Below are 125,085 nucleotides of genomic sequence, written 5' to 3'. Positions count from 1 at the left end.
TTCGCCGAATGATTTACTACGAACCGCGAAACACCCACGCGCAGCAGAATAAGGGGTGTCATGGTTTGGTTAGAAATTTACCTTTAGAATCGGCTAAGATAACTCTGAGAATCCAATAGCTATGAAATCAGTAATCACCTCTTGATCTTCTGTTGTATTCCTTTCAATAGATTGGAATTTGTGTGGGCAACGATCTACCAACCCCCTTCTTTCTCACAAAGCTAGAACCGATTTTGGATTTTTTTTTTCCTTGCCTCTCTTTTCAATCCAGATGAATAGTGAATTTCAGCCAGGAGAGAAGGGTTTCTATTTATAGGCTACAACAGGGACCATGAGAAGAAATTAGGGTTGGGCTTCCTAACGGGCTTGGGCTTCCCATGTTCGCCCAGAACACACGGTCCAAGTCCGTCAACAAATGGCTTATTCCACTGAAGGCCATTGTTGCACTACCGCCCTAATCCCAAATTACGTGTTACGTTTATGGGCTCCATATTATATGCTCGTTAATCTCCCCGTGTTTAAGATATCGAATGTCCGTTGATTAAGTCAAGTTACTGACAACTATGTTAATCAACTTCTTATGTCCTTGAGTAGTACCACTCAATCTCATTGTCATGTCGGAATAAATCCACCTACAAGGTTTACATGACAATCTTTTTGAGCTCCTCAAGGGGACATCATCAACCCGACTTCCTGCGGGTCACGAATTTCCTTCTATAATCAACAGCACACTTTACATATAATGTCATTACCCAATCCATCGAGTTTGTTGATTCACAAATGAATCTCACCCATTGATGATTTAAAGCAATGTACAATGCACATAAGTGCTCGTTATTATATCCAAATTAAGCGGACAAGCATCCATAATAACAGAGGTGTTTGTTCTCTTATATAGTCAGTATAAAGAGAAACAACCTCACTTGGTCATGTTCAATACACACAAAGTGTACTAGTGTAATCTTATAGTCAAGATAGACTAATACCAGATTATACTACAACCATACCAATGGTTTGTCCAAATCCATTTAGGTTGTGAACGTTTACTTATACTTTATAAGGTACTGATGATATGATCTTCTGTGTGTCTACACCATATCATCTACAACATAAAGTATTAGACACATGTATATAACTAATAACATATATAATATGCATAACATTTGTCCATATGATTCTCATTCAAAATATAAAGAATTAGAGTTAATACAAAAGTAATGTTTTAAGTATATAACCCTATCAGGAAAGGCGCCTAGCCTAGGTATGGGTGATGGTTACGCCATGGTGTGATCCCACTTCACTTAAGCAGTTGTCCAAAGATCCTGGCTATGAGTAATTGATCCACCAAATCCTAACATCGAGGCCTTTTCCGGATCGTTTGGCTGTGGGGTTGGTGAGAACTCCACAGTTAAGCGTGCTCAGGCAGGAGTAGTTTTCAGGATGGGTGACCTCCTGGGAAGACATGACATGAAAAAGAGTAACTTAAAAGCAATACATGTCTAACCATTTATATCAGATGTCAATCAATTTAAATCTGAACCCTCATCCAAACAGTTATATCTAAGCAATGCAGTAGATATCATATAGTTCAAATTATAATGGAAGTGTGAGGTCTAAATGGTCAAGATAACAGTAATACACTAACCATTCAAATTCATCTTCAATCTATCCTATAATAGATTGTAGGACTCGAACCCAATAATCCCCAAATTTTGAAGTGATTACAACATTTTCAATCCTAGAACTATCTACAAAATGTCAAAAACCTACAACAAATAAAAAAGGAACAAAACTGAGGCAAAAATACAAAGACAAAAGTAATATCAAGCTCCTCGATATAAAGTTTGTGAACAATTTTGTTAAAACAACATAACAATTTCTAATAGAAAACAACCACTGAATGTACGTAGAGCAACAAAAAAGAAATCTTCGAGCTAACATTTGTCCTTCCATTCATTGTTATCTAAACACCTAAAAATCAACTGATTTTGAGATGTCGGTTGGATTGTTTCTAAGAAACCAGGAGAACGTGTTATATTAGATTGGGATAAGACTAACCACGAATGAATATAATTCTGATCAAACTAAGAAGCAATATTTGTGGGCCGGGCTCAAGAAAAATAGGTGACAACAATGAAAAGTTTATGGGGTTCTCAAGTTAAAAATGTATGGTGTAGTAACCTGGTTAGCTAAAACGAACATTTGGCATGCAGTATATATTTAAACTATCAGCATAAATATTTACATGTATAAGGACCACGGATTAAAAAAGCATAGACTTATGATGCCACACAAAGGTTCCTTTAGATTAATCATCATGAAGCTTTTTTCTGCAATTGCACATGAGGCTACGGGAGGCTATTAACCTCACAGACTTCTACTTTTGTGACATCTGAATGCAGGTGACATGAGTAGATAGTGGTGTTGGGTTTTGTTGTTGTCCTTAGGTTGGAGGAATGGTTTGATTGTTGGAAAAATCTCTCTCTACTATTTTCTAGTCTCTCTTACTCTTGTTCTTAAGTTTTAATGGTGAAAACACTAGTTCTTTATCTAGAATAGTTTGGAATCTTAACACACTTATGGATTTAATAGATAAACATGTATGAAAATGGGTTGGATGAATATCTTGCTCACAAAGTTATACTCATTTGAACCTGTCAAATGAGTATGACTTGTGTTTGTGGGATTGAATCAAAGATGAGATAAGTAATGAAAACTTGTATTGAAGAGAAGAATGAAAACTTGTATTAAGGATAATATTGAAAACTTGTATTAAATCACTTAAAGCTTGAAGAACATAAAAATAGAAAACAAGTAAATAACAAATTACACTATTAATTTAAGACATATTATCTACTCCTAATGACCAAAGATTAGTTGTAGGGTTACTTTACTCCTAACAAACCAAAATGGTTTGGGCCCTACAACATTGGATAACTAATTCTCTACATCTCTTTGGTTTATATAGGACACCAATTACATATTTGCCCTTTCTTCTATAAACAACATTTAAGCTTTGTGGGCTTTTGACCTAAGCCCATACAATTGAATTCTTGATTTTGGCTTTAAGTTCATGAGTCCATAGCTTTTAGTCATGAGTCCTTGAGAGTTGACTTTGACTTTCTAGCACTTTTGCTCCTAAGCTAGAATCTTCCCAAGTAGCGTCAATAGTAATCATTTTTGCGCTAAAATGCACGTATTAGGAATATACGTCCTAAATGGCATGAATCCTGCAAACGGTAGCAAAAGCTATAAGTTGTTTGTTCATTAAGCATAAGAAGGGCATATTTGAAGCATTGTAAAGGTAATAAAACACACATTTGGGGATTGATCAGCAGGTAAGAGCAACATTACAATAACAATAAGAGCTTAAAAAGATTTTAAGGAAAATTTGAGTTCTGACTTTAATTTTCGCACTTATTTCTTTCGCCTTGTATTATTAGGGAGGAAATGCCATTCTACGAGTAAGTATGGCTTCCGCTAGATGCTCCTCTTTCATGGATGTCTTCTATGCATGTGGTAACGTTCGTTGCCACTTTTAAATTGTATGAAGGTCTTGAAACCTCAGTGTGGCTTTCAAAAGTTGACTGCTTTGTATTTTTCTGAACTAGAAGTATAGAAAGAGAGGGAGAGTTTATTCCCTTAAGATTTGATCCAATACCAACTCTTTTACATATTTTTCTAAATGACGGCATCTCCCACAAATTGTTTCCTGCTCCACTCAGAGTATGTGAAATTTCCATATCACCGCTAAAAGTGAAGTTTCTTGTAATAGAAGGGGATTAGAAACTTTGTCCATTTTGTGTGGAGACTGTCATTTCCTAAAGCAAATATCCATGATATATTTTTTTATTAAAAAAAAACACCTAGAGTAGAAGAGGAAGAATACCAATATCAAGAACAATAATTGCATTATATATAAAATAGTTGAAAAAGATAAATGCCATTAATGAAGCATTCTCAATACGCATTTTCTCTGTTAATTGGTTTCCGTTAGATGTAAGGGCCAGATTATCAGCACTTAAAGAGTCAAGGTTCACTGCAAGTTCTTCGGCCTCAGCTTGGAAGAAGAGAATAACATTTAAAAAAGACTAAGGTTGTGTTTGGTTCAAGGAAAGTGAAGGAAAAGAAAGATTTTCTTGGAAAGTAGAATCTCTTGGCTGTTTGGTTCACTTGAGAAAACTGAAAAATGGAAAACACATTCTTCATCTTGGTCAAAATGAGTGAATTTAGCTTCCTTTTTAAATAAAAGGAAGTTGCTTTCCTTATTGACAGCAGAGAGAGAGAGAGAGAGAGAGAGAGAGAGAGAGAGAGAGAGTCCATGAAAAGAGAAGAAGACATGTCTATGAGAGATTATGGTTTCGATGGGTATTCTCAGGGCAGCTTATCGAGACTTGATCCTGTGCTCTGGGTGTATTGGCTATGGGCTTGATTTAGTCTAGAATTACTTTTCCACAAATGAACCAAACACCAAAAAAAAACATTCTTGACAAATGAATTTTGGCATTTCATTTTCAATGAATTTTATTTCTTGATGAAACCATATTCAGTGAACCAAACATAGCCTAATGTCTGCCAAGGGCAAGTAAAGCATATGAACAATGATATGCTAGAAAAGAATCAAAATTGTCCATAGGCTTCTATCCTACCTGGCTTCCCCTCCCGTGATAAGGTAATACCCTCGCATGAAGATCAACATTTTTTAAAACTCAAAATTTTGGAATATGCTAACACAACAAAGTTGTAGTGTAAAAATTTGGTGCGACTCCCCTCCATGCTAGACTAACTGTAGCCAACGCAATGTGAGACACACTAGAGAAAGGAGTATGTGTGCCAAGTGGAATTACATAAAACATGGAATACAGATTGTTTTAAAAGGAAGTAGCAAATAACTGAGACAATTTTTTAAAAGTGAAGTGAGCTGAGTAATGTGCACTCCCTCCCATTCTCTAAATAGGCCATGGTTTTAAAGTACTTGTCAAACAAATACGCAAAGTCAATAGGAGAACCTTAAATTTTACAGATCAACATTGGTTACCCTGATAGTGTCAAAGGCATGTCATGCATTATCATTCTGATCATTTAGCTTGTGAGCTTGTTTTACTTGTACTAAGAAATGCTTCTTGGAGCCAAATAAGGGCATAAACGACTATAAAGAGTCTTGAGTGCCTTCCCTCTGGAAACAAGCTAAGGCAACTCCGATTGAATGTGGAATCCCGCTAGCCATTATTCGTAAGTCTTACTCCTAGATCCATGAAGGAAATGGGCATCTGTAAGCTGGTGTAGCTAAGCGAAGAGTGGAAAGAAGGAATCACAAACTAAATTCATTCCTCCTTAATTTGATTGAACTTACCGGTATAATGATCTTAATCCAAGTAAAGAAGATTGCATAAGAAAATCAAATCCTGAGCACACTTCACAACTTATCAATTCTTCCTTATTCCACACTAGTAAAAATGATAGAAATTTATGTGTTCTCTCTTGGAGCTGAAACGAAGCCGACAGGTGGCAAATAATAAATATCTAAATCTTTAGTTTTTCGTGTTTCATTAACTATTTGCTTATATTGCCATCTTCTGAATTTAGACATTTTATTCTACCATATGTGATTCATATTGAATACACATTTCAAAGGTGCCATATCTAAAGTTCGAAATACAACACGTTAGAAAACAGACAAAATTATGAACAAACTAATTATGTCTTAAAAGAAAAAGGGGAAATACTTACCTTTCGCGGGCTCTTTGTTCCTAAAAATGTTCCTACGTCAGCCAATGAAGAGAGGCATTCACAAATGGAGAAGTCCTAATTTGATAGTATTCCTACAAATGGGAATCTTGGTTTATGCTTTCCACAGGGATCCATACACCTAAACCTTCCAAATATGAAGAAACTATGAGGTGAATATAAGAGGTATAATCATCACTTGGTATAAAAGCAATGCTCAAATTTTGCTTAAAAGTCTAAACACATGATCTCAAATTTCTAATGTGTTAAAACCCACATTCAAATTCCCATATTCGCAAAATGAACATGAAAATATTACTTACAAAAAGCATTCCTTTGACTTGTGAAGGAGTAAAATTGGGCTAAACTTCCATCTTGCATAATAATTCAAATCCTTATCGCAATTCAAACTTGCATCAAACCCAGTGCAAAATTAAAATTCAAGTTGAAAATTATGTCAACAGTTCAATCACAAATAATAATTCAAAAACTAATGAAAATGCAAATTCAGTAGCATAAATCACCTTCCTCACGACAAAACATAATTCAAATAGGAAATATAAACTCACCTTAGAAAACAATGATTCCATCAGCACCCAATACCAATATCATGCAAATATTTACCTTCTCAAAACTGAAAATGAATAAAAAAATCTTAGGAGGAAAATACTTTACCTTCTGAAAACCCTTCTTTAAGACCGCAAGATCACGCATCAACAGCTGAATAAAAATCAAAATTGCTAACAGAGTAATGTCCGCACAATGGATTAATCTAGCATAGTATAACCAAAAAGAAATAATTTAGCCGTGCCTGAGAGAACTAATCTAAAACCTATGCGAAGAACAAATAGAGAGATTTTTTTTTATTGGCCAATGGAGAGATTAGGGAGTCGGGAGAGCGGGAAAATTTTGGGTTTACATAAAGCCATGCATGAAGAAAAGAACAGTTGGGTTTACTTCCTTTCGTACTCTCTCTCTAGTCTTTTCATTTTTTAAACGGTCTAATTAAATTACTTATTAAATACATGTATGGTGGGCATACCATTCAAATGATGCTCAAATGACCGATTACTCTCATTCAAAGGTGTTAAGCAACGCTTCAATGCAAGGACAAAATGGGTACCACAAATTTACAAATGGCGAAAAATACCAAATAGTATTTGGGCATTTTAATATAATTATTCACTTAGGGGTATTATGCATAAGAAAAATACTTGAATGAATTTAAGAGACCAGGTTAATTATAGGAGAATAGACCAATTATATACCTCTTTACTGTCACCTTATCTTATCGACTCCCCAACCCTCCATCATGTTACCTCTGTCATTCTCTTTTACTTATTTTTTTTCTATTTATCTAATCTTACTGGAGTTGGAGTAGCAAGCAACCGTCCGCTTCACCTCCCACTCACACTAGCTATATCTTAAATATTCCATTTCACCTTATGAGTAAACCTAAATGAAATGTATGCCAATTTTTGTTAATCAAACCATTAGCCCAATTATATACCTTTTATATTCTACATTTTATCATGCATTGCTTAAAATCAGAAACTCAACAAACAAAACATAACGTAGTTCTGCATTAGTCTTTAGCAAAGCTAGCACAACTCTTAGATTTTAGGCACTTCTTAATAATGTGATGCACGCAGAGACACATCAATTATGTTAGATTTATTAAAGCACCTTCATAGATGAGCTACTGGGATGTGGGGAACTCTATTGGGACCAAGAACTAACTCTCACCTACTTTCCTTACAGACTCATACCATCTCTTCTTGGAGAGACTTAAGCCAAGACTTTTAGTTTGGTATGGTGCTAAAAGAGCTTTCCAAAGGGCCTATATAATGACAACTAATAATTAAATATTCTTCAAGTTCATGATACAATCTAAAAGTGGGTAACACACACACACACACATACACAAACAAACTTAAAAAATAGTAGATATCCCAATAAGCAACTTTTCTAACATGACCAAAAAAACAATTGTATTAGTATCTCATAGACAATCCAACTTTTATCAAATCCCTAAAAAGACCACCGAATCATATGCAAAACTGAGTTTCCTACCTCCAGCAAGACCTTCCTTTATTCTTTATGCAGGGCAACAATAACATATAACAATTTTAAACCCAATATTTTGAGATAGCAAAACGCTGCTGATTATATAAAAATAAAAAATCATATGCCTCTTTCTAAACTCTGTTTCTCCAATCATGTCTGGTAGGACTGTTCTTTGTTGCACTATTTGGTGTAAAGAAGAGGATGCAAACACGTTTAATTGATAACTTATAAAGGAAAGAGAGAGAAAAAAAGATTGGTATAACACCCACCTAAATAAAAACGACACATGAAATGCATAAAAGCTCTGAGAGCTCACGTCAGAGTTACGTACCTCTATTTGAGTCCATCATGCAATAGCATGTCTTTGAAATATAACACCTTGGTCTCTAGACAATCAAGGCAACCAATATATTATCAGGTAAAAGAACTGTAATGGAAATTTTATATAATACCTCTACTTCAAAGACATAAAACTGTTGGAAATCATAAGACTTTGAAATGGAATCAATATATCTAGATCTAGAAAATTCAAAAATTCCTTTCAAATATATTTCCAACGTTCGTTAGAAGCATATCCTTTCTATGTTTTAGTAGATTTCCAAATAATCAGAACACGCAATGCTTTAGTATGGTGTAGTAACCCAGTTAGTTAATGGAAAAGCTTACGGGGATATCAAGTTAAAAGTGTATGCTGTAGTAACCTAGTTAGCTAAAACAAACCTTGCATTTTATGAGGATAGCCTTGAGGTGCCTAGACTTGTAGTAAGGTAATTCCAATTCATATACATGTTCCCATGCCTTAGTCCAACTCATGCTCCTAATTAAACACATTATAATAACAAATGATTTTGAAGGAGAAGGTTTCTAAAATATAAGGTACTCATTTTTCTCAAACAATCGCTATCATAAGTTAAACACCAAGTATGAATGTATGACAAACAAACACACATGCAAGGGGAGAAACAAAATATGGGTTCTACAATAACCTAAAAATGATGGATACAAACTTACAAAGTGAGGCATTATTATCAGACAAAGTGAGTATCGAAGAATATAACATGTGAATGTAACCTTTAGGCTTAAGACACCAATAGAATTTTAGAAGCATCAATGCTTTTATAAGGCCAGCAAGAACTAAACCATGAACAAAACAAAACAACAACTCAAGCCAGTTTAAAGAAGAGCTTACTAAAACAATATAAGATCAAAGGTGGGTTCTGTCTAGAAAACCAAATCTAAATTTTTGAAAACAAAAATATAATGGACACGCAGTCCATTAGATCACGGCTCAAACAATGTCATGAGTGTTTGAAAGATAAAAGACAAATTTCTACAAACTAATGAGAATAGTATTTATATACTTTTTTTTTTCCTGATAATTATATAAAAGTGAGACAATTAAATCGAGTATTTGGTATATGATGTCATCTAGCTTCAAAACCTGAGTTATTTGGATGTTGATCGGAGTACACACTACACATTTCTACTTTATGTTGAGAGCCTCGTCCCTCACCTAAATTCATGAGGTCTTTACTATCTATATTCTACTCATGTTGTAGACTTGTAGTGTTAGAAATGCTTCAATAAGAGAACTGATCAACCCAGCACCACATATGCATTCACTAGGTAAGGATGTCCCAACAAACTCCTTGCGTATAAATGACAACTAAGTAATCTGGTATAAAAAGATATTGCCTACTCTTAGATTGATCAATAAGTTCGACAATGCAAGATAATAAATATTGAGTCGCTAAAACCAAAACTTCACTAAAATTTTGTTCAACGCCATGAGAGCTTAAGCAAGTAACAAACTTTTTATTTATTTATTGGTAAGTCTATTTTAAATGAGATCAGTAACTCTTTGATGCTAGTGGGGTTAGAGCCCTAGACCTCTGGTATCATCACCCAAAAGTTTTACTAATTTTGCTAGTTGGCACCTGCTATGACAGACTTTTTCTAATCAATTAGTCTCAAAAAATCGCGCCAAATCATATAAAACCAATGGTTTAAATTTCATGGTATATAAAAGGAAAAATGATGAAACAATGAGCAAAATCTTCCATAACAGAACACATTGAGAAATTAGAGTTTATAATCACAAAACTTAAAATTAATACTTTTGTCAAACCAATGAACTTAGAAAGATCAAAAGCATAATCAAAACGAAATAATTAAATAACACTTCACTTAGAATAGCCAAAAACTCACCTTAGATTGTTGAATACACCATACGACTTCCTCTTCACAAAAAAAATTATTCCGAAACCTGAAGATGGAAAACAATATATCGAGTTTGTTGCTGGTAATTGACATGGTAGTAGACGTTAACATTATCATTTTTCAAAAGGTTTATTATAAAAAGAACTTGATTTGATTTGGAAGGAGATAGAGGGAATGAAAAAAATAGGGAATTGGTAGTAGAGAGAATATTAGGGCTCATTTTTTGGGGGGCTGTTAGCTTTTAGGAGAGAGCAAATGAGGGGAGATTTGAGAGAGAGAAAGCGCCATAATAAGAAGAGAAGAGAAGGCGAGGACGTCTGGTTTCCTGTCCACTAAAGTTAGTATTAATTAATTGTAATAAAATCGACATTAATGGCAAGTGTACATTGCGAACAATTGAATAGTGGCGTGTAGTTGATTTAAGACTTTAATTTACACAAAAGTCCTTCATGTTATTCTATCAAGTCAAGGGTATAAACGGTAGTAAAAATTAAAATGACAAAGTAGTTCTTCTTAAAGGCATTGAATAATTTGTTTGAATATTTTATCAAGGGCATTTAGTGGTAGAAAAAAGGCTGATCCAATTTAAATGTCCATGTTATAATTATGGTGTACTCTACTAATTGAGATAACCATAATGATAGTATTTAGATTTCAACGTGTTTTCTCCTTGCCACCAAGTACTTCTTTAATCTCTAATGATATTTCTCTAACTAAATTATGCTTTAAATGATATTCAATATACAATTCTAGGTGCTATGGAAAATTCACATGTGACATTAACCATACAACTAATTGAGGTGCTATAAGAAATTCAGTCATCACACTATAACACTAAAAACTAGAAGAAAAGAATATCAATGAATTACACTAAAAACTAATCGTGATATTTGACTCTACACAATTATGAATTACCCTAAGACCTCTTAACCTTCGCTAGGAGCGTTAAATCAATAAATAAATAAGAAAAAAACTCAATGAGGGATTTAAACTAAAACATAATAGAAGAAAAACTAAACTAAAGCATAAAAAAAAAAATCATCTCCCCTCCCAAGAGAAAGGTGATTAGCTTCTCATACTATATATGTTATGAATACAATATGAAAATGAATAATCTTTATTAATAGTAATGGTAAAAAATGTCTAAATTTTCTTCTCTCTTAATTCTAGATCTAAGATGCAAAAACTAAATTTCTTAAATCAGACAAAACTAAAGTTTTTGTGCCTTATATATTGGTTTACACGGTCGTTTGGATAAAGATGCGAATCATACGTTTATTCTATGTCAAACTCTGGAATCTTTCTATAAGCAATCCTGGAGAAGTTGGATTTGGTTGCACAAAAGTCAGACGTGCCCTGTAGGCTATTTTCCACAACCCACGTTGCAGCTTTTGGCAGCTTTCAGTTTTCTAATTCGTGTGAAACTTTGAATTTTTTTCCATATTGATCTCATTTTCTCATGAATTCAGAATTAAGACTATGAGATTAGTTCAGAATTAACTTCTTTTAGAGTCCAATAAGGATTGACACTTTAGACAAATATGACACTTTTGTACTAGACGTTTAGCAGTAATTCTCAAGAACTCCTATGCACCACACATAAAACCAGGTTGGTGATACTTAGAGCATCTTTAGCAGAGCAACCAAAAAAACACCAAAATTTTGAACAAAAAAAACACCAAACCAAAAAAACACTAAACGACTTTATGAGCAACATCAAAAAAACACCAAGCAACTACGCGATTTCGCCAAAAAAAACCGCGCCATATAGCCCAAGCGGTTTTGCCAAAACCGCTCCATAGAAGCCCATCTTACAGGTCCAAGCCCACACGGTTTTGCCAAAACCGCGCGGTTTTCTAGAAACCGCGTGCTATAACCATTTAACTCTCTTGGTTTTGCGATGTTCTCTTCATTTTTCATGTTCCCTCTCATCTAAACTCATCTCCTTGAGCCAAAAAAAAAAAAAACACTACCAAAACTCTTGAAGATTTTTTCAATTGATCATTCATCTTCTTCTGATTCTTCATCGAGCTCGAGCTCTTCAAATGATAACACTGCAGTTAAAACTCGTAAATTAGTGGCTATTGCTCTACCTTTGGTTCGACATCATCTGAGTTTATTGCGTCAGCAAGAAGCGGAGTCTTCTTATAGACCACATGGTGGTTCGAAGAAAGGAAGAAAATATAAGCCTCGTCAGTACGAGGCAACACTGGCTCGTGTAAATGCTAACTACTTCGGCGCAAATCCTATATTTCGTGACCATGACTTTCGACGCCGATTTCGTTTGGGTCAGTCATTATTTACTCGTATTTTCAATCATCTTAATTATAATGTACCATATTTTCAACAAAAAATTAATTGTGCGGGTAAGTTTAGGATTAACCCAAAAATAAAAGTAATTGCTGCTATACGAATGCTTGCTTATGGGACTGCCGTTGATCTAGTAGATGATATGTTACATGTTGCTGAGCCAACTGTTCATGAATGCATGCGCTATTTATGTGATGGAATTATTAGAATTTTTGGAGGTGAATACTTGCGCAAACCAAATGCTGCAGATATTCAACGTTTGCTTAAAGAGTCTGAGGAACGCGGATGGCCTGGAATGCTAGGAAGCATTGATTGCATGCACTGGCAATGGAAAAATTGCCCATCCGCGTGGCAAAGGGTCTCTGGCCGCCATAAGCATAAACCAACGGTGATTTTGGAGGCAGTTGCCCGATCGTGGACTTATGGATTTGGCATGCTTTTTTTTGGAATGGCGGGTTCTCACTATGATCTTAATGTGCTTGACCGCTCACCAATATTTGATGATATAGTCAATGATGAAGCTATTCCTTGTAACTACACTATGAATGACCATCATTATAATATGGGCTATTACTTGGCTGACAGTATTTATCATAATTATGCCACCTTGATTCAAACGATTGCTAAACCAACTATTGCACAAGACAAACATTTTGCAAAGAAGCAAGAAGCTGCTAGAAAAGACATAGGGCGAGCGTTTGGTATATTACAGTCGCGTTGGGCTATTTTAGCGAATCCGTGCAGGTTATGGTATTTGGAGAACATGGCTACTGTTATGAGGGCTTGCATTATTTTACACAATATGATTGTGGAAGATGAACGCGAAACGGATATCCCGCAGTATATTTCTGATTTGGAAATACCAAGTAGAGAAGGTGCTCCTGAAGATGAACGTCACTTTGTTCTATCTCGTTGGGCATCTGGCGTCGAGAGGGTTCGTTCAAAAGTTGTTCATGATAGATTGAAGAATGACTTGGTCGAGCATTTGTGGAGTAGGCGTGGGCGGACTTGATTTCTATTTTTATTTGCACTTCATTTAGACTTTGTGTTTATTTATCGTTTCAATTTCTATGTATTTGTGTTCCAAGTTTATTTCTATGTATTTGTGGTTTTATGAAAGGATTTCTGTATATGAGAATTTTGAAAATACAAATTTTTTTAGAATGATAAAAAGTATCAACTTTAAATTAAAAGAAAATATTCAATTAAAGTACATTCTAATTAAAATTAAAATACAAACTTAAATTAAAGTACGTCATTAATTAAAAGACATAAATTAAAAGACAAATTAAAATACCCAAATTAAAAAAAAAAAAAAAAAAAGCATACAAACTCAAATTAAAAGACATATAAACTCAAATTTAGACTATGCACTACTTTGACTACTACCAGTGATATTGCCAAGTCGATTATTCATTTTTTGTAAAATTTCTGCCATTTTGAGTTGCCAAATTTCGCGCTCGTCTTCGGGTAATCCTTCTAATTTTATTCCTAATATTTTCGCATCATTTTCATCTTCTCGAACTCGGAGCGCATCTTTCTTCAATTGAAGTTTTTCTTTTTGGATTTGAAGCTTCCAATCCATCAAACTTTTCTTCAATTGAAGTTTTTCGAATTCCATCTCATCTTTCTTCAACTGTCTTTGAGCTTCCAATTCATAGCTTTCTTTGGTGGTTTTAAAAAGTTCCATCAGAAAAGCATCAAGTTTCTTAGCGGATTCCTCCACTTTAGAATCACCTTCTTCTTTCTCTTTTTGCCTTCTTTTTTTGTCTTCTTTCTTTCCAAGAGGTCTATCCTCAAGCCCATGAACTTGGTGTGGATCATAATCCATTGATTGAGTTGTCGCAGTTGATATTGGAATTAATGAACCTCCTTCCCCACTGTTTGACTTTGACTTTTTGGTGGGATGCAAATCATTTCTCAACTGTAGCCTCTTCCATTTGGGTGAGTCTTTCACCATATTATAGCATTGCATCCACTTCCAAACCCCATTTTGCATCGCATATGCACTTATTGCTTCCTCAACCTACCAATTAAGCAAAAACTAAATTAGAATTGAAAAATGTATTTGTTAATCAAAATAACAAATAAAAAGTAAATACTTACCATCATATTGTCATTATAGCCACTTGGAGGAGATGCTTGAATTTTAGAAAGAATAGCATGAAACTTGTTGATATTAGCTTGAATAATAGACCAACGGTGTTTCATACCCGTCAAGTTGCATTCGGTCATTTTTCCTAAATTTGCATGAAATGCATTTAGAATTCTAGCCCAAAAATCGTTCGACTTTTGCTCATTTCCTACTACACCATCTTGACTAACTTGTAGCCAACTATTGGTGAGAGCAATATCTTCTTCTTGTATCCATGAAGCCCCTCTTGATTTTGATTTTGGTTCTTTACTCATTGTTGTTTTAAGAATAGAGAGTAAAAAGTAGAGAATAAAGAGTAGAGAGTAGAGAAAAGAAGTGAGTGTAAAAATATGGGGTGAGTGTTTCAATTTATAAGGTTAGAAAGATATAGCCGTTTTTTTGCCGTTTTTTGCCCGTTGTTGTAATTAAGAGCGCGCGGTTTTGACAAAACCGCGTCATAAAAGCCCATTTAGCAGCCCAAGCCCACGCGGTTTTGCCAAAACCGCACGGTGTTCCTACAACCGCGTAAGTGATTTAATACAGCATATTGGTCGATTTGGTGTTTGGTTTGGTTTTTTTTAGTGTTTTCATCAACATGTACCTCTCCTGAAATTGAAAAAACACCAAATTCTTTGATGCTAAGTTGATATCACTACTAAAGATGCTCTTAGTTGTTCATCAACCTAATATCACAAGATAAACATGCTGTTCACTTTGGCACTATCACGAAAATGTTTCCTATTTGCCTCTTGTGCAGTTGTGGCAGTTATGCCCACCCAATTGTCCAATACACATAATAACGCACGGGACCCACATTCCATCACCATTATTTGTCCACCTATCAGATTTATTTCCCTTCGAAATGTACGTCCTCAACAACAAGTCAATCCAAACTTCATCCTCTCTAGCAGTTTATTATCAAAAAAAAAAACCCCATAGATCCTTCAATCTCCTCCTCCTTGTTTAGAAAACAATGGTGCACCCAGTAGCAGAAGCAAATGAGAAGAGTCCATTCGGCTCACTCTCACCCTCCGAATTCTACGCTCATCACTCCGTCTCTCATTCCTCCAACTACATCACCAATTCAAGAGGCCTCAAACTTTTCACTCAATCATGGACTCCACTCCCACCCACCAAAATCATTGGCATAGTCGCCGTGGTCCATGGCTTCACCGGCGAAAGTAGCTGGTTCCTCCAACTCACAGCCGTCCTCTTCGCCAAATCTGGTTTCGCGACATGCGCTATCGACCACCAAGGCCACGGATTCTCGGACGGCCTTGATGGCCTAATTGTCCACATTCCCGACATCAATCCTGTTGTTGATGATTGCATTGCGTACTTCGACTCGTTCCGGTCCAACTATGCTCCTACTCTTCCTTCATTTCTCTATGCCGAGTCACTTGGCGGAGCGATCGCGCTTTTAATCCACCTGCGCCGTGCGCCCAACAGCAGACCATGGGATGGACTAGTTCTTAATGGTGCCATGTGTGGGATTAGCCCAAAATTCAAGCCACCATGGCCGTTGGAGCATTTGTTGTTTCTCGTAGCATGGGTGGCACCAACATGGCAAGTGGTTCCAACTCGTGGTTCCATTCCAGATGTGTCATTCAAGGAAGAATGGAAAAGAAAATTAGCTATAGCCTCCCCAAGGCGCAGTGTAGCGAAACCACGCACAGCTACTGCGTTAGAGCTGATGAGAGTTTGTAGAGAAGTGCAAAGCAGATTTGAAGAGGTGGATGTGCCAATGTTGATAGTTCATGGTAAGGATGATGTGGTTTGTGACCCGGCTTTGGTTGAGGAGCTGCATAAGCGAGCTGGTAGTAAGGACAAGACGATAAGGCTGTATCCTGGTCTGTGGCATCAAATGGTTGGTGAATCTGATGCTGATGTTGAGATGGTGTTTGGAGGAATTCTTGAGTGGCTTAGAGAACGAGCTGCAGATGTGTGATGAAATTATGTAATTGAAGAGGTTTATTGTTATGTAAGACTCATTAAGTTCATAAGATGATGGTGCTTAGAAATGGGATTAATGTATGAGTTTAATGAATATCTACTTTTCTAATTTGTTGGTTCATCAACGCAGTGTGAGATAACTAGATAAGTGCTCCTATTTGTCGTCATTTGCAGTTACAAACTTACAACCTAGTTCTGTTGAGTAAACTGGAAACTGTTCTTTCAGTATATATGGTAACTCTACTCCACATCTTTCCCTTTGTCGTACACTTCCAATTTCACTCGTCGTCCAAATATCAGAAAGCATTGATCACAGATATATATTAACATCTGATCAGAAGCAGTTTTACCACATTGCTCACCTGTATTTGTTGAATATTACACATTCTCTCTTAGGGAAAATACAGTCACACTAAAACTCTAATATGATGATATCTGATTTCTGTGGACGATCAGGTGTATAGATCACTCGCAAAATGGCTTTAACAATCATTATTTGCTCAGGGTAGATACCATTAGACTGTTAGGTGGTGAGGAGTGAACTACCACATCTTGCTGCTCAAGTGGGACCACAGAAATATTTTGCCATGCGTCTGACAAAATAACCATGTCACAAAATAGACAAAACGCCAAGTGCATATTAGGAACAAGTATTTGTTGTAGACTGTAATCTCATATTAATTATAACAAAGAAATTTAAAATTTCTTGACCAATTGGGGCATCTCATTGCCTGTTGCCTGTTGAGCGGAAAGCCAATAGAAAGAAACAGAGGACAGCAGTGGATATCAAAAACTCGAAAAGTTATCTACCATCCTCGGGAGCTAAGGGCTTCAATCACAGGGCCCAGCGTTTGGTCCACCGTCTTGTTCCAAATGTGTGAGAACTCCAACTGTGACTTCTTCCCGAAATTTGGCTCAAACCTCTACACGATTTAGAGCAAAGTTACCAATTATGAAACTAAAAGAATAAAAAAAAAAATAATAAAAGTGAAGGAAAAAATATAAACAAACAAAAGAAGCTAAATCAAAGTCATTCCACCCAGGAAAAAATTAATGATCTTGGAGTAGATCCTTTACAAATGATGAATATCAGTCCCTGCTTCTAAGAACCACTTGCTACCAAACATGATAAGAATGAAAACTCTGGTAACAGCCACTCTAACCACATTCCACTCTCGAGTGTATTCAAATAAATTTCAGAACTTGATCCTAATGCAACTGTATGGTTAAAGGTACGGTTGAAACGAAACAACAGACAAAAAAACAAGAAACAGATAAGAGCACCAAAAAATCATGGGTTAACGAATATTACCCCCCACTAGATGAGCCAATTAGGATTTCCCTCCACTAGATGGGAAATTAGGGTCTCCCCTCCCCCCGCCAAATACACACAAAAAAAAACACAGACAACCCAAATTGACTTTTTTTTTTTTTTTGTGTACTTTGGGAGGAGACCCTAATTTCCCCATCTAGTATGGGGGAAATCCTAAATTGGCTCATCTAGTTTGGGGGAAATCCTGGGTGTAATACTAGTTAACCCTTTGTTAAATCATTGAAGGAAAGGATGATAAAAATAATTGAAGGAAAGGGAGTTAAAATTTAAATTCATTATATAAACATCACCATAAAAGCATCAAAATCAGAAAAGAAAATATGATCTAACACCCCCTCATTTTTTTTATTATTTTTTCTCTTCTCATGAGTAAAGCATAACCTCATTAATAACCACCGGGGAAGAGAGAGCAAGAGAGGATGGACCGATATAATTTAACAATAGTAAAATACTAAAAATCGAGAGAGAAAGAGAAGGGGAGGGGGATCAGAGACGAAAAAGGAAAAGTTAACGCTTCCTAAAAACAAAATAGATTCCTAATCTGAATACTGAACTGTTCTAAGAGAACCATCTCAACAATGACTTTTTTTCTTCGATAACTATCATACTATTTCAAGAATGACTTGTCTGTTAAGAAAATCCTGCCTACAGCACCTAGACACCTGGTAAAAGTGTATAACATGCGTCCATTAAGTGATTGTCCACTCATCAAGAGAACCTAATATTAAAGGCAGTGTTGTTCTCCCATTAAGAGTAGACCCTTTTTCTGGTAGAATAGAGAAGCTGAAATACAGGTTTTATTCAAATAAGAAGTTCGCAACAGTTCATTGGGAGTCGCTATTTGTCCAGTCATCAATTAATGCACGTACAAGATAAAGTTCTTATCTCCCACAAACACAACTTTATTAATTAACCAACCAATTTAGGACAAAGGCCTACAACTCAATATATCAATTTAACCATGATTAACAAACAAAATTTAATTCAAATAGGAAACTAAAACTACCTATGTTCCAGAGTAAGTAATAACCCCCCTCTAGACTACATAACCTCAAAATGACACTAAAACCTAATTATGAAAATGCTAAAAACATAGAAACATTTGGTGCCAAATTACGCCTTTCCAACTCTAGAGCGCATCACAATATTCGAAAAACCTCGAGAAGAGGATAGGAGGACATCCAAGTAAGGAGGGAAAAGCAAAATGCAGGATATACTTGACCAAATAAAAGATCCACAAATCCACTGTGAACACTCACATTGAAGCTGAAGATAAAGAAACAAATCGGCCATCCACAGACCATGCGGACCAAAGAAATTCAATAAAAAAAAAATTAGTGTTTCTGTCTCATAATATCATGGGAGAACAGAGATCAATTTGCATACTGAAAAAAGCAAAGATGAACTTTTAGACCCCCCCTTACTGAACCAGCTGGAAAACTACGATGACGATTCAAAGGGTTCTAAAGGAAGATATCTAGGCTATTGAAAAACAGCAAAGACAAACATACCATGTCCAGAATCTGGCAATGATATCTAGTTTACAGACATTCACCATCTATATTTAGCACATGTTTGGTGGATTCGTGGTTAGTAGGGGAATCCTTTTCTCGCGGATATGTCTATTACTGTCACTTTCATGTTTGGTCTGTGTTTACTGTGAATACCACGACAACAATCGGCTTAGATAGGAAAGTCTGCAAAAATGTATATAAGCATATCACACAAAAGAAAAGATTTGGAAACTCACGTAACGGGTAGAAAGACCTGGGTCAACTCATTTCTTACATGTTTTTAAAGAGGAAAAGTCTTGATGAGAGGTTGTTATGTAGCACCTATGTTGCATGGGTAAGGGTACGAGTGTCGGGTTTGGACACGGGTATGGCAATTTGGACACAGCGAGGTCTGCAAATCAAGACACGGGGACAGGCTAATATTATAATTTTTCTAAAAAGAAATTATTTTAATTCTAAAATATTGAATCTTGAAAAGCACATTGTTAAGGGCTTAAGGTAGTTGGATTCTATAATGATGATGTTTGAAATTGTAGCTAGAAATTTAGCTATATCCACATGATAAGGCCCATTGGGCTTTGAAAGTTTAAAACAATTAGCAGTTATTACTAGTTAGAGGATTAAATACGTATTCCAAAAAAGCCCAGCCCGCATTTTTTGTTTCAAGACTGGCCCATTTGTTATTTCCACCCATTTTAAGTTGTCTGGCACATTTCTTCCTTCTATTTTCCAAAACCCTAGATCTGGTTGTACAGCCGCCATGACCAAACAAGATAGAGAAATAGAAGAATGAAGACCAAAGAAAAAGAATAAAATTTGCGCAAGAGAGACTGACCAGTCAATATTCCTACGTCTCCTCTCTATTTCTTCGAATAAGTTTTTTTTTTTCCCCTCTGACTTCGACTATCGTGTCAGTGTCGCCACGACAGGATACGCAGGGAATTTCGGCGTACCTATGTAACACAGTGTAGCACAAACACAACCTTAGGCCTTATTTGGTGTAGCAGCATATAGGATGTGACATCATATGCCGTGGATATTGGTAATTAGGAGATCAACTTTTTCCATAAATCCCTAATAAAAAACCTTGTATAGTTCTAACACAAAAGAGCTCAAACACATCTCTAGTGAAATCCTTGATCCCCTATAACACCAAAATCCAAGGAGCGAATAGCCTACACCAAACGAGTATTAAAATGATAATTTAACATAACTTTTTCAGGCGCTCTAAATGACTATGTCCTATCAAACTGGATAGTACAACCTAAATGTGTCAGCAAACCGACCTGAATTTTCTGTAAAACCAATCCAAGATTCCAACATCACTCAGATGACTGTTAAAAACTGAATTAGGCATGTCATGACTAACACATTAAATTAATTTAAGTGCCTAAATAGTGATAACCACAAATATGTGCCACATGGTAAGTATTGAAGAGTAGCCTAGCCAAGAAAAAAACTCCAACCAAATTGATAATGCATAATCTCAAAACTTAACAACCAATTTGTTCTTGACTACAAACCCTCATGTACGATCACAAAAATTATAGAGTTTTCTTGGTAATAAATGACCTTGCTAGAAAACAGATCTGATCTTCACCAGATTGATTTTCAAGCCTGAGACAGCCTCAAAACAAAGAAGACCCACTTTGAGGGTCAAGACCTGCGCCACCAACGCATCCAGGGATAGGACCATATTAATCAGGCCATTAATGTGCATTCAGTCGCTTCATGTCTGGAAAGGGGGTTAGCTTGAGATACTACGGCTTATAGAACTCGTCAGTGTCCATTGGTTCAGGTACACAACCCTTTCCAAGTCTTACTCATCAAACAAATACAGCTAACATTTCCTACTTCTTCCTCTACACATCCAATATCATATGCCAACCAAAAATGAAGCACATATCCGAAGTAATCTTATACATACACACTTCCAATTAAGCTAATAGGATGAAAATACTAAGTACTGTAAACAAAGATTACATCCATAGTGTTCTGTACAGGCCCATTATCTATATGTAATCCAAACTTGAAATGGAATTAAAAGAAATTCTCAAATGACTAAATATAATAATGAGAAATATGGGAAGTGAATTATAATTACCTGGAATTGAGTTTGATGGTGAGGCTGGTTTTGTGAAATGGTCCTATAAAGGCTCTTCCGTTCCATACAAATAAGCCCACTCGTTAAAACGCTTCCCAATGCGAACCCAAGAAGTCGTTCCTGCATATATATATATATAATTGGAGTTACAAAGGATTAAATAGAGGGACCCACAGTACGAGATGGAGATTGTTTATTTTTCCTCACCTGAGCAAGAACGCTGATCATGGTTTTTTTTATTTCTTTCCTGTTCTGAAAATGCCCCTCCAAAGACGTCGATCAAATTATTATTCAAGACCTGCATTGCACCTGATCAGACAGACTATTGGAAGCAGGGATTACGGCCCAAAGACAAAGCCCAACAATAGTTTCGCAATAAGTCCATGACCGAACTGGATTTCGGCTCAAAAACAAAACCGGCTAATTACCTCAAGTGGCGGAACAACGTTTTACTAAGGGATGGAGTATGTGGTCCAAAATGTAATTTAATAGGTTTTTGTCTAGTCTGTCATCAATATCTCATTTTCTCCCTCTCTCTCTCTCTCCCTCTCTCCTTCACTCATATATTTTAGAGCCTGAGAAAAGTGTCATCAATATCTCACTCTCTCCCTCTCTCCTTCACTCATATATTTTAGAGCCTGAGAAAAGAAATGACGTGTCCCAAGCGAAAAAGCCCAAAGAAAAGACATAATGCGATTGAAAAGGCCCATAAATCCAAGGTGGCGCTCGATCCATAATTCATAATTTATTATGACGTTGCAAAACGCCAAAACTTGCAACTACATTCTAATTGTTTTTCTCACTTCTCTTAAATGAGCATCCTTCTTAAATGAGCTGGTTCATTTTTTTGGATCTGGAAGGGGTCATTTCCATGGTAAGTCTCCGGAACTACTGTCATGTTGACAAAGGTCCAATCTTCAGTTCTCACATGACCTTTTCCACCGGAGCATGATGATGTGAACCTGAAATGACGAATGTAAACAAAAAGAGAAGACTGTAGATTTGTTAGAGAGTAAGTGTGTTATTGTGCTTAATTATTTACTATTATATTTTACCTTTTTCGGGTGAATTTTGATGAGTTTAAGTGTCTGGGCTTTACATGCAGGCAAACAAGGGAATGTGTATCAGAATATTTAGAAAAAAATTGAAAAGTGCGACTTGTCTTGCTAGTGATGATGATTCTGACGTTGCTTAATGTGAGTTTTTATTTGTCTTCATAATGATCTGCTTCTATTTGTTTATCTAACAATTCTGGATCATGGAAAATATGATGTGTTGATCCATTATATATTTAATTGTTTATTGAAGCTTCATATATGTTTATTTCCACGGAAAAAAAAATATATAAGCTTGCTTATCTTGGTGTTTTTTTTTTCTCACATTTAAACTAGGATAAATATTGTAGATAGAGTAGTATTAAAACCTTGGGATTCTATTGATTATGTGGACGAGAGATTTCCTTCTCCTTGGCCTTGTGTATTTCTTATTCAGTCAGGGAGTTTTGATGTTAGTGGTATTTTAGAAGTCAAGTTGGGAGAAACTGAGTGATAGGAGTGTTCTATATACCTAACTGTAAGGGAGTGATATCCCCCTTTAGGAATATCAGGCGCGTACTCAGTACGGTGGAAATATCACACCAACCTGGGGAACCAGATTGCACCTGTAAGCTAAGAGAACGTTCCAGCACAATTCGCCTCAGTACGCGAACCAGGCTATAACGTGACTCAGCTTGCCTTCTAGAAGTAATCATGAACAAAGAGGCACATGCATGGATCACTGCCACCAACTACTGACCATTGCCGCAAGCTACTTGCCCAGACTACTAATTTCCATCATTGCAGCAGACCTATAAAGACAGGTCACACACGCCTCCTTGATCTAGACCCCACGTTGGTGATGCACTTTACACGTGGTGAGCGAGGATTCATTCTGAACATCTATAAATACCCCTCCCATGAACTACGCCCGGACGATTCTTCTCTCCTCACTTAATCGAGAGCAAGATACGTAGGCAGTTCGCTCCTAAGCCGAACTCGGTCCCCATAATAACCTTTTTCAGTTCCCTTCCAACTTTATTTGTAAAGGAAAGCCGAATCACGCTTTTACATTGGCGCCGTCTGTGGTCTCGATTACTTGAGACATCATCTTCACATAAACCAAAAGAACCAAACACCAAACACCAAATATCTCAAGCCCACGAAGTATGGCAAGCCTCGGCTCAAGTTCAAGGCCCGCGCAAACCCGGTTAGGCTTAACCAACGAGAGCATTTCCTTGCTCGAGGCAAAGAAAAATGCGCTCTTCGATGCACAAGTTGATGCTCAACAACGACCCGGGTAACGTCGTCCGAAGCGGCATCAACAAAGTTAATCAACAGATTAACGAGTTGTCGCGAACGGATCGACTAGAGCGCAAGACGCGAAAGACGATCGATCGTCGTAAAACGCCAAGGCGTCTGCGCTTTCCGTTCACCACGAGGTACTTTCGGTAAACCCCTCCTCAAGATTTTGTCCATCCACGTTTCCCGATATGCGATGGCAAAGACATGCCCCAAACCAACATGTTTGCGCTACATTCAAAGCTGGCCCTTTTACTCTCCGGAGCTTGACCATCTTCATTTGTCGGCTCTTTCCCCGCCAAATTTCAAAGATGGATGGCCCACTCAATTGGTTCTTTTCACTCGAAGTCGGATTCAATCAAAACTTTCGAAAGCGACTCATTGATCGTTTGTCGGTCCAAGATGCGCAACAAGGACGTAAAAGCAGATCTGGATTCACTCTTCCAGCTATCATTTGGAGAGAATGAAACCATTCGCCAGTTCCTAGGTCGGTTCAAAGTCGAACTGTTATGTATGGAAAGTGGCCTCAAAGAGTCTTTTGCCACATTGGCATTCTCCAACGCCTGTTGGGTGCGTAACACAGACCTCTCCAGGTTGCTGATGAGGTCACGCCCAGAAACCCTATCAGAGCTGTATGCTCGGGTCGACAAGTATATTAAGCAGCAAGAAGGTTTGCGACATCACGGTCTATCAGACGACCAAGAAGTTGCGGCAATCTCTGATGACACTCCACCTGCCAAAAAACGGCCCAGGTCGCAAGCACCCAAATCAGGCAACCGCTTGGATAACAACAGAGAGTTATTTGTCGACACGCCTCCCCCTATATCTTGGAAAAAATCAAGCGAGCCTCATACTTTCAGCCTAGCGTACGACAACCTGCAGACCGACCTGACATGCCATACTGCGCATTCCACAAAGCAAAATGTCACGAGACCGACGCTTGTTGGGGGCTCAAACATTATCTCCAAGATCTCATTGAGGCCGGACGGATAAAGCAAGACACCAACATTTCGCGGCGGTGACTTGCGCCACAAGCTTATGGCCCGACGAGTGCGTAGTAGATCTCCACCCCGCAGGGAACGACAAAACGTCCAAGCTTGCTCCCGCAGCAGAGGGCGCTCCGTCGACCGTTCCCAGCATGATCGTCGCCCACACTCGTCAGATCGTACCAACGGCAGAACCATCCATCTGATCACTTTCCCAGATGACTCTGTTACTTCTTTCAGAGAGAAACGAAGGTGTGTTGGTGCTCTTCAAGAAGTCTACCATTTTTCTTCACAAGCAGCACACGCCCTGCGACATTCGGGTCGCCACTCAGGGGATATCACCTTCACAGTGGCAGATATCACCGAGGTCTGCCTCCCACACAATGATGCGTTTGTCGTCCACGATCGATCGGCCGACCGATTAAGCGGCCCCGATAGACCTCGGCGGCTCATGCGACATTTTGTTCTACCACGCGATCAAAGATGAACCCGCCAAGTCGGTGTTCATAGATCCTATCGCTCCTCTTTATGGGTTCAGCGGCTCCAGAGCCAACCCAATCGGTGACATTATACTCCCGGTTTGGTGGGATCAAGAGAGGATAAAGTCGGCTTCAACACGCGATTCGGCGTCTTGGACATTGTCGCCCTACAACGCCATCCTAGGGGCGTTGGATTCATCAAATGCAGCCGTCATCGCCTCTTAATCGCATAAACTACTCCATTTTCCAGGCCCCAGGGGCACGATGGAGCTTCGTAGCAACCAGCTGGAAGCCTATCACTGTAATCAAATCCACTCAACAAACAAGACCGCTGAGGCCCCAATCAGCATAAGAGACGAGTTCACCAGCTACACTATGGCCAAAGACCTGGTCGCCGAAGTCAGAGGCAACGCACTAACTCAGAGCGTTGGAGGCTCTAACAAAGAAGGCCTATCCATCCGAAACGGACTCGAAAATTGCCAAAGGCAGACCACTCACTCGCTCGTCGAGACACTAGAGATCGCCTCCAGTAACGGTGTTCCACAATGCGGACCACGTAGAGGTCGCCCACCAAATCCACCATCAGAAGCAACATGCGGTAAAGATAATCTTACGTTGTCATAACCACGAAAACGCTCCAACTCCTGCGAAGCAATTCCAATCACTCATCGGACCAACAACGATCCACGAGCTCAACCCCCGGAGGGCGGCTCTCCCAACACGTTTACGATGGCACCGGTGAAGAGAGGCAACGAGTGAATTTAGGAATAGAAGGCGACCCTAAGTTCGTCTATATAGAAAGCTAATCGACCCACACTCAAAACCAACTTGTAAACTTTTTGTCTACATGAATAAAGATGTTTTCGCTTGGTCGTATATTGGCGTGCGGGAATAGATCCTAACGTTGCCTGCCATAGGTTGAACGTCAACTCTAGTGCCAAACCAGTTCGACAGCGACCTAGGAGACTATCACTACGGTTCCAAAAAGCAATCAACGATGAGGTCGATAAACTCAAGCAAGTCGGGTTCATCCGGAAGGTCGACTACCCAGATTGGATCGCTAACATAGTGGCGGTTCCAAAAAAAAATGGCACGGTCCGCCTCTGCGTCGACTTCACCAATGTCAACCAAGAAACACCCAAAGACAGCTTCCCGTTACCAAGGATTGACCGACTTGTGGACCAGACCTGCGGTCACGAGCTCCTCTCCTTTATGGATGCTTACAGTGGGTATAACCAAATACCACTTGCCGAGGAAGATCAAGAGAAAACATCCTTCATTACCGAACAGGGGGTTTATTGCTACAACGTTCTCCCATTCGGCCTTAAGAACGCTGCAGCGACGTATCAACGAATGGTAACTGACATGTTCCAAGACATGCTAGGAGACACCATGGAAGTATATATTGATGACATGGTCGTCAAGAGCAAAAAAGCAGGTGACCACCTCACTCACCTCGAGCAAGGCGTTCTCCAGATTCGCCCGAACTCGCGATAAAGTCGAACCCGAGGAAAATGCCTTTTCGGGCGTCCTCCGGCAAAACGGGCTATTAGGTCTCCGGCAGTGGGATTGAAGCTAACCCAGATCAAATTCGCGCGTTCTTGGATATGCCCGACCCGCGGACAAAAAGCGGATCTGAAGTTATCGAGGCATGGTTGTCGCGACTCAACCAATTCATATCTAGGGCATCGGACAAGTGCCGAGCCGTTTTCGCGAACTCCTCAAAAGGCGGCGGTTCTCATGGAACGATCGGTGTCACCGAGCTTTTTCCACTCTCAAAGAGTATCTCACAACACCTCCCGTCTTAGCCAAACCAACAGACGGCGAAACGCTGGGGGCTGTATCTAGCAATATCAGACTTCGCTATTAGTTCGGTTCTGTTCAAGGAAGACAACAACTCAAAAAAACCAATCTACTTTACGAGTAAAGACACTAACTCCGGTAAAAGAACTACTCTTTACATCGAAAAGAGCGTTTTAGCATTTATATACTCTGCAAGGAAATTCAGCCGTGATTTCGTGCACACCCAATCAAAGTACTCACCGACCTCCCGTTGAAGAAGATACTTCACAAGGAAAATAAGACAACTCGCATGGCGGTTTGGGCCGAAGAGCTCGGTAAATATCACATCGAGTTTGTCCCACGCACCTCGCAAAAAGGACAAGTCGTGGCTGACTTCCTTGCCGACTTCCCGGTGGACGATCTACATTGGGAGCCAGAGGCAGACATCCTACCCCCCAAGCACAGCGACAAGACTGTTTGGTCCCTCTTTGTAGATGGTTCCAATAACCCTGGCGGAAGTGGCATTGGCATCGTATTAGTATCACCCGTCGGAGAAGTAATGGAGAAATCAGTTCGCATCGATTTTGCGACCTCCAATAATGAAGCGGAGTACGAGGCAGTAATTATGGGGCTTAGAATGGCGCTATAGCTGGGTGTACAAGAACTTCAAGTCTTTAGTGACTCGTAACTGGTCGTTCGCCAGATTGCTAAAGAGTACACTACCCACGAATGTAACCTTTATAAATACCTTAAAGTTGTTAATCAGTTACTTCTATCTTTCAAAAGGGCCACCATGCACTACTTTTTGCGCGACGAGAACCGCCATGCAACGATATGCCTAGCCTACTTGGCTACTCAAACACTAAGCAATACCGAGACAACTCCTCATTGAAGTAGTTGACCGACACGCCTACCAAGTAGAGAGCACGTCTTAGAAATCGGCGACCTCGCCCGCTCTTTTGAAGATCGGATGAGCCAAACATGGATGCAGACCCATCATAGAGTACATTCGAAAGGCACACTTACGCGTAAGCGAGCAAAGCCATACAGATGTCATATCAAGCACGTCGCTATTGTGTTCTGAATAACAAGTTGTTTCGAAAATCTGCTGGAGGACCTCACTTGAGATGTTTAAGTCCAACTCGTGGTCAATTAATTTTTCTTTGAGATTCATGAAGGAGAATCGCGCAATCATCTTTGGAGGTCGTTCTTTGGCCCACAAAGCGATCTCTCAAGGATACTTTTGGCCTCGCATGCAGATTGACGCCAAAGTATATGTGCTCAAATGTCTCAAATGCCAAACCTTTCGCCCAACATCATCCAACCCGCCTCAGAACCGATCAACATTGCAAGTCCCCTCGCCATTCCATGTGGGCATGGACATCATGGGACCATTCATCCCACGTAAGAGCACCGGTTTCGCCGTTTTTAGCTGCAACCGACATTTCACCAAGTAGATCGGGCGGTTCCTTTGGCACATGTCAAGGAGTCACACGTCGAAATTTTATTTGGACTCATATTGTCACAGATTTGGTCCGCCACACACTTTGGTGATGGACAATGGTTCGGTTCAAAGGAAAACGGTCAAAGAATTTTTGGCCAAGTGGAAGATAGTTCACGATTCTCCACTCCACGATGCGCTTCAAAGCAATAGTCAAGCAGAGGCCCGAATAAAGCCATTTTAGAAAACTTAATGAAAAGATTGAAAAGAACAAGAGCTAATGGCCAAACCGGCTAGAGAACATTTACGTGGGCTCATCGCGACTACATTTCGCTCCAAAGACGGGTGAGTCACCATTCTCCTTGTGTTATGGCACCAATTTGTTATTCCAACCGAATCGACAATCACAACAACTTCGATCCGAGCTTGTCGAGTCAGAACATAATGACTCGGTCCTAGCCCGAGAGGTTGATTTGTTAGAGGAGCGCCGCGATCTGGCAGCTATCAAAGTGGCATCATATCAACAGATTCTAAATAGGTCCTACAACAAACGAGTACATCCTAGATCCTTCCAGCCTGGTGATCTAGTTCTGAAAAAGACGCAGGATGACTCCAAACTAGCCGCAACATGGGAAGGACCGTACGTAGTAGACCGAGTTGTTAGCAATGGGGCCTACTGGATCAAGACACAAGAAAGGAAAGCACTTCCACGACCTTGGAACACTTATTTGTTAAAGAGATTTTATCAATAAAAATTCAGTCTCGTACACAGCCATGTTCTTAATCTTCGATAATTCAGATAGTTTAGTTACATTCGTATTGTCAACCACTCCATTCAAATACTTCTAGGATAAACTCCGACAAAACGCCTCGATTGAAGCGTAGCATACCGGGGCTACAAACGCCTTCGCCGAGCCATACACCCCGCCGCTAAAAACGCTCTTAGTAAAGACGCCTCAAGAGCTTATACGGTGCTCATAGCCTCTCCAAATCTCGCCAAGTTGAGGACCCATACTCACGGGATCAACTTCGTGAGAACGCCTCAAGAAGCAATCATACCTCGGGTCGCTGCACGCCTCAACGAGCCATACGCCCCAGGCGCTTAAAAGCTTTTAAAACGCGGCAAAGACGCTCTCGGGAGCTTTATGTGCTCATAGCCTCTCCAAATCTCGCCAAGTTGAGGACCCATACTCACGGGATCAACTTCGTGAGAACGCCTCGATAAGCAATACGCCTCGGGGTTACTGCGCTCTCGATGAGCCATCGCCCCGATGGCTTAAAACGCTTCAGCAAAGAAAGACTCTCCCGGGAGCTTACAGGCTCATAGCCTCTCCAAATCTCGCCAAGTTGAGGACCCATACTCACGGGATCAACCGTGAGAACGCCTTCACCGATGATGATGCATACCGGGGCTACACACGCTTCTCGATGAGCCATCGCCCCCCCGGCTTAAAAACGCTTCTTCGCGAAGCAAAGACTCTCAGGAGCTTACAGGCTCATAGCCTCTCCAAAATCTCGCCAAGTTAAGGACCCATACTCCTGGGATCAACTTCGTGAGAACGCTTTCAGTGAGCAATACGCCAACTTCTTCAGCGTCTCATGATGCTTGTTCCTTAGGGACGCCAACTTCTTCTTATCGGCCTCCAAGCAGAACGCATCATAGCCAGCTCGGCCACGCCACCATCACCATTACCGTGGTTTGAACAAAGACGTTTCAATCTATCATACCCTGCCAAGAACTGCACAAAGGACGTTAATGTTCAATCGTCCTCATTGAAGTCACAATAAAATGTATAAATAGAAAGCTTACCAAACAACAAGCCGCGTCGGTGGTCTTCAGGGTCGTCTCCAAGCTTTCACTCTCCAGCTCGGCTTTGTCACCATCGAGCACTATCTTTTCCAGGAGGCAGCTCGCTATGGAGGCCGAGTGGAAGCTACAATCAGAACGCTTCACCATGCGCTTCTTCCCAGTACGACCAACGTAGTAGAAGTCACTCCCCACATCATCACGACGCAGGGACGAGCTGCCAGACGCAGCATGGTGATCTTGCTCCCGATCGTCACCCCCACCGCGACTCAGAGACCTAAAGACGACCCCCCCAGGTCGCCCACCTCCCCTTACTTTCGCACGCTTGCCTTTCCTAGCGCTAGAATCATCAGCTTTACGCTTACCATGGTTCCCCAGCGGGTGAGGTCGGAATGCCATCTCCATCACGAGGGGTGAAGTTTCCCTAGCCCCCTCACTACCACCAGCACTCTGGGCATTACGTCTAGCCATTTTCAGACCTACAGAGCACATTCAAGCATCAGCGAGCTACCACACAAACAAATTTTCCTAAGATAAACCACGAATCAAGCAAAGCACGAGGGCGCACGAGATGATCGGAGAAAAGCGGAACCTCGCACCGTCTAAGAAAACAGAGCAAACTCGAAGAAAAAGAAAGGCAAATACTCTTCAGTTTCTCGAAGAGGTTCTATTTATGCCTACAAAACGTCTCTTCCCAAGACAAGTCATAATGGCATTGAGGCGTAAACGACGAAGCCACCGGCACCCATCATTTCATATCTCCGGCCGCCCGTATTCTTACCGTGCCCGCGCCAGCTTCTAGCTTCCAAAGAAAAGAACGCCCCTTGCGTCCTTAAAGACATGTGCGACCTGCACCATTTAAATCGGATAGCAAGCACGACAGACCAGCAAAGTCACAGATCATCGACATCGTATACCCTCCGTGACGACAAAGTCGCAACAAAGATATCCATACTTACAAAGTGCAAACATTCATATCATACACAATACTACGTATAGAAAGCAAAGCAACATGTTTCATATTCACAAAAAGGAGCGAACTGACGACATCAGGGAAGCCCCAGTTCGCAGACTAACCGAGCTGCTAAGATTACTCAGGAAATCCAGCACAGTTAGCTACTAGTTATCATTATCACTGGCAAAGAAGAAAAACGAGCTGCCCAAGTCAACCTAGGAAACCAGCTCTATTGTTTACGGTCAAAGGCCGATTACAACCACAAACACTAACAACTTTTTTACACAACATCATCAAAGTTTTCTGCAAGAACAACATTCAACACTGGGGAAGAGCTCGGATCACCAATAGACACCACAACTGCCTCGGTAGCGACCACATTTAGCTCGCCAGAACCCTGAAGCTAATCACTCACCACACCAGTAAGGGGGGAAGGCACGACTGCAGGAACAGTGCTAGCATCTTCGAGTGGTCCACCCCCGCATTCTCCCGAAGTTCTGCGCTCCCGCTCCTCCTGCAGGTCATCCAATTTCTTCTCCAGTTCCTCCGTCTCAGCACGGATGGTGAGATAGGCCTCTTTTGCTTGCAGTGTGGAAGTCTTACATCGTTCAAAGATAGGTGTTATTTGCGACTAGTCGGGCCCCTCAACGCCTCCACCTCATGCGCCCGGCCGATCGACTCATTCGCTGTAGATGTCTTCTCCGGCGTCAAAGGCGGTGGTGGGGCTTCAAAGCGCCCAGTTCTTTCTTCTCGGGCTCACAGATACATTTCAGATTCGAAGCTTCGTCCCTCGGCGACTTGACCTCCGTCTTTCTCCGGTTCATTGATCCAGGCGGCCGTCTTCAAACTTCGGTACCCAATGATGCGCGATAACTCGCCGACAACATATCACGTTAGTATCAAACAACAACGATATAACGACGATAACGCCCAAGCAGGGCGAAAAAGGTACTTACTAGGCACATCGCCTTTATCCATCCCCCCGATTCGACTCGGCTCCATCATATCCGTGTCTTTCCTATCACCGTCCGGTAATATACTCTCCTCCAAAAAAGCGACTATGGGGCGGACTTGTAGCCGCAATCGGACCTCCTCACATAAGCTTCTTTCCCGATTATTTCATCTATATACATCGTCGTCGGGCTCCAATTTCGTCTTTTCCTAGCACCGAGTGCCCCTTTATCGATCTCTCTCATACCAACCTTCCCTTCATCTTGCGGAAGCATCTCCAACAACCACGGTCTGGGCGACCTCCGGGCGCCCTCACCCAGACGCCCGAAGTCGGGCATCGGTCGGCTCGCCTCGAAGCGCGCGAGCCTCTTTCCCCGTTTCGCTACCCAGACCTTGGAAGGTCGAGACTTTGGGTCGTTCCCTTCCTCGTTGGCAAGCGAGACTTAGGGACTTCGAAGAGAACGTCCTCCAAATCGAACGGAGCGTCCTCTTGACCCTTCCCCACACCGGACCGGGACGCATTCAAAGACCTCCATCGGTCGCTTCACCCCCAAGACGCCCTCGGTTCCTATCTTCCCTAGTCACCAGATCACTCCTACGCTTTTCCATTACAGGCTTCCTCGACGTCCTCCCGCTCACCTTATCCCGCGCCCTGGTCTTTTGCACTTTCCTCCACTCCCTAATTGCGGGTCCTCCCCATTCTTCAAAGAAATGAGTAACTTCGGTAGCTTTGCTTTCGTTTTCACCATTTCAGCGTCAATCTAGCGAACTTCTCAATCACCTGTCGGCTCGACTCCTTTTCTAGGTGGATATCTGCACAGACAGCGAAACAATAATTTCAGTACAAAATCAACCAACGCAAGATCAATATTATCAGACAACGTACTGGTACCCACCAGTAAAGTCACATATTTTATTTTCCATTAATGAACCCGCTTCGCCAATAGCTTCCAACAAGCGGCGTCGTTTATCCCGCGACTTCGTTATTTTACCATCCGAACACTTTCGGCATTTGTAGCTCGAGTTTGGTAAAGTTCAGCGACCGAGATCGCTTTAATGAGTAATGCTCAATAATATCGGCCGACCTCTATCCGGTACTCACCGTGGCGTTCAACAGTCAAAACCTTGAACAACCGCCACGTGTTACCCTAAACCGAGCAGCGCTTTTGCCACGGCGGTTCAAACGGCGCCCCTCATGATTATCACCCCATAATTGATGGGGTGTACCTATCACTATAGACCGGGCGTTGCGGTCGGGGCTCATGGATCTCCGGATCGCATACGGTTATCCCATATTTCTCCCTTAAATATGGGAACGCCTCAAAGCATGTCCCCGGCCCAGGCGACCGCTAGAAGACGACCTCTCACAAAGACGAAGTGCTAGCTTCAAAGCAGCCTTCAGACGCAGATCGAGCCACATTTTCTTCACTTCCAGCCTCCTTAACCGCCTCATCTTCATCATCACCCTCACCCACCCCATAATACGGACTCATCTTTCTCTTCCTCTTCGTCATCCCAACCAAGAGAAACTTCGCGAACCTCATGAGATCGCGTGTCATCTGAGTCAGACATCTTTCCTCTAACCCTAACAATTCTAGCCACTAGTAACTAACCGATTGTCCTAACATCTCTAGAACAGAGACTAAGCACGAAGCAAGAAGTAGGAGTTCAACAATGGCAGAAAACTAACCTGAAGGATGTTGCGGTAGTGAAGTGGGTTTCTACTAGACGAAGCAGCCAAATGACGTTTCAAGAGAACCAACAAAATTTTTGAACAACCGCCCGTCCAGTTTCCAAGGCATCATGATTACACTCCAACCCTAGCCGCACACGACTTCCAACTAACTGTCCTTTCTTTTCACATCCGAAAAACGGGCGACGCGTTTTTTCTGCGAATCGCTTTCAGATTCTCCCCGTCTTTGGTCGCGTGTGTCAAACATCTATGCCCACCATTTCGTGGTACGACGGTCGTTCTCCCATTTCGTTGGATATCTCCACCTCTAGCATGACCCACACGCGCTACTGTTTTCTCTCAGCAGATCGCTCCCATGACCAACGCGCCCTACTGAGAGGGGGCTGTGTAAGGGAGTGATATCCCCCTTTAGGAATATCAGGCGCGTACTCAGCACGGTGGAAATATCACACCAACCTGGGGAACCAGATCGCACCTGTAAGCTAAGAGAACATTCCAAAGACAGTTAAGCAAGACGCAGCGAACCGGCTATAACGTGACTCAGCTTGCCTTCTAGAAGCAATCATGAACAAAGAGGCACATGCATGGATCATTGCCACCAGCTACTGACCACTGCCGCAAGCTACTTGCCCAGACTACTAATTTCCATCATCGCAGCAGACCTATAAAGACAGGTCACGCACGCCTTCTTGATCTAGACCCCACGTTGGTGATGCACTTTACACGTGGTGAGCGAGGATTCATTCTGAACATCTATAAATACCCCTCCCATGAACTACGCCAGACCTGATTCTTCTCTCCCTCACGAATCGAGAGCAAGATACGTAAGCAGTTCGCTCCTAAGCTGAACTCGGTCCCCATAATAACCTTTTTCAGTTCCCCTCCAACTGTATTTGTAAAGGAAAGCTGAATCACGCCTTTACACTAACAATGCATATATTTTTATTTTTGCTTAGAAGTGTTGTGTTAATTTAAACAAGTTACAAGTTACTTGATCAATTTCTCTAGTAATTTGATTCTATTTGTTTACCTAATAGGATCAACACATTTGCCTGAAGCTGGTGGAACACGTTGGGCCTGCGGTCTCATGACCTTTACCATGTCAGCTGAACTCGCATCAACACGCCTGTGGTCCCATGGTTGATTCTCCGTATCGTGACCTTTGCCATGTTGGGTGAGCTCGCATGGCAGGTTAACACGTCTCGTGATCGAATCTCCATGTCTGTGATCTTTGCCATGTTGGGTGCGCACACATGGCTTGTCAACCCATCTCGTGTTTGAATCTCTGTATCCTGATCTTTGTCGTGTTGGGTGCGCTCGCATGGCAGGTCAATCCCTCTCGTGTTTGAATCTCCATTTCGTGACCTTTGCCATTTTAGGTGAGCTCGCATGGCAGGTTAACACGTCTCATGATCGAATCTCCATGTCGTGATCTTTGCCATCTTGGGTGCGCGCGCATGGCCTGTCAACCCGTCTCGTGTTCGAATCTATGTATCCTGATCTTTGCCATGTTGGGTGCACTCGCATGGCAGGTCAATCCCTCTTGTGTTTGAATCTCTATTTCGTGACCTTTGCCATGTCAGGTGCGCTTGCATGGCAGGTCAGTCCGTCTTTCGATTTTTTTCTTGTGGTTTTGCAGATCTTGATTCAGAGTTAAGATTTTTCATCATGGGCATCATTGATGATGGAAAGTTGGGACTGTTTCCTTGAGTGCGGAGGCATGGCTGGTTGTACTTTCATAATGTAAAGCAAAATCAAAGTATGTAGATCTTTGCTATATATGGGATGTGTTTGTTAAAGAGTAAGTTTGTTTTTGTGATTAATATTTTTGGTTTTCGGTATTTGGAATCATGATAAATTTTGATGATTTTAAGTGTTTTGGGTTTGTGTTATACATGCTAACAAGGCTAACAGGGAATGCGAATAACAATGCTAAGAAAAATATTGAATGTCCGACTTGCATTTCATTAAATAAAATGTGAGCTTTTAGTTGTCTACCTAGTGGTTTGCCTTTGTTCACTATTAGAGGTTGATATCATATTCATGATATATTCATATTGTTCACTATTATAGGTTGATATCATATTCATGATATATTCATATTCACTATTATTTTTTCAGGTGTTTGGGATATTATTAAATTATGAGGAGTTAAAGTGTTTGGGGTTTGGGTTTTACAGGCAAACAGGGACTGTGTATAAGAATATTTGGAAAATATCAAAATGTGTGACTTGCATTTCGGTTTATAACAGGATTTGTCATTTTTCGCTGCTTGCTGGTGACGAATCTTTATTGGAAAGAGACTTTGTGAGTTTTTATTTGTCTTCATAATGATTTTTTTCTAGGTTACATTGACATGGGTAGGTGTGTTCGTATCGGACACGGATATGAATTGTCGGACATAGCAAAATATCAAAATTCGAGGTAAATTAGACAATATGTGTGTCTGACACAGACACGTGGATACGTATCTAACACGGATTTTTTTCAAAATATGGTGTGTCCATATAACCTAGATTTTCTTCTATCTGTTTACCTAAAACTTTTCGATCTTAGGAAATATGAGTACTTAATTCGTTATAAGTCTAAAATAGTGTGTATATATACATTTAATATTATTATTATTTTGTTTATGCTTTATGTTTACTTCCCAGGCAGAAAATATACTTAAGCTTCAATTCGTGTCTTTTCTCACATATAAACTAGGGTAATATTGTAACCTTCGGATTCTCCTTGGTGTTTGTCTATTTTAAGGCACGTAGTAGACTCTGTTATTACGTCGAAAAGGTTGTGAAATGGTAAGTTTTGTATCTCTCGGGACCTTCTGTCATGTTGACAAAGGTCCAATCCCTAGTTCTCCTGTGACCTTTATTGGCTGTGCATAAACTTTTCCACTGGAACATGATGAAGAGGAAGAGGGATGGTTTGAACCTGATATAGGGAAGGTAACCCAATAATGAATGGGCTGAGAGGTGGGATGGATTAGATCTGTGTTGCTGTTCTAAGGGCAGGTAATATATAACATCAACATCTTATTTTTGTTATGTGTTTAATTTGCAATCGACGTACGAGTAGTATTACTACAATTTGACTGTGGTTCACTGGTTCATGATAACATTGCCTAATCTTTTTGCTTCTTTTAGGTAGTATTTCTATGTATAAATAATGTATCCGTTTCTATTTTTGCTTAGAAGTATTGTGTCAATCTAAACAAGTTACAAGGTACTTGTTCCCTTCATCTAGTAATTTGATTCTATTTGTTCACCTAATAGGATCAACATGTTTGCTTGAAGCTGGTGGAAGACATTGTGCCTGTGGTCTGGTGGTCAAATCTCTATCTCGTGACCTTTGCCATGTCAGTTGAGCTCCCATCAACACGCCTGTGGTCTGGTGGTCAAATCTCTATCTCGTGACCTTTGCCATGTCAGTTGAGCTTGTATCAACACGCCTGTGGTCCCGTGGTTGATTCTCCATATCGTGACCTTTGTAATATTGGGTGCACTCGCATGGCAGGTTAAGACGTCTCGTGATCAAATCTCCATGTCGTGATCTTTACCATGATGGGTGCGTGCACATGGCAGGTCACCCCATCTCATGTTCGAATCTCTGTATCGTGATATTTGCCATGTTGGGTGCTCTCGCATGGCAAGTCAATCCGACTCGTGTTTGAATCTCCATTTCGTGACCTTTGCCATGTCGGGTGCGCTTGCATGGCAGGTCAATCCATCTTTCGATTTTTTTCTTGTGGTTTTGCAGATCTTGATTCAGAGTTAGCTTATCCGATGCTGTATTTCTTTGTTGATAAACTTCATAAGAGTTATTCTGGTCATAAAGCCAAGTAAGTACCCTTAATCTTATTTTGGGTGCATTTTGGTCCATATTTTATTTCGGTTTGAATATGTATCTTGTCAAGTGGTATAATGCATAATTTGGAGTTGAAGCTCATGTCTTTTTTATTGACAACTTTGTGCAGAGATGCAATAGTATCTTCAGTGAAGAAGATAACAGGACCTGGAGCTTTCAATATAGCCACTTTACAGGATGCAGAGCTTATATTTAATTCTGAGAATAAGCTTGTTTATGCCTTCCTCGACTCTTTGGTGGTAATCCCTATCTTGTTTCCTTTATAATTCATCTTGAATACTTCCTTAGGATTCTTTAAGTGGAATTTCGATCCTAGCTTTTATCTTTGGCTCTATTTTGTTTTTCTTAAAACTTTGAGGGGCTACGCAAATTCAAACCTGTCTATATATAAATCTAGCATACACTTGTCCTATAGTATATTCCTCCACTATTCCATTTAGCTTTAACTCCGCTGCGCTGTTCACTGGTGTGGCATTACCACACACTATCCTCTCATCATGTGTTACATGATTTAGCTATAAGTTTGCTGCTCTATTCCCTTCTCTGTAGATTTGACTAACCTCAAAGGTCTAAAACCTTGCCTGTGATCTCTAATGGCCATAAGTAAATTGTAACAGAACCAAGGGTATTGTACTATCAGAATTTTGTTAATTGCAGGTTTTATTCAAGATTCTATTCATGCAACGATTGGATCTTTTCGCCTTTAAATATATGGTCATTGAACCACCAGAAGAATTACTCCTCTTTGGCAATATGATTAAAGTTGTCTTTGTTTTTTTGGGCAAGCCTGTTTTAAATGGACACTGTTTCCACATGTCTCACGTGTTTTACCGACTTTGGTTTGAACTAAACTAAGTTTCATTAACGTAAATGTGAAAACCATGAATTCATATTTGTTGGTTAGGTATTTTTCTCCATCATCATCTAAACTGGTGTATGGTCCTTCCTCTTCCATTATTTTTGGTCTCCACAACTAAGTTTCATCCAAACACTTACAGGGTCCTGACAGTAACCAGCTTTGTGCTGCCTCAAGACGTGAAGATGATATCAACGTTTACCAAACTGACAGTCCTGATGTGGCAAAGTTCTTCCATATCGATCCCAATGCTAAACATCCTGCTTTGGACCTTGTGAAGAAAGAAGATGAGGAATTTCTTCACTTCGGTTAGTTATCTTGTTTTTTTCTCTTGACAAACCTAGTACTTTAAAATTATATAAGCAAACTAAAAATTGTTGGCATTCGTTCTTTCCATTCTACAGATGGTAAGTTCACCTAGTCCGCAATAGCTAAGTTTGCTAAGGAAAACAAAATTCCTTTGCTGATCTCTTTGAACAAGGAAAACGCTGCATCCGTACTTGAGAAGAACAAAATTAAGAAACTGGTAAAGCCAAGTAGCATAATTTATTTAGGTTGGATACATTTACAACTTACAAGTAATTCTCATATTGGTATGTCTATGTTCTCAGATAATCCTCTGTGGAACTTCAAAAAGTTCAAACAAGGTTATACCAACACTACAAGAGGCAGCAAAGTTTTTCAAGGGAAAGGTAATAATACATATAGAATTTTTCGCTCAAATTTTTTTATGCTGCTTTTCAATGCTGTGAACTTCTCATAGTATCAAGTTGTTTCTATAATTTATTAGTGGATATTTCTTATCAGAATCTTGTTTGGTTTAGTTGTCATTTTCTAGCGCCAATAGCACTTATATATTAGCCGAGTAGTTCACTAAGTATGTGAATTGCATAATACAAGCTGGGCTTTCAGACAGCTTTCTTGAGGGGCAGAAAATGTCTATGCATGCATGTGTTACAATATTTGAAAAAAGGAAGATCGCTCTACATGAAAGCTCCCATACCAAATGCTAGAATATAGTATATACAGACAATGGAGATTTGGTATTCCAGTTTTTCTCTCTACACTTGTTTCAATTCAAACAATAGTTTAATAAAATGGTACCGCAGTGCTTCTGGAAGAAGATGTTCTGTTATAATCATACATAGCATACATTAACTCTGAGTTCATGATTAATGTTGCAGCTTATATTTGTCTATCTGGATCTGGAAAACAAAGAATTTGGGAAAGAAGCTTCACAATTTTTTGGTATTAGCGGAGATGGTCCCCAAGTAATTCTCTTCTCTTGTTCTCTCTGGTTTGTTCTTACATATAGTTTATATGTTCGTTTTGAACAAATAACTTGATATGTTGAAGATGCAAAACACTTTAATGGTTCTGTTTATGCTTTGAGGTTCTGGCATTCACAATGTAAAGTGATGACGCAAAGAAGTACAGATTCAATGATGAAATTACCTTACATAGTATTAAGGTATGGACGCCTTGTCCTCATCCTCTCCGAAATTCTCATTAGCCCAAAAGAAAATCCCCTTGAAAGTTTCATAAAGCAATCTTTAGGTTTGAGTTATCATGATATATATATACTATCCTGGCAGGCGTTTGGAGAGGATTTTCTAGGAGACAAGCCTAAGCCTTTCTATAAATCGGAGCCTATTCCAAATTCTGTAAGTAAAAGAACTCAAGTGCATTTTTTTTAATTGTGTTTTTCATCTTAGAACCTGATTTAACTATTTCTTTAATTCTATTATAAACACAGAACGACAAGGATGTAAAGATAGTGGTAGGGACTAACTTTGATACGATCGTATATGATGATTCGAAGGTTGTTCTTCTTTTTTTTTTTTTCGCTAATACCATATATATTACTTATCCATCAAACCAGAACAGGGGTTAAGCTGTCTTTCAAAATACACAGAGGGAGTTGGTCCATTTGCTGCTTATGGATAGCCCATTGTGCAAGCAAATGTGCCTCTCCATTAGATCTCCTAGAGATCCACTGAAATTTGCAGAAAACAAAGTTTGAGGTTAACTGAACTACAAAATCTCTCAAGCTCTCAAACTTCCAAGAACAAGACTGGCTATTAAGAGCCTTAGTGACTTCTAAACAGTCCCCTTCTATGTACACAGCAGTCCACCCATGAAGCTTTGCCAGTCCTAGTGCCACTTCAGCAGCCACCATCTCAGCTTCCTCTGCAGACTGTGCTCGAAATCTCCTAATGCCTGCCCCTACTACCTTGCCTTCTGCATCCCAAGCTATAGTTCCAAAAGAATTTTGCTTCATTGCCAAACCCCTCGAAAAGCAGCATCATACCTTATATTAATGCACTCATTAGGTATAATAGGGAACAAAGACTCGAACTCAGAAAAATTATGGTTTAAGTAGTTTTCAGAAGGGAAAGAGGTCTCATTCTGCATTCTGGTAGGAGTAAAGCCCTTGTAGCAGTTGCATGCCTCCACCTCACTCCTTCTGAGAAGTCTTTCTCTATTAGGGAGCCTTTGTTCGAACTTGGCTTCATTCCTAGCTCTCCAGATGTTGTATAAGATGTAACAAGCTTGGATTCCTGCCTGAGCTATGTGTTGGTTCTTATTGTTGCGCCAACTTATAAACTTGGAGATCCAATCTTTAGTATTGTTCCTGCCCTGAATCTCCATTCTTAAGCCCAAGCTTGAAGTGAACCACAGATTTCTAGTCCAATCACATTCAAAAAACAGATGATTATCTGCCTCCAAACTGGTATTACAAAGGGGGCAAGAGAAATCCCCCTCCATCTTCCAAGAAGCCAACCTATCTCCCATAGGTAAAGCATTCATATAGGCTTTCCATAAAAACATCTGGATGTTGGCTGGTAGTTTGGTTTTCCAAAGGAGCTTAACAGTTTTAGTATTAAGACTAGAGCTCTGTCCTTCACCACTATCTTTGGCTAGGTACTTGTATACAGACTTCACAGTCAGTCTCCCAGCTTTTTCTCCACTCCATTTCAACCTATCCTTTCCCAGACCCTGAGGTCTAATTGGAATGTCTTTTATTCTTGCCACAAGGAAAGGCTGAAAAAAGCTATGAAGTTTGGCCTCATCCCATCCAGTTCTATCTTCCAGAAAGAGGTCAGCCACATGAAGGCCTTCTAGTCTGGGGTCCTCCACTCCTAACTCTCTCAGAGTCTGGGGTTTTCCATTGCAGATCACCCAAGGGTCATCTAAAAGAGAGATAGTGTTGCCACTGTGAATACCCCAGACTAGCCCTCCACTTATGAGATTGAAAGTATTATGGATTCCTTTCCAAAAGTAAGAAGCAGTCCCAGGAGGCTTCCAAACATCCCCTATCCAGTTTTTACTATAGATACTAGCAAGAGTTTTTGTCCAAACTGACTCAGTATCTGTAGCAGCTTTCCAAGGGAGCTTGGCTAGCATTGCTACATTTATATCCCTCATCTTTCTAAACCCCAATCCTCCTTCAGGCTTGGGTTTGCATAACTTGTCCCACCCAATGGTGTGAACACTGTTTGAATTTTCAGCACCATGCCAGAAAAACTCTCTGCATGCTTTATCTATCTTGTTACAAGTAGACATAGGAAGCATATAGGTAGCCATAGCATAGAGAGGCGTGGCTTGTACCACTGATTGGATCAGGGTAGCCCTGCCAGCCTGTGAAAGGACTTTAGCCTTCCAACCTTTTATTTTCTTATGGATCTTATCTACTAAAAAATCAAAATCCTCAGCCTTTTTTTTTGAGAGCATGAAGGTTGTTCTTCTTGAGGTAACTATCCAACATTTTTTAAAGGTCCAGTACTTGTTCTGCTTAAGTTTTTATTTCGTATGATTCTAATCCTCCCCAAATTTGAATCAGATCTATGCACCATGGTTAATTCTAATCGTATGATTTCGTATGACTAGTGTTATAGTACTACAGTAGATGAAGTACCTATTTTCTTTATTGCTCCATTTCTGAATGGTAAATTGTATCTTTGTAGCGCGCAGTTTATGAATGAAAGTTTAGTTCTGCCTCACCCACAAGTCTACAACTAACAAAATGCAAATACTGCATTCCATCCAGGCATCAAAATGAACCATTTTTTTTTTTTTTTTTTTTTTTTTTTGCATTTTACTATCTTAGGGGTTGTCTGCTTTTCTGAGCCTCTGAATGTTGAATGCTGGATGCTAAATGGCCCATATGCTAAAATGCTGATTGCTGAATTCTAAAAAATTTGTTTGTTTTATGTTAGAATAACCTGGCTCTGAAGGCTGAATATAAATCATTCGGACAATTTTTCTCATGCTATCTATTTTAAACACTAACTTGATTTCTTGTAAAACAAAATATACATTATATTTGAGGAGGGGAGATGGTTTATCGAAGAAAAGAAATGATAAATAAATTTATTTAAAATATGTTTTAACAAATATATTTTAATGGTTTATTTTCATATTTTGTTTACTTTCAGAAAATATATATGTAATTCTATTTTTAACAAAGTAGATATCATTCACTCAAAAAAATGAAAAAACATGTGACACCAACATCAAGCCATAAAGGTCAAGGTAAGAAAGTAGATGGGTTCTTGAGATTGGGTTCTTAGGAAAGAGCAAGAAAGGACTTCCTCGTTTCAAGTATTAGAATTCAGCATTGAGGAGAAACTTTGGTGCTGAATGTCGAATGCTGAAAGTACCACTGAATGCTTAAACTACTTAAAAAAAAACAAATAAGTTTTGAGCCTATAAATGCTTAAGACTTAAGTTTAAGAGGCTCTGAATGCTAAATCTTAAAAAAAAAAAAAAGACAACTCCCTTAGTGTATCATTTGAAACCACTGGCGGGCACGCTCGCCCATTAATTCTTAAATCGGTAATATGGAAGCTAATTATTTTACGAGCATGTCTTCAGTGCGCAGGTCGTATGGTGCGCAGGTAATTATGGGCCTTTGGATCAATACTTTTGCCATTAAATACACATGCACCCTTGGTATGAGTGGCCGAGATGTAATGGCGCAACATACATCTCGCGCACCATAGATTTAGCCTTATTTTACACCTGCAAATCACACACACAAAACAAACTTCTAAGCTATGGTCTTGAGTGAGGCAGCTTGATTCACGACCACTTGAGTTTTACACTAAAAAGCTAGTGACTTGAAAATTGAAGTAATCATATTAGTAGACTTGGACATATGTACGATTTACGTTGTCAATGCTCAAAGCCTTAATCTCATCGTAATTATCTTGCACCAATTGTAGGGATGAATTGCCTACATTGCAGTTAACCAAATGTGGACTTTCTAAATTCTTAGTCTAAAGCTTTTCATTGGTCTTAGGAATGACCAACTTTCATGCGTACCCGGCCTATTAAACCAGAAGCAAAATGGCGTTGAACCTGAAACTTAAATAAATTAATGAAATACAACATTTTGTTTTGGTTCATGAACATCCTGCTATAGTATAAGTGATAGTTTATCAGATGGACTTTTGGCTTAAATTCCATTTAAAATTCGGGAACGATGTTTAAGGAAAATCACATGCGTAGTGATGTCCAGCGATTTTCTTTATGTAATGTAAATGAAGAAGGCAGCAAGAAGCAAGGGGGTAGTGTGATACAACTTTTAGCTAACTTGATTGTTAAACCTTTGACTTTCCAAGCTTAAAGCCCAAGCAAACAACGGCAACGTACTCATGAGCCATCGCTCATTGGCTCAACCGTTGTGCACCCCCCTAACCCGAGCTTGCCACTTTGTTGACCCTTACGGTGGGCTTGGTTTCTAACTTTCTATATAGCGCCGCTTAATTACAGCAGGTTCAACCCAATAAACGTTGACATGGTTGCTTACTTGCGTATAAATGTACAATAGTGGTATTCCCGTTCCCCGAGGGCATAGTTCCGGATTTTGGAATTGCCGGAATTCCAACCGTTTCCAAAAATCAGAATTCCATACGGAACTTTGAAATATTCCGAGCAAAATTTGAAATTTGTGAATTTTTCGAGCCTTACATGAATATTTTGATTTCTTCAAAAACCAAAATATTTAACCTTTAAAAACCAAAATATTCGACCAAATTCTGATATTCTTAGAGCATCTTTAGGAGTGATACCAACCTAGCATTAAACACAAATTTCCAACAATTTAGTGTTTTTTCAACTTCAAGAGAGTCACATGTTGTTGAAAACACCAAACCAAATACCAAATCGGCCAATATTTGGTTCTAGTTTTGGTGCTGTATCAGATCACTCACGCGGTTTTAGAAAAACCGCGCGGGCTTGGACTAGATGTTGTACCCGAATAAAGAAAACAATAAGAGACAAGGACAGAAGTAACAGGTAATAACCAAGGCACGGATAGGCTGTCCTTAATGAAAGATTTCGCCCCTTCCAATAGTGCAGAAAAGCAGCAGTGGCGTCTTCCTCACAGGATTCAATGATTAACAGTAGTTTGACTTTGCACTATAATAAACTATCCTCTAGAACAGCAGTATAACTCTCTCTGGCGGCTGACAGTAAGAAGAGAATAAGAATAGGATGGGGTCGAGTTTTGTTTCTCTAAAGGTGTGAGTTGCTGTTTTCTGGGGATACTCTCTATATGGACGCAAGGTCCTGTATTTATAAAGGTAAGGTGGTCGGTTCCAGATAGGATAAGGACTCACACTTCCACTCTAAATCGGTTTCAAACTCTAAGAGATAAAGACTCATCCTCAAACTCTAAAGAGATAAAGACTCATCCTCATCCTCAAACTCTAAAGAGATAAAGACTCACACTTCCACTCTAAGTCGGTTTCAAACTCTAAAAGATAAAGACTCATCATCAAACTCTAAAGAGATAAAGGCTCATCCTCATCCTCAAACTCTAAAGAGATGAAGACTCATCCTCATCCTCAAACTCTAAATCGGTTTCACCAACAGATAAGAAGAAACCAACTAGACACCGAAACTAGTATTTAGAAATACTCCTAGAGATTCCAACAATCCCCCACTATTTCAAAATACTAATAGTCCCCCACTATTTTGGAATAAGATATTATAAAAGAAATGGGTTAACAAAACGCCAGAGAGAATCGAAAAAACAATGCATAAGAGACTGGTGTTTTACGGGCTTGAACCAGTCATAGGGTAACATATCTTATAATACGTGAAAGTGGTGGATTAAAAAATCTTTGAACCAACATTCCCTTATAGTAAAATAGATCACATGCACCCACATTGCTCTTTCATTATATGCTTGTTCTGCGGTGTTGCACTTTTTGGCCCCTGCGCTGCCTGTGTTCCATGAATGCTCTAGAGTACTTGCTTGAATACTCATAAGAACCGACCCAGTTCTACATTCATGTAGGTGGATATCCATCAAGTGTACATTGCAGTTAAAATACACTATCTCATAAACAAATGGACTACGGATTCCAATAAAAGTAAAATAACTCATCCTTTTCTCATTGCAATTCAAGTTATACAAAGTATACAAAAAATGCTATCTAGTCATAGGGTGGGGCGTCTCAAAGAAAGACAATAGCATACCAGAGCGACGAGGTGACTTGTTTTTCCCTTTGAACCTACTTCATGGGATCTCCAATCACATAGGTGGGGTTACCGTCAGTGTCGCCCTCTATCTAAGGCAAAAGTCCCATCCCCCTCGACGTTTCAACCACTTTTCTCCTGTTAAGCGGTTTTGTCAGAGGATCGGCCAAATTTAACTCGACTTCACATAATCTAGAGCCACAACTCAGATTCCAAAGAGCCTACTTTATAGATCGTAGTCTCGGACGGATATGCACCTTTTCCCATTATACAATTTGCTCTTTTTTGCTTTTTGCTATGCGGCTGGCCCGATCCACAATGCAGGTATACGAGTTAGAGGTGGTTTTGTACCAATAGGAAGATCTGCCAAGAGGTTTCTAAGCCATTTAGCCTCAGCACTTGCTTTATCTAAAGCAATAAGCTCGGACTCCATGGTTGAACGAGCTATCAAGGTCTGCTTAGAAGATTTCCAAGTGATTGCACCTCCACCAAGGGTGAAAATATAACCACTAGTGGAATTGATATCATGAGAATCAGATATCCAATTTGCATCACAATAACCCTCTATCACAGGTGGAGTTTGTCTAAAACGTATGCCGTAATTCATTGTTCCTCTCAAGTACTTGGCTAGTCTTTCTAACACACTCCAATGTTCCTGGCTAGGACAATGAGTGTATCCGCTTAACTCCGCTTAACTGCGCATAAGCAATGTCAGGTCTAGTGCAATTCATCAAGTACATGAGACTACCAATAATTTGGGCATATCTAGACTGAAGGACACTATGTTGATCATTTTTCTGAAGTTCACTAGTTGCCTCATAAGGTGTCGACACAGGCTTACTATCATAAAAGTTAAACTTCTTCAAAAACTTCTCAACATAATGCTCTTGTGAAAGCGTATAGCCATCACTATTTATGATAATTTTGATTCCAAGAATCACATCATATTCTCCCAAATCCTTCATTTCAAATTGGGAGGATAAGAACATCTTGGTGTTTCTCACAACATCAAGGCTAGGACTCATGATTAACATGTCATCTACATATAGACAGATAATCACATATTTATTTACATCAAAAGATTTAAAGTAAATACATTTATCAGCATCATTTATGTGATATCCATTAGACATCATGACACTGTCAAACTTTTCATGCCATTGTTTTGGCACTTGTTTCAACCCATATAAAGACTTAACCAATTTGCATATTTTTTGCTCATTCCCTGGTACTATAGTACCCTCAGGCTGCATCATATATATTTCTTCATCAAGATCACCATTCAAAAATGCAGTTTTTACATCCATTTGATGAATAAATAAATTATGAATAGCAGCGAGAGCCATTAGAACTCTTATAGAAGAAATCCTAGATTCACGGAGCATAAGTATCAAAATAGTCAATGCCTTTTTTTCGGGAGAATCCCTTGACTACTAGTCTAGCCTTGTATTTCTCAATAGAACCATCTAGCTTTCGGTTTCTTTTTGAAGATCCACTTGTAACGTATAGGTTTTTAGCCCGGAGGTAGATCAACTATCTCCCATGTGTGATTAGCTATAATCGAATCTAGTTCGAAGTTTATAGCATCCTTCCAAAAGGTGCATCTCGAGAACTGATTGCCTCATTATACGTCACAGGATCATCATCAAGAAAAACATGTAAAAGTCATTACTAAAATTGGTGGATTTTCTGTCTCTTTTACTCTTCCGAATTTCTTGTTCAAAAATTTCAGGATCTGTTAATTGTTGTTCACTAGGAGCAACCAACCTCTCAATGCCAATTTTCAAAAGAAACAAATTCTCAAAGAAATCAGCATTTTTACTCTCTATAATAGTGTTAGCATCGACAAGGTTATTATCAGATTTTACTACTAAAAATATATATGTGGCACTATTATGAGCATAACCAATGAACATACAATCAACAGTTCTAGGTCCCAATTTTCTCTTTTTAGGTTCGTTCACTAGAACCTTTGCAAGACACCCCCACATTTTGAAGTATTTCATGTTAGGTACATGACCTTTCCATAATTCATATGGTCTTATTCCCTGTTTTCTTGTTGGGTATCCTATTATGTATATGGCAAGCAGATAGGATTGCTTCCCCCCACAAGTTCAGGGAAGCTCCAGAACTTACAAGCATAGCATTCATCATCTCTTTTAGTGTTCTATTTTTCCGTTCGGCTACTCCATTTGACTCAGGAGAGTATGGTGGAGTAGTCTCATGAATAATGTCATTCTTGTCACAAAAGTCCTGGAAGGGGTTAGACTCATATTCTCCACCCCTATCAGACCGAAGTCTTTTAATCTTATAGTTAAGCTAGTTTTCAACTTCAACTTTGTACTTGAGAAACATCTCACATGCCTCATGCTTGTTTCTAAGTAAATATATCATGGTGTACCTAGAGAAGTCATCTATGAATGTAATATAATAAAATTTCCCCCCTCTAGACATGGTACTTATGAATTCACCCAAATCCATATGAATAAGAGTTAGCAATCCAGTTTTATCTCTAGAAACAATTCTGCAAGGTTTCTTTGTGGCTTTAGTCTCAGCACATATCTCACATTTATCATTAGAAAAATCAGAAATATCAGACAATAAACCACATGCTTTCATTCTTTTCATATATTGAACATTCACATGTCCTAGTCTATCATGTCATATATTAAAAAAAGTCAAGCAAGTAAGCAGAAGCAGATTCATCTTTATTAATAATAATGTTGTAGAAGCAGATTCATCTTTATTAATAATAATGTTGTCAAGTACATTCAACATGAAAAGACCACTGTTATTACAATAACTTTTCCCAACAAAACCCTCATTCTTCATCAGAACGAATTTGTCACTCTCAAAAGTCACCTTGACCCTGACTTTTCCCGATGGGACCACGAGAAATCAGATTTCGACGAATCTCGGGAACATGCAAGATACATTACTAAGTGAAAGGGTTTTCCCGGTTAACTTCAAAAGAATCTTGCATGTTCTCTCAACAGAACGGACCTTGAGTCACCCATATAGACCTTTTCATCTTTCAACAAGTATGTAGTCCGAGAAGGCTTTCAACATCACCACGAGGCGTGGTGGAGTGCGCGGCACCGAATCTAGTACCCGTTCTTCTTCCCGGTGGCCATGAACACTTGTGACACCACATTAGCAATAATATCATCTCCCCAACCATATTAGCATTGGGAGGATCATCGATTGTCTTTCTTGTATGCAGACCGAAAAGCCCCTATGTCGGGTTTACCCAAACATAACAATTTCCATTGCCGATTACCACTCCTTTTAAAAGAAGTGTCTTTGACCTTGAAATTCTTATTTTTTTTGTCTTACACTTTTAGAGGTTTTGTTAGATTTCTTTGGGATTACCTTCAATGATGTTGGCTTTAGAATGAAATTCCTTAGACAACACATCATCCCAAGTCTTGTTCTTTTCCTCTATGTGAATGTGTATGATCACATCCTCAAGAGTCATCTGCTGCTTTATGCTTCATACTATTTTTATAGTGTTTCCAAGACTTCGGGGGAGTTTCTCAATCAAACATCCAAAGAACAAAGGTTTCGGATAAATCAATACCTTCGGTTTTCAAATCATTAATCAAAGACATGAAAATCATGGATTTGAGGCGTGACATCTCTATCCTCTCTCATCGGAACTTTAGAAAAGTCCCAATAGCATATTTCGAAAGTACCAACATCCTCTATTATGTATTTTTGTTCAAACTCTCCCATATATCATGTGCATTCTTATTTGAACAATAAATATCAAAAATTTCATTAGACAAGGTACTTTCAAAATAGCATGACGACATACCTTATTCCCATTGAGCCAAAGCGGCTTGATTTCTTTCGAAATCATTAGAACCTCCACGGGTCTTTGTATCAATGAGATACTTTGCATAGTTGAGTACATCTAGGGCTGTGAATACCCTTTATCTCCATCGCTTGAAGTGTGAATCGTTGAAGGATTCAATCTTTGACACATTGGGTAAGTTGCGAGCATTTAATAGAGGTGCAACATCTCTCATAGTCGAAGTAACTTCCATGACTCCAAAATTGGTTTCTTTGATCGGCGTGGTGTCAATAGGTGTAGACATCTAAATCTTTCCTTAAGATTGTTGTACCCGAATAAAGAAAACAATAAGAGATAAGGATAGAAGTAACAGGTAATAACCAAGGCGCGGATTAGGCTATCCTTAAGGAAAGATTTCGCCCCTTCCAATGGTGCGAGTAAAAGGCGCAAGATGGCGTCTTCCTCACGGGATTCAATGGTTAATGCTAGGTTTGACTTTCAAGACTAGAACAAACTACCTCTAGAAGCGGCAAGATATAACTCTCTACGGCGGCCGGAAGAAGAAGAGAAGAAGAATAGGATGGGGTCGAGTTCTGTTTCTCTAAAGGTGTGAGTTGCTATTTTCTGGGGATACTCTATATGGACGTAAGGTCCTGTATTTATAGAGGTAAGGTGGTCGGTTCCAGATAGGATAAGGACTCACACTTCTACTCTAAGTCGGTTTCAAACTCTAAGAGATAAAGACTCATCCTCAAACTCTAAAGAGATAAAAACTCATCCTCAAACTCTAAAGAGATAAAGACTCATCCTCATCCTCAAACTCTAAATCGGTTTCACCAACAGATAAGAAGAAACCAACTAGGCACTGAAACTAGTATTTAGAAATACTCCTAGCCTAGAGATTCCAACACTAGATTATGGCCTTCAATCACGCGGTTTTGCCAAAACCGCGCGAGAGATTGGAAAAGAAAAAAAATAAAAAAGTTGATTGCGCGGTTTTTGAAAAACCGCGTGGGCTTGGGCTTCACTGGCGCGGTGTTGGGAAGACCGCGTGGGCTATATGGCGAGGTTTATTCAAAATTGCGTCATTTGATGTCGAAAATTTGATGTTGCTCCTAAAGATGGTTGGTGTTTTTGTTTGGTGTTTGGTTTGGTTCAAATTTTTGGTGTTTTTTTTGTTGCTCTCCTAAAGATGCTCTTAGATATATATTATAGTTATACTCTCTAAGCTCTATTTTTTAGAGCCTTCATAGAGACTCCAATATTTTCACAACACTTAAACTAATTACAAAAATTTAGGAAAAATCTTACACTGCCTCAAACTAGAAAGGAAAGATTCTCCCTATTACCAAGTTCTTTTAAACCTCACCAAGAGAAGTCAATATACTTCCATCATTATTCACCCTATTACCAAGTTCTCTTAAACCTCATTAAGAAGAGTCAATATACTTCCATCATTATTCAATACCGAAAAAGTAAAATAAATTAAATTAAATAAACAAAATTTAGCAAGTTTGGTTAAGATATCAGATCAAATCGTATACAACCAAAGCTTCTTCATGTGGTTGTGTCTTCGAAGAATATATGGACCCAAAATCTCTCTCTTACACAATCTCCTCTTTTTCTCTTTCTCTCTCTCTCTCACTGTTCTTTCTCTTTCTTTACCCTAGTGGACTCCCTCTCTTTCTCCTTTTTATATCCTCCCCCTCATCTAGACCGCCCATCTGTCTTGTTATCCTACGACCCTTCTGTCGACCGTACGCCTGCCACATCCGTGGATTAGGGTTCCGCGGCCTTGATTCGCTGCTCCTCCGTGTCTTTACTTATGTTGCCTCATATCCCCTGTAACGCAGACTTAGTCCACTCTTCCTACATTGTGCCACTACAAATGCCGCTTCTCAACTCCGCGGTCTCGTTAAGGGATCCGGGGTCGAGAACCCTCATCATTATTCTCTTTCCACCGCCATACTCTTTTTTCTTGGTTTGTGTGCGAACTAGACTGCAATCATCACGCGCATTTTCAGTCGTCCCTCATTCCTTGCGCTTCCACGTGTCTCGTGCTGGCTGGGCTATCCAACTGACTCCTCGAGCTCCACAAACCCCTAGTAGTTACACTTTTACCCCTTCCTTATTTATCCCTCTCTCTTCTCCTCATTTCGTTTCCCTTTCCCTCTTGCTTTCCACTGCTCTCCTCTTCACTCTCTTCCGATTAACCTCTGGTTTGCACGCACTCTATTGGCTTCCTGGCAGTTCTTTCCTCCTTTCAGACCTCTACTCAGGCATAATCACTCTCCTTGCTTCCTTCGATACGTTTTCTAAGCTTGCTTTATTTTTGTTCACACTAAATAGTAGGTTCTTTCCATATTCTGCGTTTGTCTCTCTGTTTTTCCGATGTCGGGCTCTAACTCCAGCGATTCTTCCACTTCCCATTCACCCCAAGTAGCGTCTCCGCCTCCTATTGCCCCTACAACGGCCCCCTCCACCTCCGGGCGCCCAGTTTCTTTGCTACATCCACCCTCACGATGTCGCCGCCCTAATTTGGACGCAATTAGGGCAGCTTATGGCATCCCAGCCAACATAACTTTAGAACACGTGTCATCCATCACACACTACCCTCACCTGGTTCCCCGTCGTCCCGGGCACCTTGTGATCATGGTGGGTCAAATTGTTGCTGCTCTACGGCTGCCCCTCACTCTCCTGGATGTCGAAGTGTGCAATCACTTCAACATCCCCCCTGCCAAGGTATAGGAAACTTTTGGAGGACTATGTATGCTGCGAATATATATAATAGAACCGACGAACCCAAAATCACCAGCCGCGACATCTTTTCCCACTACTTCATCAAGAAAAGTACCAAAGACGTCGATTGTGGGATACCCGATCTTTTTTTATGCATACCGAAGCTACCCTCTTGCTCTGTATTACATCCTCAGACAAAGTGTGGCACCATTACCCTTTATATGTATCAGGACAATTTCTGTCCGCGGACCTTCCTTCATATTTAAATCTTAACCATCTCGCCTTCATCACCCGTGGTGAGTATCCTTGTCCTCCCCTTCTTTTTTATTGCATTGTTACCGTTATGCTCTAACTCGCTGTTCTTCTCTGTTCTGTAAGTTGGCAGCCAGACTCCAAATCCCAACTCTACACCGGCGTATCTTGTCCCATTTTCCAAAGACTCCACGATCTCGGACCCGCTCAAGCCAGTCACTTAGGCATCCACCCTACCACCACCACCCCACTGCTGCAAATTTCCAGTTTACAAACTTTCCGTGGCTTCTCAGCTCCCTTTTACCGCCCTCCCCCTCCCAAAGAGCGGAAACCCAGAGCCTCTCCGCCTACCAAAAAAAGATCCCACGTACATTTCGTCCTCCCACCACCTTCATCCTCGCACCTCCTCTCAATCCCTTGGATCCCGTGACTCCCCAACACCCTCCGCGCCCGAAGACATCCCCTCCTATCACTCCATTTCCAATTGGGACGACCAGTATACCTCTCCCAACTCCCCCACCAACGACATGGACGTTCGCAAACATAAGCTTTTTGACAGCGACTCTGAGGATGATGATGTGACAGAAGTTTCCCCAACCGAGGTGAGGGCTCCTGCCGAAATGCCCTTGTCCAAGAGGCAGCGGACATCAGCCTCCGAAAGGTCAGTCCCTATAGTTCCACGAACCTCGCGGTGCGAAGCACTCGCCCCATCACCTCGTCACTTCAACCTACGCCTTTTCCCCATGCGCCCGCCCGGCAAAGAATCGATTCCACCGGCGACTCCGGTTTTCGGACCGCCCCGCGAAGACTTACGCCCCATTTTCAACGTCTTGCAACCGCCCGAGTATCCATCGTGACTCATACTAGACAATGCGGCGGTAGCCTCTTCCCTATTCTACAACGCCCATCTGCCTAGGGACATTGCATATGCCGATGGGGGTTCGTTTGATCATCACCGCACCTCTTTGTATACTAACTGGGAATGGGTATATTCCTCGCTCTCTCTCTTCTTCTTTTTTTTTTTTTTTTTTTTTTTTTTTAGGTAAGCCTGGACATTTCTTTCATGATCCGCAGTCTTCTCAGCGCCAAGAACAAGTTGACTGCCTTGGAGAAAGAAGTCAATGGCCCTTCTGGTCTAAAGGCTGCCTACGCAAGGCTTCAATCCAATCTAGCCGCTGCTAACTTGGTTAAACTCAAGGCCCAGGACGAACTGCGGTCCGCAGAATCATCTCATCAGAGCTACATGGATACAGTCAACGACCGCCTGAGTAGTCAGTGGGAAATGCTCCTTGAACAACATCAACTCAACCTATCTGCTTTAGTTCAACAACACCAGGCTGCCATCGGCACCCTCAATCAAAAGCAGAAAGATGCTACCGCCGCCCTATTTCAGCCATGAACCAAAATATCGCCGATATATCCGATATATATTGGTATTTTGGTACGCCAACATCGATATTTCCAATATATATCCACCGAATATAGAACCCTTTTTTTCCCGATATATATCAGAATTTTCGATATAAAACTTTATATCGCCAATATAATCGATATAATCGATATATCCGATATTTACGATATATATTGGTTGACTTTTTGACCATTTTTTAATATAAATCCGATATTTCCAATATTATATTTCTGATATATCCGATATTTTAAATAATTTGGACTGGTCACCAAAAAAATGGATATATCCGATATATATCGGTTTTTGGGTACACCAATATATTCATCGATATCGATATTTTGGGCATTGACTTCAGCAACATCAAGATGATATGGCTGCCCTTCGCGAACGCTTCAAGCTTCTCGCTGAAAAAAGGGTATCCAAGAAGATACAGGAGGAGCTCGCCCGACTCTCACAGGAAGGACGGCTTCTACCTGACATGCCTACCATCCCCGTGGTCACCTCCAGAGAAGATGCCAGGGAAGAGACGGCGGCCGCCGAGACCCTTCCCCACTCACCGGTGTGTGAAGAAATCCCCAACCCTGCCGCAACTACGGAAGAGACCCCTGCCGCAACCTTGGAGAGCGCTACTGCCGCGATCACCACTGTACCCTCCGAAGAGGTTCCTGATGCACTAGTTGCTACCAACACTCTTTCTGAGATGCCCTAGACCTACTCTTTTTAGACTTCTTTGTAATAAGTCACTTTTACCCCATCTTGGCCGCTGATTGCAGTACACTTGTTTTGTTTATATGTTTATATATGGATATTACTCCCTTGCATGTGATGTTTGCTTTTGTCTGGAATGTTAGTTATTCCCTTGTCTCTTGACTTTGCTGCTTGTTTAAGAATAATTTAATATAACAGCACCCGTTCGTAGGACGGATGTAAGACCCCTATTTTATATTTACATTATCTGCGTAACAATATTTAATATTTTCTGTATTTGACTGTATTTTTCTGGTCAACGTGCTAGCATGTGGAATACCAAATAGTAATTTCGAAAAAATGTTAATATAGGAAACTAATATTTGAATTTTGAATGTGGGTAGATTATCTTTAATTTTTGGAAAGCTTTAAATAAAAAGGAAACAAGATATTAACCTAAGTAACATAATATATAATACTTTTAATAGAAATAATATTTCCATACTTAGGATATAAGAATATTTAGTAATTTGGAAGTTAAGGAGAATATAGGGTGTCTCCGGAGAAACTAGTTTTTCTGAAAAACCACAAACAACACACACAAGCCGAAAACGGAGAAGAACGCGGATTTCGCGAGCTAGGTGGGATTGGTTCTATCATTTTTTTCTTCGATATTTTTCTGTTGCCGATAACACAGGAGGTGAGTAGTTTATTTTTTTGTACTTTTCCCATATATAGACACAGTGAACTGTACGTCCAAAACTGTTATGTTCATCTTTCGTTTTCTGCCATTTTTTTTCTCTTCAAAGAGTAATCTTATGGTGTATGTTTAAAACTCAGTAGATTGTTAGTACTGTTAACACCTTTAGGTGGTGGTAAAGGGAGGCGCGAGCCCCTAACCTCCTCCTCTGTAAAAACGCCATTACTGCCATTACTGTGATACTGAGGAATTTGATTTTTGTGTATTTATTTTCGTGTTTGAACTGTTTTGTTGTAGTGTGGGTTGGTGGTTTGATGTATGGTGGTAGTGGGGAGTTTGTGGGGGTTTGAAAGCTTCAAAAATATTAATGGCGGTCGGATCTGGGATTTGAGGGGGATAGAGAAAACTGGAAATCGGGGGTTGCTTGCTGAAGTAAAGTGGTGGGGTTTTTCACCCACATAATTTTCGCTGGGTTATTAGTGGGTGGTGTGTGAAGGATTTTTGGGGGTGGCTGGAAGCTAGCGGCTGTTGCTGCGAAGGGGATGACCGTGAGAGCGATCGGGTGCTCCAGGTCGCGATTTACTTTTTTTGACTTAGGACTAATTAGTTGGGCCGGACCCTATCAGATTCTAGTTTGGGTCGGTTTACAAGGTTTATGTGGGCTGGTCCTAAAATTTGAATTGGGTCGCATGGGATCCAGTTAGTTTTGAGATTTCCAGTTGGGCCAGATCAGTTTATGGGCCGGGTTAAACCGGGTCAATTTAGCTAGTCGCTTAGGACCAGGGTTTGAACTCTTTTTAAATATGGGTTTGGGTGAGGACCGGGAGGAATGACCACCGGTTAGGACCGTCGACTATTGGGTTGACTGTTGACCCGTTGATTGTTGACTTTTTCCAAAAATGTTATAGATTGATTTTATGGACCAATCCGATGATAGGATGTGGGTGACACTTGTATAAACTTGTTTGTCAGTATCTAATATAGATTTGACGTCGATCTTGTGTAAATTTTGACACGTGAAGATAGAGAAATTTTAAGATGCATAGATATATACATTTGAATAAATTACGTAACAAAAATCCTAGAACCTAGCTACCACAACTCATGTGATTTGCCCTGTGTGGGCGTATGTGATATGATTGGCCCCTGTATAGGGTGTATATATATGAGATGTTGATTGACCCATGTGTTGGGCAATCGTAGCCGAATAGTGGCTTGATTATCTCGTTCGCAAAACTTTCGAACGAGACGCGTGATATTTTATGCCGAATAGTGGCATTACTTACATAATGACTTTCGTGTGAGGGTTTACGGTGTCGCGGCATCATTTCAGAGTGGTAGTTACGCACTGAGTGGTACATTATATAAGGGGAGGCATGTGGATGTACATGTTCGGGTTGGGTAGCGATTGTGGTAGCCGGAAAACTAGGTAAAACATAGAGACGACGGGTTACTAGGGACACTTGATAAATGTTTCTTTGCCATGATATTTTCCTCGAGGTGGTTATTGATTTAAGACTTTCGGGTTAAGTTTCATTTTGTTATGATTATTATAAATTGTTTGCGGAGAGTGGGTTAAACTAATTGTTCTTGCAGAGAGGACCCACTCTGCGATAGAGCATGCATAAAGGTAAGTACTAGGTCGCCATAAGTTATTTACTCTTAGTTAGAAGCTAAGGTGTCTTTATGAAGGAACTAACTACCTTAAGCTAAAGTTTCGGTGGAGGGAACTACCGCCATGTAAAGAATGAAATATTATGTATATCTAAATGGTTTTACTAAGGCTACTCATACCAAAGATTATTCATAATAATCCGATTTGCATGTTTGCTAATCGGGTGTATTCTTATATGAACATAGTCGATCAGCCTGGACAGGGTTAGCTGATGTTCGAGAAGGTGGCGTGCTGCTCGTGATCGATGTTAGCTTTTATTTTTAATAAGATGTCGTTTCATTTTTCCTCAGAGATGTAGTGGAATTTGTTGGGGACATATGTTTAATTTATTTTTCCGAATTCTTAAGTGAAGAAGTTTGTAACTTAATTTTTGATCACAAGTTTTCTTAATGATGAGTGGATTGTTTTGAGTATTTTTATTGTTTAGTTTTTTTCCGCATGGGTTATTATTCATTAGGGTTATGATATAAATTGGGTTGTGAGGTTGTCATCACATCTCGGATATCGAGGAGTCATATATCATTATTATTATCTGATTTATCGAAATTCGGAGTGTGACAACGGATCCGAAATCTAGTTCCATTTAAAATCACAAATTATGTCATAGTTCTAGGTAGGTGGCAACCACGTGTTATGTTGAGACCACTCTTTAACACTTAGTCGTCTGAGTTTTATATACTTCTACTTGCAGATAAATGAAACTTTTATATCAAAAACGAAGATTATAGGTCACAAATTCACAATATAATTTTGGGGTGATGACAATGGTCTTATTTATGGTCTGGATTTCTTGCACTTCATCGTACAAAAAATCAGTAATTTCAAAATTTTAGCCTCGGCATTTCGAATTGCCAGATTTTGGCATTTTGCAAGTGTAGAATTGCTTAGAAGTTGGCATTTCGCAAGGTTCCGAAACTTGAAAAAAAACAAAAAGTTGTATTTTTTGGTAAAGGCAAGGTAAGAATTTCCAAAATTAGCTGATTTTTTTCATTGCGGCCGTCTGTCGGTGCTGATTTTAAAACCTCAACGTGCGTGCAACGAATTTCCAATCCGCACACAACTCTTCCATCAAACGGCCTACAATCAATACAGTTATAAAGTTTCTTTTAACTAGGGATTCGTTTCAACGCCTTCTTTCGCTCACACCTCCCACCACCCATCATAATTTTTTTTTTTTAAGTTTACTCTCAACTTAAGAAAAAAAAAAAATTGACTTTACTAATCAAGCAGTCCCTTTCATTAGTTTTTTTAAACACCAGATCTCAAATTCCATTCTTCCAAAAAGTTCCAGACAATGGCAAAACTATACTTGTCATTACTTGTGCTACTCCTACTCACAGATCTTACTTTCTCATCAGATCCACCAGTACCTCCACCCGAAAATGGAGATGGCTCAATTACCCATCCACCCTCTCATTCCCCATCTCCTGCTTTTTCACCACATACAGCTTCACCACCGGCCCCTCCTTTATCACATGATTCTGCCCCTGGGTCTACTCCTGGGTCCACTCCTGCACCGGCGCCGGATGATGTGAGTGATAAGATGCATGACATTACTCAGGATGGTGAGAATGACAAGTCTTCGGGTGGGGGAATGAGTGCAGGGAAAAAGGCTGGGATTGTTGTTGGTGTAATGGTGGGTGCTGGGCTAGTTGGGTTAGGTGGATTTGTTTATAAGAAACGTCAGGATAATATTAGGCGTACTCAGTATCGATTAGATATGGGGAGAGAATTTCTTTGATTGAATGAGTTAGTGGGTTGTTATTTTGGTTGATGAAAAAGATTATAGATTTGTTATTTGTTTTAGGAGATATTATTGTTGGGTGGATTATGTTACATTTTCGATTTCTTAGTTTAAATATTACGGTTTTGATTTTAGTTCTTGTTATCTTGTGTTCTTCATGAATTATAGAATTTTTAGTGATTTTAGATTGGCAAATTGTTTTTTTTTTATTGTCATGTAGTGTAGTATGGTTACATCACTGATCCACTGTACAGCTGTACTTTAGTTTGAGCAAGTAAATAAGTCAATAAATACAAATTAATAAGACATGAATTTCTTTAACTATTGCAGTAAATGCTCACTTCTTGAATTGCAAAGTTGTTGGACACATTCGAACATAAATGCATTTCGTATGCATTGAATTTGGTTCTTTATTTGGATGCTGTCACAAGTGCATACCAAAATATAACTTCTGTTTTTATTTTCCAACCTTGCCAAGAAAAACGTTTGAAGATTCTATACCTGAGTTCTTTTTAACAGTTTATGAAATTTGCAGGGTAAATTTTTTGAATGAGATGATATTTGCAATTGACCATAGAGATCATCATACTTGTCACCGACTTAACCCCATGTGGTATGTCCAAAGTCCAAACAAGTTTCTGCTTTGAAGCTAAATTGACTTGAATGCTTTAGAATTGTGCAAACCAGTTTTTTGGACTTTTACTTTGAGTGGGTTAGGCGTTGAAAAAATAAGGAAGGAAAGTATGGTTTTGTTTTGGTCAATTCAATCGAAATTCGTATGGTGTTGAGCTTTTTCATATGGGCGCTGCACATTGTGTGGAATTGTGGCCCATAAATTTGAAGACGTGATTTTGAATTTGATTGGGGTGAGTCTACTATTGTATCCAGTGAAGGATATTTTGGTTGCTGATTTCCAAACTTTTTGCGCCTAGGGACATTGCTAATAAAAGTAAGTGAATATTTTTGAGTTGTATCACAAGGCGTCAAAATAAAACTGAAGAACCGAAATGCAGTCATCAGAAAGAGAAAAAAGTAAAAGTAATACAAAAATCAGATGTTGACGTCTTTATTATACAGTTTGTAAAGGGTGTATAGTGTATAGTTCAGAAAATACATCATTTGAGGTTTTGAACGTTGGAAAAACCAGTACCTCAAATTAACTTGAACTGTTTCTGTGTTTTCGTTAACGGTGACTTTAATTTCGCACTCGGATTTACTTGCTTTCTGCGGAAAATGGTGACCGGTCTTTTAACTTACCACAATTACTCTGTTTCGATCAGCTCGTCGGCTGGTCTTGGATAATTCAGTTGTTCAGTGAAAGAATTCACTGCTCCATTAGTTTCGAGTCTTGAGGAGCAGGTGTGACTTGTTGGCCTTGACAAAACACCATAACAATTTAATTCGTGGCGGAGCTTAACATTTGGGGAAGAAGGGGGTTATCTTGGACAAAACCAACTTGGTTGGTTTCTGTCTGTCTGTCCTCATCTTTTCCCTTATGTTTTTTCTCTTCGTCTCTCTCACTCTCCCTTTTCTTCTCCCTCTCCATACACTCTAAATCTCCACTCCTCCTTCTCCATCTCCACTCCTCCATCTTTCTCTCCCACTCCGCTCACCCCCACTGGTTAGTGGTTAGCAGTATACTAGTTTAATTGGGAGACAAGCTTCAGGGGGTGGGTACTTAGCACTTGCACTGTTTTTGGATACCCAGATTCTCAATGATTCCCTATAAAGTCAAGAAAAAGAAAATGACTGCTGCCTTTTAAAACGATGTGGCCTCTATTTTAAGATATTTTATACACATGGTTTAGAGCCTTGGGAATTTGGTCAGTCAGATACCCCTTTCTCTTTCCCCCTCCCACCTCTCCTCATTTCTCTCTCTGTCTCATCCAACCACCAGGACATGGAGATGCAGCTATTATCATCATCATGTGCCAGAAGCTGCTGGAGAGGGAAGACGGCATCCTTGCGGAAGTCGTGGAATCATCCAGACGGTTCAACTGGTATCTGTTTCAGGCCCAACATGTAATAATTGACTTGAAGAAAATACTTTAGCTCTTTAGTCTTCTACACTCTTCTTCATGCTGAACTCTCTTTAACAGCAACTTCTGTGTCTGCAACTCTCATGGGTCACAGCAAAAGACATTATCAGTCAGGTCAAATAAGAATTCATTAAACACAAACAATACCAAGGAACCAACAATAGCTTCTGTTGACGACTCAGTGACCAAGAAGAAGGGCACTGTAGTTGGCGCTATTGCTTTGATCATCGGAACCAGCATTGGCTCAGGGATACTAGAAATTCCGCAGAAAACCTCCCCTGCAGTACTCTCTTCGTCTTCTCACTTATTACATGAATACTGGAGCAAAACTTTACGGGTGATATTTTATTCTTTACAATGCAGGGGTTTTTCCCAAGTGCCATAACCATCATAATCTGTTGGGGTTTTTTATTATTTGAGGCTCTCTTACTTGCTGAAATAAATGTGGATATGTTGATGAAGAAGGAAAAGAATAAGACACAGAAGGAAGAATTGGAGAGTATATCCATTAGAACCATGGCTCAAGAAACACTTGGAGAATGGGGTGGAACTTTAGCAACTGTAAACTATGTTTTCTTAGGATATACCACCATGGTGGCTTACACATCTAAATCAGGTCAGATTATCAGTCATCTGAGCAATATCCCCTCGAGCATCTCAGGCTTCGCATTTGCTATGCTCTTCTCTATTCTCATCTTAATTGGAGGTACTCGCATCACTGATCAAGTCAATCAATGTCTAACCACTACCATGATAGGTTTGTGTAATTGTGTAGGCATGTTTTGGTAGGCAATGTTCCTTATCCTGTTGGATTTATCTCCTTTTTCTACAACTATTTATCACAACTGGGCATGATTAATCTCACTGATGGATTTACAGTTCTACTAGTTGCCATTGAGGTGTTCGGAGTTTCATCTGGAGAGTGGTTAGGCTTTGAGGCATCAGCTAACTGGGGAAAAGTTCCTGCAACAATTCCTGTGATCATATTTACTTTGGTTTATCACGACCTAGCACCTGGTAAAATTGGAATCATTTCATATTCTTTGGCTATCTATGCTATGGAATTGATGCAACAAGATTGAAAATGGTATGATTGAGCTCCTTTGCTGCAGTTATTTCTAGGTGGGGATCTCGCACGTATAAGGTTGTCATTCACACTTGGTAGCCTTGTACCACTATTGGTTCTTCTTGTTTGGGATGCACTCGCATTGGGCCTCTCTGTTCATTCTGATCAAAATGTTGATCCTATAGAACTGCTAATGAGGTAATTAGGCACCTTTATCTGTTAATGTCTGTTTGGAGTACATCTGCTTAAAGTTCCTGTTAAAAAAAAATCATATTGAATTTCAAATGGCCTCTGTATTGTAAGTGGAGTCGCTGCGGCTGGTCTGTTTCGGATAATTGGTCTATTTCGGATAGTGACAAAGTTATAAGTGGACTTCGTAATTCAGGGGTAGGTGGGGCGGACTGTCGACTATGGTTGAAGCTTTTTCACTTTTGGCAGTTGGAACATCTCTGATAGGGATTCTGTTGGGATTCTCTCAGTTCTTCCTAGAGCAACTCAATGGCATGAGGCTTTCTGATTCTGCTCATATACAAGTAGCTTTTTCCACCATCTCTTTTATGTCCATCTCTAAATGTATCAAGTTGATATATGTACTTTTCTTTTCTTGCTGCAAAGTAATGCAAGTTTCTCTTTTATATATGAGCAGATGTCTGAGGGAAGAAATGAGCCGAGTGCTTTGAAAGATAAGAATTGGTTTTACATCCTGAGAAAATGGTGGGGAAAGAACAAATTTACTGTCACAGCAACAGCAATGACTGTTGCTCCACCTCTGTTTGTGTCAACCAATGTTCCAGATGTATTCTCTGCTGCTACTGACGTTGCGGTGAGCTTACGTACATTATAGAGGTTCCTTTTCAAATAGAAAATCATGGTTTAAGAGTTTCATATGATAAATACAAGAAACAGAGACAAATAAATGGAAGGGAGAACATGGTTTACACTAACCATAGAGACATGGAAAGGAAGCCTCCATTACAGTGTTACAAGAAAATTTGATCTTTTGATCTTACATCGGAAAAATAAAAAATGTTAATAAGATCTAAATCAATGTATTGCACGTTAATAAAATTCAGTTTTTTTTTTATGTATAATTTTTCTTTTTGATAATGATATTTACAACCGTCTATAGTATGTTGAAAGTATAGATGGTGCCTTTTCGTGTAATGCATGATTTCTCAATATCAAACAATCTGGAGTCTAAGGATTTTGGTGAAGGAATTACGTTAACGTTTTTGCTCTCTAGTGCTAACTTCTTTAGTGAGTGAGAAAACTAGAAAAGTGTGTTTATGCGGTTCAGATTATGTGTTAAAAGCGCCCCTAGGCATGATCATTCCGCCCCTCTGCACGGTGAGGATAAAGCTGAGGGTATGATCTAGGCGCGCTTTTAGCACATACAGAAACATAAGGAAAACTTGTTTTGTGCCTGGGATTCTAGTATTCACTTTTCTGCTAAGTGAGCAGTGATATATATACAGTTATATGTATGAGTATAGGGAAAGAGGTACATACAGTCATACAGAGGGTATACAACTCAAGGAGGATGCATGGTCATGGAAGTGCCTGGGATGTTAGATTCGGCTACTTAGTTTGTCTTACAAGTAGCTAGAATTCTGTGAACCGATGATGTCTGCTTTAATGCTTAGCCATTTGTTACTTTGATGTGGATCAGGGGGGTTACTGTATGACAATGTTGTATGGAGTTCTCCCACCGGCAATGGCATGGGCAATGCTCACAAGATCATCTGATAATGTCGGTGACGAAGTCGAAAAAATCAAAGATGGTACAAGATTCACATTGTCGACTCTGAAACCTGCATTGATTGGGTTAGGGTTATTTGCTTATGCATTTGTAGTTGAGCAAATCTTACAGGATTTGTCAGCGCTGTATCTATAAGAATGCTGCATTGCCGTATCTATAACAATGCTGCAATGCTAACAAGATCATCTGATTATGTTGGTAAGCGCATCAGTGATGACGAAGTCGAATAAAGCAGAGATGGTACAAGATTCACTCTGCCAACTCTGAAACCTGCATTGATTGGGTTATGGTTATTTGTTTGTGCAATAGTAGTTGAGCAAATCCTACAGGATTTGTTGGCGCTGTATATACAACTCTCTGTGTACTTTCTTAAGAAGATAAATCTCTCTCAATGTATACAAGTCCTGGATGTTGGCATTAAAATGAGCTGTAACTATTATTTTTTCTGGTTTATTGATCAGTAACTTAATATTGAAAGATTCAAGGATTTCTTTTTGTACTTTTCTTTACAAACAAGCATTGTAATGAAGATCAAATGCTCAAAATCGCTGGGCCCTGAGAAGGGTAATATGTACAGGTAGAAAATGGAAAATTAATTTGAATGCTAAAAGAATTGAAATTGAAGGAGAAATTATTATTTCATGGAATAACTAATCAAAGTGGTTGTTTTGTTTAGAAGATCAAAATGGCTCGACTCTTATGACTGCATTACCATATTATAGTATTGTTTTTTGTTTTTTTCGAGGCATATAAAGAATGTTACAGTAATATCCTTTGCTCTCAGACAAGCCAAATAATGAGATCCCCCAAATAATTGCTTGACATAGATTATGCAGAACATTGGGGAGTTAATCGTAGTTGTTATTTATGCTAGGAGATACATATGGTGATTAGCTTGTTAGGGTAAAGAGATTGAGTATGTAGAAGAAGAAGAAGAAAAGATGGAGGCACAAGAAGAAGGTAGGGTTTAGAGTATATTTACCTTAACCTACAATACATATATTTATACTAGAGATGGAATAACCTAAATAGCAACAAGCTAAATAAAAATGCGGTCTCACACTTATAGAATGTGTGAGACCGACACTACATACTTCAACACCCCCTTCAAATTTGGAGCATAGATATCGCTTCATGCCATACAAAGCTCTTTTGTTACCAATATAACTTCAACTGGGCCGAATCATCTGGTTTGGTGAAGATATCGACTAAGCGATCTTGAGAAGCCACATAAGGAGTACTTATTTCCTTTGTTTCAACCTTATGTCCGACATAATGACAATCTACCTCTATGTGCTTAGTTCTCTCATGAAATCTTTGGATTAGAAGCAATATGAATGGTCACCGATTGTCACAATGAAGAGGGATCGGTAGTTTCGTACCTCAAAACCTAACTCATGTAGTAGATTACTTAATCCACATTAACTCACGACATCCGCGAGCCATAGCTCTATACTCAGCCCACGACTAGACTTTGACACTGTTGTTTGCTTTTTACTCTTCCATGTCACCAAATTTCCACAAAGGAAAGTACAATACCCAGTGGTGGAAGCGTCTATCTAAAACCGATCTGCATAATCGATCCGAATATCCAACAACATCAAAATTTCCATTAGAAGCGATAGACCAATCCACGACCGGAAAACCTTTCAAATACCTCGAATCGAATAAGCGCACCGGTAGTGAAGAATGCGTGGTGCATGCATATATCTTGAGATACTACACTCGACCGCAAAGGAGATATCGGGCGAGTAATAGTAGCATAGATCAGCTTTCCCACCAATCTACGGTATCCCTCAATATCGGCATACATCTCTCCAACATCCGATTAGAGTTTGTCGTTCGAATCCATAGGAGTCTAAATGTGTTACCTTTTGGGCGAGCTCTAAATTATTGGCCTGGTCTCACCGGAAAGGGTCTAATACATACTTTCTCGTGAGAGATGAATTTCACCGGGAACCCTTTGGTAACTTCAATGCCTAAGAAATGCCGGTTCTCCTAGATCTTTTAGTGGAACTGTCTTGAGAGATTGACTTTTTAAGTCGATCAATACCCTGTTTGTCACTCGCTTTTTATTCTTCTTCGTTTCAAATCGACTCGCGGTGACAATGATATCATCAACATACACAACTAAGACAATAATCCCTTGCTGGGTCTTTCGGTAAAACACGGAATGATCATATTCACACCTAGTCATTCCATTAGCCATCAAAACCTGACTAAACTTCGCAAACCAAGCTCTAGAAGACTGCTTGAGCCCATAAAGAGACTTCTTTAATCGACAGACTTTCCCCCATTGAGCAACAAAACCAGGAGGTTGAACCATATAGATTTCCTCCAAAAGATCGCCATGTAAAAAGGCATTCTTAACATCCAACTGAAATAGAGGCCAGTGATGATGAACGACAAGAGAAATTACAATACGCACAGAGGCGAGCTTTGCAACCGGAGAAAACGTCTCGGAGTAATCAATACCATATGTCTGGGTGAAGCCTTTTGCAACCAGACGAGCCTTTAAACGAGAAATAGTACCATCCGGATTATGCTTAATAGTGAAAACCCACTTACAAGCAACTGCTTTCTTCCCAGAAGGAAGATCTATAAGAACAAAGTGGTTGTTTTGTTTAACGATCCAAATGTCATTAGAATACAAGGCACTCAACTCCTCGTCCATTGCTTGCTTCCGGCTGGATGAGATAGAGCATCCCCAGAAGTTAGGCGGGACGAGGGAGACAACAAGGGCGTAGCAAAAGACTTGACGGATAGTGGTAAATGATCGGTGGAAACATACTTAGAAATAGAATATCGAGCATACTTACTAGGAAGACGATCTTGGCGGTGGGCGTTCAAGTTTTCGAGTGCAATCGAACATCAAGGTCGGATGGAATGGCAATAGGATCCACGAACCAAAGTGGGAAGAGGTGAGGAGCGCCGGCGGAGCGATTGAACTTTCGGCCTCAAACTCTGGAATGGCAAGCTGAAGCTACTCACCTAGAGTAATGGCGCATTGCGGGTGAAGCCTTTTCACCTCGAAGGCTATCGGTGAAGCAGTGAAAACCTACTCTAAAAGTCGCTTTCTTCAATCGCTTGGAACTCGACCATCAAGGAGCGCAGTCATTTCTACGGAAGGCTATCGATAGGCGCGGTAGCGCTTCTTCACTAAGGCTCCCTCATTTTCACCAAGATCATATCCGGCACCACCGGATGGCATAACATGATAATATTATGATCCTCAAATGGTTGGGAGGACATCTTCCCTTTTGAAGAGTAAAACGGGACATCTTCAAAAAAGGTAATATCAGCACAGACAAATGATTTACGCAGATGAGGACTATAACACTTGTACCCTTTCTGTGTACGTGAATACCCAAGGAAAACACACTTAATAGCACGAGAATCTAACTTATCATGACCTGGCTTAAGATTATGAACAAAACAGACACAACCAAAAATCCGAGAGGGAAGATGGAAAGAAGATTGACCAGGAAAAAGAACAGAGTGTGGTGTTTTGCCTCCTAATACTGAAGAGGGCATACGGTTAATCAAGTATGTGGCAGTAAGGACTGCCTCTGCCCAATAAAACTTTGGGAGATTTGTTTGAAACATTAAGCATCGGGCGACTTCAAGAATGGGTCTGTTCTTTTCTCGGCAAAGAACCCCATTTTGTTGAGGTGTATCCACACAGGAGGTTTGATGTGTAATGCCATGGTCATCTAAAAAACTCTGGAATATTGTAGAGGTATGGTCTTTGGCATTATCAGTTCGAACAACATGCATGTGTGCAGAATACCGATGAGTAATCTCAGCATAGAATTTTTGAAAAACAGAGAATACTTGAGAACGATTTTCCATAATATAGACTCAACAAACACGAGAAAAATCATCTATAAATGTAATAAAATACTTGGCTCCAAAAAGGTCAGTGGTTCTACAAGGACCCCAGACATCTGAATGGACTAACTGAAAAGGAGCACTAGAACACTTATTTAACCTATTTTTGTAAGTAACACGACGATGTTTAGCTAACTCACAAACCTTACAACCTAAAGACTAAATACTAGAAGAAATACTGGGAACTAAATTTCGCAAACTAGCCAGAGGAAGATGACCAAGACGTCTATGCCACTGAACAGGAGAGACTGAGACTGTAAGAGCCTATTTATGGAGAGAGTGCCCATAATCATCTTGAAAGTAATATATGCCCCCGTGCTCATACCCCCCACCAACTAGTGTCTTTGTCTGTAGATCCTGAAACACAACATGAGTGGAAGAAAACATGATATTATAGTGAAGAGATTGGGTGAGGCGATGAGCGGACAATAGATTAAAGGGAAATTCGAATAAGCAAGACCGAGACAAGTGATATATTACGAAGTTAAGCTGAATAGTACCCGACCAAGAATATTAGCCTTAGCCCCATTTGCTAATGTGATATATGATGGTGTGTGAGTATCACGCAAAGACTAGAAAACAAATGGGGATTACTGTCATATGATCAGAAGCTCCTGAGTCAATAACCCAAGAGTTGTTACCACTTGTATGAAGACATGTTTTACCTGAATCGGCTAGGGTCGCAGTGGGGTAGTCGACAAACTCGATGAACTGGGAATAGCTTGTATCCACTTCATCAGGGCTGCAAAGTCTTCTTGAACTCGTTGAAAATCAGTCACTTTCTGATCAACTACTGTGGCATTGTTGGTTTTGTGCAAAGGTGGGCGTCCTGTTACATCCCAACAAAAATCAGCACTATGATTTGTGCGCCCACAATGCTCACAAGGCTCAAAACTGCCAATACCATAACCACGGTCACTCCCTTGGGTACGACCACCCCCACGGCCATGACCCCCTCTACCTCCTCTACGGCCATTACCACGACCAGAAGAGTGGTTATTATTACTGCTTGGAGGGATCAATAAAGCCCGATTTGTCATTGTGCCTTGGAGAGGTGCGAATATCTGAGACAAAGCGAGTAAGCCTTAGACAGAGTAGGGAGCTTAGATTCAGCTTGAACTTGGGCTTTCACATTAGCAAACTCGGGAAGTAGCGCAGATAGGAATTTGGAGACTCGAAATTCCTCTCTTTGTTTCTTCAACTGATTTATGTCTGTAGTAAGTGGGTGATATATATTCAATTCTTCCCACTTGCTACGAAGAGAATTGTAATATTCAGAGATAGACATATCTCCTTGAGTGAGATCAAAGATGTTCTCATACAACTGAAAGATACGATAAGTATTCTGAGATTGAGAGTATGATTCTTGTAGATACTCCCAAATCTCCTTCGAGGTTTTAAAAAACCGCACAGTATTACAAACATCTTTCTCCATAGTATTCCACAGAAAATTCTTAACCAAGGCGTCATCTTTTGTCCAGGTTGTCTTTCCTTTATCATTTGGGGGATCTGTTAGATGATTTTTCTTACCTTTTTCAGTAAGATAAACAGTAACTGCCTCTGCCCATTGAAGGTAATTGGCAACACTCTCCAATTTGACAGAGGTCATACCAACAAAGAAAACAGACGTATTACCGAATTCATCGGATTTTGGAACAACATCAGTCATTGTAAAGAGAATAAAAACTCACTTGATGAAAAAGAATACTTAAAGCGCAAAAGCTGCGAGAGGCGTCTCCTCTTTATCAATACCGAGAGATTGCGGAAGCGAAACAATACTAAGACACCAACTAATACTAAAACTAGAACCTTGAAACTGAGGATCTCTCTCCTAGCATTCTCTAAACATAGTCAGCTCCGATACCATGTTAATTATACTAGGAGATACATATGGTGGTTAGCTTGTTAGGTTAAAGGGATTGAGTGTGTAGAAGAAGAAGAAGAAAGGATGGAGGCACAAGAAGAAGATAGGGTTTAGAGTATATTTACCCTAACCTACAATACATATATTTATACTAGAGATGGAATAACCTAAATAGCAACAAGCTAAATAAGGTACGGTCTCACACTTATAGAATGTGTGAGACCGACACTACATACTTCAACAGTAGTGTAAGAACTTTGGTGAAGATCATCGGTTAGATGGATATAGCAAGAAAAGGGCATTTCTATCGGGACATCATCACATCGACCTCCAGAGAGGAAGCTTGATTACTTGATTGGAACTTGACATGCACAGGTAAAGTTGTAGGTGGCTTGGGGATCAAGAATTTGCATCTACAAAACTATGTGTTGTTGGGGAAAAATAGGCCTCTTGTAATATGTCACATCCCTTTTTCTTTACGAAATGATCGGTTCTCAGATGAAGAACACGCATTTTCCAAATATATACTTTCTTCTTACAAGCAGGACCGAGATGGAAAACAACTCTGGTCTATGGACTATGATACATAAATACATAATAAAGAGTGGTTCGAGATTAGAAAGCAATAATGCTTGGAGTTGAAGATGGATGATCAAAAGTGGAAATAAGCTATTATTGCAGCACCACGATTACTTGAAGTAACAGTAGTGCAAAAAATTCTGGGCATTGTTGAGGGGTTTGAATGTTGTAAAATATTTAGAAACAAATTCTCGTATGTTCTGTTAGTCTATGGATCGAACGAACTGGTGAGAATATTAAGAATAATAATTTTTTGGGTGGAGGACAGATATTTTCAGTCATTTTTTTTTCCCTCAGTTTGGTGAGAGATCGATCATTTCAATTTGGTGATAAATCGGGTTATTCAGAAAAACTAATAATCGTTATAAACTAATACTTAACAAGTGATACGCGATTAATCACCGATTTATCTTAAAAACGGAAAACATAAAAAATAGTGTTTTTTACTATTTTTTTTTTTTTAAATAGAAACCAAACACATTTATTTTTTTTCAAAAAAAAGATTCATGTGTTTGGGTGTCATGAGAAAAATGTTCAAGACTCTGCATGATTCATGGATTTGCATGTCATCAGAGAAATGTGGTAGAAAAATTTCATATGAAAAACATGGTTCCTTCTCATATAATTTTCAGATATACGTTTCTCTCAGATTGCTCCTGTAGTCAGGAGGCTTCATCAAATTATGGTGGAGAAAACTAGAAAGAAATAATAGTTAAAGGGTTAAGAATAGGTGAAGGGTTAATCAAATATGGCTTTGTATGATTTACCTGATTCTTGATTAAGGGAGTTGGGAATTTATACATAAAAAAGCAAGACATACCAGATTTGCCTAACCCAAAATTTATTAAAAAAAACTATTGAAAAGATAATTTTAAAATTTATTAAAAAAAACTACACAATGTTCCGCATGCCTAACCATCAGGAATGCAGTAATGTAGATACAGACCACAAGACACTAGTAGGTTAAGTGTCCAGATGGCTAATATATATGGGATAATGCAAGCACCCAATCACTTGCAATTTGGCCATCCACATTTCGTTTTTAATCATAGTTCAAAATCAAATGATAAAACCACTGTCCACTAACAGACTACAACTAGACTTCTAATACATGCCAATATCTTAGAAGGTAATTGACTGATTTACTTAATAATCTAAGCCGAGGCTTAATCATCCATTACAAACAATTAATACTGGAAAAGGAAGAACCGCCACCCTTGTCAGAGACAAACATAAAATCCAATATTACATATGAAAATTCAGTAGATGTGCCGTCAGAATGAGAAACAGGCCGTCCACCATATAACACCTTACACACATTGAAATCAGTTCTTCACTGTGGTTACATGCCTCAAGAGCATGTCAACAACATCATGAGATATTCTTTCTGCCTCTGAATTTAAATGACAGATTTTAGACTGAGTCTCCACTTCAAGGCGCTTTACATTAGCGCCGGAATCTCCACTACTCTGTTTGATGAGTACAAGAAAGAAAGAGAAATGTTCTAATTAGCATGTGAAGAATCCAGACAAAGAAAGGTCTTTTAATGACCAAAATATGAGTTTCATTTCATATAAAGGTGGAAATGTGGAATGATTCATTTAGAGAATTTGAGCAACTCAGAGAAAGCAAGGTACACAGAAAAGTGAAAACCTCTATTCAAACATGAAACTATTAGTGAATGATGAAACATACATGCCAGATTGGGGGTAAGAAAAATGACTCCCTAGTTATGGAGGATTCAAACAGAGCACTGCCACTTAATGCATTTGGGAAAAACCAGCACAAGGGGAGCTAGTACTGAACACTGATGGAACAGTTAATGGGGATAAAGCTAGCTGTGGTAAATTGTTTGTGTTGCAGCAGGAACTAAGCACAATCAAGCACAGAGTGCGACGTTGTCAAGTATTTCAGATAAAGAGACCTAAAGTAGCCTAACGGTCTCAACTAGCTGCTAATATACTAAATAGAAGAGAATCTGCACTATGGCATGCATGGAACGCAGTAGCAAGTATCAACTATTTATAAACTCTATTTGAATCTGCAGTCTTTAAGCATGTCTTTAGAATGCCTAATTTTGTGGCAGACTATTTAGCTGCCTAGAATAATACTTTGGAGCACCATGCGGTGTATTTGAACCTACACTACATAGTAGGCTTATACTATTGTAAATAAATATGTATCCAGGATGGTGTATCACAGGATCTCAAGTTAAACACAGGTGAGGATCTGCTTAATTCTAGTTTAGCTTTCAAATAAAGATAATAACTACTTAGGCAGAACAGTGTATTAATCATATTTACTTACCGCTGCAACTTTTTTCTGAAATTCAGCTTCCATTTGTGTGCGGTAATTGAGGATCTCTTTCTCAGCCTCTTCTTTGGCCTGTTTCAGTCTAGCCAATTTAGCTGTTGGCAGAAACCGAAAGGAACAATTAGTAATGAATCAGAAATAACAATTGAATTATGGCCAAATAATAAAAATAAGATAAAACTTCAATCCTGCTAGTATAGTATTCAAAATAGGAGTCAAGTTTTCACCAACATCTTCTAGCAAGTTAACACTGACATGTAAGATACTTTGATTTGCATCAAAACCCATGGTTTATATTGTCAAGGCAATCCCTTGGCATTCAAAGTTGAACAGTAAAATGCAAAATGAACAGAATTCTAACATTTCTTCCAAAAATTCAAGTAGACCTACTTACTACAAACTATTTATTGGTTACTATGTAGTGTATCAAATGTTTCGTCATGAAACAAATTAGATAATACAGGAAATGAAAATAGATCACTAACTAAAATTTAAGAAAAAAAAAAAGAAAAAAACTTCTGACTCAGAACATGTTTGAGACATACAGCTTTTTATTGGGATCAGGGATACACTTGGATATTATACTAAAAACATAAACCTTTCAATCATGATACCAAAAACACAGGAAAAAACTCTCATGAACAAAAAAAAGTTACTTATGAACATGTTCACATGCATACACATAGACGTCTAATGAGACAGATAGAGATGCACACTACAATAACCGCATGTCAATTTCTAGTGCAAAAATAAAGGAAAGCAGTTACCGTTTCTGGCAACATTGACGATCTGTTGAGCTTCTTGTTCTGCAGCTAGCAAGAGTTGAATTCCACCTTGACCCCTGTGGGATTCCATACTTCCCACAAATGCTGTAGTGAACCCAAATACAGAGGTGAACAAGATTGATATGATATAGACAAAATGGAAATGAAGGCGTACTCGCAGTAACATGATTCTGTCGTATAGCAGTAAGACTAACTTGAACATGACTTGCAGATATCTAAAGAATCTTGAAAAAAGTTGCCTGTTCTTGTCAGGAGGCTATACAGTGTTATCATTTTGGCTCTGTAAGAGCATTTTCAAGTTTTGTTTCATATCCGCTTTTGAAATTGATAGGAAAATGTTAGGTTCGGACACTTCTCAGGTAACTTCAACTGTTACTTTTCCTATCAGCATTGGGAACCCCACTGCGCTAGAGTCCAAAACCGTGTGAACAATATTCAATTGTTGTTGTATTGGTACTAAAAACAAAAAGTAAAGGAGCAACAGGTCATATGGAGCACAGTCTTTAAAGTGGATTGCCATACAGTAACAGATCCGTTGTTAACCAGCATGTTTGCTGATAAACAAACGGATGAAAAACAGATAATACATAGGCGTTGGTAATTTGATGTTGACGTTTGGCTCAAATCAGCAAGCAGTGCTGAACTGCTGGTAATGTTGAATAAAGTGTTGAATTCTTTTCATCACACAATCATGCCCTAAAGAGTAAAAAGATATTAACCTACCTTGACCACCTTCAAGATGAAGTCTAAAAGCAATTCATCTATGTTTGTTAATAAAACTTAATCTGTTTGGCACCTGTAAACCTTGTAATGGTTAATAGATAAGGGCGGTCATGAATTTTTTTAACAAAGATATATAATTGAACTAAAAATCTAATTTTTATATTAAAACAAAGATATAGAGACTTAACAAACCTAAGCCTTCAGTATATGGCGGTTGACTATTGGTATCATACATAATGTCACGAGAGACACAACCAAGAATAAGATTTGAAATGGTAGTTTTTACGAAAAATTTCTCAAGGGATAATGAAGAGTCAATAGAGTGATCTTGAACATTTCAATCAGGTCAAATATTTCTGTTAATATCAGGTTACGCCGAGGACAAAAAAAGTCCAATTAAAATTCCTCTCAGATCTAGTTCAGCAATCAACTTGTCTAACAAGTAAAAGATTTATATCAGGGCGAGGGATGTGTCCAATGTTTCGTAATTACTACAATTTATTATTGGGGAGTTTCCAGAAGAGGGCTAGATCCAAATCAAAGTCCAAGTCTAAATTTTAAAATCAAACAGTACACATTACAAATACCCAAGTTCATAATTTCAACTATCGAGCCTTAAAATCGAATAAAAAACCAACATATCTAAAGCAACAGAATTAATTGCAAGATTTATAAAATGAATAGTGAGAGAAAAAGAGGAGGCGTACGTACGTACCTAAAGAAGAAAAGGATGGAGTGGATGGAAATTCAACGAAAATGGGGAGGGATCTGTTTTGTAACAAACTAGATTTCGCTTTTTCGACTTAATAATAATACTGCCCAACCAGATTTTACGGCTTTGTACGATATTTCGTATTTCGACACTTTGTTAGACGGGTATTACTTTACTTAAGGGAGGGGTTCTACGGACATATATTATCTTGACGCCTAAACAAATTCAAAATCTTTAGGATATTTATAAGTTTTGGATTAGACTAATTTTTTTGTAGATATGATCTCCTAACTATTCTAAACATTGTCACAAATAATTAAAAAAATAAAAAAAATCAAACTTGCCAAATGTAGTTAACAATTTATAAAATTTGGCTAATTGTAGACCGTTCAATTTCACCATTTTTGATACTATATTTGGCAAGTTTAGAAATTTTTTATTTTTTTGATTATTTGTGACAATGTTTAGAATAGTTATGAGATTATATCTACAAAAAATTAGCCGAATCCAAAACTTATAAATGTCCTAACGATTTTGAGTTTGTTTACGTGTCAAGATAAAATATGTTCCTAGAACCCCTCCCCTCCCATTACTTAATGGCCCTAGAAGGACTGGAAGCAAAACAAATGTGTATGTGGAAGGACCATACACTAATATTTGCATTATATGTCTTTCTTCAGATCTGATATATTTTTTCATTTATTACATGTTTGTCAAATTTGCTATGACCAAGGTCACTATGCTTCAACATGTCCATATCTTGGTGTGCACTGCCCTCGCTCTTGGTGCTGTGGATTTATGAGAGTGGTACTAGGTCATATGAAAGAAAGCACTATGCAATTTAAGTACCTCAAGTGTTCTGGGGAAGGTTGTAATGTAGTGAAGTGGATTTACTTTGACAAAAACAGGTGTACTCGTAAAATTGTAACCTATGCAAGGAAAAAGATGAGCTAACTTTGTGAAGTTTGTAAGTTATGCAAGGGTTTTTATGTTCCTAATTATTATTGTGTGAAGAACAACCGAGATGGACTGTGAGTTGATATATATGTATCGAGTTCAGTTCATAACTGTTAGTTCTCTAATGCATTCAATAAAATGTTAGTCTACTAAAAAAATCTAGCCATTTGGCCCGGCCTATGGCCGGACTTGCTACATAGATAACTAATGACTCAAAAGCCTAAAGTCCACTTGCATAAATAATATATGTATATTGATAATTAATGATTCATTGCATACTTTGTTTGAAGGGTTTATGTTATTCTTTTTTTTTAAGAGATTGCAAACTCTCAAACCTTGATCTAGTAAATGTAATGCGTACATTTTTTCTGGCTGATGCATCAGCAGTAGCGAAAGACAAATCGATGTCAATTTCAAATCTAGATGAATATCATGATATAGGTGACAATGAATGTTTGTTTGTACATCATATTGCACCATTTGCAATATTGAAGTATTGAGACAAATAATAGTTATCACAACAAAAAAGTAATTTCTTTAGATTCCCAAGTCAATTTGATCATTCAGGTTAAGATTGACATTTGCTCCATCAATTCCTTGTACTTAGGATTACTTTAGGAAACTGATATACATGAGAGCTGAATTATATAGTCTTTCGAAGTAGATGCAACTTTAAGAGCTTGTCCTTGAGGCAGTTATTTTCGAGACCGGGTTGGGCTAAGATAAGTCACATTTGCACCACACAAATGTTTGCCATCTGAATGTAATTGTAGTTGTGATATTATTCTCTAGTCACTTGGAAGGGTATGTTGTTGTGAATACCGTCTCATTTATCTGTGGGCGTGTCAGAAAATTAGAGTTAGAGGCCGTTTGGTTTTTTAGCCTTTGAATGCAATGTGCTTCTCATTTATCTGTGGGCATGTTTGAAATTTAGATCAGAGTTAGGGACCAGTTTGGTTTTTTTAGCTTCTGAATGCTGAAATCTGAATGTGCCCTTTGAATGCAAAGCTCTGAATGTTGTAAACATGTTTGTTTTGTTTATGTCAACTGAACCTCTTAGTAAATGCCTGGTACAATGTATGATAACTAAAGAAGTTACACAATCGAATGTAAATAAATGAAAGAAACAAAAACAGATAATAAACCTACAATGTAAAACTATTACAGTCTTAAAATAGAGATGAAGAAACAAAGTGCAAGGTTAAGATAAACAAAGTGCAAAGTTAAAAGAAAAGCACAGGAGCGTTAATATCGTGAAAAGGATATTACCTTGGTGCAGTTGACCCAAATGAAAGAGATGTGACTTCAAAGTTCTGCAATTGGCAATGAAATCATATTCACCTAAGTGGCCTAAAATGAGGGTACAATCCGTTAAGCGCGTATAAATTTTAAAGGGATTACAGAAAGGTATAATACCTCAAGTGTAATCAATGTCTAACTCAATTACATAACTGAAAGCCAAACAAAAATATTGACCAAATTGGTATAAATCTTAACACACACGATTATACAATAAGAAATTAAGTTTATTACAGAGTCCAGGGAACAACATGGATTTACGACTTTCTTTTTTAGGAGGGGAAGGTATCAAAAGCTAAAACAGAACAAAGTGATCGACATAGGTAGTTGGAGAATATTTCAATTCAACAGGAATGTATAACCACTTTGTAATGCCCCAAATCTCATGCAATTACATACCTAAAATACGTGACTTTTCTAGTAAAATTTCAACAGAGTCTGCTTTGTATATTCGACATTTCATAAATATAAACCTGTCATAACCTAAAAATTTAATAAGAATATATCCAAACCAAATATAAAACCTCATACCTCAGTCGTAAATTCAATTACTAAAAGATATACTGATTCGTAGAACCAACTATTTAACCATCTCGACCAATGCCAGTTAAGTCAAGTAACCAATCCTTGAATAAGAAGAAAACTATATATATACAAACATCTCAAAACCCTAATACACGATTTATACAGTGCAACTAACATACATACATCTCCACGTTATAGATACATTCAAATCTCACCGAAGCAAAAAAAAAAAAAAAACATCACAGATTATAGATGATGTTGTTGAGAGTACAACCAATACTTGGTACCATTTCACTTAGAAGATGCACCAAATACCCATTTGCCATGCAATTCCAAAAAAAAGCTCAATATACCACACCAATTCAAAAGTCTATACAAAAACCTAAGCTATATGCTTATACATATCGATTTTGAGTGTGATATATTACTTGGAATTGCAAAAGTTAAATTTGGTAGTCTAGTGGGTGAATATGATATGTGGGTATAATGTTTCAACTACATTAGAACGTACATAAGTTCTTGGACTACTATGTGATGTCATCAGTACATACAATTTATGAGAATTTTAACATATATATATACCAAACTAATTCCCTGCTAAAACTCATCTCATATGATGCAGGCTTTCACAGTCCACAGTTTAAAGCAACTTTTAAAATGAATTCATCATAGGCTTAAGGGAAAAGTACTTGCTTACAATTCCTAAGTACTTGGTCTCCATGTATACATGCCCAACTTTAATTGAATTCTCATTTTCACCTTGTTCAAAAAACCTATATGTATAATTGTGTATATCTCAAAAATAAGAACATATCTCTCTCATTACCAATCTAATTCTGGAGACATGAAGTGTGTTAGTAACCATAGTAGGTCCTCTATAAGACAACTTCTTTCTAACTCTTAATAATAAATAAGAATATTTTGACAAGTAAGATAGATGTATAGTATCCCATCCACAAATGTCTTGCCTTGGCTAATCAGAAATGTATAGTAAATATCCAATTCTCCTGGAACAGTCTAACTATATATATCCATAATGCCTCACAAATTTAAAGAAAAACATTATTTCTAAAACAATAAACATGGATTATAAATGAAAAGTAGAGACGTACCGTTTCTTGCTTCCGCAGTGGCCAATGCAGGAGAGTGTGTCTTTATGCTTCTGATGAATTCTCACACTGGCTCATCAATCTTAACATATTCCATATAGAACCTTGATAGGATACCAGGAGGAAATGCTACCTTGCTACCTTGAACTGGAAAGAAGAGATCTAGGTCATTTTTATTTTCACATACAATAGAAAATTCACACTTACAATGTAAACTTATTTCGCTTGCCGTTGTTTGTTTAAATTACATATTGAACAATGGTATGTAAGCCGGGTGTTAGTGTACATGTTACAATATGTTTTTACAGATGAGCTTTTAGTTTTATTGAGAGCACTATTTATTGAAAGACTAAATACGTACCATTTCCGAATAATTCTCCTCAAGCAGAAAAAAAAGAATTATTCACTGCATAAAATCAAGTAGCATATTATATGAGTTAAATATAATATACACAGCGATGAAGATGTATTGCCGAACATAAACTTGTCTCCAAATATTTCAGCACATAAACCAATTATCGTGCATTTTTTTTTTATTACAATGGTCTAGCATATGATTGGTCAAATTAAAAACTATTCAACACTCTCATGCAAATTCTGCCAAACAATCGAATACAATTTTGAAGGTTTTATATATCGATATCCTTGGGTATATACAAATAGGGGAAAAAACTGTTATTGCCAAATAAATTCTAGTGAATTAAAGAGGACAAAGAGAATACCTTGATCCTAGACCAATGTGATTATCTGAACCCCATCGATGATCAAAAAATCTCATATGCTGATTATAATTTGTGCTCTAAGAGAGAGAGGGGGATCGATATTTTTTTTCAAGTTTTGGGTATATGAGAAAAGGGTTTTTGAAGCTAGGTGAAAGAAAAGATATTAAGATCTAGATAATGGAACCTAATATTTGTGAATATTGAGACGACGGACTGGGTTTTTATCAAGAAGTATGATGTTCTTGAAGATTAGACCATTTTTCAAATTTGTGATAAAAAAAACTCATTATCAAGGAAAATGAAAATTGGGTTACTTCCTTTGTTCAGATGTGGAGGAAGGAAGGGAATTGCCAAAAAAAAAAGATGTGACGGAAGGAGATTAGCATATGCTTTCTTTTTTTCTTTCTTCTTATTCACGGGCGTTGTATTTCTTAAGTTTTTTGTTTTTTTGTTTTTTATGTGCACAAAAGGGCGTGTATTTCATTTTTTTTTCTGCCGAATCATTGTAAAAGCTGAGGTGTCCACCTTACAGAAAAAGGGGAAAAACATTAATGGCGCAACCCCATTGCATGAAATTTATCTCTTAAGATTAGCAGAGAATCAAGCTGAGAACCAAGCTAGATATATATGGCCGGAAATTTAGGGGGCAGGGGAAGAAGACGGGCTTAAAACGTGTTGAATTATTCAGCTTGAACAATCATATTTTTTTATGGATAAAACCATTGAGCTAGAGCAACACCAAAGCAAAATAGCTTAGGTAGCCATTTATCACAGACATGCATAGTCTGAATAGAGATCAATGTCGATACTTGGTAACTAAATTTATAAAAACCAATTGATGATCAAACATTGATAATTAAAAACCAAAATACAGTTGTTAAACATTGTGTACCTGAACAGTAGTTGATTGATGGTGAAACGCAGCTGATTTCAAGGTTGGGAGATCAATGTCGATGCTCAGTAGTCAGTACTATAATGGAAAGGCAACAATCTATCGTTTTGTTTTGCTGGAAATGATTTTCTATTTTCCATACTATAACACCCCGTGTTTTATTATCACTTTTTCTATTACCATAATAATAATAATAATAATAATAATAATAATAATAATAATAATAATAATAATAAGACAAAATAAAATAGGATAGATATTAGTAAGGATAGGAAATCCAGTAGGGTTAGGAGATAAACCTCCCTTCCTTGTTTTTAGGAGAGTTTGAAAAAAAAAAAAAAAATGAGTTCACACGGAGTTTTAAAAAAAACAGGGAGAGAGAGAGAGAGTTTTTACACCGAGAAGAAAAAAAAAAGAGTTTTACACATAAAGGAGTAGAGAGGATTCTTGCTAGAAATTTTCTGATAGCTAGCTGATAGTCGGAGCTAATCACGGGTGAGTAGATTAGTTTTCTATTTTACATCTAACTGTACTGTTCAAAATTTCCGCTTATGTTTTCGACTTATTCTTCTGTCTTTATTATTCATTCTGTTGTTGTTAAAACTGGTTAAACTCTGTTGAAACTCAGAAATTGGAATTTAACTGTCAAAGCTTAATGGGCTCGTTAATGGCGGCGCGAGCCCAAGAATCGTCCTACCTTTATTTGTTTGAACTCTTTACTGTGGTTTGAACTTGTAGTGTTGTGGTATGATTGAAGAGTGTTGGGTTGTTATTGTAAAGGGTTGGGTATGTGAATGGAGGTTTGGTTGGGTTCTGTTGAAGCTTCGAGAAGCTGTTAATGGGGGCGCGAGTGTGATACTACAATACTGTTGTGGTGGTGGTGGTATATTAATTGAACTGTTATATTTGTGTTATGTGTTGGTTAATTTACGGTGGGTGGTCGTGGTTGTGTGTGAGTATTAATGGAGAGTGCTGTTGAAGCTTGAGGTGAGTGTTAATGGCGGTCGAGATCTAGATTTGGGAGTGATCTCGACAGTGGATGAAAGGGAGTGGTGTGTGTATTAAAGTTGGTTGGTTTTTGACTAGGGTCAAAACCGCTGGGTTGAAAAGGGGGGAGGAAGAGAGTTGGTGGCCGGAATTCGCGGAGGAGAGCTGCTGATGCGCGTTAGGAAGAAGAAGAGATCATGTTCCTCTTAGGTGGGCTTGGGCCGAAAACCATAGGTCTGTTTTGTTTGGGCCGAAATTAACTTAGAATGTTTGGGTTGGGCCAATTCTCTTTTTCTTGTGTTGGGCCGAAACTATTAGTTTTTGGGCTTGAGATCTTATTTTCTTTAGGCCTAATCATTTAATTGTTTTGGGTTAGGTCCTTTTCTTTTGTTGTTGGGCCGAATCTATTTAGTTCTTTGGGCCGAAACTAAGTTGTGATTTCTTTGGCCAGTTTCTAATATTGTTTTGGGCCAGTCCATATGACTTAAGAATAGATCCAAATGGGGTCTTTAAATGTTTAGACTTTTGGACTTTGGTTTGGACCTTGATTATGGACTATTGACTGTTTAATTGTGTTACGTTTTATGTTGTAAATTGTATGGACAAATCTAATGCTAAAATATTGCGGAAGCATGTATAATTGGTTCGTCATTTTCTAAGAGAGAATTGACGTTGATATTATCAAATTTTAGACACGTGATGAGATTTAAATTTTAAGAGACATAGACATAAAGACCTTTGACTTGGCTATGATTAGGTCTATTGGGATAGGTGCTTGGCTATAAGCGTGCTTGGCTTTAGGCTAAGACCTGTATATATATACGTGTATTAACTACTATGTGATATTTCAGTCTTTTATGATATACGACGCTATGACACTTAGACATCAATATATTAATAACACGTAAACAATAATACAAGAAACAAGATACTCCTCCGTTCTCTGAAATAATATATGCAATAAAGTTCAATAATGCGTAAACAAATTTACCACCCCTTTTTGAATCTCTCCACGCCTCAAGTTTTGGAAATGAGATTTTATGACTGATGATGTCATATGTTATGTGGGCATTTATTGAATGTGTCATAGATAGTCCGTTAGTATTATAAAGGGGTGTTTATTGATTGTGCATGAATGACCAGATTGTTTGGACTGCCCTAGAGAGGAACTAAGGTATTCGCCTTGCGGGTTAGTTGTATTCCTTGAGTGTACGGGAATGTATGGTTGAGTATTCCTTGAATGTGGCGGGAATGACCTAAGGTACATAGGTACTAAATGGTGGGTATATAAGACAAGTAATTGATTAATTAATAAGAGAAATTGATTTGATTGTGCGAGTGTGCTTGGGTTTACATTTGAATATCTATAGGATATCTACATATGTTATATAAAATTTCTAACTTCCGTTTGCATGAGGGTAGGACTTAATAATTTTTTGTGCAGAGACGATGTCCTACCCTTATACCGAAGTGGATATCGGTGAGATTTAATTCAATTATTAAGTAATTAAGATGGGTTATTATACTGAGTTAATAGAATAGAAGTCATGCTTGGGAATAAACTATGTCGGTTGAAATGACGGAACTACCTGTCTCCAAGCTGAGAATGATTAAGATATGGGTACATATAAAGTGATTATTTGGATAATTAAAGTATGACATTGTTTTTATGTGGTTAGTCTACTCATACCAGCAAATTCCATTTTGCTGACCTATGTTTGCTTTTTTTTGGCAACGTGGGTGTGTTCTTGGGAACCTAGGTGGAAGGCAGTGGAACCACGGCGTTTGATTTGGATTTGTTCATGGAGCAGTCCGTTAGTTCTTTTATTAAGTCTGACCTTTTTGGAAGTATGTAATAACGTAGTTTCATATTCATATGACATGAGAATATGATATTGAATACTTTTATTCTTAGAATTTGTTTGATGTTTTATTGGGACGGAAGATAGCCTTTTTATAAAGTGAAAAAGAGAAATTTTGGAAGATTATTGTTGTTAAGTTGATTCTTTATGATGTGGGTTTTTGATTTTGGCATGTGTTGTATCCACCCTGTCATAGCCTGGATTTTTAGAAAATTGAACATAGCGATATTTGAGATATTTATATTTCAAATATTTACTTTGTAATTGTTTAGAAATTCGGGTTGTGACATATACCTTCCCAGCCCTGTCAAGCAGCTTGAAGGCTTGTTTCACATCAGAATCCATTAATGCAGCAGAACTATCTTGCTTTTCTAGTACGACCATAGTAGATACACTTAAGATTAGTGACTTGCAAACCATAGTGTTATTTTCTTCCTCTTCACCATTGATTGCTGCACCATAGAATTCAGATGCCAACTCTAGAAATTCAGTACATATTTCATACTTCCCTTCTCTACCAGCTCTTGTCCCAATGTTCCATGAGTTTACTGCGAACCAATTTCTTTCACATCTCGACCTCCCCTTCCCAAAGAACTGCTTTCGGGCTGACCTCAACCATACGTGCTTTCGGGCCTGCTTTGTGAACTTGAAGACTTCACGTTCATTGCTCGCCCCCGCGGAGAGGACTATGACCGAGTGTGGATTACTACTACTCGGTGTAGGCATTGGTTTTCTGGAGAATATAAGCTTAGCAGATTGGATAGAGAAGCAATGGCAACCGTAAGGGCCTTTGAGGCTATGGATTCATGGGCCGACAAAGTGAGGAAGTCTGATGTGAAGTCATGGCAAGACGTCATAGACTGCAACTGACTAATGGCACCTTTTTCGTCATTTTTTTGAAGGTAGATCTTGAACTACAAATGTCCAAAAGAACAATTTAAGAATTAAAAGAGAGAATTAGGTTTCAACACCTTCTACTGCACAGGAAAAAAAAATTAGCAAACTGAGAAGTTAGTGAGAATAGTGAGAAAAAATTGGCAATGCAATAGTAACTCAAGGCGACAATCAAATTAAGAATTTAAAGATTTTTATCCAATCAAAAAAAAATGTGCCAACGTTTGTTACTATTTCTCTGATGACCAAGCGAAATCATATATTCTCACCCCAGATGGCTTACAAATTAATTAACTTTGCAAAATCATATACTTACTGACGATCGCCATAGACAGGAGAGAGGAAGGGGTGTGTGCGGCAAGCTGTTAGCTTAGGTCATGACTCGTGACAAAAAAAAATTGTTTAAACTTTCAAAAAACAATTAACAAATAAACCAAAGGGATATTAAACAATAATAAATCAACAAAAATAAAAGAAAATAAAGAAGAAGAACCTCTCCAATGTTGGGACACTGAGCTTCTTCACAAACAGTATTAAGTTTCAACTTAGACAAAGACTCCTTAACCTCTAAAAACCTCTCCCCTTGAGGTGCTTTCTGCCGTAACCACGCCGACTTCTTCACATTCGGATCCCTTCCTGTATGAACACCCATTTCGGCCACCTGGATAATCAACAGCTTCTGCTCTAACAATATTAATTATCCTTGGACGTGAGTAATAATGAATTAAGGATTTCAGTTTTGAATGTGTTGGAATTGTTATGGGTTTGTGAGGGAAATCATTTTGGGGCCAGAGAAAATAAAAATAAAAATTAGACGGAATAATAATTTTAACAGAGGAGAATGAGGAAGAATGGAAGAGAACTCGGAGGTTTTGCTGGAGAGGATGTGTCTTTTTTTTTTCTTTCCTCTTATTCACTAGGTTTTGGTTTTTTTTATTTGGGTTACGAACAATTGAAATTGGGAAAAGTGTGCGTAGAATTCCTTTTTTTCTCCCGAATTACTCTAAAAGCTGAGGTGTACACCTTAGAGAAAAAAAGGAGCTGATGTGGGTTCATGGGAGCATTCTCAACTACTCAGTTATCGTCCTTCCTTTGAAAAAAATAGAGCATAAAAGAGTATTGAAACAAAAACTCACCGGAAGTCAATGAGTACACATTCAGACGCAACTGTCTATGTCTAGGCACATTTCTTCAACCCTCGACTTAACTCATTAGCTCAAAAGTAAAATATATTTGTCTGTTGAGTGAGTCACCTCATTCTTTTGCAGCAGCACACACTTTTCTAAGGTTCTACCACCTTGTATTTCTTATATGTGTGGTTGGAAAACACACCTAGCTCTCTGGGCTATTCTTCATCCTCTGAAGAACTCTCTGAAAAAATGGTCTTCTAGTAGTTTCCCCTAATAGTGCCCAACCTGCTAGCCCTCTTGTAATAACCAAACCTGATCAGAAGAGATGAATGCTTTAAATTTTAGTAAATGGCTAGTTCATCACTTAACTTCCTAGAGTATGGAATTTAAAGGCTAGTGAATCCAACACCAAGTTAACCTAGAATACAGAAATTGGAATCGTGAAGATAGAAGTTAAAATTAGTGAGGTCATTTAGCACTCATTTCTTTCTAATTTATAGGGCCTTTGTTTTCATTAAAACTATAAGAATCAAAATCCTGTGATAACAGGTAGCTTTTCTATATATGTACGATTCATTACCCTTTCATATGTTCATTTGAAGCAAGAATCACAAATCCAAATGTTTCATCATACTCTAGAATAGATGTTAGTACTGACCTGGCTTTATGAAATCAGAGAGACCAAAATTTGTGGCCTTCAAAGGTGAGTTCTCTCTTTAGCCGACTTAAAAAGGAAATTCTACAAACAAAAACATCACCCCATAAGGAAAAATAGTTGGTATTTCTCTACATGACACATATATAAACTTATCATTTCGATGTCAGCACTCTACTATACCTCGGGTTTCATGTCACGATGTACTAAGCCACAGCTGCAACTTTAAGCATCTGTCTCACTATTATGGCTGCATCTTTCTTAGTATAACGACTATCTTTTCTGAAGAAACAAAATCAGCCATGGATTCAGTATGATCAATAGTTGATACTTGATAATAACACTGGAAAAAATTAACATCATTTGTATTCTTATTAGTGTTATGTGGAAAGATAAAATCATGGTGCAGACATGAAACACTACGAATGAAATTAATAGTAAGTACCACAATCTAGAAATACCAATTAGAATTTTTGTTAGAGTGATAAAAAAAAGTAAAATCCTCTAATCTTCAAAGAGCCGACTTACTTGGACAATATTCAATCCAGGAGTTCACCACTTTCACATAACCTGATAAAATGATAAGAAACAAACTGTCAAATATTGGAGCAATGACCCTTGTGGTTGAATAATAAGAAGCTCAAAAGATTAAATAGAAAACATACTCCATAACTATGTAGACGTAATCGCTATTTTCAAATGCATTATGAAATTGAACAACATTCTCGTGGCCCGTTAGAGCTCTCAATATCCTAGCCTCTCGCTTAACATCTTCGACCGCAATAGGAAGTATCATCTGCCACAAAATATTATCAGTGATACCAAAACCTAAGATGAAAAGAGCATCAACAACATAAATAATTCATTGACTTGTACAATTACAAAGCCGACCAAATATACAGTGATAGAAATGAGCATAGAAAGGAAAAAGCATTACGAACTCATGATACCGATCTAATTACTTTCTTGCAACAGAGTATAGACTATAGACTATGACTTTATGGTTGGCTCATACAACGTCAATCTACTTATCGTCCTTCCTTTGAAATAAATAGAGCATAAAAGGGTTTCTTCTATTCTTCTTCTTCAGAGAGATTTTGAGGGAGAGAGATTTGAAATATGTTGATCAACAAATAAGTAATTTGTTGATCAACATATTCCATTGTGGAATGTCAAGAAATAACACTGAACAAAGATGAGATGAAGTTTTTGGGAGAAAAATCGGGACTTTTATTTTGTTTTATGTTTTTGTTTTTTGGTTGGTTTTAATAGGGTGAGAACTACGAACAATTGAAATTGGGAAAAGAGGGTGTAGATTTCTTTTTTTCTTGCCGAATTATTGGAAAAGCTGAGGTGTCCACCACTGAGAAAAAAGGGGGGCTGACGTGGGTCACTGGGAGCATTCTCAACTACTCAGTATGAATGGTCTTTGATACCAAGATATGGCGAATGCCCACCATTACATATTGGTCATTTCCCGAGGACTGAATGTCGTCTACCATCATGGAGGAATTCTTTCATTGAACCATCTGAATTTCCTAAAAGACCAGCCGACCAGCTAACCCTTAGAGCATTCCCAATGCAAGTGGATTTATTCCGCCCCTTATCACCTACACGTAGGAAGTTTTTCCCCTTTTTTTCACCATTTTGGTGAAAAGCAAGGTGAAGCTGTGTAATGCAAAGGTGAAAAAAATTCTCAGACGGGATGTTGGATTCCGTCTGGAGGATTTTTGATTGAGACGGAATGTAACATCCCGTCTGGTATTTTATAATGAGACGGAATGTAACATCCCATCTGGGCTAACGAGACGGAATGTAACATCCGGTCTAGTGTGTCAAATATCACATACGCGAAACAAGCCCATTTTTACTTTCTTCCAGCGCCTCCATTGCGATTTTCTTGCCGCCATTACCAATTTTTTTTCAATTTCTTCAATTCCTAATGACTTCTCCACCCTTGATGATTATATTCCTCACCAACCTCACCACATGAAGAGCGTAGAAGATGGTTTGGAAGTTATAAAATATCCAAAAAAAAAAGGACAAAAAGGATCGTCGTCAAGAACGCAAAATGTGGGAGAGAATGACGAAATTGAACTTGGGTTTAATTTTCCACAGCATTGTGAAATCGAGGAACACCCACCATTAGCGTCAACATCGGTCCAACACGTAGCAAATCGAGTGGTGGAGTCTCAAGTAAGTTTTAGATTTTTTTTTATGCTAATTATTGTTATTTATGTTAGTTTATATCAAGTTTGTTGTTGTGTAATTAGTTTGAATTTGTTGTATTGTGTTAAAAAAATTTGAGTTTAAATTATATCGTATTGAATAGTTTGTTGTATTGCGTGTAATATGAATGTAGGAAGTACACCTATGGAAAGTGCGTTGTGCACTTTCAAATGCTATGTCATGGTGGCGTTGTTTGAAATAAAAAACAGGTCCTAATTTTGTCACGGTTACCAACATTATAGCCACACACCATTTGGAAACTTTTTGAATTCTAATTTGGGACAAAATGATCAAGCATTGTTATTTGGGATAGTTGAGCGGTGGTGGAAATCTACCCACACATTCCATTTCCCATGGGGTGAGCTTGGGATTACCCCTCTTGATTTCACAATGCTCATGGGTATCCCAATTGGTTATGGAGATGTCGTTCTTTTTTATGAAAATTTGGAGGTTTTTACTACGGCAATGAGTTTCTTTGAAGGTTTTGATTTGGTAGAAGATGATGAGGAAGACGGGTTCTTGAGATTATCGGCTGAGTAGTTTAAGGGAGGAGCTATAAAAATGAGTTGGTTTACTTCGAGATACTTGAATAGGCTAAAGGAGAAGCCAAAAGACTATCATATTGGTGAAGAGTCGATCTAAGAATATGTATGTGGCTTCCTCTTCTACTTTGTTGCTGCGGTATTATTCGGATACGTTGATAGTTTTTTACGTATCAGGTGGATGGTCGTTGTCTCAAACGTAGAGAGAATGTGGGATTATGACTGGGGTCAATCCATCTTGGCATACCTTTACTGCTGGCTAGACCTTGCAGTTGAGACGAAAGCCACTAAAGGCAATTTGTGCGGCTTTGTTTGGATTATACCGGTAAGTCTTATTTTTTAAGTTATTATTTCATTTCATTTATTTATCTAATTATTAATGTTGACATGTTTATATATATATATATATATATATATATATATATATATATATATATATATATATATATATATATATATTGTATTTTATCTATTGATTTAGTATTGGTGGTACAAACATTTTCGTGTGATGCATCCTATGTTGAAGAGGTTGGAAGAGAATAAGACTCATGACCTGATTCCACGTATTCAAGCATGGGGGCTTCATCGTAGGCAGAGGGGGTATGGGGATCTATCGCATAATATTCATAACACTCGTCAACATATTGAGCTGTTAGGAGCTACCTGAATTGAGTGGCAACCCTGGGCCGAGTCCTTCATATTTCAGACCCCTTCTGCTGATATTCCAGAGAACACTGAGTACCGTAGACTATAACAAGGTTTCTTTCTCAGCGGCGAGTGATACTTGTAAGGTCAGTAACTGCATGGTACCTTGGGGACAAATGTTGGCGTCAAGTATCTTGAGAGATTGTTATACCTTACCCACCACCCATAGATATGACAGCCTCTGATATTCTTCCTGCAACTCTTGCACACTATAGAGCAAACCCAAATGATTGGCTAGACGCAGCAGCTTTCATTTTTATAGGAGACTATGACTTGTATTGGAAGAGGGTTGGTCGAGGTCTTTTGCTAGGTGCGTTATACCAGGGCACCAATTTTGAAGGGGTTACTTCCGAAGCATTGAGGTCTGACATTCATTTTCCAGAATGAGTGGAGTTGTCACAGTCACAGCCCAGGGTGTTTCATGATATTGAGATGCCACAAAGAACTCCACAGATATTTGATGAGTCTAACCTTTGGCACTAAGGCATGATTAATTCTCAGGGGCAAGAGATGAGCATACCTATTCCACCAGCAAATGTCGCATTGGTCACAGATTTGTCAGAACAGTTTGAGTAGTTAGCCATGGTTAGTATGATTTAAATTTATTCATGATTTGTTATTATTATTCTCTATAACATGTAACATGCATTTGTTTTGTTAAACAGGATGAAGTAAGGTCGGAGCTCTTTAACTACATCTCTCTCAGTTATGTCATGCGTGCGTCGTTCATGGAGTCCTCTCGTCAAAGTTTTGAGTACTTACAACAAGAGCGAAATCGAATTTTGCAGCTTCAGAGACGTGTGCAAGAGTTGAAGAATGCTGGAAGTGCCACACCTCAAGCTCAACCTTAACCAGAGCGGCGACAACGATGTAGGGGGGAGAGCTCTTCAACCGAGCCTTCTCGTAGGGGGAGGAGGTCTCAGTAGATATTTTTTTCTAGTTTGTAATAACTGTGCGCCATTACTTGTAATATGGCATTTGGGATTGCTGTTTGTAACGACTTTTTTATTAGCAGGTTTATATTGATGAGTTTTGGATATGAATATGTCATTAAACAAAGGAGGTTATGGCAAAAAAAAATTCAGGAATTATAAGTTAGTTTTTTTACCGAGTTTTTGTGTTAGACTTGGGTGTTTTTCAGGATTGTTGTTTGTCTTATTTATTATTTCCAAAGTATATTAGCAGATTTTGGATATGAATATGTCAATAAAACAAATGAGGTAATGGCAAAAAAAATTCAAGAATTATAAGTTAGTATGTTTCCAACGTATACTGTATAATTTTTTCAGGAAGGAATTATAAGTTGCATTTCACTCATTTTTCAGGCTTGGTTCTTATAGAAATTATTTCAGGAAATATAAATTGCATTTCACTCATTTCCTATGTCTTGGTTTTGACAGGAAATTTTTTAGGAATATCACTCATTTTTTCAGGTTTGGTTCTGACAGGAATAGTGTATGGTGTAGACTGAGACGGAATGTAACATCCCGTTTGAGCTTTTTAAACCGAGACGGAATGTAACATCCCGTCTGGTTATTAGGTCCATGCCACTGCGCCTTTTCTTCATTTAATACATAGGAATTATTGATGGTGGCCCATAGATTGGAATTATTGAGGGTACATTTGGATAGACATTTGGATAGATTGTGTTGTCACTTGGAGAGTGAACAAAAATCTGATAAAATGTGTTGTCAATTGGAGAGTAGACCAAAATCTAACTATCACATTTGACCTTATCACATGTGATCTTACCTTTCATATTTCGTTTTACTTTTCTTTCTTTTAGATCAAACAAACAAACAACCATCTTCTTCCCCACAACCAAGCTAAAAATTAAAAAAATGTCTAGAGAAGATAGAATTGCATTAAGCCAACGTTTATGGCGAGGATCTAGTAGTAATAGTTTGTCTTCTGGTTTTACTGGGTCGTCTTCTGGTACTTCCACTGAAGATGACTACATGGAAAAAGTAAGAGATGAGCATAATGATATGATAAGGCAAAGGAGGAGGAGGAGGTTGCAGTTATTATCCATTGCTGGGGCATTAATGACTCAAGAAGCCATTGAAGATGTGGATACAGACAAACGCGGTGGATCTGTGATGGGCAGAGAATATACGTTTAGGGTGACTTCAGTAAACAAAAGATACTGAGGGATTACTTCACAACACCTTCTAGGTGGCCTCCTCATAAGTTTAGGCGAAGGTACATGATGAGTTGAGAGCTTTTTACGTATATGTTGAAAACTGTTGCTGGATTCGACAACTACTTCAAAGACAAGGTGGATGGATTGGGTCGACAAACAGCTTCTGGGTTGCAAAGGGATTAGCTGCAGTTGAACAATTAGCAACTGGTTGTTCATCTGATTCAACGGATTAGTATTTTCAAATTGGAGATTCCACAGCAGTTGTATCTATGAAGCGTTGGTGCAAGGCAATAATCACGGTGTTTGAGGAAGAGTACTTGAGACGACTAACTAAGGCAGACACTGCTAGGATATTAGCTGAAAATCCGGCAAGGGGTTTCCAAGAATGCTTGGATCAATCGACTGTATGCACTGGGTGTGGAAGAATTGCCCAACTGGATGGGCTGGAACACATGTAGGGTACAAGAAGGAACCAATTTTGGTACTTGAAGCCGTTGCAGACAAACATTGCTGGATCTAACATTGCTTCTTCAGCTTACCAGGTTCGCATAATGACATTAACGTGCTTCATTATTCTCATGTTTTTGAATCATTAGAGCAAGGTGAGGCTCCTGCTGTTGCATTTAATGTGAATGGTAATGACTACGATATGGTTATTATCTTGCTAATGGTATTTACCCAAAATGGGGCACATTTGTTCAAGCCATTCGTTATCCAAGAAATAAGCATGAAAAGATCTTTACTCAACATCAAGAAGCTGTAAGAAAAGATATTGAAAGGACGTTTGGAGTTTTGCAGGCAAGATAGTATATTATTAAGGCTTTTGCGCGTTGTCATAGTGTTGTTGTTCTTAGAGACATAATGAAGGCATGCATTATAATGCATAATATGATTGTTGAGAATGAACGTGCAAGTGAAGTGTGAAATTGGAAAGGTCAGAGGAAATAAACAATACCTGCGCTCTTTTCAGGAAGATGATGGTTATCATTTTGTATATTAGATGATTCAAGCAAGAAATAAAATCATAAATGAAGTTACACATACTAATATTCAAAAGGACTTAGTTGAGCATGTTTTTAATTGGACTCGTATTGAAGAAACAGCAGTACCAATACCAATTTATGATCCAAATTGGTCGGATCCAAAGGAAGGGAAAATTAAAATGGAAATGAAAGTGTATTTCCTATGTATTTCCCATGTATTTCCTAATGTGAATTATGAAATTCCAAAGTATTTCCTAATGTGAACTATGAAGTTCCAAAGTATTTCCTATGTAATTCCAAAAAGTTCTTATGTGTTTTATGAGTTGTGTTTTAATGAACTATATTACAATATATTTTAATTTTATTGGTAATTGTATTTCTATGAAAATAATTATATTGGAAAGAACATACATAGTACATTAATTAAAAAAAAAACAGTGAAATTAAAATGCATAGTTCATTAATTAAAAATACAGTGAAATTAAAATACATATAGTGCATTAATTAAAAAGACATTGAAATTAAAATACATAGTGCATTAATTAAAATAAAATACTAGATATTACATAAGCTTAGTTAGAGCTAGAACCACATCTAGCCCTTGCCCATTCAGCACGTATTTCAGCTTGTTGTTGCTCAATTATAAAAGTGGTATTGAGATGGAGGACACTTGTATCGGTCGCTAAAATCTTAGCTTCATATTGTATCTTTTGAAGCCGATTTTTTTCCAATTGAACTTGATTTTTTTCCATTTGAATCCGATTTTTTTCTTCTCTTACCATTACAGTTATTTGACCATATGCAAGCTCCTTTTCCCGAAGTTCTAAGCACTTTTGTGTTTCATTTGCATCCTTTACAAATATATCCTCCAAACGTGTAAAGTAACCCTCCAACATACCAACTAATTTTTCTTGGTTCTTCTTGGACTTGGCTTTCTTCGATTTAAGAGGACGCTCAATTTTTTGAGAACCCTCCAATTCAATTCCACCAACACTTGGTGAATTAGAAGTTGAATCTTCACCGTCACTTTTGCAACCTTTTCTTTTTGTAGGGCGATTTGACCTTGTCTCAAAAACGCTACTCCACTTTAGATTATCTCTAAGTATAACATAACAATGATCAAGTGAAAAACGATTTTTCTTGTTGTTGGTATGTCATCCTTGCCTCGGATAATTGAAAAATAAAATGGTGGTAATTAGACTAAAATAATCACTAAGACTAAGACAATTAGACTAAGATAATAATTAGACTTAGACTAAGATAATTAGACTAAGACTAAAATGGAAATAATAATTAGACTAAGACGGAAATAATTATACTAAGACTAAAATCAATAATTGACAAATTTACAAAGTTATAATTACTTGGCTTTGTATTGTTGTACCACTTGCATGTCGAGCCTCCACCGCATTTACAATTGCAACAAACTTGTTCATCATCTTTGAAATATATTTACATATACCGCTAATTGAATCAGAAGACCTATCCGACCCACATGTTTGATTAAACTCGTTTGTTATACGATTCCAAAATCCTTTTGCATTTTGGAAAGCACCAACAATAGAGTCTTCACTAATTTTTATCCAAACAAGACATAGAGCTTGATCTTCGGACATGTTAAAGTGAGTCTTTGTTTTTGCGTGAGTGCTACCACTTGCTTGAGTTGTTTGAGATGTCATTTGATTTTTTTTTTGAATAACTGATTTTGAAAAAGAAGAAATATGATTGTTGAAAATGAGTATGAGTTGTAATGGAACAAATGTTATATATATACTAAAGTTTTTATTTTTGACCGTTTTTTACTATTCTGACTTTCTGGCCGTTGGTGAATTAGCCGTTAGGACTCCGGACAGAATGTTAGATTCCATCTGAAAAAAATATATATAGCGAGACGTGATGTTGCATTCCGTCTACTGAGTTTTGTAATCCAGATGGAATCCAACATCCCGTCCGAAGATATCAAGTCAGCCACTATCTCAATTGAAAGTTTCACCTTGATTTCAACTTGGCAAAATAGTCACCAGTTATTCACCTTTGCATTGGGCACTAGTTTTCCACAAAATAGAGGTAACTATTTTCACAAACCCCCCATTATCACCTGGATTGGGAATGCTCTTACAGAATTAATTGTTGGTAACAAAAGTCTACCTTTTTCCACAGAAAGCAAGTAAACCCAACACAGCTACAGTTAACTAGAACTATAGTTTTTCCGACATTCAAAATGTCAAATGAATATCCTCAGAAGTCAGTTAGACAGTTAGCATGCACCCTTTACAAACTGTATATTAAAGACTCCCACTATTTAAGAAGAGTCTCTTCCAAAACACTAAAAGGTGAAAATTGCATGTTAATAAGAACCATCGGGACAATATAAACCACCCAACCACGGCAGCAACTTTGACTCCTTTCTCTCTCTAATGACTACATTTCTGTTCTTCGCCAGTTTAATCAGTTGAAGTGGATTTTAGTCAAGAGATGTATCTTTCCTGCTGCTCCTGAAGAAGCCTTGCAGAAGACTTGGCATCTAGATATAGAGAACTCGCTTCCTCCAGATCCGCCTATATAAATCAAAAGGATTAAACCCGTACCAAGATGTTTCCTAAGAGATATTTGTTGAAGTTGAAATAATCATCTACACAATCATAAATACAACGAAATTCACACAAACCTTGCAAATGCTATCACGACCATTCATTCTAGCCACAATACTGGCTGGTGATAAAAGCTGAACAGCGTGCCTGAAGAAGCATTTACAAGGATTAAGAACCACCATTTGACTAGAAGTAAAAAGAATAAATAAACTCTCATTACATGAGTAATCAATATAAAGCAGAATGGTTAGTACCACAGGCTGTAAGCTCTTACATCATGTTTCATTAGACAATCTGAGAACTCCAGAACTTAACTGTATACAGAGTATGAAGCAGCAGATTCAATATTGGCAACAGAACTGTCCACAATACAACTTGAAACGGCTCTTAGGGTGTGGATCAGTGTCACAGACATGCACTGGAGCATACGCTAAGAGAGGTCCGTGCAGCAAGATGATCGTGCAGCTCGATCAGTACAAGCCAGATAAGCATTAGTGCTCGAGTATTATCATGGATAAGCCAGTTCAACCCTTCCATCAACACCTACCGGGAGCAAGAGGTCAAGGCCCAATCCTAGTTATTTTCTTCCCAGGTTCGAATTGTGACACTTAGCTAAACAGAACATTCTTGAGATTTCGAGCAGAGACTACCATTATTAACAACCAAAAACTTGAGCACTTGCGTGCAGCTGTGCAACATAATAAATAACACTACCTTATGTCAACGCGGATGGTGGACAGTAAGGACATTTTTCCCAAGGCTCTAAAAGGCAGTGAAAGCCCTCTACTTATATAGGTGCGCTCTACCCCCAATCCTATGACCTACGACATTAATCCATGATTACACAAGATGCAACCAGTCAAGGATGCCAAGTCATGTTTAAAAAACAAAGAAAACAAAAGGTTGCCAAGTCATAGTTAAATGGCAAGGATGTGAAAAAACAGACTTGTATAGAGGTTTACTACAAGGTTTCCAGTAAATTTTGATGATCACTCCCCACGTTCCATTACAGAAATCCCAATACGCCTTGTAAGATATATACAGCAGGTCTGAACAAAAGGACTCTCAATTCAACGAATCTCTCTTTCCTCCTTGCCCTTCTTAGGTGTCTTTCCACACGACTTATAGTATCAATCACATGTTCCTTGAGTAACAATTTACATTCATCTTCTTTTCCTTTCTTCTTTTTTTCGATAAGTAATTAACATGCAACTTACATCAGCGTCTATAAGAATTAGAACTTACAGCCCGGCTCCTAAAAGGACCTAAAATAAGTACCAAATCTAAAGCAATCCACAACTTCACCTACAAAATGATTTAAAACCTCATTTTTTGTGGATATGACCTACTAACCACAAATAATATCTCTACAAAAATTCAACTTGTTTGACAATTTTTAACATTGGCAAAAAATAATTGCAAAAACTAGACATTTTTGGATCGTTAGATATTTTTTCAAAAGTGGACAACAATTTTTATTTAAGTTAGAGGATATCAAACGAGTTGAATTTTTGTAGAGATGTTCTTTATGGTTAGTAGATTATATCCACAAAAAATAAGGTTTTAAATCATTTTGTAGGTAAAGTTGTAGGTTGTTTTAGATTTGATACTTATTTAAGGTCCTTTTAGGAGCCGGGCTGTATATATATAAGTTACATTGACACGCCGTATCGGACACGGATACGAATTGTCGGACACGGCAAAATATCAAAATTTGAGGTAAATTACATGCAATATGTGTCCGACATGGATTTTTTTCAAAATATGGCGTGTCCATGTAACCTAGATATATATGTGAAGGGAGCAATATACTATGGTTTTCATACAATGGTTTATACCATTCCCCACAACTTCACCTACAAGATGAACTAGAATCTAGTTTTTGTGGATTTGTCCAACAAACCATGAGAGATCACCTCCACAAAATTTCAACTCATTTGATGGTGGTTCACAATGCCAAAAGATGATTGCAAAATCGAAGTTTCTGGGTTGTTCAAAAAAATTCAAAGGCATCATAGGGAAGGATAGAGCCAAATTTCTTACACCACATTGCGCGCGCATCTATGAGTTCAAAAAAGAATTAAGAGCTAATTTTTTGTGGATTTGATCTCCCCAACATGAAGATCATCCTCATAAAAAATCATCTCATTTGAATGTGTCTAACCATGCTAAACATCGTGCCCAATTTTGAACTATTATATAACGGTCCACAATTTTATGAATTCATAACGAGTTTGACAAGGTTAGACTTCTTAGAATGAGCTGAGTTTTGGGGAGCATTTTCTCCATGGTGAGGAGATAATTTCCACAAAAAATCAGCTTTTATTTCATCTTTTAAGTCCACATTTTCCTTGAATGCGTACACAATATGGGCATAAGAGAATGTGGCTCTATCCCTCCCCATATATATAAGGGGAGAGGTAGAGCAACAGGTTCAAATCTTCTACACCCCCTAATATATTGGGTCCCTTCTTAGGCAAACAAGGAAGCTATGTTATAGCAGGTCTGAAAAAGCCAAAAGGACCCTCAATTCAACGAGTCTATCTTTGCTCTTTCCATCTTCCACTACTTCGTTATTTTTCTCAGTTTACACAGTTTCAACACGCAAGGATTGAAGTTGGAACTAAAAAACATATCAGTGTGATTCATTTTTCATTTAAATCAGTGAATATGAATGATGAAATCATAAAAGAGTTTTTACCACACACTACTGTTACTTAAATTACTTTTACGACAGGTGCTTCCACTGCTTAGGAGTTGATAATAGAAATGTAAAACCAAATATGTATGCCAGTTCTTAAGTGTGATTTCAATGTATCTATGTTCCTGGAGCAATTTGAACACAGTGAAATCACTTGATGTAAACATGTAACAAATTGGTACTCATGCTAACTGTATATAGCCAGAGATAACTTAAGGAACTCCAGTATATACCCAAATGGCCAAACGCTATGTTGTCATTCACAAACACACAAAGGACATAGTATATGGATCTCAAAGTGAACCGAACCTTAATGATGCCTGTTGCCCAATCTCTCCCAAATAAGCCAGACTTTCTTCATCAATGGTGAGATCCTCTACCTGCGCACGTATGGCTAGTATCTGGACAAAGAACAACGAAAATTGTTAATATGATATAATTCTGTACAGTCTTTACAGAAGAACATGGTTGACAGATCACAAACCTGTATCATGTCTGCAGGCCCATAAGTATCAGTCCGTACAATAGCCAGCCGGTCTAACAGATCAACTGGTATGCCATGTGGACTACTAATATCAGTTCCTCTGCAAGTAGATATGATAATGGTCAGGATTATGTCAAAATACACCCATATCAGAACTGAAAAAAGGAATTGAAGCAGGCATGTGATTGTCATGTGAAAATAACATGTCGTATGAATGTGTTTTTTCCTACATATCCACTTATATTAAATAAATATACACTTTCATACATTAGTTTCCTAATAAATGAAAATTTAATAAAGAACAACTACATATTCAACAAAAAGGAGGTGCCTAGCATCTATATGACCTGAGATATCCCACGTAGAATGACAGCCGATAAGGTATTTGAGTGAGGACATGTAGGACCTACTTTTTACAATTTCCTGTTCTACTTCATTGTTATCCAGTATGTAAACCTCTCATACTCTTCTATGAATAAAACTTTTTCAAGACACAAAGTGGCGCATGGCGGGGCAGAAGAAAGTGAAACTACAAAAGAAGAGGGAAAGATCATCTCTGTGGTCTACAACCTCCAAACTAGGTTGGAGCCCCCTTAGACCACATACTTTTACAGTTTCTTTTTCCGTGATATTATTCTTTGATTTCTTTCCTGTTACAGACTATATGAATATGACCTCCTTATCCATGTCCTTAAGTTTAGAAAAACACACAAGAAAGACAGCAAATTTGTACCTTACGTTACAGATACCTCTGTTCGTAGCAAAAATTACTATCGGTGACAGCGAGCTCTCTAACGCACGGTTCAGATATGAAAAACATTCCATATCGAGCATGTGAACCTGCAAATGATGACCCGATTAACTATACAAAATCCAAAGCTGACCTAACCAAATTATAATTCAACAAAAAAAAAAAAAAAAAATTGCACCTCATCAATAAATAGGACTCCAGGAACAAGCTCGGCCACTCCTTCATCAATATATTGGTTGACAACCTGCCAACAGAAGAAATATTCAGTTATGCAACACACGTCTCAATCCAATTTACCCTGCTTTTTAAAATCCCAAAGTGTTGAATGATAATAATGTAGGAACAGTGTATACACTTGTAAGCTGATGAAAAGTTTTAGAATGAAACCTTGTTTATTTCTTGCCTCAGCTTATCAGTAATCTCAGTTTTTTTAGGTTTCATCATCTGGCCCATTAGAGATAAAATATCTTGTCCACCTTGTGGCCGAGCATTTGCTGCGTCCAGGTCATGTAGAGTTACATCCTGACATGGAAGAAAGTACACCAAAAGCCAAGTTAAGTATAATCAATTAAGCATCAGTTTCCATCTAATTCATATTCAAGTTCAAATCCAAAAGCATCAAGCGGCTTCTCTATGCTATAAACCTGGAGACAAAGAGGAGACCCTTTTTTTGACCTGTTACCGTACAGTCAATGCAAATTCTAAACTACATACTGCTGTCATTAAGCACATCCTAGAGTAGACACTTCAATTTTTTGTGTCATGGATGTCCACTTTTATAAATTTTCACATGCTTTCAAACCTACCTCAGAAAGAACTGGAAGCAAACCAGGAGAGGCCATACCTGTACCTCAGTGTATAAAGTACGAGAGGAAATCACATTTTCAGCCAAGTGCCAAACTGTTGGTAACTAGCTTATCCCCAATTTACACTAGATGAAGCAATTAGCTATCTTATTTATTATTACTCCTGCTACAGGTGTGACACTATCAACTGTATGCATGATTCGACTTTATATCACAGAGAATTAGCTATCTTATATATATATATAAAGACTCTTGTAGCCGATTCGACTATATATCAGAGAGAATCTTTTAGCTATTTCCATGAGATCTATTAAATTACTTCCTCCGTATAAACGTGAAAAGATCAACTTATCGAATTTCATAAGTAGAGGTAAAACTATACAACTCCATTTTTCATATATAACTTTTTTTTGGATCAGTAAAAATTGTTTCTCATACATAACTAAGTAACTATTCTCAAGTAATTTTTCTCTGATAAAGTAAGATTACTGAAAATAGTATGCCTACCAAGATTATAAATCCGGACATGGACATGATAATTTCAAAAGATAGTTTAAAACGCATTTCAATTGCAAAATTACAATAGGTTGAAATCTTTGACGGGTCATAACACCAAATAAGTGTATTATCAAGCAACAAACAAAGTTCCAAAAGAAATTGAAAACACACCTGAACTATCTCCTTTTTTTTATGAACCTCTCCTTTTGGAAGCGGAACATACTCCTCTGCCTCAAGATCAAACTCTGTAGCAAAAGCATCACTCCTACCCACCCTTTTAACAGCTCCGCTGTTTGCCTCAATGTATATAACATCACCAACAGCAACCTGAAGTTTGTTTCAATAAATAAGAACAGTAGATGTGATATCTCAGCAACTTCCATGGCATCTAACAACAAGTTTCTTAAGGAAGAAAGGGTTATACAATTTTCCCGTCATTCAAAGAACTGGTTTACGTGTACGTAAAAATAGATATTATTGAACTTCAGTCACAAAAATATAAATACAGCAGATCCATTTTAAAGTCTTCCAGTTACAAAAAGTATGCAAACCTTTTCCTTGAGTAAAGCATCATAAATAGTTGGGTCTAACTTCAGCTGTTTGGTTCCCTTGACAGTTTTCAGCCCAATAATAACGTGATTAATGCTTTTCCCATATCCACCAGTAACGCTGTCGGTTTCTTCTGGAGAAAGCTCAGTCACCTAGAACAAAAAAAAAAAAAAATTCACCACGTTAAAACTACAACAAGGATAAAAGATGAAAACTAACACAGACATGTCTACAAGAGAGTCAACCCATAATTCAACATAAAAGGAAGACACCTCGTGGGCAAATAAAGCATTTTTCACTTTTGACACCATTAAAGGAAATGAAGAATCATGGACAGGATGAAGCACATCAAGCTAGTCCAGGCCACATCAAAGTGATTGCTAGGCCCAAAGCGAACCCTCAACGCAGGGTTAAAGATACCATTTGGGTCACTTACTACATTCCATTTGGGACAAGCTTCAGTCCAAGTGAAGTTTCTCTTGGGGAATTAAATCATTCTCTATAGGGAGTTGAGTATTTTATCATGAAATAAGCCAGTACAGGAAGAAGAACTAACATCACCAGTACTATCTATTTCTCGTTGCAGCTATTTCCTTCCTACTGGCCTAGCTTAATCTGCTTCAGTACTACAATTCAATGAGAATGAATCTAATCCTAAGTCCGCTAAAGGTAAAGTAGAGTCATTCTACTTCAAAGAAAAACAGTTAAGCCACATATTTACCTATATCGCCGCAATCAGTTAAGCCATATGTTCCCTGTTTTCAGTCTAGTACGATAATATTCATAAATAAGAAAAACAGATACAACTATATATAAAAAGAAAATGTTACCTCTCCTTCATAGACCTCCTTGTTTTCCTTAATCCGTAAACCAATCGCCCGTCTAAAATTCTCCATCATAACCTCAGTTTTTTTAACTTCAGAAGAATATACTTCTGATCCAACCATTGGACAAAAAGGAACTTTACTACCTAACTCCTGAGATATCCCAAGAGCCAATGCAGTCTTCCCAGTTCCAGGTGGCCCAGCGAGAAGAAGCGCGCGACCTGCCATCTTTTTCTGCCTTATCATATCAACAACTAGTCCTGATGCTTCTCTTGCCATTAGTTGCCCCACAAATCCAGCTGCCAGTGGTATTGCTCTTCCTTCACCCTATAATAAACAATGTAACAATATTTAAGTATGGCATAAAAACAGAGAGTTTGGGAGGAGTGGGTTATTTACATACATCGAGACCTAGGCCTTTGATGTGGGTGTGAGTAGCGATTCTTTGCTTCTTTGTTGTTGATTGTACCTCTTCGATCTTCATTTTACGCTCAACGTTTTAGTGCCACGCTCGTTTTTTTTTTTTTTTGGTTGTTGCAGGTTTAGGGTTTAACACTTCGACAGTAACTGGTGTACCATTTTAGCAATGACGGCTGTATAAGTTTTAATACGGCTGGGCCGGACCATATGGTCCTGTTTTATGTGAGAAAAAATAGAGGTGGTGCAGGGACTCGACCCTGTTGTTGCCACAACCTACTTAAGAATGTAAAGACCGAATAACTTCCCAAGTATTTGGGCTACACCTCCTGTTATTATTGTGTAATTAATTGTATATATATATATATACTAGTGTATCCTATGTAGTGGGAGGGAGAGGGATGAAGAAAAGATATGAGGAATGAGGACAGGACAGACACAGAAACCAACCAAATGACCTTTGTCAGATACCCCGCTCCGCTCACTTGATATAGTTACGTGATCTCCACAATTGTTGGGCCAAAGCTGAGATGTTTAATAATGGATTTTAGTTTGAAGACATCATTGATATACATTTAGATTGAATATTCTCAATGGTTGCCAGTGTAGGAAGTGACAACAATGCCTGGGGCTTTGCTAATGGCTAGTTTTAACATTTGATGCCTCTACGAAGAGAGAGTTTACATTCTATAAAGCAGTTTTAAGTAATGTGAATATATTGTAGAGTAACAGGTACAAATAGTCGTTTCAAAATCTTATACATCTCTTTCAGACTTTCACAATGTTACAGACCAATCTGCTAGGGACAATATAATTACCATTAAAGAGCAGAGCTTGCAAGTAACATATGAAGAAAACTAAAAAATCTTTCTTGATATAAGTATATACTACAAGTAATTTACAGTTAAACTAAATCTTTCTACTCTCCAGAACATCAATATCCATTACCATTCAACTTTTATACTGATACCAACTCAGTTACTTGGAGCACCTACACTTACTGCTCCTGTTTCATGGTGGACTATGGGATCAGTTTGAGGAGGATGTGAACCTTCGGGCAATTGATCTTCCATCGGTGTTTCTCTGGAATCACGGCGATTACCATACCAAGCATGCCACCTGCTCCTCCAACTCAAGAACTCAAAAAGGAGAGAGCTTACACTCATCATGACACCAAGCCCAGTAAATGTGGAAAGCAGGATGGCCAAAATAGCTTGCACATGAAGCTGTCATTCCATACAAGCAAGAAAGAATTCACAACACAAGATTTGGGTAGGATCACAGTTTTCTACACATTGCCTACATCTATCTAAGCATGGACGAGGCTTTCAAATGAGTTAAACAAAAACTAGAGAATGCCTACTTTTGATAAGCTCAAGAGCAGCACTAGAGCTACTCTTTAGCCTATCAATTCGGTATACTTGGTCCAATGCCAAAGTTGCTAACCTGAGGGCTCAGGAAATTCTTAATACGATTTCCGAGTTCCAAGATAACTGAATTAAGTGTTTATTAACCAAAGAAGACTTGTGCTTACCACTGAGTAAAACAAATGAGCGAAGAGCACCACCAATACAAATTGTATAAACGAATAGATCCAAACGAATTTCCTCTCCACTGAAACCATATTCAGAAGATTTTAATGGATTTCAATAACAAAAATACTAAATTTGGAAGTCAATGGAGTCAAAAAGGTCTTCAAGGACATCAAAGTTGAAAAAAACAACAACAACAATAAGATTAGCAATATTCAGAGACAACACAACACCATTTCATTCATCCCACCTGGAAGATTGCAATTTCAAAAGAATCCTGACATTTAGTCATATTGTTAGAGCATTCAAAAAGAGTGTAAGAAGAAATTTGTGGTCATTGTACTAGTTTTAACATAAGGCCATCTCATTGGTACGATATAAAAAGTCGTGGCTGCAAACACTAGGAATTTGCACGTTTTGCATTGTTCCAGTTCTTTGGTTGGTAAGAGTGAATGCCCACAACAAGGTTCTGACCTCTAGGGTAGGCAATTAGGGTTTCCCTCTCCTCAGTTCGCATTCCTTCAATGGATACTCTAGCAGCCTCATTGGAATCTGAGGGGACTCACACTAATCCCACCCTCCCGCTAAACCTTTTTTCGCTTCAATTGTTCAAGGAATAAACTAATTTTTAGCCTAAAGGATCATGCAACGACAGCCAAATAGCCAATGCATTTAAGTTGGGTCTGGATATGAGGTTTGTGACTGCTCAAAGGTCTTCAACCGATATCATCTGTCCTTGCACAACTTAAGTGGGCTTATTGGCTGATGCGCACTGTAGTGATGTAGTCTTCTCATCACGTTCTTTTCAGATTTAAGAAGATAATAAATTTTAGGTCCTAGCAGAGGGATATATTGCATATCAATGCTGTTTACTATAACATTTTTCTAAGGAATCCTGAATTTGATCACAACATGATTTATCATTAACACCAGTTTGGCTTCAACTAAAGGACCTGCCTGTGCATTTGTCCTTTCTAGTGCTATAAGAAGTGCGTTGTGAAACCTATTCGGTATTCATAGGTACCTTTGCTCTAACCATGCTACAAATTCATTTTGAATACAACAAGTGCAGGAGTATACATGGTGGTAAATTTACTGAAGTCACTCCCAGAGAAGATTTAGGTAAATGTGAAAACAAAAAAATCATCCTTCAGAAAGACATATATATACATAGACGTTCATAACTTTGTCAAGCATCACGTTCTCCAAGGACTAAGTGAATGAATGCCAAAAACTGAAAGCAACAACAAAGGATGTACTCCAGTATACTGACAAGCAATGTCAACTCATCGAATATAGATAATTAATATAAAGTGGGCACTTGGAATGCTAAGACTAATGTAGAAAAAGTGACAATAAGGGTAATGAAGTGGCTGACTCGTTGGCTTGGAGACCTCTTTGCATTAACTCTTCCCAGTAATAAGATTACCGTGGTGATCTTGTTAAAGGTTATAGGCGGTTTCACTCTAATTGAACATGATGTGCTACACATGTGACCTATTGATCACTGTGCCGGGCCTATCACAAAGTGTTCCTTGTAAAGTTCATTTGGCCAACCAAAAAATGGGAAAAATAGTCGCTTAACTGATTCTATAATGTGAGATGGTTGGCTATATTGAAGGAAAAAGATGCAGAAATCGGAGAAGCCAACAAGAACTTAACAAAAAAGAAGACATTGTGTAAGTTGAGGTCAATATTGACCATACAGATTGAACTATACCTTTTGTGCTACTGTGTTCCTTAAATAGCATTATCAGACACTGTAAGGTAAAAAAATATGAAATAATTCTGTGTTAAAGTACAGTGCAGAGCACTTGAACTTTGATGCAACACTTTTAGCCAGTGAATTATCAGAGAAACTAAACTTTCGAGGTGAAAAGAAAGAGAGGTAAAAACCAAGTAAAATAATTCATTAATCTGGAAGGTGCTATAACACATTCCGTCCTAATTACCATGAATGGATGTGATTGGTGTTGCACCCCTGAATATAAACAACTAGAATTTGAAACCATAGAACTAGGTCCGTGTTGATCCCAAGGACACTATAAAGAAGGTCCTCGACAGGTATAATACTCTTACTATAGATCGACCCGAACTGGACTATATGTCAAGAATTTATCATGAAACCAACTCACCCATGGTTGATGAGATCATGGAAGCGAGAAGACCCAAGATGCAGGAAAATGGCAAGGATATGGCAACTGCACCAGTTCCCATTTTGCTAACCTGCCAAAGGATGGACAGGTTACAGAATTATGCAAGACGAAAAATCCCAAGACAAGACAACAAACTTACCAAAAGCTGCTCGAGAACACAGAAGTATGCAAGTGTGCTGATAATCACCAGAACAGGGATTTCCTGCCAGACCCTGCTAAAGTTCAATGTTAGAAGGTTCAGGAAAAGTAGAAAAGGACATATCTACTTTTAAGTATATGTTCACTTCAAGGATGAAACATCATTTTATAATTTATTGTTTGTTACTCTTTCATAATTTCTATCCGTTGTTGCTTATCAGGCTAATATGGTAAGATTATCCGTTGCAACTTTAGAGGGTCCTAAGAAAGTATTGCATAAGTTCAAGGCTTGATACTTTTGAAGTTAAGCAGACACGTCCGGAATAGCTGAAATGGTGTTTGATAATGATAGATCATCTGAAATATTATTCAACTGGTGCTACGCACTAAACCACACATAGCTAAAATATGGTCATCGCCACCTCAATAGTTTACCTAAGCACTTATTATCCCTTAGGACTTGTGCAGAAAGCAACTTTACTGCCTCTACCTGACACCCATCTTGATCAACTTGGTTATCTTTATTAACTTTTAGCTTCAATCAAAACTAAAATGAACTACCCAAAGCCAAAGTAAATGAATGATGAAAAGTATAATACTGAGTCCAATCATATGCATCACAAGTTTACAACCATATGAAATCCTTCACTTGCCTGTATCTCTGAGATGCTACTTGGCGGCGCCTATTCCTAGTAGGGCTCTGGTTATCTTGGATTCGTAGAAGAGTAACAGGGAGGTTCTGAACCTCCTGATTACATACATCACACTTCTTGTTACCTTTGATGCTAAACCACTTTACCGCACATTCTTGATGAGCTAGTGCAAGTTCACCTTTGCAGTTGCACTCCAACTTGAGGGTTTCACCACCTTCACAAAGTTCAATAAAACAAATTCTACAAACAGCCTCGTCTTCGAGAATATCTTCACCATCAGCAGCATCACTGTTATCTAAACCAAAAACAATAGAAAGGTGAGTTTAGGTTAAGTTAATAAAGAGAGTAGAAAATACAGATAAAGAAAAAGGTAAGATGAAGAATTTATAAAACCCACTGAGTTGGCAGACTAAGACATGGTCGTTTTGGCCAGCTACAGACTGCAAACTATCAAGTTCATTAACAGGAGAAATTACCAATATTTACTGTTGGAGTGATCTCGGACCCAGCACTGCTCGCTTCTGTTACTCGAGGAGTTGTGGGTATTACACGAAATTTTCCTACTGAAGACTCCATTCTCCTTATGCTTCTTCCCTTGTTATTTGCTGGCACTGATAGAGAACGAGAAATGTACCGTTGGGCGTCTTTTTTCTGAAAGTGATCACATAACTAAGAATAAATGCTAGAAAAGTTGAATCTGTATAGTAAGTTTTTTAACTACATCATTGTGGTCTGGCAAGTTTCCTTACTGTTCTCATATAGCGTAAACAAGCAAAGCCTCCTTATAAGTCTAGTAATCAGTAATGGGTAATATTGGTAGGAGCTTCTAGATTTACTTACCGTTGAGTTCACAGGATTGATTGTCCCTTCTCCATGCCCCGATCCTGAGTTTGGGGGTGCAATTGGCGTAACAGGTAGAGAAGATGTTCTCCTCATCCTAGGTGTAAATATATTTGTAAAAGAAAATGACCTCGTGATAAATGCTTTTTTGTGAGGTGCTGATGATGGAGTTTCTACTGTTATGATGGCAGCATTGTCTGCATCTAAATTGAAATTTCGGTGCTTGAAGCTTAGACGTGGTAGGAAACTTTTTCGGGATGGTTTACTTCTAGACGAGGGAGGGCCGTATGATCCATCTTTTCTCAAAGAAGAGCTGGGTGTTGGCGGGAGACCTGCTGTTGTGGGAGTAGGACTTGGTGTTGGGGGCATGTTTATTTTTACATCTTGACACAAGTTTGTCAACTTTCTCGAGGGTATCTCTAGGAGGAGGTCTTGCCGTCTCCATGGTTGAATAGGATGGATTTCTTTACTTACTCCACTTGAACTTTCAGCCTACAAATAATATGAATTAGTTATTCTCCACATTATGAATTATTGAACATATGATGATTTGACATTCACCTTCTAGCCGGTTCATAAAAAAATCACTTTCTAGTGTAGCTACATGTACATAACTAAATTTAGTAAGTAACACATTACATTCATTTTGAAAAATATATCATTCAAGAGACTTGAATTAAGACATTACAACCAAAATTATTATAATTAAGTGAAAGAAGCTACTAACATAAAGCCTGAACAGCTGAACCAATTAGTAAATATGCATCATGCCATCATCGACTCAATAGTTCGACTACTGACCATCGACTTCAACAAACTTGGTAGTGATTGAGTTGTTGATGAGTTGGAAGACCGAAGTTAGAAAGAATTAGTTTTATTAGAAACACGAAGGAGAACTCATTCAGTCCTTCTAACAGGGTAACAATGACATCATTAGGAGAACACCAGAACTTGACAATGAGTTGATTCATCCCAACTCAAATTCAATGACTACTAAGAGTAAATTACTAATGTAGACAACTCTGTTTTCTCAAGTGAAAAGAGAGATGAACAAAAAAAAAGGAAAAATAATCCAACCATCGTACTTGGAACATAGTTGACAGATTTAAATAACATGTTTATTTGCGAAAGTACACATGAAGAAGTCTACGAGGTCGGATCAAACTTATATATAATGCTTATAGCCTCATAATTTGGACCTTAATGGATTCAAGCAAAGTTTTCTAGTTATGTATTCTTGTTGGATCTTAATCTAATACCCAAACAAAGCTGATGCACTTCAAAAAAGTCAGAAAGTTCATCCTTGATCCTTGTTCAGCTGAGCTGTGAAGGTAAAGCAGGTTGTTTTCGGGACATTTACCAACCAATTTATTACTTTCTTGTATAAAGGTAATAAAACAAGTTCACTCTTAGATAGTAATCAATCATATTATAAAGGTTCTTCTGATGAAATACTTGTAGAACAGAATTTGTTATAACTTATAAGTAGCCCTTAACTTGTGTATGTGTGTGTGCGCCATTATCAGGGGTGACTGGGTGACGGGTGTTGTTATTAGGCCTGTGCCTAATAAACAAGAAATCCAGAAACTTATATTGGAAATATGTCAAAAACCACATGAACAAGAAACAGTAGGCCAAAAGAAGTAGAGAAAAAAAAATTTGATCTATAAACTGAACAGGTCCTAGTTACCTTTTGGTTACTTACAACAGGTGCACTGTCACAGGGACTCTTTTCAAGCTTTTCAGGGAGGGATTCCTCTTCAGCACCCATATTGTATAGCATCAGCTCTCCAAGTTCTTAAAATCAACTCCAACCAAAGGTTCTGCTCAACACTTTGCAGAACCAAGTCGTTAAAAGAACTCGGAAAACAGAAAAACAAGACACCCACGGAGAGATAAGAATTAAGAAGAGTACCCCATTAAAGATTGAGTAAGGTAGTTGGTGTCAGAGAGAGAGCTAGTCTCGTAAATGAAACCATGGTTCTTGAGATGGGTGATGGCGCAGTGCTATAATTGCTGCTAGTGTTTCAGTTGAAATTTATGTGAAGACTTAAGTGGACTAATGCCAATCGTGGGTTTATTGGATGAAACTGAGCACATTCTCTATCCAGTCTCCTCCCGCCATGTATATATGAGTGGGTACTCTGTCACTCCAAACACTTTGGTAAAGTTAATCAACTAACTGTTGTTTGAACTTTGGTATTACAGAATTCCTGATGAGCAACCCACTTAAACATATCATATTTCATAACCATGTGTTACACGACGATCAAACCATTTGACTTTAAACCCAGACTTTATTATATATAATAATAATAATAGTAGTAATAGTAATGTTCATGAGATTCATCGACATAATGGTATAATCCAAAAAATTGTGTGGAAGACAATATTTTTAAGAGCATGTCTTCAGTGCGCGTGATGTATGGCTACGCATAATTCCTGACCACATATTTTCCAACCCGTAACCGGTAGCCGAAGTGCCCACCTAAGGGTAGCGTTGGCATTTCACATATTTTCATTCATCCCCAATTTATCGTATTTTCTATTCTTCTCAATTAGATTGCTACCAAATCTTCTCACCCCTTTCACCTCTTCTTAAATTCATGGTCAATCATTTCTTCTTTCACTCTCTAAAGTTTAAAGCAAGGAAGTAGAAAGCAAAAAGTGACAAAGAACCAACAACACTACACGGCTTGAATACGTTCGAACATTGAGGTTAGTTTATCATCCAATCAATCGAAGTCGATTTAATCTTTCCTCTTCTCTTTAAGGTACATTAGAATTTTTTTCATATTTAGGTCGCGTTTGTACTAAAAAAAAGTTTTTTCTTTATTTAGGTAGGCTCTATGTTTAATCGAATAAGGCTCGATGATGGCGAAGAGTTTCTTAGAAGTCTATGTTTCAAAGTTTTGGGTATGATGAAAGTGATTCTCACGGATGTGGAATCAACTGTTTCCCGATGGAGAATAAAAATATCGACAAGAAGTGATAGCGATCTTTGAAGAGTCCGATACATATAGGGCTTATATAGAAGACAAAGCAACATTTTTATCTATGCAGTTCAAGACCCCGGACGAGGCTTACACTATTTATAATGAGTATGCCAAATCGGTTGGCTTCGTGTGTTCGTGAAGGATGTTTATAGAATTCATCCAAATGGAGTTGCTATTAAGCGGAGATTTTTTGTGTTCATCCCAAGGTCAACGACATGCGCAGATAAACTCCAATCGATGACACCCAAAAGAACACCAGACGACAGCCACTAGGTTCAATTGTAAAGCCCGTGCATTGTTGTTGTTTTTATTCGGAAGCAAAGTTTTTGATCGTGAAAGAGTTTATTGGGGAACACACACATCCACTTGTGCGGTATCCGAAGTTCAATGTTTCTTGATCCACATAGAAATGTGAGTCGAGAAGCGTTGGAATTTGCTACATGCCTAAATGATGTCGGTGTTAAGTAAATGCCAAGTGATGGGTCACTATGCACATATATTTGGAGGTTTCCTTAATGTTGGTTTTCTAAAAAAGACTTGTATAACAAAATGGGAAAAGAGAGGAGAAGTCATTTGTATTGATGGCGACACCAACACACCGCTACCAACTTAGAGGACAAGGTGAAGTTAGATCCTTTATTTCATTACAACTATGAGTTAAATGCGAGTGGCAGTTGGTTGTTTTGGGCTGTTTTCGGATTCCACCCACTTTGGATTATCATGTAGCTTTGGTGATGTGTTGTTGTTTGATTCAACATACGTGAGCAATCGCATTACCGGATGCCGATCGTTGTGTTTTTTGGAATCAACAACCACCTACGCACTATAGTTTTGGTTTTGCTCGATCATAAGTGAGTGCGGCGACACTTATTTAGTGGGTATTGAAATCATTTATTGACGTAATGTGTGGTGAACACCCTAAATCATCATTCCGATGGTGACGCTAAGCGATTCGTAAAGCTTTGAAATCTATTCTTCCAGATTCGAACACCCGGCCGCGGCTCTTTTGGCACGATTGAAAAATTGCATCACCAATGTCAAAATCCCTAGATTTGCAACAGAGTTCAAATTTCTATTATGTTTATGAAATGTTCTCGGGAGAGTTCTAAGAAAGGTGGAGACAGCGACTAGTGGAAAAATATGGGTTAGTCATAACACATGGGTGATGAAGGTACAGAAGAAACGGACGAGGTGGGCAGAATCGTATCTTTATGGTGAGTTCTTTGGCGGTTGCAGAAGCAACCAACGTTGCGAGTCTATTAACTTTGTTATAAGACATCATGTTAAGCCCGGGATGCGGGTGTTTGAGCTATTTGGGAAAATGGAATTGGCAGTTGCAAATATCCGTCACCGAGAGCACGAAGAAGAGGTAAGGACTGCAACGACGAAGCCTTTCATTGGTAGCCACTTGATTGAATATGCAAAGCAGGCAGAATCCATCTACTCGAGCTGCTTTTCTTGCTTTTATGAAGCAGTTACAGGAGGAATCGATGTACATCACTGTAGAAGATAAACGTGATGTGGGTGACAATATTCGTGTATACACCATCAGCCGTCATCTGAATAGGCCAAAAAAGACGAGTGTGGAATACAACCTTTTATAGCAGGATGCTAGATGTTCATGTGGGCTATTTCAGTCGTTTGGATTTCCATGTAGACATATCATTTCAGTTTACAAACACGAGGACCTTCGTGAAATACCCCAGAGCTGTTTTTTAAGGAGATGGACACGAGTTGCTAAATCTGTCATTCCAAATAACGATTCAAGTTTTTCTTCGAAGGCTGCTTCCATTATTCGTCACAGTGAGCTTATAGGGAAATGCAAGAAGATATGTTTGTGGGCCTCTCAAACAGCCAAAAATAGTGAAGTTTTTAAATCCATGTTATCATCTTTTTCTAGAGCTTCTGAAGGCAGTCCACAAGTTTCCTTTGAAATGCCTTATATTCCACCAGAAAGTGGTACAATGGATGGCATTCCGTTTTCTAAAGGCACCGCCGAGGTAGAGATGCCTTTCACCCCACCTAAAACCGCCCATCGTCCATTTGTTAATGATCCACCACACGTAAAATCGAAGGGTAAGCCGCGATAAACGTAGTAGATTGAAAGGTCGAATGAGACAAGAAAAAAAGTGTGGCCAATGTGGTATCGCCGGGGGCACACAGGCCCACATGTCCACTTTTGCATCCAAACGATGGGGGTAAGTTTCTTATACCGTTGCCATATTTCACTTGTCCGTTAACATTAAATAGTTACAAAAGTTTGTTGATTCCGATTTGTATTCATCAATATCTTTCTTGTGGTGCAATCGTTTTATAGGTCCAGTGCTAAAGTTTAACTATGTCGAAAGCGGCCGCAGGAGTTGCCGATGTGAGTGAGGATGATGACGGGTTAAATAGAGAATCTTGGATGTAAGTGATAATTTTGCGCGTTATCTTCTTTTTATAAACGCAAGAAAATGTTTCTTGTTTGTTATTTTCATGGGGTTCAAAGTAATGTTGCTTGTTTGGTGGGCGTAGTGGAAGTTAGTAATGAAGCAAGAGGATCTCGAAAGACCAAGCAATGTAAGCAAGTGTCGATCTACGGAGCACACAAAGTGTAGGTGTCCTGATTTGGAAGGTATGACACAATTTTTACCGACGTAATTTTTCTAGTAGGGAGTAAACTAAACTTAGATTGTACCATTAGAGTGACTATTTTTCTCTTGTTGAACTTATAGCGTTTCCGTGGATGAGGTTGGGAGAAGGTTTTGGAGAAATTCAATGTTGGAAAGTTTTATAGTGACGACGGAGAGTTTTTCCCAGATTACGGATGGTTGACGTTAGGAAAAGAGGAGTGCAATGTCGCTAAGCTTTAGAGCGCTTGTTGCTAATCTTCTAACAAGATTTTTGTAAACATTTTTGTAATATCGCACAATGGTGAAGATTTCAAGATTGGCTTCTAAATTATTTTGTAGCGGTATCTATGGTGTTATTTTTTCTTATTTTCTTTGGTTTAATCAATGAAATAGAGCAATATTCTATATGCTTATATTGACAAACATTGTTTGTATATTATGTTGTTTCTTATTGTTGGGATGTTGGGGTTGTCCCTCACCATGAGACAAGACCATCAGACATATATATGTCAGTTCATAAATAGATCCGCTCGCGTTCTTACAAATAACAGAGGAATATGCTATAAACAGTAACATAACATTCTGGTATGACAAATATAGTGTCATATCTATCTGTGATTGTAGTATACTACCAAATGTATATATATTATAAAAAATCACATAACATTCGAGTATAACATATATAGTGTCATATCTATCAGTGAGTATCTAAAATTATATGACATAACTCCTAGGAGGTTGGAAGATCTAAAATTATTGTGAATATACCTGCTGGTTCCTCCTCGTATGATGAGGACTTGCCTGATTAGTACTAATTACAGTAATGAGATTAAGAAACCAATTCTTGATTGTAATGCGTGGGGAGAAAGGGACTTTGAACATCTCATTATTCATAGCTACCGAACTATGAACAATTCTACTTTCTGGTATGTTTCTGTATACTGTACGTACTACGAACAATCAATGTTCATAGTCATGAGCTATGAATATTCTTTGTTCATACCACAATTCAACTATGAACAATGATTGTTCATAGTTCGGTAGCTATGAACACTCAATGCTATGAACAATGAGTGTTGAGTTATGAACAATGAGTGTTCATACCACAATTGACTATGAACAATGATTGTTCATAGTCATAAGCTATGAACATTCTTTGTTCATACCACAATTGGACTATGAACATAACAGAAGGTTGGAGCGCTTGTAGAGGAATATGTCATATGTTAACATAACATTCTAGTATAACAAATATAGTGTTATATCTATCTGTGATTCTCATGATATATTACCAAACTAATATATTATAAAAACTGACATAACATTCGAGTATGACCTATGAACAATCTTTGTTCATACCACAATTGGACTATGAACATAACAGAAGGTTGGAGCGCTTGCAGAGGAATATGTCATATGTTAACATAACATTCTAGTATAACAAATATAGTGTTATATCTATCTGTGATTCTTATGATATATTACCAAACTAATATATTATAAAAACTGACATAACATTCGAGTATGACATATATAGTGTCATATCTATCAGCAATTCACATAACATTTGAGTATGACATATAGTATCATATATATCAGTGATTGTAGCGCTTATGACATACTACCAACTGTATAAAACTCATACTAGCATATATTATAAAAAGTAACATAATATTCGAGTATGACATATATCTAATTGTGATTGCTACGCTTATGAGACCCAACGTATAAAACTCTTATTGACATAGCTTATAAAAAGTGACATAACATTTGAGTATGACATATAGTCATATATATCAGTGATTGTAGCTTTATGACATACTACTACCAAACGATATAAAACTCTTATTGACATACTATCCTCTTAAACAATTGTTTTATTGTACCATCCATAAAGTATGATATACTTTCGTTTATAGAACATGAGTAACGATATACCATAAAGTATGATATACTACATCCTATATGACATTTTTTATAACATATATCCATGCTTTTACAATGCAATACCGGTAGTAGGTCACGTGACTATGTACTCTATGAAATATTAACTTATGAGTAATACTCGTCACACCCGATTGTCTCTACACACGGCAAATTTATTCCAAAAAACTGGTTTCGCTCTCTCCACACCCCATTTTTGTTAATATGACCATTATAACCTTAAATAACTCTAAACTCTCTCTACACCCCATTTTTTTGTTAATATGACCATTATAACCTTAAATAACTCTCTCCACACCCCATTGTAATTCAAACGAGCTCTTCACCGCATTTACTACTCCACCTAACACTCCTACCACTCATGCTCTCTGAAATTTCTCCCCCTCCCTCTATTGTTCTCTTAGGTTAGTCTTGAGTTACCCACAAAATTGTTGTTATTCCCACCAAATTTTCACTTTAAGAATGGACTCATGTCTTTGGAAGCAACGTTCAAGATAAATTCTAATCGCCAAAATCAAAATGATAACTTTGATTAGTGTTAAAAGTGACATGGAGTCACTTTAACACTATTGCAATCAAATTATTATTCCGATGATGAACTTTACAACAATGTTGAAATTAGCTATCCCGATATGACCGAATCATTTACAACAATTGAGGTAATAATATAATTTGAAAGCTTGTATTTTTATTTATTTTATCAATAACTTAGCAAAAACAATTTTCGGCCAATAGTATCTAAGATCAAGGGTTTACGCAGGTCTTGAAGATCGCCACTCGTTGATCCGATGGTGTTCGGACGGTTTGGTATGACTATTGGAGTTGTGGTTGTGATATCAAGGTCTGATAATTAGGGACTTGGGCTAAGACCTAGAGTTTTTTGAGTTGCGAAAAGGAGTGGAAAATTTAAACCATCCGTAGAAAGCCAAAAAATATTGAACAAAAAAACCAAAGAATATAGGCAATCCAGTTCAAGAAATGTGGCATCCATTTGTGTTGAAAGGGGAATTACTTAAACGAAGGTGGATGGATACCGAGTGTTATATGTGGAACTCATAATCATACTATTGGGGAGCATCTTATAGGTCGTGCATTCGGTCGGAAGGTTAAAAGTCAAGAAAAATTGATTCTTCAGATTTGTCTTTGAGTGGTGTTAAACCGTGAAATTTTACCCTCTTGAAACAGAGAGATGACAATAATTTGTCAAACAAAAGCACTTTATACAATTATCGCCATAAGAATCAGTTGGTTGGGTTGAGTGGAAGAAACCAAATGCAAGAATTTCTAAGAAATTTAGAAGAATTTGGGTACACAGCAGAGTTTCATAGGGATAATCCAAAGAATGTGAATGTAGAGATGTGTTGTTTGCACATCCCCAATCAATTCATTTGGCAAAGTGTTTTCCCGAGGTCATTGTCATGGATTGCACGTACAAGACGAATGTCTTCAAGATGCCATTGTTTGAAGTTGTTGGGTTCACATCCACGATGAAGACATTATGTATTGCTTTTGGGTATTTGGAGATTGAGAAAGAAGGTTCTTACCTATGGGTTTTGAAGAGGTTGCATGATATTCTGGACTACAAAGCTACTTTTGTAAAGATAATTACGACTGATTATGAGTTGGCACTTATGAATGCGATAGCTATAGTGTTTCCTGAAGCTGCACACTTCTTGTGTCGAGTTCACATCAGGAGGAACATCGAGACAAAGGCCAAAAAAACATTTTAGAAATTTGTTGAGTATGAACAATTTATGTTTATGTTCGAAACAGTGATAACAGCTCATACTGAAGTTGAGTACTTGGAACACCTACGTTGTTTTAAACTTGAGTATGGAGATCATTATGGTGTTGTGGAATACATAGAAGACCAGTGGCTTTCGAAGTATAAAGAAAGGTTTGTCTCGGCTTGGATAGATCTCCATATACATTTTGGTACTTCGAGCAGTAACCGAATTGAAAGTATGCATTCCTCTTTGAAGAGGCATTTGCGTTCTAGCAATAATGGTAACTCTCAATAAACTTTAATTTGATTAATAATCTCTCGACAAACCAAGTGACAGAAATTGAAAGTTCTTTTAATAGGAGCTTGAATCTCTGGGATCATCGTTACAAACAAAACACATATGTGCAACTTAGAGGGTACATTTCTAGAGATGCATTAGATTTGATAGCAAAAGAGCTAATAAGTTCTGTAAGAGTTGAGACAGATGAAATTCGTTGTCGTTGTGTTTACAAGAGTATGTATGGGCTTCCTTGTGCGCATGAGTTATGTGAAATTGTTCTAATTGGTAGGGGAAGCATCCCCTTATCCTTTATACACCCTAGGTGGAGATAGCTTAGTAGCACTCCGATTGATCTTCCTAATGGGTCATTTGATATTCATCCCGAGCTTGCAATGTGATTCGTAAAGAAGTTTGATCGCCGCCTCGGATGAACAAAAGGTTTTGATGCTGAAAAAGTGTGTAGAACTAGGTGATCCAAAGGCAACTTTCAGCGAGAGCCTCGGTCAACACCAATGTGAGGGGTAGGCCACCCGGAATAAAAATTGGTGTGAAGACTTGTAAAGATAAAAGGGACACAAAAGAGAGCTTGACTTTCGAAAGTATGCACAAACAGTTGAGGAACAAATTGTAACTCAAGAAAGCAAGAATAGTAAAGCCAAGAAGTTGGTACCATGCAAAAGAAAACCAAGAAGAACTCATATTCAAGTGTTTGTAGATTTACCTGAAATTGGGTCTAATTGGGATGATGGGCTACGTGACTTAAATCCATTGGTACGAGACTTCATTGTGGATTGGCAAGATGTTAAACCGAATGGACATTGTGGATTTAGTGCGATTGCATGATGCTTAGGGTCTAATGGAGGTGATGCATGGATTACTGTGAGGGCTCTTATGTTGACTGAGTTGATTTCCCATGAGGCAGATTATACTTCAATGATGGGTGGAGAAGAACTAAAAGAAGCGATCAAGACAAATCTACAATGTACAGTTCCATATACGATGAACCCCAAAGAATGGTTTGAACTTCCTTCAATGGGATTTTTAGCCGCTAATACTTTTCAGTGTGTCCTTGTCGTCATTGGAGAGAAAGAATGTATGTCATACTTTCCTTTGTGGACTGCTCCTGATCCAACTCGTGTCCAGATAGCGGCAATAGGCCACATTGGAAGAGGCACACATTTTGTGAAACTCGTGCTTGAAGATGATAGTCCTATTCCACCACTTGCTCCAGGGTGGGAGTCATTTGCATGGACAGAAGCTTGGGATTGGGCAACTATAATGGAACCAAGGATCGTGAAGTGGTATAAAAGGGTTCCAAAAAATGTTATAGATTTAGACCTTTCGTAACTATCCTTGTACTGACAGGGTTTTTTGGCTTTAATATCTATTTTGTGTATGTGTATATACCGGTCATAAATTGCAGAATGTATTAGAATATGTCGAGAAATGGTATTAACTAGTTTTTGTTAAGTGCTCAGTAAATAGCATTAAAATGCAAGAATATGGTAAGTGCTTTGTCGGTTTAAGGTAGGAACCAAAGGCGATCGAGCTTGGTGAGCTTTATCACTTGTGTTGTGACAAAAGAACACCACCTTGCCTTTACAAAGACAAAATGAACGAGGGACTGATGGGTTCTAGAACAAGCTATCTTAATTGTAATAAGAATTCAGATTTGGCTTAACTAGCAAGGATATTCCCTCGCCATACAAGAAATGCAAAGAGATTTTTTTTCTCTTGTAAACATAAGTCAGAGTATGTTTATGATGCTCTGCAGTGTACTCCGAATATGTTTTTATAGCTAATTTTGGCACTTATTTGAACTTGCATTAATTTAGTGAATTGGCAATGGAACGAGCAACCAAGAGTCCAATACACATCTTAATCTCTGACAAATATTTCTTAATCACGTTTTGCACAAACTTTTGTTTTTCAAACATTCTCTTATAACATTTTTTATAAAGTTTGGGATATCATATGTAGCAATGACTTCATGGAGATTACAATTATCATTAAACCCTAACTATAAATGTTCTAAACCGTCATTTTAAACATGCCTCCACGAACACGAGGAGGATCAAGCACCCAAACTCGAAAAAGAAAATGTAATGAAGTGCCACCAATTCCCATTGTTGACAACTCCTCCACTAGAAATTTCATTGCCAACCATCGTAGGCTTAGAGTAAGTTCATCTCTCTTTCATTTTGATTTAGTTATGACATTTTTCATGCTTGTCGAGTGAGCGGAGCTTAACGATCTCGCGAAGGGTATATGCGGACAAAAACCAAGTTGGTTGGTTTCTGTCTCTGTCCTCAACTTCTCTCTCATTTTTTCTTCGCCCCCAATACCCTTTCTCCTTCACCCAACTCTCTCTCTCCCTGCAGCTCCGCTCACTCCCCACTTCCATGCAGTATACTAGTTGAATGCTCTTAGAATTTGTTGTTCTCTGCCAAAATTTTATAACTGGTCGAAATATATTTTATACCCTTATCTTATCTTCACTCTCTTATCTTATCTTCAATGCTACTCTATTGTCCTCCATACTACATAGTGGACTTTAAGTGTTCATACTCCTAGTGGCTCAAACAGGGGGGTATCTCAAATTGACCCATGAACATTCAAAGTTGTTCATACTCTAGTGGACTATGAACACCGAATGTTCATACTCTTGTTGGACTATGAACATTTAGTGTTCATACCATTGAATTATGAACAGTGAATGTTCATACTCTTGTTGGACTATGAATAATGAATGTTCATACTCTTGTCGGACTAACTCCAATCGTTGACATCTCACTGCATATGTCGCATGCTTCCACAATGCCATTTCTAGTTGCATATATTTGGTATAAAGTATGATATACTTTCTGTTTATAAAACTATCCTTAATTCTTATGTACCGGGTAGTAGACCACGTACTCTGTACTCTATGAAATTTTGCATAACATACTATACTATGTATGTTAATTAAAATCAGATTTACAATTATTTTTACATAATACATTCGCATCAATTGGGTATGTACTTTGTTATGTATGACGGTATGCTATGATATTTTCCATGACATATTATACTATGTATGTTATTTATAATCACATACATCGTTATTTTTTTACATAGTACCTTCGTGAAGGTGTTACTTATGACATACTTTCTTGGCTATGGACTATTAGGATGACATACTATCATCAACATAATGATATAGACAATTATTTGTTTATACTAATTTTTAGTGAAGCGTTTTTAATGACATACTTTACTACGCATGAGCTAGGATTTTTGGTGAACACGGTTTATTGGTCGGTAAAGTTGGTACTGTTGTTTTAGTTGGGAAGAAGTTGGGTTAGCATTACAAATAAGGATTCTTGGAACCATCATTATGGTTTGACTAGAAAGATGCCTAAAGAAGGTGATGCAACTGCCGTGCTTAAATATTTTATGCGTAAGAGTGCGAGAATCCCCAGTTTTACTACGCTTATTAATCTAGATCAAAATGGGACTGCAGTAAACTTTTTCGGGTTGATGGGAGGTCTCGAAAGCAGATGAGTATTTCGGGATGTTGTCTCTTTTGATACCACATAACGCATTTAATGCATACTCTATGCCTTTTGCCCCTTTTATCGAGTCAATCAAAGATGCGGTCGATTCAGTTATTTGGTTGCGCTACTGTTACTTGATGAGACGTAAGATACATTCATATGGTTGTTTAAGGCCCGGCTTGCAGCCATGGGTGGTCGTCGCCAACCGCAATCATCACTTACCGGGGATAGAGCGATGACCGCAGCCATTGCAAAAGTGTTCCCCGATACTCCTCATCGTTATCGCCTTTGGCATATTATGCAGAAATTTCAAGAGAAGCTATCCTTTACTAAAATTGAGAGACCGGGTAACCGACTGAATAACACTATTTCTCTCCTCGTTTTTTTTTTGCTAAAGGGTAATTGTATTAGATAGCAAAGAAAAAACAAGATACATTTTGTGAGGGCTCGGGTAGACCACTCCAACATACATTTCCTAAATTTTAAGAAATAAATCTGAAATAAGTAGAGTGTTGATTCTCTAACCTATAAACAAAATTGGGTCTATTCTCCCACCATTGCTTCCGGCCTTTTGCTGTGGTCTCTCCTCGTGATAAGATTGCTGGTTTTGAAAGAAGATGGTGTACAATAATAGAGAAGAATGAGTTGTCCGCAAATCCTTGGTTGTGAGTAAATGTATAATACGGGGAGAAATAGGTTCCTTGTTATCTCGGTGACACATTTTTCTTTGGTATGCATAATGATTGGGAGGAGTGAATCGATGAATTCTCGTTACAACCAATTCATAAATTCGAAAGCACTATGCTTTGATGGAGTTTGTACATGGTAATGAGAGATCTTTGGCTTTGATTGCTAGGAATGAAAGAGATGCCGATTACGCGACCGAGCATAGTTCACTTAATTGTGGCTAAAGATGCTTTCCTCCTTATGCATGCCGCGAAGGTCTATATGATTAATGCATTCAATATATTTAAGGAGCAATTAGAGAAGGCAAAGATGGAGTACAAAATTGATGGGGACGAGATTGTCAACAATGGAACCGGAAGCTACATGGTGAAATTCAGAGACCCGTAGAAGAAGTCCGTTTGGAAAGTGAGTTTCAATAGAGGAACCTTAGAGGGAGACTGTGAATGTAAGTATTTTCAGTTTATGGGGTTACTTTGTGGTCACATGTTAAAGATTTTTCAAATGCTATTTAAATCGAAGAGATTCCAAGGCATTTTCTTTTGAAGCGGTGGATGCAAAAGGCAAACACGTATAGAGCGGAGTTTCATACTGGATTAGTGGCCGGCTATGAAAACCATGAACTTTTGAGAGTGGCTCATTGTATCAAGGTTGCTTCTCAAGTGGCTTACGATGCGGGGAGTAGTGTTGAAGCTTATTCATATTTTATAGAAAAGATGGATGAAATGGCTAAGCATGTCTCAACGTTGAATATAGCTTCGAACGAAGGAGACAAAGATAATGAAGTTGAAGAGTCTTTCTTTGATACCTCACAGGTTATGATTGTGATATTAATGTTTAATTTGATATAGGTTTAGTGTTTAATGTTATTTGATTTATTATAATGTTTAATTTGATAAAAAAATATATATAATATATATTTTGACTTCCAAATCTTTATTTCAGATATTGATTTTGAATCCCAACATTTATCAAACAAAAGGGAGGAAGAAGAAAGCAGAGAGATGGAAATCCCCCAGAGAAATAGCCCTAAACAATCCAGGAAGAATGTGTAGAAACTGTGGAAAATAAGACTCGAGAAATTGTCCAAGAGAAAAATAAGACGTAATTTGTGAAATGTAAGTATTTTTGGTTGCTAGGTTGCTTGGTTTGTAGGTTAATACATAATCTATGATATGTTAGAAGGGTGCACATGCTTTGTGTATTTTGGTATTTTTCTGACCCTCTACTTGATATATGAAAGTGATTATGCTGTGGTTGTTCATACCTATTTGGGGTATGAACAATCACTGTTCAAACCCCAATATGAGCTATGAACACTCATTGTTCATATCTTAACATGACCTATGAACACTCATTGTTCATGTGAACAACCATTGATGATGCATTAGCCAATGCATATGTCATTGAACTTGGCATATGTGATGCAGTACAGGTTGCCAATGCATATGTCAATGAACTGGAAAAGCGGGCAACAAAGTCGGAATGACATGGACACGGCCATATTTGATCAGAAACGTCAAAATAAGTATAACCCACTGCTTTGCCATGGGCACCACCCTCTCGGGCCTTAAATCCATTGTTTAGGCATTCAAAATCACGTTTTTGCCGTTTTAGGAAAGTTTTGTTTTTGCTATATCTATTGATAGGAGAGTCCGTTTTTTATTTGGCCAGCTGTGTTAGTTATATTTTGATTAGTAGTTTCTTAATATGTGGTTATCCCAAAACTTTCCATTTTTGAAAATTTTCAAGTTTTGTGGTAATCGTGGTATTTCGCCTATATAAAGGTTTGGGTAGTAGTCGTATTAGAGTTTTCAGTTTTGGTTTTGAGTTAATCATATTAAGAGTTACCACAATTGGACTATGAACAGTGATATTAAGAGTTAATCATTTTGAGTTAATCATATTATGAGCTATGAACATTTTTGTTCATATCACAATTGGATTATGAACGTTGATTGATCATAGTTCGAGTGTGACGAAGTATTACTCTTATTTATAAGCCCATATAAACTACAAACAATTAAGATCTAACAATTAATTATCCTCTTAATTATCGCTCTATTAATTATTTTTACATAATACATTATGCGTTGAGTATGTAGATACTATGTATGTTCTTTATAATCACATATAACGTTATGAAACATAGTACCTTCAAAGGTGTTACTTATGACATACTTTCTTGAATGACTATTAGGATGACATACTATCATGTATGTCAAACAGAATGATATATATACATTTGTCTATACTAATTTTTTAGTGAATTTTAATCACATACTTTTACTACGATAATGCTTTGTGAGTTTTGAGATTTTTGCGCTCTGTTGAAGCCTTGGAGGAATGAATGTTGCACGCATCAATGAATGGTAACGAAGTTAGAAAAATTTTCTAGTAGGGTGGAGTCCAATACAATAGCTAACACAATAGCATTTTGGATAGTGATGGATAAATATGATGATCTATTTTGGATGATACTTAGGCACCTAGCTTTTAGGGATAAGTGTGTAACTTCTAACTTATAAATAACTATAAATAATTCCAAAATATAGTATTTGGTTGAATATGGATTTTGTTAGTTGGTTCAAATTTTCGTTTCATATGATTCTTAGGAAATTCGAAGAAAAGAGTGGAATCCGAAAAAGAGAAGCAATGAAATCTCATGTAATGGCATCTAATTTAAGAGAGAGAGAGAGAGTGAAAAAATGACTTTTTCGTTGTGAGAGAGTTAGATATGACATTTTCTTTCCTTTGTGAGAGAGTTAGAGAAAACTTTTAGATGGTTTCTTTGAGGTCTTTTGAGAGAGAACATAACAACAAGAAGTACCAAATCCAAAATAAATTCTAACTTCATTAAGTCATGAGTATCTCCTAATAATTACATAGTCATAAAAACCAAAGCACCTAATGAGTAATGAAATCCTCATGAAATTATCCTTAACAAAATTGACATTTTCAACAACATGGACAAAATGGATCATCACTCTTGTCCAGTTGTCCCCACGTTTTCTAAGTCCAAATCCCAAACGACATGGCCACATCGTTTTGGACTCAATCCAGACGGTGTAGCCATGTCGTTTGGGATTTGAATTTTGAAAAATATAAAGTTCTGTTTTTTGGGCTCTTGACCGGTGTGGGCACATCGTTTGGACTAAGTCCCAAATGGTGTGGCCAAGTCGTTTGGGACTTAATCCAAATGACCTATCCGGGTCGTTTAAGTTTGGGGTTTTTGAATTCAACTTTTTTGGGACCAATGGCATACTTGTAATAGTTGTTTTTTTAAAAGATTTTTTGAGACCAATGGCACACTTGTAATAATTGTTTTTTTGGGAGTCCGCCTAACACAAATTGGGGTCCGTCACAAGACAAGAGCCCAAGAACAAATACCATTTATAGGCAAAAAACTAACTAAAGCACCGAATGACCCCTGAAAAGATATGCAGTTCCAGCAACAAACTAACTAATAAGAGCCAACTAATAATTGTTTTTTGGCTTTTTACAAAGAGTTGTATGGTTCAGATGATGATTCTTCACCCCAAGGGGCAAGTCCGTTGTGAGAAGTTTGTGAATAGATGTGGCCTTTAATGCTAGGCGCAAAGAAGAACAAAGTTGATGGGAAGTGTTTGTGTTGGTACTGATGCAATGCTAACGGTTGCACGATCTAACTTTATTACACTGATCTAAATGAAGGAAAATGTGCCAGCAAACAATCTCATCTAAAGTACTTCCCACATGGTCTTAGCATATGTTTACTAGGTCAGTAGATCATTTGGTGCCTGCTGTAGCATATCATTCTATAATTTTGATTGTAATGATTACATGTCCAATTACATACTCCCTATTGTCTGCATATGTCAGTTAACTAGAACCACTTACCACGTCCTAACCAAACACGCACCCAAAATGCCAAACCTTTTGACATACACTCTCTTCCTAGTTGAAATCGTACATATGAATGCTCTACTCTTAGCATAGTTTAGTTTGTAATA

The 125,085-nt window shown here is 38.2% G+C and overlaps 10 protein-coding genes and 2 long non-coding RNA genes across 31 annotated transcripts; 4 read left to right on the top strand and 8 right to left on the bottom strand.

Moving 5' to 3' along the window:
• The first annotated feature begins 15,094 nt into the window (after positions 1 to 15,094).
• LOC147482105 (caffeoylshikimate esterase-like) lies at positions 15,095 to 16,532 on the top strand. Its single transcript, XM_086575511.1, has one exon. The coding sequence runs from the start codon at positions 15,432 to 15,434 to the stop codon at positions 16,404 to 16,406; it is 975 nt and encodes a 324-aa protein (XP_086431637.1). The 5' UTR covers positions 15,095 to 15,431; the 3' UTR covers positions 16,407 to 16,532.
• Positions 16,533 to 16,705: 173 nt separating this feature from the next.
• Positions 16,706 to 21,809, bottom strand: LOC147482104 (zinc finger, C3HC4 type family protein). Its single transcript, XM_086575527.1, has 4 exons — positions 21,791 to 21,809; positions 21,570 to 21,660; positions 21,363 to 21,482; positions 16,706 to 17,334 (listed from the first exon to the last, which is right to left on the bottom strand). The coding sequence occupies exons 2-4, from the start codon at positions 21,588 to 21,590 to the stop codon at positions 17,218 to 17,220; spliced, it is 258 nt and encodes an 85-aa protein (XP_086431653.1). The 5' UTR covers positions 21,591 to 21,660; positions 21,791 to 21,809; the 3' UTR covers positions 16,706 to 17,217.
• Positions 21,810 to 21,959: 150 nt separating this feature from the next.
• LOC147482102 (protein disulfide isomerase-like 1-4) lies at positions 21,960 to 57,678 on the top strand. 15 transcript variants are annotated; one of them, XM_086575521.1, is made up of 12 exons: positions 21,960 to 22,374; positions 22,468 to 22,558; positions 36,045 to 36,099; positions 36,547 to 36,803; positions 37,065 to 37,630; positions 37,766 to 37,895; positions 38,655 to 38,820; positions 38,917 to 39,038; positions 39,124 to 39,204; positions 39,697 to 39,783; positions 39,906 to 39,983; positions 40,108 to 40,344. In XM_086575521.1, exons 5-8 carry the CDS (start codon positions 37,503 to 37,505, stop codon positions 38,931 to 38,933), a joined length of 441 nt encoding a protein of 146 aa, XP_086431647.1. In that variant the 5' UTR covers positions 21,960 to 22,374; positions 22,468 to 22,558; positions 36,045 to 36,099; positions 36,547 to 36,803; positions 37,065 to 37,502; the 3' UTR covers positions 38,934 to 39,038; positions 39,124 to 39,204; positions 39,697 to 39,783; positions 39,906 to 39,983; positions 40,108 to 40,344. The 15 variants fall into 15 exon arrangements, with proteins under 15 accessions (XP_086431647.1, XP_086431646.1, XP_086431641.1 ...); XM_086575520.1 differs by having other exon boundaries at positions 35,973 to 36,099; XM_086575515.1 differs by adding an exon at positions 34,830 to 35,593 and having other exon boundaries at positions 35,973 to 36,803.
• Positions 40,386 to 40,793, bottom strand: LOC147482103 (uncharacterized). Its single transcript, XM_086579194.1, has one exon. It carries the CDS (start codon positions 40,791 to 40,793, stop codon positions 40,386 to 40,388), a length of 408 nt encoding a protein of 135 aa, XP_086435320.1.
• Positions 57,679 to 58,282: 604 nt separating the features above from the next.
• LOC147482101 (uncharacterized) lies at positions 58,283 to 59,202 on the top strand. Its single transcript, XM_086577338.1, has one exon. The coding sequence runs from the start codon at positions 58,558 to 58,560 to the stop codon at positions 59,002 to 59,004; it is 447 nt and encodes a 148-aa protein (XP_086433464.1). The 5' UTR covers positions 58,283 to 58,557; the 3' UTR covers positions 59,005 to 59,202.
• Positions 59,203 to 60,549: 1,347 nt separating this feature from the next.
• On the top strand, positions 60,550 to 64,358 carry LOC147482100 (uncharacterized). Its single transcript, XM_086580545.1, is given in 7 exon segments — positions 60,550 to 61,029; positions 61,107 to 61,329; positions 61,410 to 61,803; positions 61,926 to 62,310; positions 62,498 to 62,645; positions 62,759 to 62,935; positions 63,782 to 64,358. Coding segments are annotated over 7 exon segments (1,674 nt in total). The 5' UTR covers positions 60,550 to 60,907; the 3' UTR covers positions 64,007 to 64,358.
• A 4,440-nt stretch (positions 64,359 to 68,798) lies between these two features.
• Positions 68,799 to 69,431, bottom strand: LOC147482099 (uncharacterized). The gene has a single exon (XM_086579193.1). It carries the CDS (start codon positions 69,429 to 69,431, stop codon positions 68,799 to 68,801), a length of 633 nt encoding a protein of 210 aa, XP_086435319.1.
• A 1,894-nt stretch (positions 69,432 to 71,325) lies between these two features.
• VMA10 (vacuolar membrane ATPase 10) lies at positions 71,326 to 74,919 on the bottom strand. Of its 2 annotated transcripts, none has more exons than XM_086577566.1 (4): positions 74,742 to 74,919; positions 73,286 to 73,387; positions 72,513 to 72,613; positions 71,326 to 71,674 (listed from the first exon to the last, which is right to left on the bottom strand). In XM_086577566.1, exons 2-4 carry the CDS (start codon positions 73,371 to 73,373, stop codon positions 71,531 to 71,533), a joined length of 333 nt encoding a protein of 110 aa, XP_086433692.1. In that variant the 5' UTR covers positions 73,374 to 73,387; positions 74,742 to 74,919; the 3' UTR covers positions 71,326 to 71,530. The 2 variants fall into 2 exon arrangements, with proteins under 2 accessions (XP_086433692.1, XP_086433693.1); XM_086577567.1 differs by having other exon boundaries at positions 74,738 to 74,832.
• A 2,029-nt stretch (positions 74,920 to 76,948) lies between these two features.
• On the bottom strand, positions 76,949 to 80,378 carry LOC147482097 (uncharacterized). Its single transcript, XR_015204587.1, has 4 exons — positions 80,243 to 80,378; positions 78,990 to 79,034; positions 78,632 to 78,775; positions 76,949 to 77,008 (listed from the first exon to the last, which is right to left on the bottom strand). It is a non-coding gene; the product is annotated as an uncharacterized LOC147482097 (long non-coding RNA).
• Positions 80,379 to 83,826: 3,448 nt separating this feature from the next.
• On the bottom strand, positions 83,827 to 86,971 carry LOC147482096 (uncharacterized). The gene is made up of 5 exons (XR_015205392.1): positions 86,436 to 86,971; positions 86,299 to 86,340; positions 85,954 to 86,052; positions 85,774 to 85,854; positions 83,827 to 85,427 (listed from the first exon to the last, which is right to left on the bottom strand). It is a non-coding gene; the product is annotated as an uncharacterized LOC147482096 (long non-coding RNA).
• Positions 86,972 to 94,560: 7,589 nt separating this feature from the next.
• RIN1 (P-loop containing nucleoside triphosphate hydrolases superfamily protein) lies at positions 94,561 to 102,427 on the bottom strand. Its single transcript, XM_086580943.1, has 11 exons — positions 101,980 to 102,427; positions 101,583 to 101,903; positions 100,755 to 100,904; positions 100,375 to 100,530; positions 99,287 to 99,421; positions 99,078 to 99,143; positions 98,882 to 98,988; positions 98,149 to 98,248; positions 97,974 to 98,065; positions 95,041 to 95,110; positions 94,561 to 94,930 (listed from the first exon to the last, which is right to left on the bottom strand). Exons 1-11 carry the CDS (start codon positions 102,058 to 102,060, stop codon positions 94,841 to 94,843), a joined length of 1,368 nt encoding a protein of 455 aa, XP_086437069.1. The 5' UTR covers positions 102,061 to 102,427; the 3' UTR covers positions 94,561 to 94,840.
• A 264-nt stretch (positions 102,428 to 102,691) lies between these two features.
• On the bottom strand, positions 102,692 to 109,677 carry LOC147482094 (uncharacterized). Of its 5 annotated transcripts, none has more exons than XM_086580940.1 (9): positions 109,228 to 109,677; positions 109,003 to 109,145; positions 107,313 to 107,804; positions 106,949 to 107,123; positions 106,473 to 106,767; positions 105,821 to 105,893; positions 105,661 to 105,751; positions 103,528 to 103,607; positions 102,692 to 103,219 (listed from the first exon to the last, which is right to left on the bottom strand). In XM_086580940.1, exons 2-9 carry the CDS (start codon positions 109,093 to 109,095, stop codon positions 102,968 to 102,970), a joined length of 1,551 nt encoding a protein of 516 aa, XP_086437066.1. In that variant the 5' UTR covers positions 109,096 to 109,145; positions 109,228 to 109,677; the 3' UTR covers positions 102,692 to 102,967. The 5 variants fall into 5 exon arrangements, with proteins under 5 accessions (XP_086437066.1, XP_086437064.1, XP_086437067.1 ...); XM_086580938.1 differs by having other exon boundaries at positions 109,003 to 109,135; positions 109,228 to 109,549; XM_086580941.1 differs by having other exon boundaries at positions 109,018 to 109,135; positions 109,228 to 109,368.
• Between the last annotated feature and the right edge of the window lie 15,408 nt (positions 109,678 to 125,085).

This window comes from Coptis chinensis, chromosome 8, assembly GCF_015680905.1.
Source record: "Coptis chinensis isolate HL-2020 chromosome 8, ASM1568090v1, whole genome shotgun sequence".
Taxonomy (NCBI): Eukaryota; Viridiplantae; Streptophyta; class Magnoliopsida; order Ranunculales; family Ranunculaceae; genus Coptis; species Coptis chinensis.
This window is presented reverse-complemented; position numbering and strand designations above follow the sequence as displayed.

Coding starts and splice junctions, on each gene's coding strand:
- LOC147482101 (XM_086577338.1), top strand. CDS start 58,558: ATGGCAAAACTATACTTGTCATTACTTGTGCTACTCCTACTCACAGAT.
- LOC147482099 (XM_086579193.1), bottom strand. CDS start 69,431: ATGACTGATGTTGTTCCAAAATCCGATGAATTCGGTAATACGTCTGTT.
- LOC147482105 (XM_086575511.1), top strand. CDS start 15,432: ATGGTGCACCCAGTAGCAGAAGCAAATGAGAAGAGTCCATTCGGCTCA.
- RIN1 (XM_086580943.1), bottom strand. CDS start 102,060: ATGAAGATCGAAGAGGTACAATCAACAACAAAGAAGCAAAGAATCGCT. Junction 100,531..100,754: donor ATGCTTTACTCAAGGAAAAG/GTTTGCATACTT, acceptor AACAAACTTCAG/GTTGCTGTTGGTGATGTTAT. Junction 95,111..97,973: donor GGGCAACAGGCATCATTAAG/GTTCGGTTCACT, acceptor ATGCTTCTTCAG/GCACGCTGTTCAGCTTTTAT.
- VMA10 (XM_086577566.1), bottom strand. CDS start 73,373: ATGGAATCCCACAGGGGTCAAGGTGGAATTCAACTCTTGCTAGCTGCA. Junction 72,614..73,285: donor CGTCAATGTTGCCAGAAACG/GTAACTGCTTTC, acceptor TTCTGCCAACAG/CTAAATTGGCTAGACTGAAA. Junction 71,675..72,512: donor TTCAGAAAAAAGTTGCAGCG/GTAAGTAAATAT, acceptor CTCATCAAACAG/AGTAGTGGAGATTCCGGCGC.
- LOC147482104 (XM_086575527.1), bottom strand. CDS start 21,590: ATGATCAGCGTTCTTGCTCAG. Junction 21,483..21,569: donor TGATCAGCGTTCTTGCTCAG/GTGAGGAAAAAT, acceptor ATATATATGCAG/GAACGACTTCTTGGGTTCGC. Junction 17,335..21,362: donor ACCATCAAACTCAATTCCAG/GTAATTATAATT, acceptor TAAATCGTGTAG/AGGTTTGAGCCAAATTTCGG.
- LOC147482103 (XM_086579194.1), bottom strand. CDS start 40,793: ATGAAGCAAAATTCTTTTGGAACTATAGCTTGGGATGCAGAAGGCAAG.
- LOC147482094 (XM_086580940.1), bottom strand. CDS start 109,095: ATGCTATACAATATGGGTGCTGAAGAGGAATCCCTCCCTGAAAAGCTT. Junction 105,894..106,472: donor GTAGCATCTCAGAGATACAG/GCAAGTGAAGGA, acceptor GAACTTTAGCAG/GGTCTGGCAGGAAATCCCTG. Junction 105,752..105,820: donor GTGTTCTCGAGCAGCTTTTG/GTAAGTTTGTTG, acceptor ATCCTTTGGCAG/GTTAGCAAAATGGGAACTGG.
- LOC147482102 (XM_086575518.1), top strand. CDS start 37,503: ATGGCAGGTCAATCCATCTTTCGATTTTTTTCTTGTGGTTTTGCAGAT. Junction 37,631..37,765: donor TATTCTGGTCATAAAGCCAA/GTAAGTACCCTT, acceptor AACTTTGTGCAG/AGATGCAATAGTATCTTCAG. Junction 37,896..38,654: donor CCTTCCTCGACTCTTTGGTG/GTAATCCCTATC, acceptor AAACACTTACAG/GGTCCTGACAGTAACCAGCT.